This window comes from Anopheles nili, chromosome 2 (assembly GCF_943737925.1).
Source record: "Anopheles nili chromosome 2, idAnoNiliSN_F5_01, whole genome shotgun sequence".
NCBI lineage: Eukaryota > Metazoa > Arthropoda > Insecta > Diptera > Culicidae > Anopheles > Anopheles nili.
This window is the reverse complement of record NC_071291.1, coordinates 66,103,646-66,232,756: the sequence shown is the minus strand read 5'-3', so window position 1 is coordinate 66,232,756 and position 129,111 is coordinate 66,103,646. Positions and strand designations below refer to the sequence as shown.

The 129,111-nt window shown below is 46.0% G+C and overlaps 8 protein-coding genes and 1 non-coding gene across 9 annotated transcripts; 4 read left to right on the top strand and 5 right to left on the bottom strand.

Moving 5' to 3' along the window:
- Nucleotides 1–9,253: 9,253 nt before the first annotated feature.
- On the top strand, nt 9,254–34,485 carry LOC128720601 (uncharacterized). Its single transcript, XM_053814278.1, has 7 exons — nt 9,254–9,376; nt 13,162–13,221; nt 15,764–15,921; nt 21,132–21,441; nt 22,671–23,024; nt 26,163–26,372; nt 34,231–34,485. Exons 1-7 carry the CDS (start codon nt 9,263–9,265, stop codon nt 34,483–34,485), a joined length of 1,461 nt encoding a protein of 486 aa, XP_053670253.1. The 5' UTR covers nt 9,254–9,262.
- Nucleotides 34,486–35,332: 847 nt separating this feature from the next.
- On the bottom strand, nt 35,333–39,700 carry LOC128731534 (coiled-coil and C2 domain-containing protein 1-like). The gene is made up of 5 exons (XM_053824659.1): nt 39,623–39,700; nt 37,405–39,537; nt 37,118–37,269; nt 36,440–36,581; nt 35,333–36,334 (listed from the first exon to the last, which is right to left on the bottom strand). Exons 1-5 carry the CDS (start codon nt 39,680–39,682, stop codon nt 36,215–36,217), a joined length of 2,607 nt encoding a protein of 868 aa, XP_053680634.1. The 5' UTR covers nt 39,683–39,700; the 3' UTR covers nt 35,333–36,214.
- Nucleotides 39,701–40,159: 459 nt separating this feature from the next.
- Nucleotides 40,160–40,715, top strand: LOC128728558 (M-phase phosphoprotein 6). The gene is made up of 2 exons (XM_053822189.1): nt 40,160–40,294; nt 40,364–40,715. Exons 1-2 carry the CDS (start codon nt 40,185–40,187, stop codon nt 40,713–40,715), a joined length of 462 nt encoding a protein of 153 aa, XP_053678164.1. The 5' UTR covers nt 40,160–40,184.
- A 282-nt stretch (nt 40,716–40,997) lies between these two features.
- Nucleotides 40,998–41,929, bottom strand: LOC128728547 (ubiquinone biosynthesis O-methyltransferase, mitochondrial-like). The gene is made up of 2 exons (XM_053822178.1): nt 41,880–41,929; nt 40,998–41,814 (listed from the first exon to the last, which is right to left on the bottom strand). The coding sequence occupies exons 1-2, from the start codon at nt 41,927–41,929 to the stop codon at nt 40,998–41,000; spliced, it is 867 nt and encodes a 288-aa protein (XP_053678153.1).
- Nucleotides 41,930–42,708: 779 nt separating this feature from the next.
- Nucleotides 42,709–43,671, bottom strand: LOC128731773 (ubiquinone biosynthesis O-methyltransferase, mitochondrial-like). The gene is made up of 2 exons (XM_053824914.1): nt 43,619–43,671; nt 42,709–43,555 (listed from the first exon to the last, which is right to left on the bottom strand). The coding sequence occupies exons 1-2, from the start codon at nt 43,669–43,671 to the stop codon at nt 42,748–42,750; spliced, it is 861 nt and encodes a 286-aa protein (XP_053680889.1). The 3' UTR covers nt 42,709–42,747.
- A 433-nt stretch (nt 43,672–44,104) lies between these two features.
- On the top strand, nt 44,105–47,052 carry LOC128730796 (nucleolar complex protein 2 homolog). The gene has a single exon (XM_053823876.1). It carries the CDS (start codon nt 44,181–44,183, stop codon nt 47,046–47,048), a length of 2,868 nt encoding a protein of 955 aa, XP_053679851.1. The 5' UTR covers nt 44,105–44,180; the 3' UTR covers nt 47,049–47,052.
- Nucleotides 47,053–47,589: 537 nt separating this feature from the next.
- LOC128721165 (ubiquinone biosynthesis O-methyltransferase-like) lies at nt 47,590–48,547 on the top strand. The gene is made up of 2 exons (XM_053814889.1): nt 47,590–47,834; nt 47,905–48,547. Exons 1-2 carry the CDS (start codon nt 47,590–47,592, stop codon nt 48,545–48,547), a joined length of 888 nt encoding a protein of 295 aa, XP_053670864.1.
- A 178-nt stretch (nt 48,548–48,725) lies between these two features.
- Nucleotides 48,726–67,807, bottom strand: LOC128731293 (uncharacterized). The gene is made up of 4 exons (XM_053824402.1): nt 67,563–67,807; nt 51,030–51,165; nt 49,926–50,439; nt 48,726–49,842 (listed from the first exon to the last, which is right to left on the bottom strand). The coding sequence occupies exons 1-4, from the start codon at nt 67,633–67,635 to the stop codon at nt 49,657–49,659; spliced, it is 909 nt and encodes a 302-aa protein (XP_053680377.1). The 5' UTR covers nt 67,636–67,807; the 3' UTR covers nt 48,726–49,656.
- A 9,518-nt stretch (nt 67,808–77,325) lies between these two features.
- On the bottom strand, nt 77,326–77,408 carry Trnal-cag (transfer RNA leucine (anticodon CAG)). Its single transcript has one exon. It is a non-coding gene; the product is annotated as a tRNA-Leu (tRNA).
- Between the last annotated feature and the right edge of the window lie 51,703 nt (nt 77,409–129,111).

Sequence of the window (129,111 nt, the reverse complement as noted above, 5' to 3'; positions counted from 1 at the left end):
CCGACAAAATTTCGACGCGGCTCATCGGTGTCGGCTGGAGGATTACTGCGTTGGGATGAGGCAAATTCGGCAACGAATGAAGATAAATGACGTGAAGCAGTGGTGAAGTCGTTGTGATCGGTGACAACAAGTGACTACTTTCAAGAGAAAATAATGGCTATATTTTCCACAATGATCGATTAATTGATTTGTTAATAAGATAGGAGTGGATAATTTTGAGCTTTATTTCATAAACTTAATAGTTTTTTGCAGCTGCTTTTATAACCTGTAATAGCATGTAGTTGATATCATGTGAAAAACAATCCACAAAATACAAACCAGTTTTTACAACAGCTTTATTTTAATTTTCTTTTCATCTAATCAAAGTAATAAAAAGCAGTAAAACGACAGAAAACGCCAGTTGAATTCGCTCTGTGGATATTAATGCTTGAAAAAACACTCATTGACCAAAAGTCAATCCGTTCAATAAGCTCCAGTTTGTATTTCGGACGAAAATTCGCCGGAAAACCCAGCCAAGCCGTTTTCAACCTAAAAGCCAGAGAATTGCAGTATTGCCAACATGAAAAAAAACACACACACACACAAAACGCGGCCCCAACGAGACCAGAAAGGAAAACTAAAACACTCTCGCGAACATGCACAGCACGCGAAATAAATTTGACTGACCCGCTCTTTGGCCGGAAATTGAAGTGGAATCAAAACACCAAACGACTCGCGCTGCCGGTGTGTACATATATCTGGTCAACCACGCCAAGTTAGAAATAATGAAACGCTTTTCCGACCCCCTGCGAACAGTGAGAAAGAGAGAGTTCATCGAGCATGCCGGAAGCTTGCCTGAGGCTCCGTTCAAACACCGGAAACAGGCGGACCACCGCGTGCCAACATGCAAACCATGCACCACAAGCAGTTTTTCGTCGAATCGCTTCCCGTGCGTCTGAAGCGGGGCTCTGTTCTACCCGCACGTCGGTTGGGGTGGGACTTTGAAGTTGCAAAAGCTGCAGTACGTCCATTTAATTAGACCGTACGTCACAGGCAACATAATTGCGAAAACATCACCAACACGGCGACGATCCGTTGACGATGGAGCCGCCCAGTACTTCAAAAGGATGGAGGCGAAAAAACCGAATGTTTGAACCGGAAAGTGAGCGGATTTGCGTTTGGGTGGTTGTTTGACAAGCGTCTGGCCATGAGATGGCAGGATAAAAACCACTACAAGAGGAATTGTTAAAATTATGTTGAGAAAAAATGAACAAGCTTAAACGAACTCAAAATCTGCTGAATAGAATAGATGCTTCAAATCATCATGTTTAGAATGAATTTTATTATTCAAACAAAGATGGCTGTAATTAACTGTTGTTTTAGATAAGGGAATAAAAGCTTTTTTAAATAATATAATAAACTAATGCAAATTTAACGATTTAGTTTCCATTATTGCCATCAAAAAATGCCTACAAAAAATTGGGCATTTCATCACTGGTAATCAGAAAATAACCCAAGTGCACTCGAACCAATCTATCATAGAATAAAATTCATTTAACACGAGCAGGAAATCGATTCCAGACTGCTTTTGTTCATGCATTCGATTTTGTATATTTGGAATGATGTTTTTGCTTTTCACATTTTGATTCGCACAAGATGAGATTGATTGTTTTGGGTCCATAAAACTGATTGATTGTTTTGGGCTTAAAATAAACTTCTCAACATATTCCACCTACGTAGTATGTGCCAACTAGCTCTACGATGTGAAATCCATGTAAGAAGGGGCAAAAAAAAACAAATAAACAAACTGAACGAACCGATTTACGTACTATTTCATCGTTGAATGATATTTTGAGTGTCAATGAAAGTTCACCAATTCGTAAATAAAAAATGGTTTCAGTACTCCCATGAGTGCAAAATTTTGAGATATGTAACCGTATAAATATTAAATACATGGAATAGTTTTATATTATTTCATCTATTGCTATGATTTACCTATGCGTAATATTGATAAGAAAAATAATTATTTAAATACAATTTATTTTCAAGAGAAGATCGGATGTTCTAAGTCTGTTCTCATAAAGTGTCTCCTGAATTCTACACTTTCTTGCTTGTTTTTATTATGTTAGTAAATTATCCGTGGTTGCTGAAAACGGCCCTTATTTAGCTATCAATACGAGGTCACGATATACCAACGATTGTCGCTCCTCGGTACGATCACTACAAAAACTAAATATTTCACATTCTGATGTGTGCTGGGAAGCAATGATTACTCACATTTCGATCGCATACGATGTGAGCACTTCTACTCTATCAGTCTGGTGCCTGTCAGAAGAATTCCGTTTCTCGCAGACGAGAGTGAAATGGAAACCGCTATCGATATTTCAACCCACGTGCCTGATAACCGTTTCGTAGCTACCGTTGAAAATAATGAGTGTGAGCACGTCCGTTTCCCTCCGGATCGCGTATCAGCAACAAAGATGTCAAACGGGAACGAACGAGCAACGAACGCGTCCGTCGACTCAAATGACAAAAAAGAAACATTTTCTCTAGCGCTACGTGTACGAGTTTTTTTTTATTTCCCATAGCCTAGGAAAAATGCGAATTTTCAACGTATCTTGTATCGATCATCAAAAGGTTGGTGATAAAAAATAACGACAAGGTGAGGAGCGTTTTTCCTCGTCAATGCTTCAAACCCATACTAATTGGATTTTTTTTATAAAGAATGCTAAGATTTTGTCAAAAAAATCTTGTCATTGATCGGTGAAATAACTTTAAAGCACAAGTAAAGCATAAAAAAAGAAAGTTTTCCTCAAGAACTGCTTTAGTTTCACATTACGAGAGAAGCATCATCCTCACATAATTTTACGCATAGAAAAGCTTGAAAAATATGATAAATGAAAGGAATATTTTTAGCCTGTTTGACGTCAGTAAAATGAACCTCTCTGAATAAATGAATGAAACACATTGCCCTACATGACACAATTTACGATTACCACCCTCAAAAGGTCTGCCCTTCTGTGTGTAAATTATACCTTAACATCCTCATAAGAGATCTTAAAATGGGACTACATGATCAAGCACGTGCAAGAAATTAATAAACCCACACACTTATCCATCCTTGTTTGGCCCGAATGGATGACTGCGTTGAACCTTTAAAGCACCCATAATATGCCCTGAAAAAAGGACGAAACAATTTACTTCCTCACCGAAAAGAAAAAATGACGATCCACCAACCAGGAAACAGAAAACGCATGCCGCAGCACAATTCTTTCCGTTTCGTTAGCTCGTCTTCATCATCAGCACTCTCCAGTGGAACGTTTCGCATTGCGATGGGCTTAAACCAAAAAAGGTGCCTACAACGAAAAACACACACTCAGTCACAAGATGATAATAAATGTAACGAAACATAAACTTGACGCTCCAGAATACTGAGCTAATCGGCAACCCAACCTGGGATGCGGAAAACGTTTCGCTCATCATCAAATGGGGCGGCTAATATAACTTTTATGATTAATCACCATGCCCGTAGGCCAGGCTGGCTCGGGTCTTCTAATTAATCATCTTAATCAAACAGCGCGTACGAGGCAGGGGCTTCTTTGCTTCATTCCAGGGCCACCTCTCGGTAAAAACGCTCAAGATCTTTAAATTTGTCCCGCACTATCACCGAACGGTCGCACGATGATGCCACGACACCTGTAACCCTTTTACTTCAGAACCATCGCCGGGACTGGTGCAAAATGCTAGAGCCATCCTGATCCGTCAACGAGTCTATCGATACTTTGTCTTCGTCCGCCCGGCGAGAAGGTGAAAGCGCTGAGAATAAACCCATCATTGACATCGTCATCACCAACCGATGCTGCCCCAGCAGAAATGGCGCGGTATGATTAAGTATTAAAATGGGATTTATATTCTTGTGTTGAATAATTAATTTGGCGCTAGTTAAATATTAACCCCACGCCGTGTGGAAACGCTCCCGTTCCGGTGTATTGATCGTGCCGGCCTCGGGGCGCTCGAAGGTCAAACAATGGTTTCTATTGGCAGTGGGGCAAAGTTTGACTTTCCACAACTTGCGTTAGCGCAGTTTGAACAGAAATTTGAAAGGTGTTAATTTCCCTAAAACACTCTGCAAACAGCGATGGAGCCTCACGACTCACGCAAAACCCTTCAGAGAAGCTGCCTTTCAAATGCCCATGCCAGCAGAAGGACGCGAGCCATCTCGATTTCGATTGTACAGCCGCTCGGTGGCTTCGTAGCCGATATTATTCCCGCGTGGCACGAATAAATCAACAGGCCCAGCATCGAACATTCCAGCACAACCGTCGCTAAGGGAGACCACTGCGTATGAAACACAGCGCTACCGGCGATCCAAGCAAAATCCAGACCATTCGGGTTTAGTCCCTTCGCAACGCCTCAGAACAACAAAGGTAAACGCCGTGCATTCCTGCGCGACCATGCATCACGGGCAAGAGATTGTCGGGTTATTGTTCCAGCGCTGCAACGGGGATGCTTTTCTGCAATAACTTCACGCGACCATCCGTGCGAACCGGTGCCAGACATGTGCCGGCAAAGATGCAGGATGTCTTATGGAGTCGAGCACGGTGAAAGCCAGCCAGCTGCGCTGAATGGTGGAGCTTTGTGATCCTTTGAAAACGTGGCTCGGGCCATTTGAATGGGCCAAGAATGAATCGACAATAAATTGATTTCTGCAAGACGAACGACGGCCAGGCTAGCTGAGAGCGTCCCTTTGATATTAGCCATTACTCACGGTAGTGTTTAGAAGCGAAAGCTCTAAAATATTCACACCAAACGAAAGGTACTTCCACTAGTAATGGAACTACAATTGAATGAAACTTTAATTTAAAGACAAACAAATTACACCAACATTGTGTTTGTACTTTCAGCTTAATATCAGTACAATCCAAATCCAAAACCATTAAAGCATACTTAAAAAGGTTTATCTCATATTATTCCTCCTTATGTAATACAAGATTACATTTTCGACGATAACGAGCGCTATATCTTGTGCATCCGATGGCACAGTGAGCTAGCAAAATCATCGCATTTATGCCCAGTTTTGTGCTTTTACGATCTGTTCAGATTTCTGAAGATTTTTTTTACTTTTCAACAAAATATTAAACAGCTCATTGACATGGAATCATCGAGCTCACAGCTCATTGGCACGAAATACGATAATACATTTTTAAACAACATTCAATAAAGCTTTCATTTTGCTTAACAGATAAAATGCTGCTAAACGAGCACACATTTCCTATAAATGACTTCACTTCAATCCATTATGGCCATCTCAATCCCATAGTTTCCAAACGCAGCCAAGCTTTCCAAACGCTGGCGCTAAATTCCAGGAATGCCACTCAGCACAGCCGACGTGCGGACTCGGGACGGAAGGCTAGCTGTGACTTCCGTGGCACATTCCACCGCACGGACTCGCTCCACTGCCACCCTACAGCGCCACCATCCGCCAAATGGTGCGAATGGAATCCAACGGCGAGAAATTGTTATTTTCAGCGTCATGATTTTATATTATTCATACGGAAAGTGATGATTTATGTGCCGAAGATACTAAAAGTTATTTCAGCATAATTTATACGCTCGGAAACACACTCCGGGACCGGCCAGCTGCATCCTGCGATGCGTCGTGCATTCCTAACCAAGCCTCCTCCCTGAGGGAGTTGGCAGTGGGCCAGCAATACCAGGCGCTACCCCAACCGCCCCTACGGGAACTATGTCAATTGGAAAACGGAATTCAATTGACGGCATTTATACGTTTCCTATTGTTCTGCTCAAGTGGTGCCATTTACTGGCGAGGGTGGTGCAGTAGCGAACGATGATCGGGCTGCCGCGTGCATGTGCATCGGTGCCATCGGTGTGATTTGTCCTGCCGGAAAACGCAGTCGGTGCTGCTGTAGGGGTAAGGAAAATCGTCATTTGACTTGCGTTTTCTTTAAATTCCCACCCCTCCCGAGCTAAGCCATGGTTGGGTTGGGTTTGAGGCAAGCCACTTGGACAATGCGAACCGCTCGACGAGTTTTATTTGCATTGTAAAACGTCACGCCACCGAAGAGCTTTTGCAACCAAGCCGCAAGTTATGACATGGATGAATAAAAGGACTCGCTTCAAATCCGGTTGTGCTTTACGAGATAAGAGCACACGAACTCGTGCCAAGATTTGTTAGTGAGAGGCATATATTAGACCAAAAGGTGTGGTAATAAATTGATATCAAAGCTGAGGCAGTTTGCTAAAGAACGATAGATGATGTTAAAAAGGTTTACTTTTGACTAAAATTAATGTTATTATCAGTAACGTTAATACACAAACCGTTGCTTGCTGAAGTCTACCGCACGGTGGTATGATTTTCGCAGCCCTACCACTAAATGTTTCATTTTGTATCGCACTATTGATATAATTTCATCGCCTCGTAGCGCATGTTGAATTTCGAACGCGTTGAAACGGACACACTCGCGCGCCGCTAATTTATGCCGTGTCAGATGTGAGCTGACCTCATTCCGGCTTTATTAATTCAATAACAAATTATCTAGCAATAAACACATTATTATAACGTGACCGGCGGGAAACGGTCCCTCTATTTGCCCGCAGAGAACCATATTTTTCACCCAACCTCAGCGGCGAATTATTCCCGGCTGGTACACACCCCATTGGAGCACCAGCACATTCTGGTGTTTGCCTCTAATGCCACACCGGCAAACGGCTTAATCCTTGTGGTGAGCTCATTCTATAACGCCGCTGAGAGCTGGCGCAGTTAAAGACCATGTCAGTAAATCGTAAGCTCTTTGGTGTCCAAAGCAGCGTTTTGTTTATCGAACCACGGGAAATCATATAACATTCGGCGAGAACTCGTAAGTCACCCAAATATGTTGTGAACTATTTTTGTGGCTTATATAACATAAGTTAGATAATGACGTTTTTGGCTGTGTCTACAAATCCCAATAACTATATTTAACCTGTTGTGCGAAAACTAAATTTATAAAAATATTGTATCCCATGAAGATTGAGTTGCAGTTAAATGACTGAATTATTTATACTAATTTATTGTATTCACATTCAGGTTAAACAATACACGAAATTCTTACTGCTGCTTAGGATAATTAGCTGAAGGTCAACGACTGCAATTCCCAATAGCAATGCGTGCATATACTCCTACCGTAACTCGAGAGCCGCTCTCTTCCTTTAAAGAGAGAACGACAACTGCTGCACTCTTCTACTGGATGCAGATATGACGGTTAAAGCTTTTTGTTTAGTGACCAAACACATCCGAGATTCTTCCTTTTTATTTTTACTCGTTAGTTTTAAACTGATCTAGCATTGGGTTAGTATCACGACTAGTGTGAACATACATATATATATTTATATTTATTATTTATAGATACGTCAAATATCAAAACCTGATCTCTTTGAGCGTTAAAATACCAAATCACAATACGTTAGAAAAAATAAATAAAAGTATAGCTTCGTTCTACCTTCTTTTTTGCATTCTTATATGTCTCAACAAACCCAGAGCAGTCTCAGAAGAGAAAGACTCTCCTGAAACCAACAAAACTCAAAACAGATAGTAACAAAAAAGGCGATAAGAAGCGAAATAAAAACAAAACCACTGCTGATAATTTTGCGATTTCGGTTTTGTCGATCGCTTTTGAGACGCGTGAAACGTCACTCGTTCTGCTGCCGTTTAGTTCAGCTGTTTCTGTTTCGAACGACCACCGGCACATCTGTAAGCGTTCTAGTGTGGTTAGTGTTATGTTTGCATCCTTCAAACCGGTAGCGAATCGTCGTCGCTCCGGAATGTCCTTGATCATTTCGTTTGTGTTGTAGGAATAAAAAAGTGTGCTAGTGAAATGTTGTGATATATTACATGTTTAGGATGTAACGAGTATAAGTATAAACGTGCATATAAGTAAGATAACTTTCAAAGATTTTTTGTATATGATACATTTTCCAAGTTCTACAATATCTAGTCACAAAATAACATTGTTTTTGGATAGTTAAAATAAAATAATCAACCGATTTGTTCAGCGATTAAAAGCTATGTTGACAATAAAAAGCTATGTTAAAAGAAGCTATAATAAGTGATTTTAAATAATCAATGATAACATAGCTATCGCAAGTGTTTAATATTTAGGTTCTTTGTTTATTATGACGTCTATTCCTAATCATCATAGCATTACCACCATACTATTTTATTGCATACGATCGGTGTTGTGTTTACAATTTCACAAACAAATCTGCGCGCCTTAGATGAAGCACTAAAGTGCTTATCGTGGCATAATGAAAATATACAGCATTACCAGTGGTGCATTTGTTTCATGCTCTGTTTCGTTCTGGCCCGAGTTGGTCTAGTGCCTACAAGTGATAAGCAGAACCAACAAGCAACATCACAAGCGAATGAAAGCCAATCCGGATTTCAAACGGTCAGCAACATCACAGGTAAGTTTCTCAACAATTTTCGCCAAAAATGAGATTGCAGTTGCACTTATCGCATGTTGCTGCCGACTGCTTACTTTACACTTGCAATGCGTGGTGTGGGATTTGACTTGTTTGTGATTTTGCACTTGAAATGAAAGCAAAATATCATTACCCAACGCGTAGCATAGCGCGTTGCTTCTCATGAGCCGATGATACCGCTCATCGTTTCACCGAAAAGTAAATTGATTCGAATACCGCATCGCATAAGAACAAGGTGCAGAAACAAAGGCTAGCAGATGCTCTTTGCAGTTGATTAAATTTCGATTTCTGGGGGTGGAAAAGTTCTCAACTCAAACACTATCATCCCGAGCATTTGAACGAAGCATGGGTGGCTTTTTCCCATCAGGCAGTAGCTACTCGAAAAAGCACACCCTTGCACGAGTTTGCGTATGGATTTTCATATTTTCAACTTTCTCCGGACCATCGGTCTCACGAGCTCGGTTAGCTATCGCTGGGGCACATCCCATCGGAATCACAAGCTTCTGTGTAAAGTGCTACATTGACTCGCTCCTTTTGCTGCTCAGATAAACCAAAATCTACATTCAGTTGCATTCTTCTTCAGGTTTTTTTTTGTTAGATATTTTTCAACCCGCACTCATCAGGTTAACCGCTCGAGCAAAAGTTTGCCAAAACGCCCAGCCCAGCTACCCCGTAAACGGTGCAATTCAGCAACCACGAACCGAAAGGCATCCAAAGTGCACGCGGGTCATAATCGAATTCAGCTCATCACCATCACCGAAGTCACCACGCGATTGCGGGGACTTTCCAGAGCTCATCAAAAATGAATAAACCGTCGGTGGCGGTGGCCACCATTCCGTGCTCGTCTTCGTTTTCCGTACACGCGCCGGACGCGTCCAACAGCAGCGATTTGGAGTGCATCGAGGAAAATGTGATCGTAAGTGCATTTTTCCGTTCATAGCAGCATTTTTAGCGCCATCATTTCCATCAGATCAAAGTGAAGAAATGCTCAACCGTGTGTCAGCGTTTCTCGATGCGTGGGGTGAATCATGTTCCACCCTGAAAGGCTTACACCATGTAAGGATGTAAAAGCTCCTCCATGTTTACGTGTAGCGAACAATGCCACCCGTCTGGTGCAACGCTGGGAGTAGAATCCTTCGCCTGAATAAACGCTTCAGGCAACGTCTACCACGTTGGGAGCACCTTAGAAATCAATTTTAAAACTACTCCAGGCAGCTGTGTTACCAGCGATAAAATGTAGAAAGGTAGCGATACAGAAGAACGCCCCCAGCATCAGGGAAAGAGCACGCAAAGCTAAGGATAATCCTTTCGAAAACGGCCCGCGTGGCGTCTTGATTTCGACTGGTACCATCCACAAAGCGAAAGGATTCTCGTATCACACATGAAACACATATAATCCTCTCAAGACCGCTTCACCTGTGACACAGCTCGCTTCCTCCGAATGCGTATAATGAACCTGTCGAAATGCACACGCAAACCAACCGCTCCATGAAACGGGCCGTGTGTTTGCTGGCAAGGAAGCAGGAAACAGATACAACTACAGAAAGTTTTTCAGCACGAAAAGGAATCAAGTTTCTTTCGCAACATTCGCAGGAACTTTTTATGGTAGGATCACGCTGTTTTCCATGCACAAAAGTTCATCCTTGTTATTTGTGCATTCCAAAGGGACTTTTTTCTGATTCATTTTGCTCCCCCACGCTCAATGAGCTAGATTTTTTTGTTGTTGGGAGCTTTTTTGTTTGTTTGCTGTTCAAGCTCGTCACCTGAGACACCGCTGTCAGCATTTGGGGAGTTTTTGGGAGCGCTTTCTTTCTCTCCATCAAATCAGCATAATGCACTGCCGTAGTCGCTTGGCGTCGGTTGTCGAAAACGCCGTCACGTCTAGCGACCCTTTCATCGACTTCCTCGTTAGCGATCGTGGCTTCCAGCAGCACCGGCAGGAGCACGATCGATTATGAAATGACGACCGGAGCGCATAAGCGATGCGATGTGCACGATGATGAACTTTGGCGCTTTTGTTTTCTCGTTAGTGCTACTTGTTTGCTGCTGGGTGGTGGTTTAGGCGGCTCATAACGGTGAAGCCATCGCGGTGCATCGTTCAGATCGGTTGGGGAGAAGGTTTCGCGCGGAGTAGCCTTTCGAAGTACTAGAGCACGCCAGCTGCAAATATTGGATTAGTTTTTTTCCCACCTAAGAAAGGGAGAAACTAAAAGTTGCTCTCGGGGAGTGGAAACTTTTACCGATCTGGTGATTTATGCAGCATCCCTTTGATATAGCTACGTTTCTTTGGCTCATACCATGATGAATTTCAGGTATGCTCATTCTTCCTCATAAAAATAGATAATATTTTCATATATAAACTTCACATGCTTCAAATTACGAAATAAAATCGGATAAAAGCATCAACGTTATGTAAGCTAGATAATATTTCAAATAAAAAGAGCAACTATCGATACCAGTGCAAATGAAATCAACTACACTGAACGGCTTTTACCAGCCATCGAAGCAAGCTATACGAGCAAGCGTAACACGAAAAGGGACGAAAACAGACGAAACACCACGATGGAAAACCCCACCCTGGTGATTGCTCATTTGTCGATGGGATGAAACATTGCAACTTCACAGCCTGCCACCGATAAGGCCCATCACTCGGCGCTAGATAAGCATCCAATTACATTATGCATCTATTTCGCCCAATTCCCACCACCATTGATCATCATCACCACGCGACCCTCGCGAACGAATCTGGGACCGGATTTTCCACCGGCTTTCCAATCACACCGCGCTTGGCAGCCCGACGTTCGGGTTGACATTCGATCCTTTTATAAATAAAATGGAGCACCGAAACGAAATGAAATGGGAAGGTACGAAAGGAAACGAAAAAATTGCAAACACGAAACCTACAAATCCGCCACGCCACGCGGGAACCCAGCGCCATCGCCACCGGCACTAGATTCCAGCTTCCAGCCATCCATCGATCATTCCATTTAGCGTTTGCATTTTGCAGTGCGGTACCGCGGCCCGGCTGCTGGCATTGATTTATGGGGCTATCCGTGAAATGTCGTGGCTGTCCTGCTCGCGCCCTTCTGGCGCACTTGTTGTTTCGTTCTGTTTGTGTCCGATGCAACCTCGTTGCTGCTTGGCACTGGAGGGAATCTCCTGGGAGGGCTTGGTCCTGGAAGCCGACGCGGGTAGGCTTTATTTTGCGCTCGCAAGCCGTTAACATGACGGACACCGAAAGCTGACCGCTGGCGACATTTGTCGCCGGTTTGACGCTCGCTGAGGCTCCACCCGTAACACACGGATGCGTAAGTAATGCCGTCCCGGAGTGCTGCAGGGGGTTGATGCAACTCGGTCTCGGGCTGGCACCCCGAGCTTGCCACCATATTTCGCACCAAGTGTCAGCGGAGGCGATATCGATTTCAATTAATTAAAATTGATAGTCCAAACGGTGATCCGAAGCGCTCTCGCCATTCATTCTGACCTTTTGGACGCGTTGAATTTTTATTAAATTTTCTTTCCGAACTCGCGATGAATTCATCTCGCAAGAATACACAGTGATTCGTGGTGATTTGTGTCCTGGTGGGCCTTACGTGGATGCGTTGGTCGGTGTTGGAAAAATTTTTCTAGCATCATACGGTCACGGTAAAGAGTTTTAACTCATGTCCTTTGGTGAAAACTTTTTTAACGAAATGAAATTCATTCTAAGACACAAAATTATCTGCTTTTATCGAAGCGTTCTGGGAGGATTTTTCGATTTCCCATCCCTTGGAAATCGCACTCCTCAAAGTTTTCTTTTCTGAAATTCAAATAAAGCAATGTAAGACAAATTGAAACCGCTTCTACTTCAGCTCTTCCGTAACTTGTTTGCTTAGAAATTTACGTTAGAGTGGCTTTTTCACACACACAAAACACACAGCCACACTCACACATTCTCTTAGTCTCCGGGAACGGGTAGAATCCTGTAGGCTGCAGAGGATGGAGAAAATTTAAATATAAATTGATTCTTGCTCTTAGCCAAACGTGTATGCAAAGCGAGCCTTGGACGATCGCCAAGTTCTTTCGTTACATTTTTTTTTTTTGTCTGTATTCTTCAAACCCAAGGGAGCTAAAAGCCACATGCGAATGCCGTCCGGCAACGCCTCGCAATGGATGTAATGCCCGGTGTAATGCAGTCCACGAACACGGACCCGGCCGGGGAAAACCAGGAAAACCACTTTTCCGACCGTGCGGCGGGGAACAGGTGTGACAGGGACGACCGGCGTACGTCGGGAGACAATGCGTGCCGATGTTATTCAAATGCGTTGGCACAAGTGTTTCTGAACACGGCTTGCGATGGAAAGTGTTGTAGGAGTGAAAATTGGAACATCGGATCACCGACATGCCACTGCAAAGGGAGCGGGAAAATGCGACCGAAGTCAAATCGAGCGGAATTTGTTGAATGCATTTTAATGTGCAATTGAGAACGGAGCAACTAGCAGAATTAAATAATTAAGTGTGTTATCCAGGGACATCAAATTGTCAGATAAACAATAGAATCGTATTTTGCAACGAACAAAAATCAGTACAAGCTACTCTTTGATTTATTCAAAAGATGTTCAATTTGCTTGAAAAACATATTACTTCTTATGATTGATGATTGATGCTTTAAAGTTCAATTAGTACCTTTGATTTATTACAACTTTAATTCCTCTTTCACAGATCGATGAAATTACCGAAGCCGAGCCTACGTCTGTGACGTTACGTTTCTGTAAACGAAAGGTAGGTATAATCATCATTAAGAAAAGAAAAACTCTTATTCAGTGGAAAGCCTAGAAACTTTCGTACAACCTATTAACTGGGCTTGCTCAAACCATGTTTTCGTTTTAAAAATTTAAAAGTGTCACTCCATTGTTAAAACACACCAAAAAAAAAATAGTACTACATCAACACGAAATGCTACGCAGCAAAACGGGCGCCACTGAATCGTGTTCCATAATCTTCCGCTTTACCGCCGCTTAATTTGCGCCCCATCCATCAAAAGTAGCTTCCGACGAAAGCCACTGGCGGGCGCGTCAAAACCAAGCCAACCACGCAAAGTTGCCTTAGAGGTTACATTTTGGGGCAACTTTGGAGTAAAAATAAAAAATAAAAAAAAGATGAACACACTCTTCCCGGATGAGCGAACGTGAACATTTTAGAGCGGCATTTCGTAACCACGCAAGGAAACGCTTCATTCTACCGGAACACATCCTCGCCGTCTCGGTCGTCATTCCGAGCACGCCACGCAGCTGTCTCGCTCTCTGGTTTCACACGAAACACGAAAGCTCGACTTGACTTGACTTTTAGAACTTGTTGTCGTGGAAAGTGCGCGCAGCATTACGAAGCGCTGTTTTAAATCCACCCACCGCCAGGCTAACTTTTCGTGACGTTTTACACTTCCACCGCACTTGTACCATTCGCTCACTCGCAGCGTGCGTTAGTTTGTTCCTGCCAGCTTCGGATCCGTCAAGCTCCCGGAGACGCTAACAACTTTCTGAGGAAGCTAGCGCGCATTGTGGTTAAGGCTAGCTCGAGAGCTGCCGTACGAGGTTTAGCTGTAAATTATGCAGCAATTTGGTATCGTTGTGGTGGGAAATTGAAGTTAATAACAAGAAATTAATAATGAATGCCTATGGAACATGCTTTTCACTTGAACCGAGCTTTCGGCTTTCGAAACAAAACTACCAGTTTGACGAAAAAGTATCTAATAGGGGATCTTTCTGTAAACTACTTTATTCGCACCTGAAACTAATCCAGCTTCCACTTACCTAATTTGATAACAGTAATGTGGTGATGAAAAGCAAGCAATGTGTCTTAAACTAAATGCGGCAGGGTTTGTATCGCTATTCAGCAGGTGGAGAGATTTATAGCGGCCCAACGTAGTAGCTCATATTCCCAGCAATTTTCTTAACATGTCTTACTCTTACTCAGTCAGGTTTTCTCCACAGAACTATTCAGCAACTAATGGGAGAAATAAAAAAAACAGCAATACATTTTAAAAAGCATGGTACATAAGAAATCATTTCTACTCAACCCTCACGAGTAAACTTCTCCTACGTAACTCAATCCTGCAGCTAGTTTCTCTGCCAAGGTTACTCAATTGTCATAAACTTTGAAGTGAAGCCGGTCTCTCAATGGACACCCTGTACGCTCGGGTTTTCCTCCATTCTGAGGCGTAAAACTTTAAAAATCCACAATCCAGTCCAACAAATCAAACAAGAGTAAACAGAACCCCTTTCCCGGGAAGCACTGCGATGGTACGAGTTTCATGTATCCGCAAGTTGCGTGCTTGTGCAGCAGGTATAATATCGTCTCTGCAATATCGCTGCACCCGGAAGGAAGTGCACCGTTCGGTTGGAAGGTATAACTTCGTTGATAAATCTTACTTGACGTCAAAACAACATCGTCGCCTTCGTTGTTCGTTTTCTTTTCCTTCGCGGGTGGTTCGGAGCATAGACCAGGAATCCACGCCATCACAAGCGTTCTCCATCGCATTTGCCCCACCATCAGCTTTCCTCCATTAATAATATTATGCTTTTTATGGTGCTTGAAAAATAATTCGTTACTTTATTAAGAGCACCTCTTGCCTACCAACGGTAGACGGATTCGAGAGAAAGGATGTGCAAAATAATGCGCGTCAGAGAACGGTACTTCCGACGAGCGACTTCATTGCAATGGATGATGAATTACCTATCTAAGTACAGAAACATGAAGCTTTCTCGAACAGGAAGTGCATGTCTCGAAAAAAGAAGCATTAATAAAAAAAAGAAAGCTAATAGCATTGCTAAATACATGAGCTTTTGTACAAAGCTGATATGCGCCATGCTTTTCATCTTTGCTATTGAAAATACATCTAAAGTGAAGTAAAATGTCATCAAAGGTTACCTGTAAATATGATCTAAGCTATTTATAAGATGGGAAACTGGATTTAACCAAACAAACTTAAGAAACTTGGAAAAACTTTTCTTTGTTATAATATCAAACGAAAATCGGATTGTTCAATTCACTTTCGGCGAAGTACCAAGCCGGTTTAAGCAAAAGCTCCTCTTCTCGAGTACCCATTTATTTTACTTCCTGCTAGCATGCACCCTGCTGGCATGAAGTAACAATAATAACCGAACAAAGCAGGTTGAAATAAGCTAATTTATTTTTCACAATTCTGTAACGTAACGATGTTGCACGCTTACATCTACGAAAAGCGAGGGAGAAGGTTTCCAACGCTGAATCTCGTTGAACGTTGGTATTTTTTTTATCTTTTTGTGTTTTCCTATCGTTCCTGCAGTTCTTCCGACCGTACGTGATTATCCTAACCGTAGCTGGTCTGCGGCCAAGCTCGTCCGACCTGGAATTCCTGAGCCGCTGGTTCGGACATCTGCAAACCATCCTGGTGCTCGTTCTCCTGATAATCGGTTACATGTTGCAATTTTTGTGCGGATTCAGGTGAGTGGAAAAATGAATCATCATGTATTATATGATATCATCATGTATTTTTTCTACAAATAAGTGACTAATCCTATATATCTTGGGAATCCAATAACCCAGAGATATGATTTGTATATGAGTTCAACATAATTATAATGAGCTTCCTTGAATTCTTCTCCATGTGCATAGCTCTATATTCTTTATACTAAGGAATTCATCGTTCGTGCATCATTCCATACAGCCATTATGATGCATAACAAAGTCATTTTTATTAAAGCTGAAGAATATTTGTTACAATTCAAAATCATCTTTTTCCAATACATTTCATCTCTTATATAACTATCGAATATCGCTCTTAACCAACCGATGCTCCTAGCAGCCAAGTTTCCCGCAAAGGCATCGATCCATATCATCAAAGCAGCCCACGGTTTCAATAACGGTTACTATGTTTTGCGGCATCGATGCATACCATGAAGCACATCGTTAACAACCCATTGATACGTGGACCATGGTCAAATGAAGGCTGCACTATCGCACAGCTCTAGCAGATGCAAAAGAAAAACTCGACGCCACTCGAAACGGAACCCGGTAGCGATTTAAAGTTGTACTCACGGTATCCTCTTGCATGTTGGGATACTATGGTAACATAACTGCAATTAGCTGGAGGATCTCGACTCAAATTACACGTACGTTTGTGGGTGAGAAAAATCCAGGAATTGATAAGAGCATGAGTGTTAAAATAGGTTTACATCCCAGGGAAAGATAATCATAAGCGAATGTGAAGCGGAGCAGTTCCAGTGACTTATTTTTGTGCTAAACCATCAGTGAATGATGAACCAAGCCACGTGATGCTCATGCTGTTGCATCCGGGATAAGCATTCGTGTTCGTCATGCTCGAAAAGGACACATGTGGCTCAAAATAGGATGTATTCTTTTTTTCCATTCCATTATTCACTGTTCAGACCTTTCGTTGTACTTCTTTGAGGAAATTTCGGAAAAATGAAAACTAAGCATATGAGTAATTCAAACAAGACCAGACCTCACACCGCAAAATAAACATTAATTGGGAAAGCAGAACCGAGCACGCGGATTCAAGCCACCCGTTCCAGGATTACCATTTAAATCCTTATCTCTACCGTACCGCGTTCCAGAAAAAAAAACTCCCGCACCCTCGTTTATTAAAACCCCGGAATGATAAATATTTATGACCGCGCGTGGAAAATGGATAAAACCAACTGATCCTGCTTTTACCAAACTCTGTCGGTGGGTTTTTGAGCTTCTCCACCCCCCAAATCTCTCATTATAAAACCACACACCTGTAATGTACGGGCAAAAATGTAAATTAGAAAAGCATGCTCCAGTTGCCAGGCATAACTTTGAATGTGAGGAAAAATGGAGCTTTCCGCAGCGTGACGCGCCAGCATTTCAACGCTAATTTGAATAGGTTGTTATTGGTTGCGTAGATAATTAGTTCAACGTTAAACAACAAACGCACCATTCTATCGCAGAGTAATTTATAGTGGTTGGATGGTGGCATCTCAGACATTCACCGGATGCAACCATTAAATTGTTCCACGCGCGCGAGTTTTATTTTACATTCCAGTCAACTATGGTGCTCTGTTTTTTTTTTTGCACATCAATTGCTTTGATTTTGTAAAATGGATCAAAAATTAATCTGCCATTTCACACCACGCTGCACCAAGCAGCATCCACATCCGGGAAAAACCATCCCCATCTGTCTGAGCTGATTACGGAACCAGTGCCATAAATAACCACCCCCAAAACGCACCGGAAAGAGGTTCCCATCCCTAAGCCCGCTTGATTTGCCGCAGCAGCACCCAAAGCAGCACCCAAATTTCAAACCCCCGTCCATACCAAGATGATACCGAACCATAATGGCTCATTCCGTAAGCCTCACCCTCGGAACCCGCACGATTTTACATTTTTCGGCCAATCTTCAACCCCATCCGAACGCCAAGCTGCACGTCTGGTGGGGTTGTGAAATTACGAAAGCATAAAACACTCCCTACGGGCACTTCTCGCATGCCACACGACACGGGAAAGTGCAATTTTTCAATGCAACAACCCGAGCGCGGTGTGGCTGGGCAGAAAACACATAAACCAAACGTTATCCTTCGGTGTGGGCGTGGGGGTGGGTACGCGAGTCGAAACAAAAAAGGGCAAATTGTGGGTGGGGGTGGAGAAACAAAAACGCCCATGCTCGCCCCGGATAGATAATGAACCATTTCAACTCAATTTCCTCTAATGACTATGATTACGGTGCGGCGGCGTCGGTGGCTTCGCATGAAATTCCATCATCGGACGAATCTTTGCAAAAACCCGTTGCACATTACATTTCATTTTTTTTTTTGTGTTCTTGCTTGCTAACACCGAGCTTGCAGTACGTTGTGTAAAGGCGACAAAGAGAGAGAGAGAGAGAGAGAGAGAGAGAGAGAGAGAGAGAGAGAGACAAAAAAGTGTAGTCGGGAGCGATGCGCAAAGGACAGAACCGTCTGCTTGGAACGAACCAACGGACGTCTCCTGGCGCCAATTTCCCACGTCATTGTGCCGGAGGATTGGAACCACCCGTTCCCGAAGGAGCACCACGGGGGTCCTGCATGTAACATAGTGTCCTTTTACCCGGGCGTCGTAAAACAAAAACGAACGAAGCCCTTGCCGCCATGCCACACCAAGCACGCCTCTCCTACACGGTTGGTTCAATTACAAAATCTCCGTTTCGAAACATTTCCAAAAACTGCAACCGAAAACGAAAAGAACATTTCGACGAAGTTCTTGGTTCGGTTGTGGTGTGTTTTTTTTTGTATGCTACTTCACTCACTCCCCCCCCCCCCACCTTCTCACTCTCTCGTTCCGACCAGGCCCGAGAGCTATCGAAATTGGCCGGAACTGGCGTTGGGAAACCTTTAATCATGCAGTCTATTTTCGGCGATAATGAACATCGGCGACGACTGGCGTTTTTGGTTGAGTAAGCAATTCTACAACACAGTGGCAAAAGTTTTTTGGCGCTGACTTCCCCCCCCCCCCCCACGTCCTTCATTCCATTCCCCAGTCACCATCATCCCCTTTGAAGACATCGTGAAAAAGCGGACAAGTCGTTTGCGGGAACAGATTTTCCTTCGCACGCATTTTCACCCGAACCCCCGGCGAATTCGAGAATGTCACCGTGCGGCAATCAAGCTATGATTGGCCAGCTAGGGAGACGTGAAATCATAATGCTAACAGAGGGCGAATAAATTCGCCATTTTACTGTTGCATTTCTGCAAACCGTGAACGATCGATCCAACTGGTCTGTTGGTGTGCTCATAATGCTTTTAATTGCAACTTTTACATTTTTATTTCCCCAACGGCGATTTACATCTTCACTGCGCATCTTGATTGCCACCGGCAAGTTATTCGCGCTCCAAAATGGGCGACAGCTGCTGTGCTTTCGGACGAGTACTCCGGTGTCACTCTCAAAGGATTATGCCACTTCAACCCGCTTCCAGGAATTGTCGTAAGGCGGGTACTTGAAATTCAAATAATATTGAGCGTAAAGAACGGCTTTCCCAGAGGGTAAAACGACACAATTACCCAAAGGTGACCTGAGGAATTAATAAATAGCATCAAGGGGTGAGGACACATCGGTTTAACCTCACCGGAGCAAAATGGTGAAAAAAAATAGGATGCTACACCCGTGGCGAGCGCAGTTGATCCAACTTCGATCGGCAAAATGGAATCAAAGGTGGCGTCCTTCCACCAGAGGGCGCTGGGTTCCCTGGACGAACGGGTGCAAATTGGCGCCTGGTTGCTTAATTTGCTGCAAACATGAAACATCAAAAAGTCGTACCGTAAAAGTCACGAACAGCTTTTTTCGCTCAATCCCCACCCAGCTCGTTCGGTTCGCTTTTATGGGATGGTTATCCCTTTCCACCCGGTGGGTGCTTTTTTTCTTATGTTTTCCTTCTCGCTTCCATTTTTGGCGACAATGGGAACAACGCGATGAACGAGACTCTCCCCCCGGCCCGAAAGCGAATAATGTCTACGTCATCTGATCGAAGAGAAGCGGTGCGCTTTGGTGAGAGACGACCAAAGATTTCCCTTCACTTTTTCAACTCACCGGCAGCATCTTTGATGGGGAAAAAATTGTATCGCTATCGGGGGTCCTTCGCTCCCTTTCGTGTGACTGTGTGGGTGTGTGGCTTCATTTTCACCAGCCCGTAACGGCCGGACCTTCGTGGAAGGGAAACGGTTAGATTCGGTTAGCTGCCTTCGTTTGAATAAATGACCAAATTTGTCGTCTCCCGCAACCGGTTCTGCGTCCCATCGCCCATGGTCAAGCGGCCCAATCCGTTTCGCTCTAGGGTTCTTACTCGAAAACTTTAAAAGGTGCACCGAGTGAGATCGGAATTAAAACGATTATTTTGTTCTGTCCTTTGCGCGTACTTGGCGACGAATAGTATGCAAATTTAGGACGAGATGTTTCGCTTACCATTCAATTGACGGTGATGGTGATTGGAGTATCGTTAGTTGAAGCAGTGCTCAAAATACGCACATTAAACGAGATTTGTAATTTAGTAGTAAAGCTTTTTTGTAGGATTTTATCATTTGCTTTCCAACGAATCACTGAACGTATGCTCTCCCTTCATCCCAATCCTTTAGTCTGATACACTAATTACGTGTCATTGTTTATTTCCGAGCAATTAGTATCATTCCATGATGGATCAATTACGACCGCTGCATTACTCACTAGCAACATTGTTACAAACGTCCAAGCGTGTTGATGATGGACATAATGGATTTTTCATCATGTTTTTTTATTTGATCTTATTTCTCAATGATGCAGACAGTATGGGCTAAAGGAAAAAAATACATTATTGATTTGTACCTTTAAAACCGAACAAGAGGTAAACTTTTACAGAATTTTTCATAACCAACAGATAAAACCTAACCAAAAAATAGACGTTTTTTTTACATATCCGGCTTTGGCATTCGTACATCTGAAAAGCATTTTTTGAAGGTTTTAAGAATACTTTTACTAGGACAATAATAATCTTTAAACAACACAATATACACACCATGCATGAGCAATGTTTAATTTAGTTTTTATATCGAAATTCAAAAAGCTAAAAATTACACTCACTCGATGATTGTTTAATCAGCTTCCATACACAGGTGGAATTTAAATCAGCTTTCATGTGTTTTGTTTTTCACCTTCCATTCGCTTTCAGACGTGACCACGGCTTTGTAGAGACGAGTCAATCTTCTCCAATCGCCACCACAACGCCCACGTGGACGACAACCATCACCCACGTGCCAGAAGTCACCAATCTGAGCTCCCACAATTGGACGATCCGTGATCGTGGATGGGTAAATTCGACCCCAAACATAAGCGACACGACTCACGTCGGGCTGCTGGCCTCAGGAGAAGCCATCTTCATCTATCTCGTCCCGGCCCTGCTCCATCTGAACGGCTACCTGCTGGCGGTGTACATTTATCGCTTCGCCGATAACGAACATTTGCAGAGTCTCGTCGAAAGGGTACGTGCAAATAGGGACTCTCATTTGTTGCATCATTCGCACCAATCTGTAACGTGGGTCAGGTCGGCGCGGGAACGCTGGCCTGCGATAGATACGTTATCAAACAAGGATAATTTGAATTGCTGTCCCCCTGGCGAAGGTGTTCCATTCTTTGGGGGTGGGAGCTTGATGCCAAAACTATAAAAGTTAGATTCTCCTTAATAGGAAAATCTATCCCATTGGGAGAGGGTCGTGTGAACGGTTTTGGAAACATTTGAAGTCTTTATTGCATGAATTTCGGCTTAAGTGATATCGGAAAGCTAATACCTAAGTCATAAATTGCTAGATAATTTGTTTTATGAGTAGTTTTTGTAAGTGAATTACTTGTGACAATTAATTATTAAACCTCATTTGTAGAGTTTCTATATTGAAACATCTATCTTATTTTGAAATTGAGATGAATCTGATTTTTCATAGTAAAGAGGAAGAGGTTTTTTTATTACAAAAATATATTTCATCTTTACATTTCAAACGTTCAGTTGCTACAAAAAAAAATTCAAAGTTTTCAAAAAATGTCATCCTGTTACCAGCATATAATAAATTTGTTTTCATAAAAGATGCGACGCATTGCAGCTAAAAGTAATTCAAAATATACGCTGTCATTGCCTTTTCAACCTTATAAATTCATAACGAAGCATGACACATTGGCGTACGCTTTTTCATCAGTGGCGAGCTAAAATTAATATCCGTTTCCTCCGATAATGCTGTATTGGATGGCTTTAATCAACGTAACATGGATGGCATTATTCCGTTCATCACAGCGACAGCAGGGTGGAGGCTCTTTTTGCAATTTTACATTAATTTGGGCTTTGGGCGCTTTACATCATTCATCTTTCGGCGGTTCGATTTATCTTCGTTTCGTTTATTTTTAACTGCCCTCTGCGCGTTCTATTTTTTGTTGTCTTCCGACCGAGTGCTGTGATAAAACTTAACAATTCCACCCAACTCTATCAGCTTATCCGAGCGATCGATCGCGCCTCCTCTTACCTACGTTATACATCGGTCCGACAGGCGAGAGCGATCGAAATAAATGAAAAATATAAATTCCATTATCGTCTGCTGCATCCCACGGATCGCCCGACCGGCAGGACATCGCATGGATCCCCTGCACGAATTGATTAACTTGAATACGGGATTTCGGCAAACGCATTAAAGATTCAACGTTAACCCTCGATCTCGTCCACCCGCAGGTGTTCATCCTCAGCAACAACCCACGCCGCCTCGTACTGAACCTCTGGCTGTACTTTGGACTGGGGCTTGTCTGGCTGGGCGCCTCCATCGCCTACGTGATGCTAGTCGGAACAGACGGGACCAACGTTTTCGAGCGTTTTTCGTCCTTCCGCTGGACTGCGGAACTGTGCCAGTGGACCTATGCGGCTAATCTGTTGAAGCTGCTACTGTCTCTTACGCTGTCTTTTCACGATCTCGTGCAGATGGTGGTGATCGTCAGCTACGGACTCATGTGTTACCTTCTGCGATGTTATCTGCAGGCGCTGAAAGAGAAGCTGTTGCTGCATACGATCGAGCCACTCAACTGGATGAGAGTAAGTTTAAACTTTCACTTAACTTTGTTTTATTAGAACGAGTGCTCCTCATGAAACATGGTGCTGTGTTCGAATGCAACTTGATTTATAACGACAAACATATATCTGTAAAATAACATGTTTTCGTATCAGAGGCAGGAACAGTTTTTCTCAAATCAGCTCCCAACAGGTACGTTCTATTCGGACGCATTTTACGCCACCATTACGTGAAAAATTCCATGAATAACGGGGCACATAAATTCGTTCGTTCTTGCTCAATTCCAAGAATGTGAGCCTAGGGAACGGATGAAGCGAACATGCAGTAGTCATCCAACCCTCCAGGCGGCCAGATACAGCATCCGCAACATGCATACGGTGCGCCCGGGAACGAAGCTTTCTTTATATCAACTACTTTCTTACCGTACGGTGGCGGCAGGATTTATCGTCTCATGTTCTACATCATTTAGGTTCAGCAATCCGCGCACTGAACGTATGTTCGGCAACGGCGAACGCTCTCGATGATGCCCGTTTGCACAAACCCCCTAACGAGTATCGATGTATTCCAATTACACACTGACAAGCCAAAACAATGGCTGTGCCGTGGCAAAGCAGGGTTATTTATTTTTCCGAACCCACCATCAAATCCCTCGAGCCGGATTGCTAAGGCTCCGTCTGGATGCCTATTCGTCGGGATTGAAGAGAGGTTTTCCCGAATGGCGATTTAGAATGTGAATCAGATGTAACTAGCAACGGTACAGATTATAATTTGGCTGTACCCGTTGAAAGCAAAACTATTCCAAATAGTCTGTCTTATCTAATTTTTGGATGGTTTGGATGGTTTTGGATGGCAAAACGTTCATGTATAATATGCCAAACGAATTATGAACAGTATTTTTGCTTCGCTGCATTTTTCATCCCCTTCAAACCAATCCAAAGTTTTTTTTCCTTTATCAAATCTATTCAGCAGCACCGAACGGATTCGTTGGAACGTAAACTGTCGCCAGTCGTTAATTGACACACTGAAAGGCGTTCGAATAATGGATGAATAATTTATTAGCTCGTCTTAAAATTTTCCCACCCGTCCACGGATTGAGCATCGAGCATATCTAGGTCAATAGCCACGATCTGGCGCTACCCCGAATGCAGCGATAAAGCTGGCCAAGAAACATGTAAAAGCTTTCTGCGGAGCGTGCCTCAAGACGATCGGTGCGCTAATGGAGCTCAACGGAGTAAGGCATAAATTATGGGTCAATGAGTTTGCATTCTTTCGTTCTTTTATCCGATCGATCGATCGCTTGGGGAATATGTTTCCCGGCGAGACCCTTCACGCTTCCGGAAGGAAGTTTAAAAGCTAGCAAAGTTTCAAACATCATAGCTTTCGATGAGATGAACGTGTTTTTGCCCTCGAACTGTTATCTCATCAATCCAAGAATCAATTATCATTTTTTCCCGATGAAAATTATGCACCCCATTTCTCATTGTGACACATGCCCCTTGACCAGCGCTCACGAGTTTCCCGGAATCGAAAGAAATGAACGAAACTGGCCCGCAACATGCATGATTTGTGTAATTGCAGCAGGAAACAATCAGCGCCCGGAATCGGCGATGGCTTCGCGATAATCGGCATAAATATTCTTCGCCGCGTTCAGGAATTCAATTAAATGCTTTGCTCGGGAAAAGTATGCCTGCCCACTGTGATAGCGTCCGTGTTTTCGCTTGCACGCGTTCGCGCCTGTTGGCTCGCTTGGGGAATTTATCGAAATTTCGCCAGTGAATTTTCTCATTACAACGAGCGAGCGGTAAACGGTTCGACACGTCGCCACAACGCCAGTAATTAACGTGGGCTTTTGCTACTTTCGAGCATTCCTCTCGACATCGCCAGTCTCACCGAACACGGCAGCGAGGGAATGCGTTTCCAGTCGGAGCAATTTCCCGTTGGCCTCAGCTGGCAAAGCTTTTCCCGCTGCACCGTGAGGTGACGATGGCGCACGGAGGAAAATGATACATTAAATTTCGCCCCATACCCCGTGGGGCGAACGAAACGACCGACGGTGCCGGCGCTAATTCGGCCCTTTCAATTAGAGATATTTTCCGCATAATCACTATCATAATCTATTCAATAAATAAATCAACGGATCTCTGGTGCGTTGCGAAATGTGGGCCCATTCCCCTAGCACGCCATGGAAAATGGCGTTCGGCGGGTTTTGCGTGGGAAAACTGCGCGAAACAGCACACGGGCGGACGGCGTGGCAGAAATGTTCATATCATCGATGGGTGGAGCATGGAAGCGACCACGGATGGATAAATTGGCTCTTCCGATCGGAGAATAAACGCGCGAAAAGACTATTCCAAGCCTACGCACCAACGTACGATGCGTGCGCTGGACGAAATCATAAATAATCCACTAATTGTGGAGGCTGTTATCGTTGCGGCAAACCGAGAACAATACACGCCAACACTGGGATGGTAGGAAAAATTGCCTCACCGACAGCCGCACTTGCTTAGGTCAAGAAAACACGAGTAAGGCTTGTTGTTTAGCGCTTGGGCGTGTTATTTATCGCTGGAAAACAATCGGCTTATGGACGGTGCAATATGAGAGGGCTGTTTTGAAATTAGCTTCATAAGCATTTGTCTTCCTTTTGAAACCGAACATTGAATATTTTGTAACGGAAAAATCATGCTTTAAAATTACATGTATTCTTCACATACTATAGGAAAAACAAAATTCTATAGGAAAGTAACTAAAAACTTCTTTCCTAATTAATCAAACAGCTTGTTATAAACGTGTACATAAGTTCAAAAAACATTCCCGAAATGTTGTGCAATAGGTTGAAATATCGACACCGGAATAATTGAACTTATCACAAAGAAACCGTCCGTTAAAATGAACCTCACATTGGGCACCGTAAAAGGAAATTACCTTACATTACGGGACACGCAACGAGGTCGCCTGCTGTGATTGCATCCCTACAACGAATAAATGCCGTTCGTTAGGTGAATTGATATCCTTCCACACGCCTTATTTGTTACAATCAATATCCCCCATTATGTTCTTCGTTTCCCTCGGAAGCTTGTTCCACTTTTTTATCTCTCTCTCTCTCTCTCTTTCTCTCTCTCTCTCTCTCGCCGTACACCTCTGACCCGTCTGCTGGACAACAGGAGATCTGCGAGTTCCGGAAGCTGCTGCACCATCTGAACACGAAAATCTCTCTTCCGGTCGCCAGCCTGACGGTGCTCAACCTCAGCTACGCCGTCTCGAGCGTGGCGCATCTGTTCCGCGATATGACGGCCTGTCCGATTAACATATTCACCACCAGCCTGGCCAACACCCTGCTCTGGCTGGTCATCGCGCTGCTGCCGTTCTTTCAGGTAAGCCAACGCGCGGGAACCGCCTATGTGCCCTGGGAACCGCCCCCAAAAGGACCCTAAGTCGGTCTGTAATCCTGTCGGATCATCTAATCACATGGGTGCTCGTTGCAAGCCTACGTCCGCCCGACTCCGCGGTCCGTGACTTCCGGGAGGGAGGATTTACATTGATCCAAGTCGCCATCCGGGTCGGCTGACTTGGGCTTGCGTGAGGTGATGCTCAACGTCGACCTCGGACCGTGGAGAGGGCTGTATTTTGCGTGCAATTAGCAAACCGGATCCCGGTACAAAAGGGTTTAAACCACCGTCTGTGAGCGAAGCCGGTTAGAAATTAAACCGTGCAGGGCAGATTGATTAAAGGAGTGGTGCGGTTTTACGGGTCGCCGGGGTTGTTTGACGCACCGACCGGAACTGGCCGGTCGATTGTTGCCCAGTGTGCTTGCGAGGATAAGCTCGTTAGCCGGCTTGCTTCGCGTTGTTACGTTCGGCTGATTGGACAAGCACTTTGCATGCTGCATTTGTTTGTTTATTATTTAGCCTGGCCACCGCAGGCATGAAAGCTGTCTGGGAAAACTACCCAACAGCCTCAGTGGTACGTGTAAAAATAATTTAATTACCAAGGATATGTTTGTAGCATATCCACGTACACAGCACGTAGGAGATTATCCGTGCGAAGCATAGTTGGAGTACTAAGGTTCTCTAGCTAAACTTTTATAAATCATTTCCTGTAATGAATTGAATTAGGATTCACGCCAGTACTCGTTACGCATTCCGAAGATTCTTTACGAACCAGTTTAATCGGTATACAATGGCTAATTAATCTGTTAAATTGTATTTTATATGAAAAAGCTCGTTGTGAAGCTTTTGCGTCTATTTATTATTTATGATCTAGTTGCCATCGTCTATCGATCCTTTTCATATATGAGCTAATTTATTTTAAGCTCAACCGCATTCAAACCCCCGTACAAATCCTCGCAAATCCTGCGAACATGTAATCCTTTCGTATTCTAAGCTGTTTTCAATTTGCTGCATCGGGGCACTCTTTATATTCTCAATCCCCTATCCATCTAATTAATTTCAAATGCACACACAACTGGTGCGTTAGCAGCCATGAATGCAGCATGATTAGCCGAATTGAAGCCTCCGCATTAGCAACAATGCAAATCGGCCATCGACCGCTGATCGTGGTCAAAAATTTAATTTGCATACCTTTATCCTACCCGTGGAATGATCATCCACGTTCGTTTCCGGATCCTACCGCACACTTGCTCATGCATGGGGACTCTTCTTTACGACCGTTTAACATACGTTTAACTCTAAATGGCGTCCAAACCTAGACTCGGTCGCAGAACGCACGATTGGCGATTTTGTAACGAATTACTACCGAAAACATTTTCCACCTCTAGCGAAAGAGGAGAGTCTCCAGCAAGCCTTTCCGCTCGGGCTGGTGCTGACTAATTAATAGATAATTAACTGGGAGCTATCCATGGCACAGTGGGAACTCCCATTCAAATACCGGGATAAAAGTCTAGCGCCATTATTTAGTGGAAAATTCAAATGGAACGCACAAATTGGTATTATTGGAAACGATACATTATCAATTTGGAATAATTTTCTTACATTTGTTTTATTATAGTGACGGCCTGACTGTTACACTGCGTTCATAATACAAAATACAATACATAATATAAAATCCTGGATTGTCCTGTCCTGGATTGGAAAATTTGAGGGTATTTAGGATATAGGGAGGTAGGGAATCAGATGACCAAGTCTTGGCCGAAGCAAACCGATGAATTGCTCTTAGATAGCTCACGAATAGGGATTTCCGACAGCTTTAGAACAGCCTCAATTGCGCCCAATAAAGCTGAAGGCACGATCCACATTGAGGCCTTAAAACTAAGGTCTGGTTGAGACTTTAGGAAAGATTGGGTAAATGTACCTCCCTAACTTATCGGTATCCAATCGGGTCTGCCATCGTGTCATGCATATATTCGAGAAGTAGGATTGTTAAAAATGGTAAGAAGATCTGCATTTTCATTGCCGGGAAATTCGTTCCTTTCAGCTAAATAATTGATGTTATTACTTGGTACTGGAAAAATCCTTTCCAAATACTCATGAATTCGTACGCAGATCATGTAAAAATTTCAAAAAGGGTCACCTGAATTTATATATAAAAACCACTTGACGCACGCTGCTCGCTGAGAAGATTTTAGCGACGGATTTTGAACGCCAAAATCGCCAAATTTGAATTCGCTAGTAACGAGAGACCATGCGTTGAAGAGGTTACATGCACCAGCCGGATAACCACACCCAATTTAATGGATTTCCCCTCCAAATGTTATCAGTACATATCGCCGATCTTTCCGGCGCATGATAATCAGCATCCCATCTCATTTGCTCTCGTTTGCTATCGATCGTATCGTTCTAAGCACACTGTAGGGTCTTATTGAGCGTCTCATCTTACCGGTCATAATTCGGTCGCAGTTTTTTGTCGTTCATAATAAATTGTGTGGCAACGTACATAAAAAGCTTTTTCGATACAAAATATAGCAGCAAACTGTGTGCGATAAATTTCTGTTACTCAAACCATTGCTCCCCATATCATTGAGCATCTTTTTATCACAAAACTATATGAAAATAGTGGGATAATCAAACACGGTGGCCAACAAGCACGCAGTATTCCATAGTGCAAGCAAGTCCACCTCCTAGGCTCGCCTGGTACAAAATATAAGTAGTTTGTCCTTGTTGCGCTCACGTGCTGCTCATGTTATCCGAATTAATAATCTTTAAGCCCACGGCGCACGTTTTTTATCAGCATTGCCAACTGAGGCGTCGTTGCGCGTGGTTCATGCGAACGATTATTTCAGATTTCGTAGCGCACGTGCTAATCGGGAGGATTTCGACGACGAATTTGAACGCCAAAATCGCCAAATTTGAATTCGTAAGTAACGAGAGACCATGCGTCGAAGAGGTTACATGCACCAGCCGGATAACCACACCCAATTTAATGGATTTCCCCTCCAAATGTTATCAGTATATATCGCCGATCTTTCCGGCGCATGCTAATCAGCATCCCATCTCATTTGCTCTCGATTGCTATCGATCGCATCGTTCTACGCACACTGTAGGATCTTATTGAGCGTCTTATCTTACCGGCCATAATTCGGTAGCAGTATTTTGCCGTTCATAATAAATTGTGTGGCTGCGTACATTAAATCCTTTTTCGATACAAAACAAAGCAGCAAAAGGTGAGGAATAAATTTCTGTTATTTAAACCATTGCTTCCCATATCATTGAGCTTCTTTTTATCACAAAACTATATGAAAATAGCGGGATGATTAAACACGGTGGCCAACAAGCACGCAGTATTCCATAGTGCAGCAATGTCCACCTCCTAGGCTCGCCTGGTACAAAATATAAGTAGCTTGTCCTTGTTGCGCTCACGTGTTGCTCAAGTTATCCGAAATAGTAATCTTTAAGCCCTTGGCGCACGCTTTTTATCATCATTGCCTACTGAGGCGTCGTTGCGCGTGGTTCATGCGAACGATTATTTCAGATTTCGTAGCACACGCTGCTAATCGGGAGGATTTCGACGACGGATGTTGAACGCCAAAAGCGACTAATCCGATATTGTGAATCACAAGAGATCATGCGTCGAGGAGGTTGCGCACCTGCGCCATGTGCTTAAAGATTACTATTCCGGATAACGGGAGCAGCACGTGAGCGCAACAAGGACAAGCTACTATATTATGTACCAGACATGTGTAGGGCGTGTCCATTTCTTGCACTATGGAGTGATGCGTGCTTTTTGGACACAGTGTTTGATAATCCCGCTATTTTCATATAGTTTTGTGATAAAAAGATGCTCAAAGATATGGGGAGCAATGGTTTAAATAACAGAAATTTATCGCACACAGTATGCTGCTATGTTTTGTATCGAAAAAGCTTTTTATGTACGTTGCCACATAACTTATTATGAACGGCAAAAAACTGCGACCGAATTATGACCGGTAAGATAAGACGCTCAATAAGATCCTACAGTGTGCGTAGAACGATGCGATCGATAGCAAACGAGAGCAAATGAGATGGGATGCTGATTAGCATGCGCTAGAAAGATCGGCGATATGTACTGATAACATTTGGAGGGGAAATCCATTAAATTGGGTGTGGTTATCCGGCTGGTGCATGTAACCTCCTCAACGCATGATCTCTCGTTACTAGCGAATTCAAATTTGGCGATTTTGGCGTTCAAAATCCGTCGTCGAAATCCTCCCGATTAGCACGTGCGCTACGAAATCTGAAATAATCGTTCGCATGAACCACGCGCAACGACGCCTCAGTTGGCAATGCTGATAAAAAACGTGCGCCGTGGGCTTAAAGATTATTAATTCGGATAACATGAGCAGCACGTGAGCGCAACAAGGACAAACTACTTATATTTTGTACCAGGCGAGCCTAGGAGGTGGACTTGCTTGCACTATGGAATACTGCGTGCTTGTTGGCCACCGTGTTTGATTATCCCACTATTTTCATATAGTTTTGTGATAAAAAGATGCTCAATGATATGGGGAGCAATGGTTTGAGTAACAGAAATTTATTGCACACAGTTTGCTGCTATGTTTTGTATGAAACAAGCATTTTATGTACGTTGCCACACAATTTATTATGAACGGCAAAAAACTGCGACCGAATTATGACCGGTAAGATGAGACGCTCAATAAGACCCTACAGTGTGCTTAGAACGATACGATCGATAGCAAACGAGAGCAAATGAGATGGGATGCTGATTATCATGCGCCGGAAAGATCGGCGATATGTACTGATAACATTTGGAGGGGAAATCCATTAAATTGGGTGTGGTTATCCGGCTGGTGCATGTATCCTCCTCGATGCATGATCTCTCGTTACTAGCGAATTCAAATTTGGCGATTTTGGCGTTCAACATCCGTCGTCGAAATCCTCCCGATTAGCACGTGCGCTACGAAATCTGAAATAATCGTTCGCATGAACCACGTGCAACGACGCCTCAGTTGGCAATGCTGATAAAAAACGTGCGCCGTGGGCTTAAAGATTATTAATTCGGATAACATGAGCAGCACGTGAGCGCAACAAGGACAAACTACTTATATTTTGTACCAGGCGAGCCTAGGAGGTGGACATTGCTGCACTATGGAATACTGCGTGCTTGTTGGCCACCGTGTTTGATCATCCCGCTATTTTCATATAGTTTTGTGATAAAAAGATGCTCAATGATATGGGGAGCAATGGTTTGAGTAACAGAAATTTATCGCACACGGTATGCTGCTATGTTTTGTATCGAAAAAGCTTTTTATGTACGTTGCCACATAACTTATTATGAACGACAAAAATCTGCGACCGAATTATGACCGGTAAGATAAGACGCTCAATAAGACCCTACAGTGTGCTTAGAACGATGAGATCGATAGCAAACGAGAGCAAATGAGATGGGATGCTGATTAGCATGCGCTAGAAAGATCGGCGATATGTACTGATAACATTTGGAGGGGAAATCCTTTAATTGGGTAACTCATGAGTGCCAAGTATTTTTGGATCGGAATCCAGCTGGTACACGCAACCTCCTCAACGCATGATCTCTCGTTACTAGCGAATTCAAATTTGGCGATTTTGGCGTTCAAAATCCGTCGCTGAAATTCTCTCATTTAGCGAGCAGGGTGCGTCACGTGGTTTTTTTTAAATATAAATTCGGGTGACCCTTTTCGAAATTTTTACATGATCTGCGTGCGAATTCGTGAGTATTTGGAAAGGATTTTTCCAGTACCAAGTAATAACATCAATTATTTAGCTGAAAGGAACGAATTTCCCGGCAATGGATCTTTTGGCCAAAAATTAAGGCGCCATTTTTAACAGTCTGCCCTTCAAATAGCGCGGTTTAGAAAAAAAATCATTTTCATGTGAGGTGGCGCAAGGTAGCAGCAGATTTTGTTATAAAATCAAAGATAAATTATTGTACTACATCTTGAGCTATGCCATTGCTGAGTTTCTGATATTTAGTCAAAGAGAAAAAAGATTAAAGTCAGCTTCAAAAAATTGAAAATTTTTCAATTTTTTCACTCATTTTCGACATTAACAGGCTGTTACTCCGTGAATGTTGGAATTAAGCCCATAATATTTTGGTGTTAACTAAGTTTAACCCTCTAGTTTCAGAATATAACAACAGTTTTTAAAATCAAATCTCAAATGTGTTTTTGGACTTTTATCCCGCCAATTGCCCAACGTGCATGGGCATGATTTACCACCGAGGACCTAGGCGGACTTATTGGATCCATCCCGATGCGGCACTGGCGTCGGCATAAAGCGCCATCCCACCCTCAAAAGTATCGTAGCAGGGTCTATAACAATTGCATGTTGGAAAGCTCTCGTTGGCGACATTATAGCTGAAAATTAATCAACCTACGCCGCCACGGTGCTGCAAATTTGGCAATCATTGTTTTGGTGCGCCTCGTTAAGGACATCGCTATCGGTTGCAGCTTTACAAGGATCGCACCAGAACGAGCGTAGGTGGAGCGTAGGGGGCATTACCATAATCGTTGTGGAACGCGGGCTAGGGCATGGGCAGTAATTAGCGGGATGGCAGGTTCACGTTGATCACCATACGGGCAAATGCAATTTGAATAAATAGCAATTAATTTTGTAAGAATTATCTTTTGCTAATAGATAGGTGAAATTGACGCGAATGCAGAACACCTTGTTTTGCATTTGAAGTGTACGTATTGAAACGTGGTTTTACTTCTGCTATTTGGATTGCTATCGAAACGTTTGAGCTTTTAGCAGAGAATTTGGATACAAAATATATTTCAAATCCAACAGAAAATCATATACGAAACTGAAAACTGAGCTCGAAATAAAATATGATAACTAAAATGCGGCAATCATTTGCAAACTATTACCTTTGGCAGGCATAAAACAAGCTTTGCTCATCATTGATTAATAATTATCAACAACTGTGTGATAGCTGATTGGCTTCATTTGTGTTATATAGTCCTCAAACAAACTATCTAAAATGATCCAATTTCCCTCAGCGGCCACTAACTCGATCGCACTAATCAAACCATCATCATGCAGCACACGAATCGTGGGATAAATGCATCACTCGAAGCTATTTAATTCCGTGTCATATTTTCTCCTTTTGAAACACGCACTGGCAGGCGGGTATGTTTCACAATCATATCTCGTTCAACCCATTTCGAACGGTTGCAGTTTCCTTCCAGCCGGGTGCTCGCCTTCCTCCGGCGGGTGAATTTTCAATCGGCATTTATCCACACGCACAAGGACGCCGTTTGGTAGGCTTTTGGTACGCCGGAAACCGCAGCCCAAAATGGAGAAGCTGCAGCCCAAATTCGCACAACCGGTGCACCCGGCAATCGAAATCCTGCCGCAACCGTGTATTGGCAGCTATGATGTTTTTGCTTGTTTGCGCGAATTTTGGATCGAGCCTGCAATTGGCGTCCGTCGGTGCGCATTGACGTCGTTCGATGATTTTGATGCGTTTCAACGGACCGATACAACGAACCGTCTGCACATGCTGGTGCTGTTCTGCTGGCCTATTCAGATGAAACAGTACCATCGGAGCATGAGAGTATGATTTGGGAAATGCAAGAAAATTATAAAGAGCTTTTAATTCGCCTAACTTGTTGCGTGAATGATTAGCTCGCGTTTCTGTGCCTTATTTGCTCACTTACTTGATAAACCCTAAGCAGGAGTACCTATTGGGCAGCCCAATCACAGCAAATTCTATCGCGTCCGAAGTCCTGACACGTTGAACAGGCCAGGCGGAAGTTTGCCCCCACACTCAATCGTCACCTTGCTCCACCATTCGCAGGCCGCCAGCCTAACCGTTACTTGCCGGCAGACGCAATCCTGCGGCCATCTGATCAGCATCCGCCCGTTCGTGCACCGGAACACGTCATCCGAGGACCTCAACACCGTGCTGCTGTACGCGTCCTCGCTCAAGATGTCGGCCAAACTGTTCCGCATGCCCGTCAGCGTGCACTATCTGTGCTTTCTCGTGCTCATCTGCTTCATCGGCGTGCTCACGTTCGGTATGTGCCTCAACGTATCGCTCGGTCGGTTGTGACGTGACCGGAAGGAGGAATCTGGGAGACACACTTGCGGACGGAAGGAAGCGAAATTCGGGCAGGCCCCATGACGAAGGACTTTTTTCTCCCGTGAACGACCACATCGGGCACGTAAAGCTGCGGGCGATCTGGAATGGGATTCCCGAAACCGAAAAACACGTGAAATGCGAACGGGGAGCATTTTTTTTGTTGGTTTTTGAGCATTTGCACCTTGGCGTTGTTTGCCACGCTGATGGGTCGCCTGAAGGAAGAAGTGTAGCCATGGTAAGCATGCCCTTGTGGTCAGGGAAACGTTTCAGGTGTCCCATCAACCCGCTTGTCACGCGAACGGCGTAATGCGATACGCATCACCGATACTCGCGTTCGCGCTTTATTCACTGTTCGTTCTCGAATTGCAACCAATCATCGAATTCACCATGGAGGAAAAAAGGAGAACCGTAGAAGTCAAGGTAAATGGTCTTTACAAAATCAAAAATATTTGTGATATTTCCATGCAATTGTACGTACCACTATCAGTGACCCTTTTTTGCCAAATAATAAAATATTTGTCTCTTAAAAATTTGTACACAAAAGCTTTTGCATATTAAATTTTTAAACCCAAATGTAACATATGTGTTCTTCTGTATATTCGAATTTCATTTGGGTATTACATTATGCTACGTGATAAATTTCATGTCCTAGAAAGCCTTAACATAAGTAGGCGTTGAACGTTCAACCTTTGTTAAACCATTTAAGAAGATTAAGTTTAGCTTTTTCTGTCTGCTGCTGGTCAGTTATGATTAGGGATTTCGAAATATATTCATAGATCATCTAAAAACTGAATGTTGTTTTTTTTTAATAATTTTATTCATTGATTTTAACTCTTCTTTTACAAAGTTGTTGATTATCTTATAAACATTATTTTGAGTGAATGTTGCTGTCAACTATAACTGGAGCATTTTCTTTTAAAACGTTTCCTTCTTTATTTTTTCATAACTAAAAACGACACAACACTCAACAGAACAGTCAACGGAAGTCAACAGATAATGGGAAAGATACAGAAAATTATACCATAATAGTTTGCAGCATTGTCATAACCGTAAAGGAATTCCAAATTCAATAAAGTGAAGCGTAACAGTATATACGAACGAATTTCACTCTTCCGAACGCTCATTGAGACTCACTCTATGCAGATTTTTACACACATTCCTCTTCTTTGAAGTGTTTTTAACTTAGCATTTAACTAATTATAAGCGTGTTCGTTTCATTGGCTTCAGTACTGGATGTGGAACGTCAAGATGGGTAAAATAAATTTATTAGGACATGTATCCACTATGCCGAGCTCATTTCACACCGACCACGTTGCTGTCGGGCACTGCTGCAGTTAAACACAAGCGTCTCTTGTTCGTGCGTTTTCCCGATGCATCCTGTTCAGTTTGTTCGCTAAACAGATCCGAAAGCTTTCCCTTGGGAGCACCGCAACGGGGCAGGATTTCGTTTAATATCACATTCTAACGCCGACCAATGATCGGTCTGTCCGTCCTATCCCGCACACCAAGCAAATTGCACTACGCAGCACGTCGTTTAATTTATTCAGCTGCAACTCGTGCCATCCGCAATCCAAAGCGTTTCCTTGTTGTTCACCGATCCACCTCCGGCTGACGTGCAAAACTAACGCTCCATACGCAGGAATCTCAATTTTCATCGCCCGTCACCAATCGGAAGCCGCGCGTCGTGCCGGATGTCTGCCTACGATTCGAACACCACCCAGCGTTCGTTAATCTGCTCGATTTGTTTCGCGAGGATGGGATTACGGACGCGTATTTTGACCTCGAGCTTACCACCGACCGTGCGCCTGCCGTCCATCAACTGCAAAAATAAAAGAAAAATTCCAACACGGACAAACGGGGTGAATGAGCGTGATGCACACGAACGACCTCGCCAACCGTCACCATTTCAGCCGCCATTACTTACCGGAAATGAGTCGTGGATTTCGATCTGCGTCTCCAGCGGCTGCAGCTTGATCGTCGCAGTACCGATCAGCACGTCCGAGCGCAGGAAACCACTGAAACAGGAGAAAAGCCCATTTGATGCACGGTGAGCACAGCAGCGGCAGCTAGCAGACGAATCGCACCATACAAGCGAAATAAACGCGTACATGAATGCACCCCAAAACGCACGTGCATTTCACGTGGCATGCAGCACATGCAAACACGTGGTCACGCGCGTGCGGAATACGCAAGTATTCATTGTTGTACATCGACCGGGATGCAAGTCGCGACAAAATGCACGTAACGGGGCCAATGAAGTTGGGAAGGGGAGAAAAAAATATCAAGTAAAATAAAAGCTTCCCGCACGACAATGGCAGTTCATGCTATACTGGGATCAGCAAAAAAATATACATGTATAAAAGCTCTACTCCATGTGCGTGGCAAACATGGACAACAGAAAGCAAAAGAATGTAAATGTAAGGGACATGGAAAACTGGATAATATTCAATGGCTAGTACTATACTACTAAACAGGAGAGTGAGAACAAAAGGGATGCTAAACAGCAGCTTTGGGGATGGAATGATTTGCGTAAACAGGATTTTCACCACCAAGGCTTCAAAGGGATGCAGCAAAATCTCGTAACATGCCGCCTTCCACTTACCCCTTCGAATAGACTTCGCACTTCAGCGCGTGGCGTTTAAAGATTCGCTGGCAGTTGCGCTGGTTTCGTTGGATTTCTATCGTCTGCTGATAGTTGTACTCGGGGCTGTGGTTATCCTTAACGATGTTCGTTCGGCCCTTTAGCGGATCTTCCTGGAAAGATAAGATTTCCGAAAGAATGTTAGAAAATAAATGAATATTGAAAAGAAAATGTTAAAAGTTACGCTTGGAATGTTTCGAACTTAAAATTGCTTAAACAAAGAAACCTCACATCATCCAGCTACTCACTTGAGGATAGGGAAACTCGAACTTAACGTAAGTATCGACGTCTTTTGGGTTGGGTACGTTGTAATTAATCCCACGCAGCACGCAAATCTCCACTTCATTGTCCGAAAGGTCCGTGTGGCATTTCACCACGTTGAATTGAAGCTTTTCGTAGTGGAACTTCGGCAACGGCATACCCTGCCGATGACCCAACCGCACGAGATCGAGGTCTTTCTGCACGTTAAGGGCCAAATTTTCGAACTTATTCATACCCGCAACATCCCCCATGGCGCGGTGATGATCGCGCGTGTTTCGACAAATTATCAACTGCTTCGACAGTTGTTCTTCTAGCCTGATACGCGATTCACCATCCGGGTCCTCAATACCACCTGCTTGGTCGTTCCCCGGTTGGTCACAGTCCTCTGAGTTCACCATGATAAATGACGCGTCGAGTGCGTTCCGCTTCGAAAGCGGAATAGGAATCGTGGTCAAATCAACTCTTCCTCCCGCACGGGCTATCTCAATTAGCTTTTCCAAGCCCTTAAAAGCCCGTAGACATTCCTTTGCTTCCTCCAGATCACCTGCTTTCTTCGCTTCAATGGCCGCTTGCTTGTACTCGCGATGACGTTCAACCAGAACATTCAATTGTTTATCGAACAGCGTGGTGGACGGTTTGGGAGACACCTTGCTCGTGCCAGGAACTGGCTCTGCAGCCGGAGCGAGCGGCGATAAGGCTTGAGGCCTCGGAGGCACCGGAGGCAGAGGTTTCTGGGTCGCTGCCGGCGTAGTAGGTTTCGAGGAGCCATTGACCGGGATCGGGCCATAACCGGGAGGCGTTGGAAGCTCATCGATTGGGATCGGTTTACCGGCCTTATGCAGCTTAATCGCGTCCTGATATTGCTTAACGATTCGTCCAATTCGACGTGCTTTAGAGCTGTTGCCTTCGTCTTTGGCTGCCTGCTCAACGGATTTAAACTTTTCCAGTCGTTGCTCAAGTGCTTCCAAAACAGTTGAAGCTTCTATTAATTGCTCCTCTTCCTCATCCTCTTCCTCGTCACCATCCTGTCGCACCGAGGAAGGAACGGGAAGCGACGGCGAAGGCACTTCCGACTCCTTTTGCACTTTTTCCTCCACTTTCGGCTTGGAAACGGAAGGCACTGCTGGTTGACTGGTTTGAAGTGAATTCGAATCGTTCGTCGGCGGAGCCGGCGGCATTCGGCTTAAATCAACTTCTTCACCGTTTTCCATGGCACGGATAACTACATCGAATTGTTTCAGTATCTTGACATACCCCATCGCCTGTTCGTTGTTGCCCGCCTTCTTGGCATTCAGTGCCGCTTGCTTGTATTGCGCTTTACGTTCATTCAGAAGTCGCAGTTTTGGATTTTCTGGTGAAAGAGCTTCTGGCGGTATCTCTGCGGACGCGGTAGGCGATTTCGGTTTTCGCATTGGTGGAACCGGTGGAGCAGATCGTGAAGGTCCAGCTTCCTCGGCGCTCGACGTACTTGCCGCAGCCGGTAGTGGCGGAGCAGGACGAACGGGAGCCGCACTAGGGCTGACAAGATTCTCTGGACTATCCTTCGGTGGAACAGCTAGCTTCACGCTTACTTCCGGAGGGATGTCACTTTGATCAACCGGTTTGCCAGCTTCGGCTAATCGTAACTGGTCTTTGAGCGTTTTAAGACCTCTATTGAATCTTCTCGCTTTGCTAGAATCTCCGGACTTCTTTGCGCTTTCTTCGGCCTGGGTGTACATGGAGATACGTGATTTTAACAGCCCCACCAAGTCACTACTCGAGCTACTTTTTCTCGGAGGTACAGCGGGAGGATTAGCAGTATCATCATCGTCGTCATCCTCGATTTCCACTGCGCCACCCGTAATCGCTGATAATTCATCCATCAGATCCGAATCATTTTCTCCATCATCGGACCCATCGTCATCGCTGCCGATGTCTCGCAAGCTAGCCGCCACCATTGCATCCAGCTCCTGTGGCGCTACAATTCCTTTGGGCTTGGGTTTCGGCTTTGCCTTCCGAGCTCCTCCAATTCCAGCCGTAATCGCCGCTAGCTCTGCTTCTAAGGCATCGTCCCCATCGCTTTCGTCATCGACATCATCCCCGATAGCCGTCATGTCGTCGGATAATCCAAATATCCCAAACTGCACATACAGCACGCGAGACACAATGGAAAACATTCAATGATGACTAATACGCCAGCTGCCGTTGGAAAAGGCTGAAGCTTACCTCGGAAGGATCTCTTTTCCGTTCACGCTTTGGTGGCGCTGGTTTACTGAAACTAAACATTTTAAAACACTATCCCTACCCGTATGTTGAGCCACTCTCCAATTTCAAATGTTCTTCAAGCTTGGATACCTATAAATGATCAGTTCAACGGAATTTGTTGCGTTTCTTCCAAGTTTTTCTTTTCGGAGTCAGTTTGTTTTGCTATTCTCCTGTGACACCTGCTCTTCAATGACAGTCGTTAGAAAGTCGGAACAGCCCTATCTAACCAGTTTTTGTAATTTCAACATCTGTGCTAGCAACTAATCAATATGGAAGTGCAATAAATTGTAACAAATAGTCTTTCAATATAAATATAATTTCAAATTATAGGATATCTGCACTGTAATTTGTATATTTCTATATTTAAATTGTTTTGTTGTTGTCCGAACCGGTTCCGAATCCTGTAATGGCCGTCAAATTTGACAGTACTTGAGAGCATGCAGGATTTGTTTACATTATTGTTTCCATAACATATAGTTTTGCTTTGCTTTCGCAACGCGCTTTTTTGCAAGTTTTACTCATAATGTCTATCAAAATGAATAAAGTTCAACTTTCCAAAGGAATTCTGCAGATGAAATTTATGTCCCGAACGAAAGAAAAATTAGAAAAAGAAGCAGACAATGAAAGAGGACGGTAAGTCATTCGTATCATCATGTGAAAAGATGTATCGTTGAACGTTTCTTTCTCTATATCCTTTCTCAGAGCGCTCTATGCCAGTGAAATCACCGATAAAATGTTAAACGAAACTATCAAGTATGTGATCGAACCCAGTTATGTGCCATGTGAAGATCTGATCGAAGGCAGAGTAAGCTATGGAGGAATAAACCCGGAAATAGAGCGAATTATTGAAATCGAATCTGGAGAAAATTCTTTGAAACGAGAGCAAGAGGAGGCTGCAAAACAGGCAAAGATGCAGACGGACGTACCAGACGCAGATATGGCTAGGTTCTATTCTAGTGTGGTACACACCATTAACAAGAAATATGATAATCATCGAAAAAGACTACAACACCCGTTACCGTTGAATATAAAACGTGGCCCGAACCGTAAATAAATTTACACCATAACTATTGTATTAGTCACGTGTACTTTCTCATTTGACGAAGGAAACCGAAGGACGATAAACTTTATTGAAAATAAACAGTCTATGTGCTTTCTTTGCAAGCAATGTAGAGTTTAATGCTGTAAGCAAAAAAAAGAGTAACGTATTACATGAACAGATTCCAAAGGATAACCTCGAGCACAAGATCGTATAGCAGTTCTCTTCTGAGAACATCAGGTATAAAATGTTGCAATCTGAGGATCGGATAAGAAACCCTCGTATTCAAATAATACATTACGCTGTAGAATAACTGTAGTTTTTAAGGGCATGAAGAGCGTAATGCATATCAGTATTCTCCGTCCAGGACCACTGGTTTGACCAAAATTGGTAAAACATGCCTCGGACCAAAACAGTGTTACAGTTATACCTGCACAGGATGCGCTCGACTTCCTGAGGTGTTATGAACTTATGCCATTCATGTGAACCTTCTGGGATGAGCTTTAAAATTTGCTCGCCTGCAAAAATTATCCCTACCCAAGCCGGAACAGTTCTACTGATCGTGCTAATGAAAATGGATCCTCCTGGCTTGAGGGCATCCAAACACTGCTTAATGAACAGCTCCTTATCATTTATGTGATCTAATACTTCTGACGCTATTACTGCGTCGTAGCGTTCGCCATGTTTAGAAGCGTGTTGTTCGATGGTTTCCACTTTATACTGAATATGATTCTGCTCCATTGTTGTACTTTTTTTAGCATGCTCTATAGCTACTTTAATCAATTCCTCGCAAGGATCGATACCGACCACGTTGGCTCTCAATCGAGCAAGTGCCTCCGTCAGAAATCCTCCACCACAACCCACTTCTAGAATGTTCACTTTTTCCAAAACGTTTGGTCGAAAGATACGTCTTTTTTCAACAGCTCCCGCTGCAATAAGTCCATCTCGTATCAATGGAACGCGAATTGCATTCATGGCAAGTAGCCCGCGAGCTGGTCCGTGCGGGTGCCACCATTCTGCAGAATGTCTAGTGAATTGTTCCATTTCTTTCTCGTCAACGTTGCTGAAGGATGCTTGTTTAAATTTTGCAGCTGACGAGAAATCACGATAAGTTCTAAGGAATGAAAAAAAAATCGTGGTAACACGTTGCTTTGCAGTAAATTTTAAATTAATCACTACCGGATCGTTAGGTATAATCGTTGTGGCACAAATAGTTTATATATAAGCATGGCTACAAAAACGATTCAGCTTTTTTACTTATAAATACGACCGAAGCGAAGAAAAGCGTTTAAAGAAAATTTGAATCGGAATTGTTCTAAGGGATTGACTTCGTATTTGTTCTTGTTCTTTAAATTTAAGAAAAACCGGTTTTGAAGAAAACAGGTATTCTTGTCATACAGCTTTATAACGCTGTTTTTTGTACTATACCGCAAAATTACAACCAGCTTTGAATAACTGAAACTATTGAGTAATTTTAAATTTAAATATCTCTTAATCACGTGTGTCTATTATTTTTTTGCCACGTAAGGATAATTCATCCTTCCAGAGCTTTTCACGAGATTGTATTTTTGAAAGTATAGGATTGAAATATTGTCTAATGGTATTCTATCGTCCAAGATCCTATAGTGCAGGACGAAGACAACTAAAATACAAATAAAACAAAATGCTTAATTCATTTTCGATCGTGTTTAACTATATTGTAATAATTGTTGAAGTTTTCATATACTATAAAAGCTCTTCCCTATTTACTATTAACGAACCGGTTAACCGTTAAGCTGCGATCAAAACAAGCTTTTTTTCATATATGTTTTGGAAGAGTTTAGATTAATTTGGCGGGCTTAAATGATGATAATAAAATATAAACGTCTGAAAAAATCTCAACTCATAGTTCTTTACGTTTGGTTGACGTTAAAAGCTATTGAGCTTTGCTTATGTGGAAGGATGAAAAACGTAACTAATATGATACAGTAAATTAGCGTCTTGTTTTATTTTGATTCACATGCCGTTGCGGAATAATATATAAATATTTTTTTATATTAAGCACTATTTATAGTTCTTTGCTTTTAACTGCGTGGAGCGCATAATTTATATCTGTGTTCTGAGCCCAGCACCACTGATTGGACCAAAATTGATAAAACATTCCATGAATGAGAATAGTGTTGCAACTGTAGCTGGTCAAAATTCTCTGTAAATCGAGCGGAGATATGAATTTATCCCAATCATGAGTGCCTTCTGGAACAAGTTTGAAAATTTGCTCTGCCGCTACGATAGCCCCTAGCCAGGATGGCGTTGTCTTATTGATCGTTGTAATGAACAGTGATCCACCAGGTTTGAGTGCATTCAAGCATTGCTCAATAAATGCCACCTTATCGTTCACGTGTTCTAGCACCTCCGAGGCCACGACGGCATCGTAGTGCTCAGCATTTTTAGCCGCATGCTGTTCAATGGTTTCCGTATGATATTGTATGTGTTCCGGTTTCAGCGATGTGCTTTCTTTGGCATGTTCCCCTGCTACCTTGATCAACTTTTCGCTTGGATCAATACCGACTACATTGGCACGCAATCGAGCTAGAGCCTCCGTGAGAATCCCTCCACCACACCCAACTTCTAGGATGTTCAGGTTTTCAAGAACATTGGGCTTGTTGATACGATTTTTTTCTACTGTTCCCGTTGCAATCAACCCATCTCGAATCAATGGCACGCGCAAAGTGTTCATCGCATGCAATCCTCGAATAGGTCCGTGCGGATCCCACCATTCCGTTGACTGTTTGGAAAGATTCTCTACTTCTCGCAGATCAACATTGCTGTATTGTGTTCGTATAGTTTCTGACGGCGAAGAAAAACTGCGGGATGTTCTAGAATGGGTGGAAAAAATATTGCGTCATTCGGTTTTGTCACAAATCGTGCTGTTGCCTTACCTTCTTATTAAAACTGATGCATGAAATAGTCGTACAGATCGCGAGCCAATCATTGTTTAAGTAAACTATGCCGATAACTACTTAAAAAAACGAAACTAATGCTAATTGCCGGCTGTTGTTTGTTTCCAAACAAACAAAAATAGTTTGATAAATCTAAGAACCGGATTTGACGTACGACACTGATCTAGACCATATGTACATAAACCATGTTGTGCAAATCGAAAATAGAAAAATAAAAGCAAGTTCTGAGCAAGCGACTAACCAGTTGTATACAAATATTACTTAATATTCAATGCTAATAAAATAAATACAAAATTTATGTGCCTTTTCTAATACGAAAAATTATTATTTCAAACTTTTGTCAACACTGAGCAACACTGAGCTACTCTGTTGACAACCACTGTCAAAATAAAGCATAACGAGGCAATGTGTACTTTAATAAACACGTGCGCGTCAAATTTGCCCGGTATAATCTATTTTCTGTAGTAAAAAGTGAATAACTTGCAATTCTATTAGATTTTCCACCTTTAATAGCGTTTAAAAGTACCTCTAACTATTCATCATGAAGGTGAAACAGTCGAAGAAAAAGGAAGACTTTCAGAACATGTCCCTGGATAACTTTCTGGACAACATGGATGTGGACGTGGGAGATGATGAACCAGAAGAAAAGCGTAAGACTAAAATGAAATCGAATGGTGTTGCAAAAGCGAAACACATGCCGCACGCAAATGGTAATACTTTAAATACAAAAACCAGCAAGAAACAAACGGCTAAACTAGCGATGGCAGCGAAATCTGCATCACCAGAAACAGGACCGGTCAAAAAGAAGATAAATGGAGCCAAACCGCCGCTCAATGGAAAGGAACAAAAATCTACGGTGGTAGAAATGGTTCCAAAGGGCGAGATCAATGGAAAAGCAAAGAAACAGAAGCGCCAAGCGACTGAGGTGATGGATGTGAAAAATAGTCAAAGTTCTGTTGACTCTCTAGCGCGCCCGGCGTCTAAAGGAGATGCGACGAAAAAGAGTAAAGAAAATGCGGCAAAAAAGTCCAAAGACAAGCCAATTGGAAAGGAAAAAAAGCTTGAACAACAGGATGATTCTCCGGAACCAAAACGGTTGGCAAAAGACAAGAAAAAGAAAGGAAAATTATCGCCAAAAAAAGACTCCGACGATGAAGCAAACTCAGATTGTGAGTCCACCATGAAAGAGGTAGAACAAGAGCATCAACAGGCCCTGGCTAGACTCGAGACTACTGATCCAGAATTGTTCGCATTCTTGAAAAAGAATGATGAAAAACTATTAAAGTTCGGAGAGTTAAGCGATTCTGAGTTCGACGATACCGACGACGAACTTGACGCAAACGAAGAAGAAGAGGGTAGCATCCACGAGCTACCAAGCAAACTAGAAGTGGCCAGCGATGAGAGTGATTTTGATCCAGATGAGGATGATGACGAAGAACAGGATGGTAGTGATGGCGATGATGCTGAGGAGAATGATGATGACGAGAAAGAAGACGTTGAAGACGACGACAGCACACCCGGCAAGAAGGTGACGTTCAAAATGCTGCGATCTTGGACGAACGATTTAACCAACATGCCCGTGAAACACGTTAAGGGCATACGGAGCATTTGCAAAGCCTTTAATTCGGCACTCTATTCGGTTACAGGAGATAAAAGTGTAATTCCTGCATATCGCGTTCAAGGTTCAGCTATCTTCAACGGTATCGTGCAAACGTGCGTCCTGCATCTCGGGTCGGCCGTTCGAAGTTTCCTCGCGATGAATGATAAAAGGCAGTTCAAGGATCTGAAGAATGACAGACGTTTCAAGAAGATAAGGTCCTGTATCCGGACGTACTTGATCGATCTGACCAATTTGCTTGAGAACGTGTCCTCGCCTCACATCATGTCGGTGCTGCTGAAGCATCTGCACCAGTTTTCGTCCATCTTGGTGTGCTACCAAACCATCACGAAACCGATGCTGAAACGTCTGATCGTTATTTGGAGCAGATCGGAGGAGGAAACGATTCGCGTCCTGGCGTTCATGTGCATTCTGAAGATAACGCACGCCCAACAGTCACATTTCCTGAGTAACGTCCTAAAGGCGATGTATTTGGCGTACGTTAAAAACAGCAAGTTTGTATCCCCGAACACCTTGCCCAACATCAACTTCATGCGGCGCTCGCTTGCGGAGCTGTTCTTGCTTAACTTCAATCTCTCCTACCAGCACATGTTTCTGTACATCCGCCAGCTAGCGATCCATCTGCGAAATGCCGTAATTCTGCAGAAGAAGGACAGCTACCAGTACATCTACAACTGGCAGTACATCAATTCACTGAAACTATGGGGCGATATCCTTGGAGCAGCTCATGCACATGGTGGCGCGCTCGAGCCGTTGATCTATCCGTTCGTTTCGATCACGATCGGTGTCATGAAGCTGATTCCCTCAGCGCAGTACTTCCCGCTGCGCTTCCACTGTTGTCGCATCCTTATACAATTGAATGCCAAGACTAACATCTTTATTCCGGTGCTACCGTTCCTGGTGGAGGTATTGCGATCGAACAGCTTCAACGAAGATCACAAAAAGCTGTCAATGCGACCCGTCAATCTTACGTGCTTGTTGCGGTTTTCACCGGCCAACATCCAGGAGAATGCATTTAAAGACGCCGTGATCGATCAGATTTATGAGCTGGTGCTGGAGTTCGCAGCAAACGAGTCCGCATCGGTTGCCTTCCCGGAGATTGTGTTACCAATCATTTTGCAGCTCCGCCATTACGCGAAGTCAACGAAACAGTACAAATACTCGCGCAAGATGAAGCAACTGAGCGACAAGCTGATGGAGAATTACGAATTTATGGAAAAGCGCCGCATTAAAATGAATATTCCGCTCAAGGAGGTGGATCGTATCCGCGCCTGGGAAGAGACGATTCGCGTAGAGGGTACGCCTCTAGCGAAGTTCTACGCCACGGTGGCGAAGGAAACGGAATCGGTCAAACGGCGACACGCTACGGATTCGGAGAAGATCAGCGATTACCATCTGCCGACGTTGAAGAAGCTACAGAAGAAGCCCGGGAAGAAACAGGACGGTCCAGTGACGCTGTTCCCATCCGACGACGAGGGTGAGGATGACGATAACATCGGGTTCGATGACATGGAGCAGGACGATAGCGATGTAGAAGACGACGATGAATCGGGCATGGAAGAAGATAGTGGCGATGAAGAAATGGATTCTGAGGATGAAGAAGATGACGAGGATGAGGAGGAAGATGAGGAAGAGGAAGTACAGGTGTCGAAGAAGCGAAGTGCGAAGTCAGATAAACAAAAGAAAAAAGCCCAACCAGATAGCGATGAAGAATGTCCTCTAGAAGATGGAAAAGATTCAGAACAGGTAGACATTGTAAAGGATTTGAAGTTGGACGATTGGGACGATTAGAGGATCGTGTTTAGTATTGTACACTATATTGAATAAATTGGCTCTCGGAGGAATATGTCCGTCGAATATTTCAAACTTGGTTGGTTTTATGTATACTTCCGAACAATACATTTGAAAGAAACGAAAAGAAAAGGAGAGTATTTATTTGCGAAACATTCTTTAAACCAAACTGATTTTATTTCTCACAAAACACGTAAAAAAGTATTGAAGTAAATAAATGGCAATGGCTATTGTACCAGTTTTGGTCACAGAATATGTGTGCATGAGCGAGCGATGTTTTGGTTTGCTCTATATTTTAATGCCATTTCGTGCGCTCATGGCGTGCCAGCGCTTGCGGTTTCGTTTCCCGGCGCTAAAGCTCCAAACGCGTGACTACACCAACAGGATGGTGTTAATTACTATTTTCCATGGAGTTGCTCGACCCAAGGATTTTGAACTGCCCTTTAAAAGCTCTGCAGTGCGCTTTGAACGGTGTCAGTTGTGTGATTGCCATCGATAGAAGAGTTTCAGTGCTACTGTGATCGATTAACCACGTGCAACCATGGAGAACAACAAGTCGGTGACGCAGTCGAGCCATTTCGTCATTTTCATGCTGGTGTTATCCTTCTTCCAATCGATGTTTGCAAGAGCCTTTCAGAAGGTGTCGATTGCCTTCCTGAGCCTGATGGAGGGTCTATCGATGAAAAGCACGGCCGAGGAAGAAATTGCGACCTTCGATCAGCTCTCCGCGCATTGGTGGGAACCGAAAGGTCCTATGGTTTTGCTTCATAATCTGAACAAGCTGAGGTGAGAACGACGTGTGGCTGATGCATTAAAGAGCTTAAGTACACCACAGATCTTGCGTGTCTTTTTTTAGAGTTCCGATGGTTGTGGAAGGGCTCATCAAAGCTGGCAAGCTAGATCGCAAGCAGCGTTACACGACGGACGCCCTCAAAGGCTTCACGATTTTGGACGTCGGTTGTGGTGGAGGAATCTACACGGAAGCTCTCGCCAAACTGCACGCGACCGTGGTTGGTATTGATCCGGCGCGGCACTTGATCGAGGTGGCACGAGCACACTCCGAGCAGCAATCAGACATCAAGGACCGTTGCCAGTACCACATGAAATCGCTCGAGGAGTACTGGGAAAGCGCCAAGGGCAAGTACGATGTGGTGGTGCTTTCCGAGACGATCGAGCATGTTGAGGACAAGAGCACGCTACTGAAGCACATTTCGGCGGTGTTGAAACCGGGCGGCTCCATATTCATTACCACGTGGAACAAGAGCTTCGTGAGCTGGGCGATATCGGTGGTGGTGCTGGAAAACATTACGAAGCGGCTTCCGAAAGGTTCGCACGATTTCGAGAAGTTCATTTCGATGGACGAAGCGGAGGCTATGCTCGAGGGCTACAGCTGCCGCACGATCGAACGCCGACCGTACTACCTGAAGTTCTGGGAGGACGAATGGGTTTGGGTTCCGTTCCCGCAGATGGGCTACGCGTTGCATGCGATCAAGGAATGAAATGGACAGCACGACGACTGGAACAGCTCCGGAAGAGATGACTGATGTGAAAGAAATTTCCAAGAACTAAATACGGTAAACGAGAAGGCTTTCTTTAAAATACAAAAAAAAACTCTTTCAACTAAAACCCAACCAACTTTTCTTTCATTAAGGATGATAGTTTTTGAGTAAGTGATATATGTGGAAAATATAATAATGAGCAACAACTCGCCACAGTACGCTTGATGAGTGATTTATATTTGAGAGCCTATGAGTAGATCAGTATTACATAGTATATTAACGTCTTATTCATCAAATCCCGGGTTTGTCCCGTTGTATCAACGGCCTAACCTAATAGAATACGCTCTAAGCTCTACGAATTAGTTACTTTACACGTTTGCTTGCTTTGGATATGAATTCCTGCCTCTCGCCGAACGCCTGCTAGTGCCGGCAGTAGCAGTGATAGAATCATTTACTGACCTACAAACTATGACTGGCATTTTTGTGGGGATGGGTGGCGCAATTGTGTCAGCAAGCTCTCCGATCTCGCTCTAGATCTCTACGTGCTAATCTGTAAGAACAATATCTACATCTCTGGCAATCGCACGCGAAACCCAAAATCACAACATCTCAAATATCGAGAGCATGCGCTTCCATCCCCGGGTCACTAGATCGAACGGCAGGGCCGTACGTAGTCTACAGTACGTCGTCACGGTCGCAAAACACCCCGAGTGTGCCTAATAAATAAATTAACCTTAATTGCACTACTTGGTGTGGTGACGAGACTTAGACAACCGACGGCTAGCTGCCGGCGATCGCGCCTGATGAGCATGATGGCGCTCAATTCAACGCGATTGGCATGTGCCGGTTTGAGGGGGGTTTGGATTCAATTTGCCAATTGCGCTGTAACGGGGTGTACCGTGGCGTGACTGTACGCCTTTCCCGTCAGTTTTCCCTTTTTACTAGACCGCAGCGATTTGTACCATCGCTAAATCGCGGAAAAAATTTAAATCGCAAACCAGTGCGCAAAATTTAGCTACGATTAGGCATTATCTCAGCGACCTAGCGTTGCGTGGAAGCAGACCTTTGCTAGTGTGGAAATTTATTGATTTTCATCCTTGCGCCTTCAATTATCGTAACCGTAGCAAGCTGGCGGGTCGAAGCGTCCACCACACCGATGACCAGCTGCCGATCGTGCTGACGATCGTGGGAATCACCAGCAACACCGTGCTGTGGAGCTGACTCCACTGACTGCTGGAAGCGGACGTGTACATCGAGGGACACTTGTTCGACTTGTAGTAGTTCTCGCAGTACATCTGGAAAAGCAGAACCGAACGAAACCAGTGTCAGTAAGCAGAGCTCGTAAGGGAGATCCTTTGCGCTGCGATCGTCAACTCACCCTGATCAGCGTGGACGACATTTTGTCGAGAAAACCGCGCGTAAACTTAGCCGTCTCGCGTCCACACGTGTTTCTGGCGGCCGCTTCCGAACAATCGAGATACTCCATGAAGGAACAGCACACTGTCCGCACGTCGTCCTCGTCCGTACGACTAGCCGTTCGGTGGTTCCTGTGTCGTCTTTCGTGATGCTGTCCACTCGCCGATCCGTCTTCGTGTCCTGCTGAATGTTGATGCTCGTGGTGTTGCTGATGGTGATGCGGTGCTTGAGTAGACTGTTGTGAGATCGCCGTCACAGTTTGGTGATACTTCCGGCCACAAACTTCATAATCCGGGCGGACCAACTGCAGACAGGGTGCGTGCGAAAGGTACTCGCTTTGGTACTCGCCCTCCCGGCAGAGGTCGCGCACGAATTGATGCGTGCCGTTGTACAGCTCGTTAAAGCGATTGCGTTGATCGAGGGTCATACAGCGCCGTGTGTAGCTTCTTATGCAATGCAAACCATTGCTTAGATCACTGAAAGTATGGGGTTTGGAAAGGATAGCGATTTAGTATATTGGCAAACAATGGGGTTCTAAAACTACAAGCCGAGGAAAAAGGCACGTGAAAAGGAGATTTCATTTGAGTTCAAACAACTACAATCTATTTTTGTAAACTCCTCTTTTGAGAATTGTTCAAAATAGGAAAAAAAATCCAACATGTTGTAACGTGATTGAAGTCCTGTAAATTTCCCAACATAGTCCTTTTCCAGCAGATGGTATGATACCATTAGCATTCGCTTTAAAATGGCGAAAAAAGTATTCCTCAACTAACTAACCTCATCGGACATTCCAGCAAGTGTAGTGTTGACTTTTTCATCTCTCAACCTTCCCCAGTCGGAAGTCGAAACGTTCCCGGCTCTGCCACTCGGTGTTAATTGCTGTTCGTTACTTCCAGCATAAGTCGCGTACCCAACGGGAGAAGATTTATGTGCGGAACAATGCCGCTTACCGGACCCGGCTTACGGGGAAAACGAAACGCACGGACAACGGTGAAACGAGCGCATGAAAATGGGGTGAAAGAAAAAGCGCGGCAAACTACAATTTATAAGCAGAACGCAAACTTACGGGCATATTTTATCCAGGTCCTCCTTTTTCGTTGCTATGGACAGATCCGTCGACGATTGTATCACCTGGAACGGGCGGGCGCACTTGGCTAGCTCCTCTTGACCGCAGTTGTCGGCTCGTACTCGGTACACATTCACTGCACCAGGACATCCGATGTCAGGACATGCGGCAGCGGCAGACAGAGAGAGAGAGAGAGTGTGTGAGAGAGATGGCGAGAACGAGAGGACGAAATAAATGGTGGAAGAAAATTAGAAATTGAAAGAAGTGGAACGAACCAATTAAAAGGCACGTCAAAAAATAGCGCTCGAAGTGTAAATTCATCGAAAGAATGTTTCCGACGACTCATCCCACAAATTGCCGCCGGCCACCAGCTCCGGCGGTGGTGGTTCGGAAAGTTTTTCAAATTAAAAATTCATTTAAAAGAGGTTTCCATCAAAGTACCGCCGGATCGGAAATCGGGATCGAGCGATGCGCTGGGAAAGGAAAACATGGCAGGAAAACTATGCTGCCCGTGCGCTTGACCACGATTCGGCATGGAATTTTGGCGATAATATATATATTTTTCCCTCCGCCATTTCCATCACGCTTTCTCGTTGATTTCCTCCCGCAGGCGGTTGCGATAATGTGAGGTCTCACCAAAACGCACAAATGTTCCGGTGCAGGGAAGCAAAAGTGAATGCTTGGGCGGACATTTTCCACAAACTTTCCGCCACGACGCTTCGATGGGTTCACCATTCACCGCGATACCGTTGGCGGAAAGCCGTTGTGATGGAAAAACGAGTAACTTCTCGGTTCTTATGTCGTCTTCGGGACGAAGAACTTGCGCGTTATCTGAACTTATTGACGTCTTTTGAGTAAAACGGGGGGTGTAGGATTTTTTTTTCTGCCTCACCCATCATTTCACCCATCTACGCTTTGAGTTTCTTTGCCCAGCGGCAAAATATGGCATCAAACTCTGTCATTAACGCTCGGAACAAATCCCGTATCCAATGGAGCGCTGGTTCCGATTGCTCAAAGACTTGCAATTTCTCGTGGGTTTGTTCCTTTGCATTCGTAGAAGAAATATCGAAACTATTGCAAACCCATCGTTAGTGAAGGGGGATGGGTTCCAAAAAAGCAGCATAATCAATGGAAAATCGTACCGAACAAGACATAGTATATCAGAGGTGTGAAAAAAAAAATCACCGATAGCTGCAAAGTTTCGTCGTTTTTGGCTTATGCTCCAAAAATCGTGCCAGTATTTTGTGATTTCGTGAGATTTTTTCTAAAATAAAATAGTGAATACAAACACGGGCCAAGGAACCTTATGAATGATTATTTTATTCCAAAACGTTGGTAATAAATTATAATACGCTTTAATTATATAATTAAAAAACAGATCAAATGAATAATTGTACGCTCACAGCCCTGGTTGGTTTAGTAAAAATAAACTAAAAAAAAACAGCGTTTATAAATCATTTTTTCCATACAAGTGTTTTTTATCTCGAAAAAAGGACCTGTTTCGTGAAGCTTCATCAACCCTGAATACCCCAGCATTCTCCTTTAATTTTCCGATCATTATCTAACGAGTATCTCCCTCGCTGGTATTTATTCAAACCGGTCACAATCATCGCTTCGCAATCAAAACGCCATTTTCGCCACCTCAAATCCCCATCTTGTTCCATAATAAACCACGCTGTGCGGTTTGCCGGGACACCTCAAGGAGCCGAACTGATTACGATTATCCTTCTGGTTGGGTTTTCGTTTGCCACCTTCTACCATTCCAGCAGCACTTGCAGCGTTTGCCGGCATAATGGCGCAACAAATGCAAATGATTCCCGACACCTCTTGGGCTGGACACCAGGAGCTGGCAGGAGAGCGAAGACAGGATCCCGGGAATCATTTGGCAGATAATGTGTTGCATTATAATTCCGCGGCGAGGTGCAAGGAATAAAAATCCACACCGGACTCGCTCTTATTTTTTCCTTTTTATTTTTTTTTTGGCATAATTTCCACCGCCTTTTGGCGCAAAGGGGTCGTAAGCGATATTTGCGTTTCGGTTTCAACCTGAACCACCGTTTGGACGATTGCTCGAGCGCCGAGGCGCCGAAATGGAGTAAATTATTTTTGTCCCTCCTGGCACTGGCTCCCAAAAAACGTGCGCCTCATCGCTTCCTTCCCGCGAGTGTCCGGTTGCAGTTACTTTACCGTAGGATCAAGATCCCGACAGGTACATCCCCGTACGTCCGGCTTAAGCATGCTGCTATCATTTATTTAAATTTTCGCAACAATGCCCCGGAATGCATGGAGCCGGCCTTTTTCCACTGGACCTCTCCGGAGCTTTGCTGTTTTTTTTTGGCGCTCCTTCTCTCCGGCTGCGGGGATTGTGTTTTTCGCTAACCGGGAGCCGTGGGGGTACCGAAAAAAAAAATAGGAACACATTTACCCCGGTTGCCGAAAGCCGATGGTAAACGGGTTTGCAGCGACGAGGCTGCAACCATTATTAATGAATATTCAGCACGAACACGGCGGATGCACCCCACGGGAAGTTGTCGGCGAAATATCGGCCAGTCCAGGTTCACTCCGGGACACACACACACACGTGGCTCCATAAAGGAGCACATTCGTCAGTGCGCCAGGCGCACCTGAATGCGACGAATGGCACCGAATGGGGACGGTCGAAATGTGTGCCCTCGAATAGGGCGAATCCTTGCCGTGGCCGGGCAGGTGATCTGCTGCAATTATGAGCGGCCAGTTCGTGAGCTCGCGCACCCATCCCGCAGGCAGTGCAGTGGAGTAAAATTAAAATCATGCGGAAATTTAATATGCAGCATGGATAAAAGATACACACCGAGGATGCGAAATGCGACCCCATGCCCCATTGGCGGTCGCGGACGGTGAGGAAAAAAGGGCGGATGTCGGTGGTTCCGGGGAAAACTGCAGAACCACCCGGGAGGATTGTTTCGCGGACATCAACACCTCCGGTGGCCAACCGAATGGAACAGTACCTTCAGGCGGGTGCCGTTCGTGTCCATGGTGGATTTCGTTAGAGCCGGATTAATGTATCAATGGTTGTGGTGAGCTTTTAATTACTGCGTTCAGGCGATAAAGCAGCCGGCGTGTGCGTGGGTTCGTTGAACGGCGCTAACGCTTCCCAGGAACGCCTTTCATGTCTGAAATGACACGCTGACCTTTGCTGAGAGCGAGCGTGGACCGTTGGGATAAGTCGGCGTCAGATGATGCACATTTTCATTATGTTGAGGAGTGCTTGTGGTGGAAATTTGGACTTCGAGCACAAAACAAAAGCTTGTGTTTTTGGGTTTTCCAATCATGTACGATAGTGTAAGTTTTTATCACAGTATAACTTGGCATACATTAATAGGGCGGATAATCAAGAGAAATTCTATTTTTGGAGTAAAACTCAATAGTCCTTTTAAATAAGAAAATTAATTACACAACTCTGACGAGAATAAAGAAAAGAATGAGCAATAAAATACAAATAAAATGAAACATCAGTTTATTATCAAATTTATTCAATTAAAATGCACAAATCGTCAAACGAAACGAATATTTTCATTTATTCTATTAACTCCAATGATGATAAAAAAGGATATTCTATCAATAAATATCATCTCAACGTGCTCGTTTGTATATTCTTTCCTTCTCTAACTCCATTATTTCACACGATCGTTCTTCAGTAAATAATGAACTTTCACGGCAGCCTACGAGGAGCAAGAAACATTCCACATCATCTCATTTGCAATGAAGGATACTTTTTATGGTTTATTTTTTCTCTTGTCCACACAATATTACCAGTATATTTGCGATGCTTCGTGACCGGCCCAAAAACACACACTCGATACAAGTTCGCTCATCAAAAACCAATCCATCACCATCTGACATCAAACACGCCGGGATGGGAGCCGCGCTACAGCTTCGTGTTTACATATGCTGTTCAGCTCGAGCAACCTAACGCAGAACCGCTCCCAACCGGGAAACTAATCACACCCATCACCGCTCCAAGCGCGAGCTCCTAATTTAAATGATACCGCGGCGCAAACCGCGGAGTAACAAAAAAAAAAATAATAACACCTAAAAACCGCGCGCATAAATTCCACCTCCACCGAGGCGAGGTCATTAGTGTCCAGATCATCACCGGTAGCAACATAATCTCGCCCGGTCGAGTGGGTGGCGTGATAAATGCAAACAAAATGCAATTCCACTCCATCGCACTCCGGGATGGCTCGGGGTCCAGTCTCCAGGACGTGGATTGAATATCACTTTAGTTCATTTGATTCCCGCATAAAATATTGCACCACCCACTGTCGACGTGAATCGCCGCATATGGAAGTCAAGGTATGATCACTTTTTGCTGTCCTTTTCCACCTCGAAAGGGCTTAGAGGCTGGGAGGTCACCGTTGGAGTAGTTTTGCATATTCCAAGCACACCACCGACCCATCACCAGCTCCGTCACGCGAACGCACGAACGATGAGCGATGGTTTGGTGGAATTGAAATCGCAAATCACGTCGCCATCGTCAAGGGACAATTACAACTTCAACCATTGAAGCGTGCTCGGTGCCCGTGCCGAGCGTGGGTTGCTTTAATATGTCGCTCACACCGCTCACAACGTTCGCCTTTCCGAAGCAACTGACCGCAAAGTTCATCGCTTTGCATCGCTGCACAAACCCACACACCGAAGCTTCCCGCCGATTCTGCAACAGCTCTTGGCTTTGTCGAACACGGTTAAATATTTGCACCGGCCACAAACGCGCCACAAGCTGAGGATGGAAGAAGCCATCAGGTCAGCGAGTCGCTCCATTTCCATAGCAGCGGAAATGCTACGCGGTCGGAAAATGCACCGTGCATCCGAATCCTTAGCAACACCAAGTACCGGGTGCCGGGTGCGAATTGTGGGGAAGCTCTTTTACAATGGGGAAGAATTTAAATCAATTGTACCCACTTGCGCTAGCCCGCACGGACATCATTCACTGGTTTGAGACAGGGGTGCTGTGGTAGCAGAGAAGAAAAAATGGCTCCCAAGGCACCGAATAATCGGGAACCATCCCAGAGAGTAGCACCCCATCGCGGCTTCAGATGGCTCCAGTTGCCACTAGGTAGTGGGTTTCCATTCGCACAGACTCAGGATGGAGCCGTAAGGACAAACACCCAGCCACACAAACACACCTCGGTTGCGGTGGGGAATGTTCCGAGCTTGTGGTTGCAATCGAACAGCAATGCAAACAAACGGTCGTACGCTAAATAAATTTAAATGCAACGATCCCTGGTGTCGGTTATTTTTTCTTACTTTACTGACCGTAGATTTGCGTTTAAGTATCATGAACATTCGGGAAGCAGCACAACTGGTTGATCCCGGGTAATAGCAAGCAGCCGGGGTGATTATTGCGTTAGCAGAAACTCCGGACTGAGTAAGCCTTTTAAGGAAGCGAAATGATGGGATTGGAACAAGAAACTGGGCCAAGGTTCTAACGGACAAATACAACGGATGTACTAATTTAAATTCTAAGCTTCCATTTCAGGGCAAACGTATACTAAAACGTTTGCGTTGTTTTAAGCTGTAACCCGACACACTGCATACAGTTGTGATTTTGTGGCTTTTGAGGTTTGCCAAAATAAAAAAGGAAGCGAAGAAAAAGGACATTTGAATGACTGTTAAACCCCTGTAATGCTAGCGGAAGTAGACATTATTTGGTGAAGGCTTGTAAACTGTGCATCTTTTAATCATTTTGGCTGCACAATGGCCGAAAGAAGTGCACACCCTTTAGCCACAATCTAATTAGGCCACATTTCCCTGAGCGACTACAATATTTATGATACGACGTACGTGGAGAGGAAAACGTTTCACACCTACTACAGCCAATAAACCCGTCCACCGAGGCACACCGTAAACGAAATAACCCAAACAACGTTAAACGGAGCCATTTCCCTTTTTTGTGCCGCTCTTCTCCTTTTTATTTTGCTTCTTTTTGTGCTTCGTTACAGCCACAAGGAACAGTCAGCTCGACTTAATCCTTTCGAGACAGGGAACCTCACGCTATCCACCTGGATGAAACGACCAACAGACATTGCCTACATTTAGGCGTAGGATGGGTGCATTTTCACGGGCCAGGATTGAGTGCCGGAAGAAAACGGAGCGGCATCGCTTTAATACCGGGTCTACTACCTTTTCCACTTCCGCTTTTAATTCTAACGATATCAGAACGTTGCGATAGGTAGTGTCTATGTGTGTGTGTGTAGAGATGCTTTTCTCCATTGCCGGTTTGTTTCCTCGCTCACATTTTTTTCCCGTTTATGCTTGCATAAAACATGTCCCCTCGTTGGTAGGTCCCGTTGAACCAGGCAGGAGGAAAGCCTCAAACTAGAAAACTTTTGCTCGCTGATCCTTTCCGTTCACGCTACCTGAACCTGCTACCGAGCCGCGCGGCTTCCGGATGGGGATGGATATGGTCTCACGTTTCAGCCCGCCCGGGAGAAGACCGGCCGGATCCGGTTGGTGCTGAAAATTGGCCCGAACCGCAAGTGCGTTCGCATGCTCTCTTTTTTGCTTCATTTTGTTTTATGCAAAAATACAGAAAAAAGAACCACACCGAAGCCTCCCGGACAACGTCCGAACCCGGGTGCATGCTAATCGTTTTCGCCTTGGCGTAAACCATTTCCGTTTTTGGTGATTACTTTTTTTAATTTTACTTCTCGTTTTTTTTTGTCGTTTCTTTTGGGGTGAATTTCGAAGACAAACGGTGTTGAACCGACCCTGGCAAGCCTATTAGCTTGGGACATGAAAGTTCCGATGGGTGGTGGGAATGTGTTTTTTTATTGTGTGTACCGTACTCTCTTTAGTGCCAAGTCACGTCGATTAGCTATTCATCACAATTTCCATCCGGTACGGGTGGGATAGAAGGCTTAAAGGTGCAGTACATAAATAAAATTGTTATTAATTTTTTTTCTCCACATAAATTGTGCTCTAAGTAAATATGTTTTGTTTTCAATTTCGCGAACGAGCCAGTGTGTAAATTTCCAACGATATTGATGAAAAGGATTCAATTTAAATATAACAGCTTTATGTGTATGCCTCACCAAGAATGGCAAACCAAAAGCACAAAATCCGAGATGCACAACCGGGTGTCCGTAATCTCGTACCACTCGCGCGCTGTTTCGGTTTCGGGGCAAAATCTCAACTCTTGTCCCACCCGGCAACCGGAAGGATCCGGTGACCGTGGGCCGGAAACACATGTGGCCTCCTGCGAACCGGATGTAGATGTCGACGAAACGAACCCCTCACAATCCCACCGGCTAAACGGCTTTCGTAGTCCTTATTTTTTTTTTTTGGTTGCTTCATGCGGCCCGGCCATCGCGGATTATCCTTTCCGTCGAGGCTCTCCACCATGCCAAAAGCACGACACGATGGCAAAATTCCGCAAGGTGGTGACGGGCCTCGGTGGTGTTAGTTGGCGAATTTGCTTGGCCCTCGCGTACCTTTCCCGCTGCTGCAGGTGCAGGATGTAAACTTAATGCATAAATTATTAATTTACCACATCATGCGAACGGGAGCCGAGCGGATTCTGGGCATGGCTCCCGGAACGTTCTAGGACAGCTGGAAAGCCGTAGGAAGCTGTCGAGAAGTGGTGGTGGTGTCGGAGCAAATTGCAACGAATCGTTTCTTCGGTCGCTGTCACGAAACCGTAGTTGGGCGGATTTTGTTTTAAACGAGCTAGGTTTTGTTTTGCTTCTCTTGCTTGCTCGAGCTTGCCGCTCATAACCGCTTGTAGTCGGCCTGGCATTGGCGTGGCTTCATTCGGCTCGTGAAGACTACGGATGATGTCACAGCACTCGTTTTGGGTTGGCTTGCGATGCAGATAGTAATCTATCTGGCTGGAAGCAGGCAACGATCCCGAAGAGCCCGTGCAGTCATGGAAGATAATTCTTCATTTTGTTTGTTTCATTATTTGTTCGCAAGATTATGCTGGCTAATTTTTTAATCCATTCTTGGCGATTTGTGTGAGAATTATTACTCCTACATTCACCGAGCATCACTATATAAAAAGTGGAATTACCAAAGAGGAAAAAAAAGTCTAACGGATGCTCTAATAATCCTATTAAGAGCACTACGGATGCCCTAGAATTAGTAAATCCCCTTATCCTGCGGTGAAGGCGTTGGTTGCCGCATTTTTAATGGCTTTTTATCTAAACATCAAAGTACTTATGCTTATATTTATGATTCTACATCTCGATAACATTAACCAAGTGAATGCTGGAATAGTGTTTAGAACACTGCGAGACGGTGCTTGAAACAAATTAGTACGATGGAGGCGCCTGGTAGTTCACAGATTATTGTTTGGTGCGTCTTTAATCTTTCGACACCAAGCATCCCGACGCAAGCGGAAACCTGTATTCAAGCGATAATAAGCGTGTTTGCATTGCACAGCCAATGTTGGACGGAGAAGAACACGACCACATTCCAGCCACACGCGAGCATCCGAAGCATGCGATTAATTTGTAGTAATTTCAATCTAATTGTCATTAGCCAACCCCGGTGCTGGCGCAGCTTGCTACGAGCTCATGACGATCGGTGGCGTGTAGCGTAATTGTAATCCATGGAAACGCTTATTTTCTCGCTCTCATCGACCGTTCTCTGGCAAGGTTCGGTGAAACCGTCGAGGACGCGATACGAGCGATACCCAATTGTTGACACCTGTTCCACCTGGCGCTCTCGAGACGCTTCGTTTACAGGTGAGAATGATAGCGTAAACGTTTACTGGGAGGGAATTACTCGTGCGGTACCATGCATTAATTACCGTGCGTTGAAAATGATACCGTAATCTGCAACCGATTTGTTGCACTAGGGAAGGGATTAGCATTAGCATTAGCAAGGGGAGGATTTTAGACTAATTACGGATGCTGTTTGAGTGCAAGCTATCGTTACATGATGAGCTGGTACATGCTCAAGCAAGTGCATCGTCTGTTGCATCTCGAACCGTAGGCCAATAAATTATTACCGAAACATTGAGCCATTTCTCGGTGCAAAAAAACGGTACCGAGTGTTTCAAGAGCTCGGCTACATGGGCCGGTTATTTGCAGAAAAGGCATGCCTACCTCGCTACGCATCCGATGATTCAGACATCCAACATATGATGGACGGTGTATTTTATTCCGTCGTTCGCTTGTTCGTTCGTTATTCAACAAGGAACCGACACACAGGGGCTTGTTCGAGCTCTTAACAGGAATGGAAAATGAGAGTTCGTTTGCGTCTGTTCGGTTGCATCGGTCGTACCATAGCATTACTTTCGCTTCAGAGTGCATTTACTAGCTGAAAAATATCGTCTCTTTCCACCACGACCAGTTCGAGAACGATGCTTTATTTTTTCATTAAATCACTCGGTCCTGAATGAATTGATTTATTAGTTGAAAGGATGGCTTTGGGAAGAATATTTTTTACCTTTTTATTACAAAAATATATTTTACAAACCAGTGCACTCTGTGAGAGATATATGTGTCATGCATGAAGTCCAGTTCGAGCTCTTTGAATGAATACTTTCTATGCCTCTCATTGATGGAACTTCCCATTGTACCAACCTGAGGGGAACGTGCAGATTTGTACAATGTTGCCAAACCGCACAGCTGCAGCGCACGGCGTGCAATTAGGCCACAGGTAATGGTAATTTGCTATTTGCAGGGAACTAAAAATACCACGTTTTGTGGTACACGTGAGTTTCTGGCACATTCTCATCGCTCATCGCGGCCCATCACAACGATTGAATTAGTGTAAAAATAGTACGAGCGAAAATTTGACAGTGCCAGTTGGTGCTAGAAACGAATTTCTATGCTGCTTGCTCGATTGCTTTAAATTCAAATCTAACTTTTTACTTTCACGTTTTGTAAATAAAAACCCTTCGAATAACAATGGCGAACCTGCGAGCGCATAGCAAACAGATCAATTAGCACAGATTCGCCAAGACGTCAAACGTCGCAACGGCACACGTGCACGTTGTGGGCAGAAAAAAAATGGCCGGGCCGCCCGCGGAAAACAAATCAGAATGACGTAAAACAGACCTTCCGCATCGGGAGTAAATAATTGATACCAAAGCGCGAACTTTGTCCTCGTGTGCGACGCAGACAGACATGTTTATGGGAGAGGTTTGAGATTTTTTTTGCTTTTTCATTTTCATTCGTTTGAATGATCTTTTCTTAGACATTGTACAACATCGCCAACCTTCAACGTCATCAACAAGAGAGTGGAACAAATTCGCGCGCAACGGCTAGGAGCCGTCCTGTCAAAAGTATGTCATCGCAAATCATCACCGCCTTCGGTGCGGTTCCATAGCGAGACGGAGTCATGCCGAAAGGCCACCCAAACCAGTTCATAACGTAATTGAATTCTGTTTAAAAATAGCGTCCTTCCTGTGTGCTCTATTCCCTCCGGTGGTGTGGTGTTTTCCGCTCGAACTGAACGTACTCTAATTATATCAAAAGTGTTCCGAACGGCGACTAGCAAGACGGCAGAGTTTCCTGATAGCAACCCCAGGGGAGGCCAAAAACAGGTAGCAGAACCGTGGGAAATCAGAAGCGCAAGAATGTGCACAATAAAACACGAAGAAACAGCAATTTATTGGGGTTAGATAAGTCACAAATGTCCCTACCGATTCATTAAGCGATTACATCGGCCGCATTAGCACTAATGCCCGAGGGATTATTCTTTCCCCGTGCGTCAAGATCGATAGCAGCGTGGGCGTTTAAACGCGGGTGGACATAACCGGTTTAGCCAGTTGGGACGGACATTGTGATAAAGCTAAAGCACATGATAAGGGTCATGTCGATTGCCGTGATTTCTTATCTAAATCACAATGGAGCAACACCACGTGTTGAATGAGAGAAGCAAGATTGAGCTTTTCTTTTCTGCTTATAGCGATCGTAACATCGTGAAAACTTATGTTTGAGAGTTTGACTCCCCAGTCATCACGCGACGGCAACGATGTTGCGTTGCACCCGAGCGCCTACTCGTCGCGATTCCTTCTCGCGATGCATCTGAGCGTCGTGATCGGATACCGGAAAAAATGAGACCACCACGCATCGCGATCATTCGATCGTCAGCTCAGTTAGCTCTATAAACAGCCTGACGAAACAGTGCGCGTGGAGCGAGAAAAAGGGCGTGAGGTGCCAGTTTAATTAAAGCCACTCGCGGCCACGTTCACGCTCGAGTTGGCAGCCGATGCACGCGCGGCATTCCCCGCGTTGAAAGCGCGATGGAATCTCAATAATAGCCAGCGAAAAAGAAAAGAAAAACAGCGAGCAGTGATGTGATAGTGTTGGTAGCGCGCATTTCCACAACCCCACGCTAGTTTTATGCTTAACAACATCGTACGATACCGCTCGACCAATCGCCTTTGGGGGCTCGTCGGTGGCCCCATCACACACCAGCACACACACACACACCTGCACCGGCATCGATGGGCCACGTGCAAGGCGAAACCGGCCGTACGCGTAAACCCGCGGTCGCCTCTTCCCGCACCGATCGACCCGCGTCTAGCTTGACGTCTGGGGAGAACCGGATTAAACCGCCTTGTTGGGGGAAGGAAAAGCGCAAGAACTCGTTGACGTAACGAGCCAGGCGAACGGGAACTTCTCACCCTCGCGAGAGGGGCGCAAACGCACGTGAAGATGGCGCACACGGGTTGTGTATGGGGATTTTTTTTTTTTGGTGAATTTTGTTTTGAGTACCATCGTTCGTAACAGCGGAAAGTGCGGCCTAAAGTGGGGCCGGTTGCAGCCATTGACGTAAATGGCTGGAGGGGCTTTCGATTGGAGCCTCGGAAAAGCCCCTTACGCACGTCATACCACCAGCGGTTGAGCTGAAGACGAGCCCTTCGGGGCGACGGGGCGTGCGAATGAGCTTCGGAATGCGGTACTGCGGGAGATAATTTGACGGTTCCCAGCCCCCGGGTCAATGTCACACCATTGACCTGGTTCAACAAATTCATCCCATGAAAGAGCAAGCCCTCTCGGTGGGGGTTTTCTTCACGACCTATCGAAACCACGACCAGTCTTGCGAGTGGGAATGGTCACGATAAATTAATTGAATTAAAATCAATTAGACTGATTGACGCCGTGGCAGTAGTTTTTCTCTCTTTCTCTCTCTCTCTCTGTTTCTTTCCAGCGTCCTCGTGGATGAGACTGGTGGCGTGGTCTGCAACCATGTGCGAATTCTTTCACGAAGGGAGGAAAAAGGCCACTTACGAGTGCCTTTTGGTAGGGCTTTGCACGGCTAATTGGCTAAATTTACGCACTCAAACCATCGCCATCGTACCGTGTGCCGTTGACACCAGTAAACCAGGAAGTGATCAGTCAAAGGTTCTTTGACGTCAACCGCAACGATCTTTTCCGAGGTGGTAAGGACGCAGGAAGTTTTTGTTACAAGCAGTTTCAATCCGCACATTCGCAGCCAATCGGCAGAATCGATGAACAAAAACGATTTCAAGCAAAAAATCGATCAAACAAAGCGAAACAAAAAAGTGCCCCAAAACTTGCTATCCCAGCAGCTGAGCAAATCACGCCACTAGGACCAGGGATCGATGGGAATCTATTTCGCAAACGCTGAAGGTTATTTTCAGCCGCTGCCCAACATGAAACGAGGGTGCACCGGTGGAACAATTAGCCGACGAGGTGCGGAAAACTCGCCAACTGTGAAGCAGGAAACGATGCGCAGTGTTTACGGTGATGAATCCGCAACGCGAGTTTGTTTACGAACCACCCAGCCGCCCAGCCGGTTCCTTGACGTGTGCGGTTGTTCTGCGGCAGTAAAAAGTGTTTTTGTTTATTAGTGGTTGGCCGCGTTTTTTTGCGCGCGCATTTGCTGCGTTGACGGATTTTTGAAGTGCCGCAAACGTGCGCCAGCATAAAAACCCGGCCACCAAGACGATGTGCCGTGGTCGACGCTGAACGCAACCGGTCGAAACTGGCTGCTTATTTTTAGACATTGCGTTTTGGTGGCGTTTGCTGCAGGTGACGAGTCGGATTACCATAAAAACGCACCCACCCTGTCGGTAATTGCAGCTAAACCTGTCTCCTGATCGATAGTCGATCGCATGTCGATAGTGCTAAATAAAGGGTACGACGCCACGTGATCAAGGTGAACGTAAATCGGCATCATGCGAGCTCCATCGCTCAGAGACGTGTGTGCCACGTGGAAGCTGTAGCACAATTTCTCGCCATTGCGTACTGCGCATTACGATGGAGGTCGTCCGAAGTGGCGCTTTTCTTTGACGGATTGTTGTGCGTCAAAGAATCGCCAATGTTCCGGGTTTCTTTGAGTTTCTCTGCCCATCCAACGCATCGGTTCGTTGACTTGTTGGGTCACGCGTAAGATCTATCCGTCATCTCTGGGGCGACGAGTTTGAGGGATTGTCTGACCATGAGCATGCGCATTTTCACTGTCACTAACCCAACAGTGGCGTTCCTTATCTTATCTACACTCCCTGTCACTTCGATATGGCATCGTACGATTCAAAAGTGTGCTCTGGGATTTAGCATTCCGGGTGGCGAAATGAGACATTAATGCTCCGCGGAATGCCTGGAAAAATGGTTGCTGTAGCCTCACGCTGCCAGAGTTAAGTCATTAAATTAACGAAAACGTTGAGCCCTCGGGACAGTATGGAGCATCGAACGATCGAGATGTTTCCATTCACTGCCTTGACCGACCTTGGCCCACGGGTTCGGTGCTCACCTGCAAGCTGTAGCCTCGCTTGAGTGCGCATGCGATAGGCGAGACCGTAACGCGATCGCGTCCGGCATGGAGTTTCCGTACGCCTTACGGTGGAGAACGGTGTTCGTCTGTCGACGTGTCGAGCCGTAAAGGTGCGGTAGGATGGTCCATCGCTGGAATGAATGAAAAGCACAAAACCGGATCAGCCGCGCGCAATCGCGAAGGCTTTTTTTTTGCAACGCGAGCCAACGGACCTCGAGAAATCGCATGGTGGGACAGGCAGCGGTCATATGCATATTAAACTATTTTTTTTTTCGAATGTTAGTTGACCCATTAAAAACATAACGTCAGCTATAATATGATCTACTTTAAGTAGCTGATGTCAAAATGGTAAAGTGACAGAGGCAGATCGTGACCGTGACGTGGTTTACCGATCCAAATTTTCATTCATATTTCAATTTATTGTAGATGCAGAACTCTCGGGGTTGAAAGCACCAATTACTTCACAAATTTATAGAAGAAAAAAATCAAATTTCGCAACCCACTGGTACCCAATGTGCGTTGGAGGTGATCGTGGGTACAAATTTGCAGACAGAAAAAGAAAGAAACCCAAGCGAGGCACCGACGCTACTGTTTCGCACCGAAGCTAGGTAACTGAAACCCTGTCTGGGTCCGCAACTGCATCAACATTCACCGATCGAATGCGCAAAACCGTTGCCGCACCAAGCGAAAGTTGCGCTAAACCGACAAGGGCAGGCGCAGCGTAACCTAAAAAGCATGGCCATTCGCCTCGTAAGGGGTGCCGAGGAAGATCAAACATACCGATATGTATTCGCCCTTCCCCCCAGTGCGTTCCAGAAACCGTTGCGATAGACGGGGCTCCCCTGGGCGTGCGCCTCTTCGTCCCAGGGAGGGGTGTCTATCTCAGGTAACTCTACACGCTTGGTATTACCACGTCACACATTTGTGGCAATCCTCCACGCGGTCTATTGACTCAGGTGGGTTCCTCCGAAGTGACGCCATCGTATCGTACGATTTCTGGCGAGGCGCGATTGGATGACTTCGCTTGCCAAGGCATTCCATTGCTTGGACCGGTTTCCGCTTCTGATTTTCTTTTCACAAGCCGTGAACCTCGCGTCACCGATTTGACAACCCCGAAAGGTAGACCTTTCCCTGCCAAACTGCAGTTGGTCGTGGGTGCGCGTGCCGTTTTAGCCTTCCTTTCAGGGGTTTGGTGGGCGAACGGCCAAATAGTTGGTGCTGCCATGGGGAATACAAAGCACGCCATTCGTTTTTTGGCAAGGTACGAACCTGACGAGGTGCTGTGAATAATTTAAAAGTGACTTAGGCAGTTGGTCCGTTTCCTCTCGCTTCTATTGCCGCTCGATCACCGCTTTCCAGCTTTGTGTTGGTTTGCACTAAGCCTGCAAATGTGTTATTCATTCATAGTTCGCAATGGTAATGAACAAACGTTTTACGATCTAAGGGTTGCAAACCCCCACATGTGAGTTCTAACAAATAGTTTCAAATATGCTCTGAGTAGCTATTTGTTAGATAAAGATTATCTTAAGTACTTGTAGTGCTGTGCTACGAATACTTGCACGATTGGCAATGATAGTAGGAAAAGAATTCACATGCATCCATTTACATAACCAAGTTGCTTAATTGGCCCTCAATTGAATCACGCCACCATCGTTCGAGTGATCAGATGACTGGATAGGTAGGTTCATGCTGAATAGCGCGTATTTCTTATCAGTGTTCAATAGCCTCTTTCCCCACTTTTGAACCAGAACAGATACGTCGGAATTTGATGCCCGCCATTTAAGTATGATTGATGACAACTATACGTACTGAATATTTCGTAGTGTGTAAGCCCACAGAAATGTGCGAAAGAACAGTGTACTATCTTTTGATTTGGTTTTATAGAAATATAAAAATATGTTTTGCTTGATTTAAAACGTTTTGTGGTGTTTTTTTTCCGGGAAACTAAAGGTAGTGTGTTTGCTGGCAAACCAAAACGGTATCAAAATAAAGCTTTATTATGCTTTATCCAGTGCATTTAGGTCTTTCTGATTGTGCAAGGTTCGAGATGCATATTATCTTGCTGTATCAAAAGATGGATTTTCAGATAGATGGGAATAGAATAGATGGGAAAAAAACTTCTCTCTCAGCTAATAAAACTCGTAACGTGATTGAAATTTGCTACACAAAACCAAGTAACAATTGTTGTCTATTCCAACATATGCTGACAGCATTTTTTGCAAATTTAACAATCGTCTGTTTTCGAAACCAGTTTGTGCAATATGTTAAACTTAAAACAGGTTGGCAACCTGGCTCTCCATGTATTGGTTTAAGGCATCCGAAATATTCGATACCAAAAGCCAATAATCTTAAAGAGGGGGAAAAGCTTTACTTCACACTGGCGGAATCCGTGTTGATTTCCACGAATTACGGTCCATTTAGCACTTAAGGAGGTAGCATCAGTTGGACACATTTTGGGGTATCATCGGACACAAAAGGCTCTCCAGACAAGCTCACAAAGCAAACGATGGGATCGCACATTCACGAATCATCACATGTTGCATTTTTTTATCACTTTAGGTCGCACCCGCAGAGGGTCCATGAACTGATTTAAACCGGATTTCGGTGAGATGTAACACATTTATCGCTTGTATGGTGATCATCCGTTAGCAAACAATATGATCAATGATATGATAATGATAAAAACTGCGCAGTGTCTTTGCTGCGGTCAAATGAAACAAGCCCGACTTCAAACTGATGCCTTACAAAAGCATATTTAATGTAAAGAATTAGTAAGTTAAAGCATTATTTAAAACTTACCAGTAATAAACACTGTTATCAGGATGCTGAGCCGGTTATAAAATTTGCTAACATCCGTTAGTACAGGAAGCATTGTAGTACTTGATTTATATTAGCCTGTTTGCAGCTAGAACCTAATATTTAGTACAGTCCTTGCCGGTGTGTCCTTACGGTCTCGTAACACGGATAGTCTTATAACAATTTATTTAACACCTTTTTACCACTTTAATGCACTTTCAATGTTACAGAACTTCATTCGGATACTTGGGTTGTTGAATACGATGAAATGAACCTCATCGACAACTGCCAATCGATTTACGCTACTATTTATTGCCTTTTGGTAACTATATGGTCGAGGGTAGCGCGGGTGCGTTTTACTTTCTTTTTATGGCTTCTGATTGTTGAAGGTCTTCACTTTTCACACTGTTGCTCGTTCAGAGTTAATAAAACAGTCGACTGTTGGGAAACATTAATCGGATCTACCGAAATCGAAACGAAACTAGACCACGCTTAAAATGTTATAAACCCAAGCGATTTAATTGTAAAAACTTTAGCGGAAAACTCCACAGATTTATGCTTTTTTATATAGCCGTTATATTTGAATTTTCGTATACGGTATTAACGCGGGTCCGTGCATGTGAGAGCTCGTCGCCCAGTGTAGCTTTTGCATCGGTTCGCGATACCCGACTAAACTATATGCTGCCGAAGACCCACATGTTAGGTCTACTTTTACTACATCGTATCTTTGATGATGTCAGATCTCACAAATACCAGCGCGAAACAGCGCACTCTATCCGTACAACACACCAGCTGGTGTGTTTTTCATCAAAGCTTTCAACATGCTTTTACGAAGGGTGTATAAAGATAATGGCTTCATTTCTAATTAATATGAAAAAGCATTGAAAATTATGTTGAATAAAAATTTATTGTATAACTCAAATTTATCAGTACCATCAATAAATTTCAATTTTAAAAAATTATACATAACAACAGAAGTAATTATGTTGAAATTTAAAAGTACCAATAAAACAATAAAGCTCATAAAGAAATTTTTTTGAATAATTGATTAAAACTATCTAAACATAGTCTAATACATTTACTGTGTTTCAAGTTTTGCTTTGTTATTAAAATGTTATTTGATCTTTGTTGTTAAGCTCTTCGCCATTTTTTAATTTCTTTCTTTTCTTGTCATGTTTTTGTTTTGATTTAACATCGGCCATTGATAAGGTCCATTTTGTTCTGTTCTACGTAGTATTCAACAGAGCTCTGCCCAATGCCATGTCATGCAACACGATGCCTCGACGTTTGCGATGCGACAGATTCTGCATCAACAAGGTGAACGCTGTGTGACAAAAAAGGATGTTTCATAGAGAAATTCAAAATGTTTTAAATTTGATAAAGGATTATTTGATTTGATTGAAGAATCTCTGATATATTTTATACATTTTTTTCCCAAATGATGCTTTGAATATGCGATCTTCTGTGTAATTTACACAATGTTACATTGAGTTCAATGACGTAGTACTAAATAGCAAACAAAATAAAAAATTCAAGGATATCAAATTTACATCCACGAAGGTTGCAATTCACATTATAAAAACACACGCGTACAAACTGGACAACTGGCAGCAAGTCAACGGTATGAGGCACGCACTCGTTCTCCATCATCATTATAACTGTCATCATTTCATCGTGCGCTCCAACGCCCCACAGCAAGCACCCTTCCATTGAAGGGATAACTGACAATTAAACGAAACCATAATCACCACTTTTAGGATTTCCCAACCAATCCTGCCCAGAATAGCGCTGCATTGCAAGGTGCCACCACTTTTGAAGCCCGTCTCAGCAAGCAAGACCAGTAAAACTGGGGAGCATTTTTGGTGCATCTCGTAGGACGTACGGCTCTTGAATGCAGCGTTGGGGATGCATTTTCAGATAGAATAGGAAGCATTGCCGTAGCTATGCCGTAGCTATGCCGTTCCCTCTGGCATTCCATACCAACGCCCCTATGCACCGGGCAACCGTTGCTAGGGATGCTTCCGAAATGTCATTCTTAAAAGCGTAGACACTCGCCATGAGTATATAAATATGTAAGGATTATGCTTTTGAATGACACTTTGACGTCGGCTTTGCCAGTGGAAGGCCTCGGGATGTTTGCTATAAATTTGCCGACGTGCACTTGCACCTAAAGGGTGTGGTGCGTTGAATGACATAAATGCAGCACTTTGGCTGCCCGAGCCATGCTAGACATCTCAATGTCACCTCTCGGCCAGCATCTGCGACCAGCGCCTAGCTGAGAACCGAAATCCAATGTCAGCCAATAAGTCAGCTGATAGCACACTTTCCAAGCCTTGAAACCGTTGCCTCTCGACAAATCCCTGTTTGGAACCGCACGCACTGATGCAGCAGGACGTTGAGTCTCTTGGTTTGCAAATGTCCTAAGCACGGAAAAGTTCTTTCACGGTAGGTGGGTGAAGTTTATCCGTGTATCGTGTGAAAATAGAAAAGGATGAGAGAAGGTCACTTTAAGCAGAATTTATAGACGGTATACACGGTAAATTAATTTACACGTTCTAGACAGCGGAAGAAATCCCTCGATCGGAATCGATACTTGATGAATGGAGTTATGTGAGGATATGCGAGCGAAAATATATAAAAACCAAATTTTACGAGATAAATAAATGTAAACTACTTATTTTGGATGGAGTTGGGAGACAATATTTATATGTAGTTTTATTTTACTTTAGTCTTCGTTTACTTTAATGATGCGATGGTTTTCAACAAATATTTAGCCGAAAGAGCTGTATTTAGCTTATTTATGGATATCATTTCACTGATTTAATCAATCAACATATTCTGAGATTTTATCACAAACGTCCGATTCCTCATTATCCGTGAAAAACTGGAACAGAACAGACTACTGTATTTGTATTTCTGTTGCATTCCATTTTCCACAGCATCTCTCGCTCTTGCTTGCTTGAGGAGTTCATTTGGGTGCTGCCGGATGTAACGAATTGCACTTCATTATTTTGAATTATTCCTTGGAAAACCCCTAAAGGAACTTGGTTACGAAAGCGTCGTGAATCAATCATTAAAGGACCGGCTCTCGAATGAACCGAATGGACAAAGGGGATCGAAGGGAATACAGTCGAGTTTCCATTTGTTGTAAATTTCAGTACAATTCTTTTCAGTTCTTACCTATTATGATGATTTCTCTTCTACAGTCTAACTAAGAAAAACGGCCATTCGTTTGGATAGGAATCGATGGAAGGGAAAGTATTACTTTTCTGATTGCTAAGCACTGGAAGATTGGAAGAGTTTGACTTGTTTGTTGCGCCTGGGAGGTATGCAATCTATTAACAGCTGGTAAGCGTTTTAGCGCGCATAAGACAAAACAGAAACAACTGAAGTTCGTTTTCAATTATGCATTAAGTAACTGCGGGCCATCAATTTTATTCCAGTCTTAAATTTATTCTACTGATTACTCAAGCCTGGTTTTAAAATTTATTCACACACTTTAGGATGTTGTTAACTGATTACAGAACTATGTACAGATGCCTTCAAAAAGGAGCTTTTATAATTGTTTCGATACCTTCAAACATATCTAGTTTACACACAGTTAGTGAATGTTCTTTTATCTAGTGACCGAAATAACTATTGTTTGCATTATTTGAATAAATTATTCAATAATTTATTCAATAACTATTCATAATTTATTTAATTTTCCTTTTCTATTCATTTTATTGCAAACTATCTCAAACAATGTTTACCATAAATTTGTACTCATCCAGGAAAAATACATAAGCTTTCAATCACTCAATAAGTTACTAATACTTAATTTTATCATTGAATGTCCCAGTCCAACCTCCTCGAGTGCCGTGGCTAGGCATCATGATGGCAAACATCTCGAAGCAATTCCCTCGGCGGTAATTACTGTATGGAAAATTAAGCAACAAATCCATCGTTTCACCGGACTCTCGCCACTCGGCCGGAATTCCAGGAGTCAGGATCATCCGTTATTTTTCCTTCCCTCACCATCACGGAGCTGCATTCGATTTAATCGAGAATCCAAAAGCTGCACCGATTTCCAGCCCAAGCTTAAAGGAAACCGTGGAAAGCTCAAACCGTCTCGAAGGAACATAAAATTTCTTTTAATTAAAAACTTTTCTCCCCTTCTTCGTGTTGCCAAGCGCCAGCGACGAAGTTCACGCGTTCAACTGGGAGTACACTGAGCAGCAGGACGCGATACAGCTGTCCCGCGAATCGTGTAGCAGCTCGCGGGAAGATTTATAAAGGCCATTTTTTCCCGTTCGACCTTTCTTTGCTCGTTACAAAATATCCTCCAGCAGGAGGATGCATTTGTCGATTTTTGAAGCCGACACACCTTGGATCGGCTCGCCGAAGGATAGAGAGGTGTGTTGAACCAGCGCAGTTTCCCTCGAATCGAGTTCAAACGAATGGACAGTACTAAATTTGGCTTCGGCAGCGATAGAACTACGCAAAAAGCGTAAAATTACGCGAATGGGTGGGCGAAAAGTTTTCAGTCAGTTTCATTTTTCACTTGAACCGCTTGTCCGATTAGGTTTCGGTACAACAAAAGCATGGCGGAAGAATTCGGCTCAATGAAACGTTTTTCTAGCAACACGGTGTTTAACATTTCCCTCGGCTCATTTGAGTGCATGGGAAATGAAAAACTTGTGCTGCAAACACTTGCAACTTAAACTTTGTTGTAACAATAAATGAAACGGTATCATAGTTTTATTTAACTCATTGACTTCTTTTTTTACAACCCAGGGAAAATTACGCTTCAGATTTATTGCATAATTGATAAACTAATTTGTTTTAAGACATAATCACGTATATCAATCAGAGGGTATAAGGATCTTCTAAAGCTCTTACAGTGACCCTAACTTACGGCCTTCCAAAACCACCAACTAACGGTTGAATTATCCCGAACCTGGTCGCGAAATTTATGTTCCGGACGCTAAACTTCTCCAATTTAGTTAGTTCTCACTGAACGTAAAGTGAAATTCGAAAAAAAAGAGATTCTGAAAACGAAAGCACACTGTTCGTGATCTTGGTATGGAGGCGCCTGGTGCGAAGTGGTGATGCTCCAGACGGTCCAAATTGATTATCATAAATTGTGGCACCGAACTCGACCGATACGCCAGCGGAGTGCTGTTTCGATGACTTTATCACCTCATCGACCATTGTTTATGGTTGTAATTTTTGTTCGCAGAATTGGCAGAACATTTAAAAAGCAACAAAAAAGAGCAATGCTTTAGATATCGCGGAAAAGTTTTCAAACTGATTTTACCGATAACCGATAACGTGTTTTCATCGAAAGTCTGAAAAACTTGAAGGAAAAAACGCATCACTAACTTCCATTTAAGCTGCCAATATTTAACGATAATTTTAGATACCCGTTTCCAGATGTGTCTTATCACCAGTGTCTGTGCGAGGAAATTGTGGAGTACAAATGCTCATGCGATCCAATTTATTGCGATCTTTCTCTTTCGTTCATCGTTACCTTTGGCGCCCGAAAAATACTTCACGAATCTGTTAAATCACTGTAAACGAAGGTTAGCGAATTGAGAGAACTCCAACGTAAGGGTGGAGGCCATTTTTTGTGGCGCACTTTTTCAATGGAGGCGCCCAGTTGCGGACGAAACGCCATTCGTTCTCGGTTCAGGTTCGCTTGTTCAGGTGCCCGTGTTCAGGATGGACATGTAGCAAAAGCTTGTACGATGCCGATAGGTGCCGGTCATTAAGCATTCATCTTGAGCAGAAAATCACATGCTCTAGAACGAAATCGATTTTATAGACCTAAATTGTCACGTTTGTCGTTTCGGAGTCGTCAAATAAAAAGTGCATTCCCAATCCTACTTTTGCTAGAAAAGAATCTGAACGCCGAAAAAGCATGCTCAAGCTTCGAACCATATTATGCTCAACGAAGGCAAAGCGGAGCGCTGACCGTGCTGATGTGCATCGCGTTTCCCTGCTTAATGCCTACGCTCATTAGACCGTCGTCGATCCGTTGCCGAGGGGTTTTTGCTTGCATTTCAGCCCCGGTTAACTGGATGTCCTTTTAGGTTTGGCCGCGTGCGCTACGAAGCAGCCAACTGGTGAGGCTTTAATTTGGATATCTAAATTTTTCCACCCGGTTGACGGTTCTCGGAGCGGCTGGATGTGCAGCATCCTTTGGGATGTAAGCGATCCCGGACTGTTTGCTGTGTGCCGTCGTAGCGAAGGTTGCGTTTCGATGAAGGAAAAAATGGATCCTAGGTTCACTCCGGCGTGACGAAAACCGATAGTAAAGCAGGATGCTTCCTTTTAATGGTGTTAGCAGTATCTGTTGGGCTGGTCGTTTTTGTAGCCACTTATGAAGCATTTCTGTAGGTGAATAACAAGCAGTACAGAGCTAGAAATACCAATAGGAGGTGGATTCGTTCGATTTATGCTCCGTACATCTTATCGCTTTTCATGGCTTTAATTTCCATCTAAGACATCGGTTAGATTTTTTATTCCAAAAATCAGGCATACGAAATTCAAGAACACAGCTTGTATATTTATTAATCTGTACAATGAAGTTATAAAACTTTCCTAACAATTTTTAGCGTTTATAATGTGTACCATCAAGTTTTCCATTGTCGCCTAAATGTAGGCAATACGCGTAGCTCCTTAAACACCTACAATAAAGATATATAGATTTTCTTTTTCCGAAACAAGTTTTCTTCGTAACAAGTTATCGTAACAGACCTGTTGATAGACTTTCGAGCATTTAGATGCGTTTGCTCCTAGAAAGCATTCGGGTTTCTTTCGTTCATTCTCACATCAATCGAAAATGGATCATCGGAAAATGATACATCAAAGCAGTGTTTCGTTCGACGGCTGAGAGCGTTGAATGGTGCTGCACTTCTTTCATTGGCTCTCTGGAGCCTAGCATCATGGTAGCACTTAACCAAAATCCTTAAACACACTTCACCGATTTGATCCAGCAGCCTTCCTTCGTATCCATTACCAATCGATCTTTCGACGCAGGAAACGCAGTGCCCCCGTTCGCCTAAGGTGCACCGCAAGGGGTGTTTGTTGGTAAATTTTAAATACGCTCACGTCCGATGCGGCACAGGGTTGTCGAGGAGCTATGTTTGGCTAGTGAAGCCTCTCTTTCCGGAACCGTAGCCGAAGCTTAAGCAAACAAAATGCGTATGTAGAACGCGTGCACAAACTAGCCGGATAGACGGCCAATGGTACAGATGTGGCTTTTGTTTATGCTAAAGTTCAGCAAAACGGGCATCCTGGGCGGGTCGGCACTCGGCAGCCAAACTTAACCACGCACCAGGTCGTTACTGGTCTGGAAAGTGGCGCTGCAGTAAGTCGGACAGAGCATTTCCTTGCAGTGCGCGTGTCCCACGGCCAGCCGGCTGTGGTTAAGTCTGGGCCTAGCCACAGCAACACGCATGCACACGCCACACATACACGCCAACTGCGGCTGCCGGAGCTGCCCGGTGAAGCCCAACGCCCTAGGACAAGGTCAGCGGACAGCGGTGGTTTCGGCCCTTCAAACGAAGGAGCGGCCGGTGCCGGAGTGAAATATGGATTAGGTTTTCCCGCCAGCACAAGGGAAGCCAGAATGCAGCCAACACACGTGCGCTTGCACCGCCAGTACGACTGCGTTGCGTGAATGGGTGGATGCGGCGAGGCCCTTCAATTGGACCATGAAATGCAACCACCCGAAGCGTAACCGTACCAAGGTAAACATCCGCACCTGCCAACTCTCGGGCAGTCCGACCCGACTGGGCCTCCGGTTCGATTGTTCTGCAGCGACCGGTAGCAGCTGCATCGGCTTCATCAAGTGGCTGGCTGGCTTCATTTACGTACTCGACTACCACTGTATGGGTGTGTGTGATGTTCCCTGCAGGATTGCACCGCCAAAACTTTCACTCCGGCCGGACAGATTAAAACGGAACTGTACCGCAATCCAGCACCCGAAATACGCTAAACGGTGCTGACGAAGTTGGTTCTGAAGGACGCTCGCGAGTGGTGGGAACGCGCAAAACACAAAACCGACGGGGGAATCCTTAAATGCGCCAAAAAACCCGGTCACAGCACAAAGAATGCCTGTCTCCAGTGTGAGCGGTTCCTTTTCCTCGCGTCAAGTGTACACTTTACATTGGCGTATAGTACGTGCCCCTTTCGAAACTAAGGGCGAGTGTTTGGAATTTTAACTCACACACTGTAAGTAATTGTTTTGTTTCGGGCTAGATGTTCACCAAATAACGGGCTAGAATTCGCGCAATTGACTCTGTTGAATGGTAGATCAAAAATCATTATCCAAAGTTGTTCTCGCTCGGATCCGTGCAATGTCGTCGTGCTTAATGCTGTAAGAGAAATCACTTCACCGAACGGCGAAGGACATCTGCAGTACGGCGAATGAAAAGAAAACGTGTAGCTAAGCACTTCGAGACCCTTGATAGGCTCGGAATTTTCCACCTTGCCAAATTGGTGACCTGTACTTCGAGTGATTCATGCTGATTGTAGATACTTGCAGAAAATGTGTGAGAAATGCAGTCCTAATATCGATGATGCAGTTTTTGAATGCTGTATTTCAACGACTTTTAATATTTTATAGCTATTCAAAGCTTAATAAAACCTGAAGATTTTATGGTAAAAGAATACTTTAATACGCATAAGAAATGTTTTGTTTTATAAGTTTCAGTCATTGAATATAGGATAAAGTTGAAAGTTGATAATACATTTTGATTAGATAACATGTAAAACAACCTTAAATAAAGCATTAAAAGTGTGATAAAATGATGAAACTTTTTATGTATTCGATACTTCAACATAATTAATTACTGGCTTCTATTTCTATAGTTAAGTTTGAATTTGTGTAAAGCTTAGGATAATAAATATTCAATCAACTTTTCTTTCGAAAAGGTCTTCCCACCTCTTTGTAGACCCCATCACCCGACTGCATGCATCCGCTAACGGTGTCGAGTAAGCGTCGTTCATGAGTGCATTTTCAGCAAAATTCCCAGCATCCGCAGTAACGGCCAGCGAAAGGAGAACGCACCTCTCATGGCGCGTAGCCAACAATGCGTACGACGGACGGAACTCGCGACCCGTTCGACGGGCGGCTATAAATTAAACGGCTTTCCTTTGTCCCGGAGCCGGTCCGCGCTCAGGTGATGGGGCCGCATCCCAGCATCGACTGACACGCGGTCACTTCCATCGAGAGACGATGCTTCGAAAGATGCTTCGCTTGCACATGCGCGGTCAGTTCGGCTCGCCAGCCAACCTGTTGCACTGTTGTTTTCCTCGTGGCTCGTTGGGTGTAATTGTGCCATTTGGTGCCGATTCGGCTCGAACACTAGCACCCGTTTTTTGGAGCAACAAACAATCACACTCGGATTGCTCGCGCAACGATTCGCAATTCTGTCGCGAAGGGGTGATACTTTTCTACAGTAGGCTTCGGATAAATCTGTCGACTGGCCAATGAAGCATCTAAATGCACTGAAATTAGCAGCTTGTTCTACGTGTAACTGATTTATGGAAGGGATTTTAAAACGAGTAGAATTAAAACAATAGATAACGAATGCGCCTTATCTTCTACCTTATTTCGTGTCGATTAATCCGCAACTCTCTGGAAGGTCAGAGAGCCAATGAGATTACTTCTAATCACTTTAATTTGATTGATCCATTTTATGCTGATAACATAATCACTAAAGCCGATAATGTATGTTGCTTTCATGAACAAGAACAACCAAAAAGAACAGTTGATTGTCAGAAGTGGGATTCGAACCCACGCCTTCAGAGAAGACTACGACCTGAACGTAGCGCCTTAGACCGCTCGGCCATCCTGACTTCGTGTTGGGTGGGTTATAGATAACAGAGCGAGTCAAAATAAATCCTATTTATGTTGCACTTGCTCTATCATCTAAAATTATCGCGCATGCGTCACTTGCGCGGTGCGAAACAAGCAACGCCCAAAATAGATGCCAGTGTGAATTAAACGTCGTTGACCTTCTATCGGTTTCTGAACGGGAAAAACGTTTGATTTGATGCACGACAAAGCGCTATGGATGTTTGGGAGAAGTGAGTGCAGTTTGCTTTCGAACTAAAAAGTGTTAAATGCACTTTCATCATAGCACGAAGGGAACCATGCAATCTCACCAAGAACGGTGTAGATCCTACTGCATAATATCGTCCATTAGTCTTCTCCGGCAAGTGCCCACTTTGCCTTATCTTATCGTACCACCTGGCAGCTCCCGGCATGAATAATGTCTACTGTCTTGAGCTACAGGAATAGAAAAAAACCAACAGCATCCAAACATCCTCAACACCCGAGTGCCCAATGCGGAAGCCCATCGCGTGAAGCGCACCAGCAGATTCATGGCGATGCGCGAGCGGAACTTTCCCATCTGTCCTGTGTGGCCGGTAATGCAGCAACAAAAAAAAAACCAGCACAAAATCGCACCACGATCGATCGCGAGGTGGGCACATTCTACGCATACTCCACCCGCGGAAAGCCCGCTATTTATGGTGCACGGTCACATCCCACTCGCCAGGGTGCAGTAAAGAACGGGCCCCGGGTTCGTTCTCCCCATTTCCTCCTAATCAACCAGCCGCAGCCGCTCGCGAAACTGGCACCCCAGAAAGTGCCCTGCGCGAAAGTGGCGCATAAACATCCGCCCGATCGCAACCGGTTTTTCCTTCGCCGGTGATCGTCAAGTGGTGTGCGGTGTTTCGTCGGAGAGGACGCATTTTCCCATCGCCTGTGACGCAGGAATGCGCGGGATGCGCGGAAAAGGGCCGCCACCTACCCTGGGTGGGGGTGGGCCACTCGTAGCGGTTTTCCAGCGGGTTTTCTAGTGACCGGGAAGCCTCGCAACGGAACCTGTTCGTCCACCTACACGTCCCGAGGGATGGACCGGCCAGATTTGAGGCCCACACGAATGAAGGAACCGTGTGGAACCGGGCCCAGCGGGAAGTGGGCTGATAAGTAAATAATTTCATCCATTTTCCTGGCGCGGTTTTCACGCGGCGGCACCCCTTTCACTTCGCTGCGGTGGTGCATTCTTTTCACCTCGTTGACCTGCCACCCGGTTCGCGATTATGCGCCTCCTTTCTGCCCTTCTGCAGGCTATCTTAGATGGCATCTCCTTCGCAGGGCTTTGCACGGTAAAATTCGGGCCTTTCGTGGGACAACGAACGCAGGAACAAAACGCGCAAGGGCAGTAAAAATAAACACGATTAGATGGCGTAAAAGGAAGCGCATCCACCGCGAGCACGGGCACACGTTTCGGTGGCGCGTGAAAGGACGCGAAAGCGATGGTCATCATTAGCATTAAAACGGCACTTTTCGGAACCGCCACGGAGCCGTTCGAATCCGTCAACGGCAATGGTGAACCAAAACTGCATCCTCCGTCGGCGTGCGGGCGTGGAACCGGTTCTCGCGCTTTTCCACCAAGTTGCCGGTGTTCGGGCGAAGTTGTAAGGGGGCGTTTTGCTTCTGCTTCTTCTTCGTCTTCTTCTCTAGGTGATGGCCCTCGGGGCCACCGGTCGACCACGCCAACGGGTTGTGTCAGGCCAGTGGGGTCAATGTCGGTGGGACCCCGTCGCGGGTCGAAACGTCAATCGTACAGCTGTTCGCGCGGGTCGTTAATCATGCGGGGCGTGATCCCGAGATGGACGGTGACAGCGGGAGTTGCTAAATTTTCGGTACCTTTCGCCTGTTTGCGATGCTGCGCTTTGCCGCCCTTCGCGCAGGTGACTTTTGGGCAGGGCAGGGTCGTGCGAGGCCGAGTCATTTCGATGCGCTGAAGCAACAGGTTCGGGGAATGCCATCGTTTGGAATGTACTGTGTGTTACATCAAGCAGGAGCTTAGAAGATGAGGTTATAACAAAACCGTTTGTTGCACCATTTCAACAGCCTTAGAGGAGATAGTATACAAGCTTCCTTTCTGTTTAAAAAAACATACATGGAAATTATTTGCATAAGGAAATATTTGAGATGTCACCATTTAGAGTCATATATTCCTGTATAACAATGAAATAAAATGAAAGCTTACAATTAGTAAAGAAGGTGTTAAATAAGCAACTGTTAAATTAATTCTCTCAGATAATATATGATACTAAAGTTAAATATGTTGCTGATAACGTCAAATCAAGTTAAAGTAGTATCCGAAATCAAAAGCAAGTATTAAATTATGAAAGGATCGTTTATTACAACGTATTCTAAAATTACTCATGAATAATCTTTGAAATTTCTTCTTTAATCGAAGATCGAGGATAACATCAATTATTATCCATAGGAAGTCATTTTGCATTCCTTGGTAACGATCAATATACAAATACGAGGATGAGATATTGGAGCAAAGGATCATTCGAAATTGATTCGTGTACTAAAGCCGCTTCAAGCACTTTGTACAACGAGCAACCAAAGGGAAACTGAATGCTAACCGATTCGATCATGCATCCAAAAGGAACGATCAATTGCGTCCTTGAGATGCGCTTTTAAAACGCTTACACGGAACAGCTCGTTTGAACACGCTCTATCTCTCTTCGTTTACTTCACCTCAAGAAGGGTTCTCGTGAGGATGGTTGGGCGTTCTATGCAAGCGCCCTTGCGAAATCTCACGCGAGCAGGACAAAGCGAGACATAAAGAGGGCACGTACTCGACGAACAGTTACACAAGATGCACCCTTGCTACTATCTGCACGGCAGCGATCGTGCGCCCTCGCTCATTCATGCAGACGATCATGCGCGAAACCATTTGCTTTTCCTGGTGTCACCGCCAACGTTCGCGGATGGGGCGTACGATTAGATGGGCTAAAGGTTCGCAACCGAGGCGTCTCCTACTCGGCCTTTCGGAGAGGTACGATCGATGCATTGATACGATGCAGCAGCTGGGAGTGGCGCACTTCTAAAGGTGCATCTTCGACCAGGACAGAGGTGTCAAATGATGCACTATTTTGGAAGAATTTCCTTCGCCAAATTTCATTTCCGTTACTTCTTTATACTCATGAATATCTTCAAACTGTTGGACTTCTGTTTTAGATGAAGAAGAGAAGTGACTTTGATCGATTTTTTCCACCAGAACGATGCTACATCTCTGCCACCAGTGAGAGGACGGAAAAATCAACTCCATCTTTCATCCCCTAAGCGATCGGTTCGCGATCGTCCGAGCTTTCGAGGGAGAGAGAGAAGATGCTGTGCTCTCGCGCTATGATCACTCTGGCTCTCACGCTCTGTCTCGCCTTCTCTCTTTGTCTGTGCTTTCCTCAAGCAAGTTGACTCCGACTTAAGCTCTCCCTTCGACAGAGAACACGAACGGCGCCTTGTACCGTTTCGTTTCGGCGGTCCGCTGTTGGATGCTGGATGAAACGAGCCCACACTGCCAACAAGCGTCTCTTTTCAGCCCCAAGACGTTGGACCACAGCACACGACGCCAAGACGCCCCGGCTCAGCTGGGCTCGGCTTTTTCTCAGCACTTTTCCACCCCAACACCATTGGGCTCGCGTTTCCAACCCTCATCAGCCCTCACGGCGTCGATCGACCGATCGACCGACTGACTGACTTCTGAGCCGACTAAACCCAAGCCCTTGCCGCTCGAAGGTTCGCCGCTCGCTCGATCGTGCAGCTCACCAGCTGCTGCGCCGCACCATCGCCATCACCGACCATCGGCCAGGGTGGGTTTGTTCGTTCGTCCGCCTTGCGCGCGCGGTTCGCGTGTTTTGTTTCGCGCTTTTCATTTTCAGTATTGAGCTGTCCCGCGCGACGGCAGGACGTGTTTCGCGTGAAGCTTGCAATTTGCAGCCGATTCGGTTCCGATTCCACGCGTTTCCCGCAACGTTCTCCGTCTCTCGTTTCGCTCGGCTCGAACGGTGACATCCCATTTTTTTTTCGGTTTCGTCCTCCCACCAAAATCCACCCCCGTTTCCTTAACGGGAAGCATCCTTTCTCAGCATCTTTCCCCATCCAAAAAAGAACGACGCGCACCCTTAACGAATCCACAGTCCAGTGTTCTCGATCGCAAAAGAAGGGTTCGTCGCTTGGACTCTCGTTGAAGTCACTCGCCACCGTACCGGTGGCTGGGGCCCGCGCGTGCTCTCGAAGGTCACCGTGGCGACGGTCTTCCCAGAACGCCGGGAGTGTCCTTCGAAAGTGGCGACTGTTAGAAACCGTGCAGCCCAAAGGCTTCTTCTGCGCTAGCCATTCGCCAGCGCCGCGCGGAAATTGGATGAAGGATGCAAATTTCCAAACCCGCGTAAATGCCCGCAATTGCGGCAATTAAAGTGTGAGTGCAGAGCGAACGCGAGGCGAACGCGCAAAGGCCTCCAACGCTAGAACCAAGAGGGCTGCGGCCGTTCGACTTCTGGTGGTCCGGGCATCGGGCCCCGTTCACGATTACTGTTATTATCGCGCGAATTAGGATCAATTTATGGTCCATTCCGGCACGAACGACGGCCAACCCGAGGCGTGTGTTGGGCGTGCGTGAACGTGCGCGTGTGCGTGAATGGAAGTGAACGGAAAAAGGGTTCGCTCCCGCGTGTGCAAGGATACGGTGAGGTGATCGATCGGGAGCACCATTTTAGTGAGCAAGCAGTAGTGGTGATCTTGCGCTCGTGACGTTCTTAGAACCAATTTGAAACCATTCCGAAAAGACAAACAGTGCGTGGGGAGAAAAGTTCCACACAAACCATGCCTCGGTAAAACTGTTCCGACTTGCACAACGTTAAGGCACGAGTAAGAAGCTCGAGAAAGAAAAAAAACATCAAACCCCGAGCCCGAGGACTGAGCTGAACCGCGCGTGTTTCTGCGACGCGATGTAAATAAAACACTCACTATCGATTAAGGCCAGTATTAGTGTAGTAAGGAATTCGCTAGATCGTAGTGTCGTGCGTGCGTGCGCCCCCTTTTCCCGCCCTCAAACCACCCGCTCACTCGCCTCGGAACGCACCTGAAGCCCAGCCAACCTGAACCGGAGCCGCCGCCCTGCAAAGCGCCCTCCAGAAAGCCTCCGCCAGTTCCAGTTCCGGTGTACGCTTGGTTCGCGCAGGCGTTTGTTGAGGGAACCAGCTGAGAAGAGGGGAGAGAGAGAGAGAGAGAGAGAGAGAGAGAGTAAAATAAAAAAAAAATACACCACACGAAGGTGGCCCTGTGGCACGCCCGGGGAACCTGTTTGAAAGGTACGGCACAAAATCGCACCGCACTGAACCAGTTGGCCGCGCAAAATAACGCGCCGCGTGAACACGGGCCGAGTGGGAGCGAATTAAAGAAACAAAAAAAAAAGGCCCTCACAACACCGAACCAGAAACTGCCGGCTGCAGCTGCAACCGTGGGGCCGTTTGAGAATAATAACACCGAGCTGCCTGTGGACCCGGCCCCGTACGGAAGGAACCAAGCCGTGAGGGGTGTCCTCAGTCGGCCAGCTCGCTAACCGGCTGGTCCCCGGGTAGAACGGGCTCCCGTTTCGGTTGTACCGGTTTTTCCGCACGCAGGCGATCGATCGGTGGTGCGCCACGTTCTAGCCAAGTTGCCGCCAGTTTGGCCACGTACGCGACGTACGCGGCCAATTAAAAGGGCATTAATGACAGCAGCGGCTTGCGAGTGGAACGGTTCCGAACGACCCAAAACACACTTTTGGGGTCCGGTGGCAGTGCCCTCTAGCGGATGACTCCCGCAACCAGTCCTCGGACCAGGACGACGGAAGGAAGTGATTGTGCGTGTGCGTGTGCGTGTGGGGGTGTGCCGATTCGTGACGACACAAGACCCAACTGACCCGACTGCAGTTCCGGTACCTGTGCATCTCGCAAGCCAGTTCGAAAAAGGGCCTCCCTGACGGTGAAGTAGTAGACGGAGAAGTGCTCACAGTTGGAAATAGTGCTCCCAGTGCCGTAGGTGTATGTGAAATAAAGAGAGAGAGAGAGAGAGCAAGAGAGAGAGAGAGAGAGGGGGAGTACGTGTGTGTGTGTGTGTGGGTTTGTGTGCTGGTGTGTATGTGCGTCGTAGAAGTGCTTCCTCAGAAGTCCCCAACGGATACCCATCTCAGAAGCTTCTCAGAAGCGAGTGTCGATGTCGAGACCTGTCGTTTGACGGGTCGTGCTCCACCGACACAAAACAACCCCTTCGCCTAGACATCGGAGGACCTTCCCGCGATCTCCCTTCGCGCCCCCCACACCCCACCCCCCGTTCCTTCTCTACCGCACTAGCCCGGCACGATCGTGGAACACTCTCCCGGATGTCTCGATGCGGCGCGGCCGCCATGACCGATCGCCACCGGTGACTCCGCCATCATCACCTTCACCGTCATCATCGAGCCGGACCGTGGATATCGTGGCCACCGTCCCCGCACAAGGATTATCATTTTGATACGGCGTACTGGAATTTTAATGGTTTACATGGTAAGTGCCTTCCCGAACGTCGCTCTATTGTGTCGTCGTCGTCGTTGTCGTCGTTGTCGTCGTCTATCGGCGCGGGCGACACGGATCTGCGGTCAAGGTTTTCACACACAGGGGCGCCATCCCATACCACCACCCCGGTGATGGTGAAAGGACACCGGAGCTAGGTGGCGGCCCGGTTCAGCATAAAATCAGTGCCAACCGTGCGGGGGTCGCCGGAACCTGCCACCTGTTCTGAAAGGAAGGGCCACGCGGACCTTGCGATTACGGAGCGATTACGCGAGCGCCGGTGTTCCTGGGCGCCCCCTTCTGCGATCGAACGGGCGCTACTTGCCCGTGCCGATCGTATGTGACAATAAAATACGACCGTCATTATTAGGTAGCGTTTATCGAGGGAATAAAAACCGGCGGCGCAAGCCAATCCGTAATTGACAATTGCCGCTCTCATTAGCCGGGGCTTGGGCTTTTGTCGTGCCGTTTTGAGGCTAGACGCCGCGTGTGTTGAGCCGTCGATTCGGCAGTCAGAACGCCGAGGGGCCTTGAATGGTGTTTGGTTGTCCGCCTGAGGATACGCTACCTTTTGGATGGTGAGTCTTGAGCCGCACAGTTGATCTTGAAATATGCATATCAATAATTGCGCCGAAGCGAACGTGTCACTTCCATTATGATGGTTTGATAAAGGAACGTACCGCACATGGCAGGTGCCTAGGTTCTAGCACCGAACCATGGTCGGCTGATCGGTCGATCCCGATGAAGGTTGAGATTTCGCAGAGCCGGACAGGTCCTTGCGGTGGTTGGTGCCTTTCGCTTGCAGGTTTAGACGCAACCAAAGGGTGTCTAGAGACGGTCGTTTCCCCGGGGGTGAATAGAGCCTTTCGCGCACTTGTCTGGGAGGGTGGTTGAATCGGAACAATCATTAATTTGCTATGGCCAGACAGGAACGGCGTTTATGGAGTGAACTGCAATAATATCGGTTCTTTAGTGGAGGCGAGTTGAATTCAGTGCGTTTATTTTTAGTATTTGTTGCTTATCGCACTTCATGACGAATGGTTGCAGTCGTTTTAGTGTAAATCACCATTTTAAGGAAATTTTGCACAGCGTCAAGGATAGATGTGATATGTGTTTGGGGTTTATTCTCGGCAAAAATAAGCTTGATCCTTATGCATGGTTTATTGCTTTAAAATAACTTATTGTCCTTTAACTATTTGAGACTTAAATAATAGCTTCATCTCGTTCTTTAACTACGTACGTCTGCCAACCAACACTAAACTGTGAAGTATGGTTTTTCCAGGATAACAGAGGAGGAAAAGGTTCCTTTTTTAAGGCCACATCGCACCGTAGTTGGAATGTGAATTTAACTAACAGCCCTATCAAATTGGTTAAACAAGGGATAGTTTTTATCTGAGTAAACGCAACGCCAGCACCGAGCATTAGCCAGCGATACGTGAGATCTAATCTCGCTATCTTTCCAAATAAAATTAGCTGTACGTACGAGTGGCACAAGAAGAACAAGCGTAATATAAAACGCCATTTGCGTCGCTTAGGGAACGGCCATTCTGTTTAAGAAGCCAAAAAAAAAGAGGAACGTAAAACGCAAGTCCCTCGCAAACGGAACCGAGCGACTTTACGAGCCCTCGCCGCCATAAAGCGTCCCAAGACGGCATATTAGCGAGGCGGTTTCGCTAGGCCTTTGTCGCAAACATCAGCTAATTGTTAGCAGGCAGACCGAGCCCGCGACCGTGGGGTTGAACCAGGCGGCATCTTAATCCACTGTTTACGCGCCCCATGCAACCAAACCCCAAGCGGAGCGCTTTACGGAAGGCGTTTGGCTCACACATGTGCCGGAGGAGAGCGAAAATAAGACGAAAAAAAAGCGAAAGGTGTGCCCGGGCGGTCGGAATCGGGGGCGCACAAAATCCGCCCAACCCAAACCCATTCAAACGGAACCGATCCGGGCCGAAAACGGGAACAGAAATCGCGCATGGCTGGGTGAGCTGGAAAAAGGCCACATCCCGAACCGATCCCAACCCGGGGCGTGATGTTGAGCGCACGTTGCCGCCGAGGATCGTCGTTGGCGTAACGCGAGCGACACGTTTTCGCATTAATTACATTAGAAGATGAATGTCGTGATTAGATTTTCGTATTCTTTTTTCTCTCGTACTCGCGCCCTCGTGGCGAGTCACAAACGACGAGAATTTGGTAAAGTCTCGGTTGCGGCGCCAACCGTCCGAAATCAAGGAGTGAAGACAAAATGGCGGTGCTTTCTCGTGCGATCGTGAGGTGACCCTTTTCGTGTGACTCAGCCATGGTGAGGGTGAGTTTTTTTGTGTGTGTGTGTGTCCTCTTGTGCAGTCGAGAGATGCTGGGAAAATCCTGATCAAATTTTAAAGCAAAAAAAAACGAGCATTCAATCGAACTTGAATAGCGGCTTTGCTGAAGGAGCCGATTTAGCCGGATTTAGTCAGGCACAACAACGCGCCGGTGGGATTGTAATCCCGTGTGCATTCATCGCTTCGTATGCAAACCAACTCGCGGGTGCACGGTTTTGGGGGTATTTTTTTATTCAAACTATGCTTTTTCTTTTCGATTTCGCTTCCACCGTTCTTCCGGCCATCCCACGTGGCCGTCGTTTATGAACGATTTCGGGGTCGAACACGAGACAGGGAGGAATTTTAAAAGGCTTTAGAAGGGGAAATTGATCGCACTGTGGCCTCATTAAGGGAAAGCGGATGGGTTTCGTTTTCCTTCGCTCGATTAGCCGCCTTAGAACACGTGTTCTAAGCCAACTGGGGCATCCTTCAGCACGTCCTCGACAATCCCAATCATCGAGCGGAATAAAACACACACTCTCACACACATGCTCCAAACCATCACCATCCTTTCGACCAAGGGCATAACATTGAGACGACTATTACGCGGCTCCATCAAGCTTGGAAGTGCGTGGTGTTTCTTTTTTTTTTTTGTGCTTCTGCTTGTTCTCCTTCGTCCATCGCACACCCCCGAAAAATCATTACCACGCCGAACCGCCCGCTGGCCGATGGATAGTTTCTCCTCCCACTGGGCTCGAACAGCGTTCAGGAGGCCGTTCTTCTTCCTTGGTGAGGTCTCACCTCGCTCTCGCCGCCCGAGCACCCCATCAAAGCGGGTCGGAAACTGTGTGCCCTCCTAAGTGACCATTAAAAATGACCTTTGCCTGGTGCGGTAGCGCTTTGGCTGTCGGTGTAGCTTGTCTAGAAGCAGGGTTGCACGTTGGGATGCATCGAGCCGGACGATAATGGGTGGATTGGAGTGGTGAGCGAGAAAAACACAAACCTTACCGTTGAGTCTCGCGCTGAGAGCGCTTGAAAGGGATGCCAAGGAAATGACAACTTTGGGCTCTAAACGGAGGGATGAGAAAATTCTTGTTGCAAGTGTTATTTTTTTGGGATATTTTTCGATGAAATAATCCCTCACGAGATATCAGTCAATGAAACTATCTTACAGACTTGTTTAATTTTTTTTTCAAGACATAAAAAACCTTATCAGTCTTTTGGTTTCATTTTAGAAAACCTAATGCAACGTGTGGCATTTGTGAAACGTAAAACGACCTAAAGCTTTCAGCGGAAATGTGCATTTTTGCATTTTTCATCAATTGAAATGTGCGCAAAATATTTGCAAACCTCAAAACTTCTTCCTTAGTGCTGAGCCTGCAACTTTTTTTTTCTCCCAAGCATCATCACATTTAAATTCAATCTGCCTGCGCCGAGAGAAACGTCACTTAAGAAAATGAATACGAAAGGTCAGCTGCCTGGCCAGCGTTCGGACGAAATATACAGCTGTTATCTGCAAGGAGGCTACCCGAGCAGATAGACATCGGCCTCCCGATTGCTATTAATCTTGCATTGCTAACGACTTTGTTGCACACGGAAGCCGAAAGGAAACAAATGAAGCCTCCCAACAAAAGCAGATGCGCCCTCGAGGCCCCTTTTCGTGTGTGTGTTTGTCTCCCTCCATAGGCCATAGGTTTTTTTTTCTTCTCTCGCTATCGCATTTGCAAACACAATTTCCATTCGGTCGCCCACTCAGGCACTGCACTTTTCCGTTCGCTCACCGTCATCCATCAGATTTGCGTTATTCGCAAAATATGTATATCGTCGTGCACCGGGCCCGGGCAACGGTGGGTCCATGAATATTCATACCGCTGACTTTATCGTCCGTGTGCTTCTTCTCCAGCCCAAACTGGGCAGCTCGACTCCGATCCTAGCCACCGGTAACTGGTTGATTTTGTCACACGAGCATGGCTGCGGCATTTGCTAGCTTTGCCACACGTCTCGTAGCGAAATTCGCGAGCTCGCAAAAATTGAGCATAGCCATCGATTTTATTGGTGGCCGTGCTTTTGTCGTTCGGGGTAGGCCAGTTTTCTTCCACCGTTGCCGGTTTTCTTTCGCCGCACACATTATCAACCGATCATGTCGTTGTTGTCGTAGCCCGTTGCAGACCTACCGGTATACCGTACCAACCTGCGCTGATAGGATTTATGAGGTATTAGGATGGGACTAATTGTGGTGAAATATTTGCCGGGAACATAGAGCGAAATTTATGCGCCTGTCGATGCGAATAATTCGCCTGTTAACAGGCAGCGATTTATGATTATCTGTTTTTTGTTAGTATTTAAGTCGTTAGTCTTTATCTGCGCCTGCCGGAATTATACCGTGGAAAGTGAATTTAATGATGGATTAAATGCACGGCTTGTAAGGAAAGAAAAATGTAAGCGACGAATGGAAATTAGAGGGATGTTCTGAAAGTCGAAAACTCTCCGTGAGATGGTTTAATTTTGAATGGCCAAATTTTGGCGCCGAAAAAGAAGCGCCCGCGAAGAGAAGAATCCTGTAAATTTTATGATGATCGCAGATCTCATCGAAAGAAAAGAAAAAACATCTTAAAAAAGTCATAAAACTCGCTGCCAAATTAATGAATGTTGAAATTGGATAGCTTTAACCGGTATTTAATGTCCTAGAGCCTGTTGGGGGGAGATGCCAATATACATATAAATAAAAAAAAAACATGAACACACCCTCCTGCATAATGCAACCGGTTGAGGATCTTCATCAACATCAATAAAATATTCCCTTCTAGCCGTTTATCACCCGCAATGTTGCCAGGCAGTCGATGCAATTCGGAGGCATGCGGCAATAAACAGCGAACAAAAAAATCTCCCTTGACTCTCGCGAACCAAAGCGAAGAAGCCAAAAATCATTAATCGATATCGGCGCAAAAAATCGCTTGTTTCGCTCCCGAAGGGGGTTGTCCCACACCAAACGTCCGAGGCTAGGCGTTGATGGCACTTATCGGTGGACGGAATAGGGCGATTTTGGGTGAGGTATAAAAATCGAAAAACAAAAACTCACGTCGCAACTTTTCGCCTTGACGGCTGCGTGTAAAAATTAGTATGACACTTTTTTTCCCTCCAGTTGGTCTCTCCGCGTGATGTGAGATGGATGTTTTTTGCTCTACAAAAAAGCCATTTTCTTCCATCGTACGCCCCCTCCCCCCCCATGACAGGGTGTCATCTTCGCGGCGACAAGGTGACCGAGCAACGCCTCAAACCTCATTACCAGCTCGCACCCATCCGCTCACGCAAGGGTAAGGCTCGATCGATGTGCGATCGAACGTAAGATCGAGCCAGTCTCAAAAGCTGGCAGGGATGTCGGGAAAGGGCGCAACGAACACAAAAAAAAAGAAGGCTGCACCCCCCGGTGGGGTGGGTGGGTGGTTGCGAATAGCTTCACCATCATAAGGGTAACTTTTTCCCAGGGCGTAGACGCAGAGCAAGAGCATCAGAGGAAGACATTGAGAGAGTAAGCAGCAAAGAAAAAAAAAACAAAAAAAAAACACGAGGCAGAAGAAGAACAGCGCCGCGGCAACGAAACGGAAAGCTTAACTCGTTTTTAATAAGCTAGAGATTTATGTAACCTAATGTAATTTTGGGACCGCGCGCGTCGTGCTGCACCCTTCCCAAGACCCCAAGGGCCCTATTGATTGATTAACGACACGCGGGAAAAAGGGCGACCCTGGTGGTGCGGGAAAAGTGCGGCCCCAAAACGACGAACGAAAGATCGCGGGGCGTGGGATCGAAGACGGGTTCGCGCGAACCGATCTCGGTGGCTAGATCGTCCCGGGGCTGAGCGCTGACGAGGGTTCACGGTACGGCAAGCATCGACGCGAGATCGGTGGGTTTTGGGACCGCGACCTATGCTCGGGGCGGTTGCTTGGGTTTGCCTCCTTTTACGGGGGTGGCTTGGGATGATGGGGAGCGTGCTGGCGCCCATCGCTCGGGCGGACTCATCACGAAGATGATCTTCCTTCACCGTGGACTGGGGCTGACACGATTTTGGGGTCCCGTTTTCCGATCGAAACCGTCCGTTTGGCCCGAAAACTGAACCGCCATCGAAAAAGGGTGGGAACCTCGTGGTCGTGCTCGTGGTTGTGTGGCTTTTTTTTTTTCTGTACTTTTCACGCTCGCTGCGCTGTCTCTGTCGTCCGGGGGGTGGCGAGGATTTCTTACCGCGAAATGTGACTCACGCCCTCGCCCCGTGGCGTGCGGGTCTCGAAAGCGGAGCAGAAGATTCGTATCTTAACGAACCAACAAACACCGGGACCACCGCCTTCTCTCGTGGGTTCGATGAGTTAGGTGGGCTGGGCCAGCATCAACACTGGAGCCGATGCACACACCGAGGCCCGGTGCCACTGTGAATGGAGTGACATTTGATAGCCGGCCGGTGAGCGATCGCTTCGAAATTCCAAAAACGTGGTTCTTCTCCGCTTGCGAATCACTCTGTCTTTCTGTTCTTTTTTGCCACCCCGTGTGACGTTGAAAGCGGCCAAAGTTCGGGGCACATAAACGGCTCAATTAACCTTCCCAAATATTGCGCCGCTAAACGGGCTGAAATCGGATACCGATTGGGTCGTTCATTTTCCAATCAACGTGCGGAAGGTTTTCACCGAGCGAGATAGAGCTTTCAGCCAGGATGCATGCTGATTTGATCGAGCTCGGCATCGATCTATCATTACGGCTCATTCGAGTGTCAATGCTGTGGAGAGGGCGACGTTATGAAACGTCGATAATTAAATTTTCCATAAAACCACCTTAATTGCTCCTTGCGGTGATTACCAGAAAGCCTTCCGCGGTGGGAACGAAACAATCTGCGCGACCTTCGGATTAATTTTCCAAACAACCGCCAGCGGTAAGAACACATTAGGAAGGAGATTTAAACCGAAACCCACCTCGAGCAAGACGTCAAACGGACGGTATTAATGAGCCCACTAAAGTGATCGTAAAAGCTGCGTATTGCGTAAAACCGTCGATCAAACGCGGGCAGAATAAACCACCGCGTAGGTGACGATGCGTTAAGATGATTTACCTCCGGTGCGGTGGGATAAACCACGAGCTTATCGTTTACGCCGATGAAACAATAATTGACTTGTCTGACAGAGTGTTGGATGGCGAGACAATGGAAATCACCCTCAAATCGCTGCGGCCAGGAAAAAGGTAATAATCTCCAAGGGTTTTACATTGGCTTAAGATAATGAATAATTGATCGGCCGTCGTCGTGGCGGAAGCAGCAATTAAGCGTGCTCAGCCAGCATGTAACATAATTCTTAACAGCCACAGCGGTGTGTAAATGCTCCGTTTGATTGACAAATTATGCGGATACATTTGGAGGGAAATGTGTGGAAAACCCCAGCAAGCATAGGTGATTTAACAAAAACAAATGTTTCACCTTCAACGCCACCGAGCTCGTTGAGGTTGAACCGTTTCCCAAATGCCAGTACGTTTCGTTTCGAGCATCGAGCTCACCATGAAAGTAAAAGTCCTCCGATCATCCCGATCCGCGAGGTTTTGCGCTCTGTCGGGGTGAGATCGCTAGAACACACCCTGCATTTTTAGCCGGGAGCCGCAAGACAGCGCCCCGACTTTACGCGCACGTACGGCTCCTACGCGTGGCTGGGCTGAATAATTCATTAGAGTAAGTCATTAAATTTAAATCCTCCGCTAAGAACGGCGTTCCGTTGCAAGGCGAGGTAACATCGAACGTACAGCGACGAAGCAAAGTAAAAAATAAAAATAAACACACAAAAAAACCCGGCGCACAAAGAACTGTGGCACGTAAAAAGCCATTACGACACTTTAAGCGGCACAACGCCAGCCGAGGCGCGGCGCAATCGCAGAAGGAAGGATAAGCAGTTGGTAGGGATGGTGGACAGATATATGAGACGATTTAATTTACTTCGCCTCTTAAACGCGCAAGAGCGGCTTGTGGGCCTTCTTTTTTGTCGTTCTTTTGGCGTGTCTTGCCATTGATGGTGGGCAAGGTTTTCGGATGGCAGAACGTCGAAAGACCAGCTTCAGCTGCACTTGTCCGAGGATACCCGTACGATTTGGTCATACGTGTGTTTTTTTTTTCGGGTTTCACTCGACACCATTTGATGGTCCCGCTCGGGTGGTGGGTTGGTAATAATTTTATAATTTAACGACAGGCGGAAAACGCCGAGACCCTAACGCACGATAAGTAGTGTGACACTGAGGCCACACGCACGAGTGTAAATGATCGCGTGAGCGGAAAGAAACGCCAGGCAAGTCAAGGAAAACACACACTCAGAGGGTTGTGAAGAAATGTGCAGGAGAAGAGACATAAAAAACACGGAAAACGCAACCCACCGAATGGCATCTCGAAACGACTTCGCTAACACTTTTATGACAGCCGGTGACAGGTATTATGACAGGTTCATCATAAAGATATCAATAATAATTATACGCAGCCGTTAAAACCGTCACCCAGCGTAGCGAATGGGAAGTGGGACTCATTTGCAAGCCTTCCCAGTGATGTCAACCCTATCGGCATCGAAAATCGATCGCACCACCAGAGGGCGCTGCTGGCGTGAGTTTTTTACGCGAGGATCACTGGAGTTAGAGTTAGAGAAAATGGCCGCAACTGTCTGGTTTCCGCCCAAACCGGGCACACTTTGGCGAACCGGCCACGCACGCATTCCATTAACTTCTCAGAAAGCTCATACCGCCATGATCACGTGGTTTTGCGCGAGTACTTCTGGTGCGCGTGGCCGCGTGTGCGCCTACCGTCGGTGCTAAAACTTTCATCTCTGATAACACCACGCGCCCTAAAGTGGGCTGCAGGGGCAATCACGGTGCGCCATTAGGGAGCGTGCGCTTGCGGCCCACCTGCTGTGCGCCATATTAACGAAAACGATTAAGTTATAGCCAATTTAGAGCAATATCGCTGGGGCTGTCGTGAGCTGCCGCTAGCCAAAGCGATCCCAAAAACGGACACACGGGAGACAGCTGCATGATAAGTGATCGGGACCGGTGCTACCGGCAATTTGCCGTCCTTCAACGGGACGGTTCCTAGTCGGTCGTCCGAATGCAGTACGTCTACAAAACCTGGCCCAGCCCAGAACAGCGCCTAACTTCGCGAGTGTACGCGGTCTGCCTCCGATCGATTGTAATCACGACGCGCGAGCCCGCCGAGAGTGTGGGGAATTAAAAACACACTGGCTGATTAATGTAATTTGATTTTATTTAATTAATAATAGTTTCATCGAGCTATCGGGCGGCCATCGCTCGCAGCTCGGGTGTGCCCTTTTTCGCGGCATTAGGCGCAACCTTTGGCGGATCCGTTATCTGTGGGTTCAGGCGCGTCTCATACGGACCACCTTCTTTCCCGGTCTCGAAGGAAGGCTTGCGCAAGGCTCGGAGGGATATTGCTGCGACCATCGCGATTGGAGAACGAAAGAGTGGTGAAGTAAAAGAAAAAAAAAACGAAGTAACCGCAACTTGCCGCCACCGCTCGGTAGCGTACGGACCTGACGTGTGGACCCAGTCGGTGGCTCGTGGTCAGTTTGGTTTCATTTTCCCTTCCTGCTTGAAACGTGCGCTAGCGCGTGTTCGTTCTCGTTCGGACCGGGGCGGCTTTGCGGCGTTATTAAATCCCATAAGTGATTGATTTGGCTTTTATGGTTTCGCCGCCACACAAACACACATGAGCGGTAGAGCTTTGGTCCGGTGAGCCTTCGTGCGATGGCGCTGATGATCGCGATGCTGGCAAAAGCACACGTTTCTTGCCGGCCCGAATCGGTTTGATCGCTCTTGGGTCGTGCAGTGCATGTGCAGCGAACGAGGAAGGAATGCTGTGGTTATCTGTTTGAAATTTTGCGGTTTCAAATGACGATCTGCTTCGTGGGCGAGTTTTCCACGGCTGGCAATAAGGGCAGGAAGAGCTGGATCGAATAATTGCTAAATTGCTTTCGTACTGCTTGTTGACACGTTCCCTTAAAAGGGCTTTTTTTCTACATTCCTCCAGTTTTTCCGAATCAAAAGCTCACAACTGGTTTTATTAGATGACTTTTTTGTAGCCTGGAAAAGGTTAGAGTTTATTGACGATCGTTCTTTTTTATTTTAGGAATATCATGCTTGATTTAATTAAAAACACTTTTAATTAAATTGCACGAAGACTTTTTTTCTTATTAGTAACCGTGATTTCCACTTCAAACGGTTGCAAAAAAGATCTATAACCACCCCCTCGGTGGAAAGCATAATTTCAGTCAAAATACAAACACCACAGCTTTCGGCTAATATTTGAGCAACGAAACAGGCAACACCAACCGTGACTGATTAAAAAAAAAAAATCGCCACACAACCCAAACCGTTCTCGAAAACCTGCCCGGTGAATGTGAGCACCATTTTTCTCACCTTTCCCAGCACACGAAGCACGCCCGGGCTGCCCTTTGACGTACAGCATAATGCGACCGCGTAGCAACCACGCTCGGAAACCGGGCTGCTCGCCCTGAAAGGGATCGCAACGCCAACCGCCACAAAACACCCAACGAAAGTGAGAGGAAAACTGGAGCACCAGACCGTACATTTTGCAGCTCGCAGTTAGCCCGCCCGAGCCGTGTTCCGTGCGCGGCCGCGTGTGCAGATATTATTCCCCATTTTGTGTGGCCGCTTGCATCGCGCCGTGCTTCATTTTGAATGTGACTTTTTGTCCAATCCCATCAAGCACGTGCTGGGTGAGTCATTAGCGAACGGGCCGTCGCCGTTTCCGCGGGCGCGAGTCGGTAGCGTCGAGCAAATTCTCCAAGCACGAACCCAACCCCGGCACAGCCTTAAGACGCTAAGCTACCCGGTTCAGGCCAGAGCTTCAGCACCAGTTCCCAACCTCGAGGCGCTTCCTGCTGAGGCGTGATCCTTCCCGAATGCATCGCGCGGTGCTTGGGTGCCACGGAACGGACTGCCGGGTTGCGATTGTTCATAAAATGCAACTCATGAATTATTATGCTCCCTTCGTTCGCGCGGTAGGACCAACCGCCTGGACGGGTGGGAATTAAATCTTAACATCATGATTTTTCGCCGTGCCGTCGGTCCCATTATGTGGCGCGACGTGATACACATATTTCGCAAATGACCACAAAACAGCGACAAACTGCGAAAATAATGCAACAGCAACAACAGGAGTAGCAACAGAACAAAATAAAAAACAAGAGAAGCGAAACACGAAAAATAACACGGATAAAGTGACGCGAAAGTGATACGCTTTCGAGCGGTCCAGTTTGTGTGGCTTAATCCGTGCAGCTTCCTGAGTTTTTGGTTATGCAAAATAGCGCCGACCGTGCCAATTTCGGTGGGGAAAACCAGCGTTGGTGATATTTTGCTGCGTCAGTTTTGCTAAATTTTAGTATCGTCCAAAATGGTGACTCGTCTTTTGAACTGAAGCTGCTATTATAGCTTCAATTTTGTTAAATCAAAGCATTACCCGAGCTCCCCCGAACCCACTCAGACGCCTGCACGCCGCCAAGAAGAGAAAGGACGTCACTTATCGCCCGACCATTGGAGCCCTTTCGCTTCTGCTTCTTGCGTGGTGTCTTCTTCACGCCCAGGTCTCCAGACGCGACCACCGGGGTCTAAATATAAACTTAAACCCTCCCGTTCCCGACCGAAAAGGTGGTCATTATTAATCACAATTTAAAGGGGGTGCTTTTGGTGCGATTTCGCCAGCCCCAAAATCGTGGACACCGGAAAAACCAGGCCGGGCCCATCCCTTTCGCGAACCAGCAGCTTAACGGTGTCGGGGGTTTTGGGTTCGTGCTCGAGAGCTTTTCAGCCACGTTCCCACCACACGGCCGACGGTGACGGTTATGGAAAGTGATACCGCGGTACGGGATTGTGCTGTAAACACGCTCAAGAGGTCCTGACTTTGGGGGGAGATAAACATGGCGGCGATGCGGTTGATTTTGGGGGTTTTTTTTTCCCGCAACCATTTGTGTCACGGTGCAGAACAATTTTTGACAGCGTGAAATCATGTCCATTATTTATGGATATCAATATTATGTGAAGATTGTTTTTCTTTTGCGTTTTACAAAAGGAATGGAATCAATCTTTTATCATTGAGAAACCCTGATTTATTCGTCCTTAATTATCCATATCCTTATACATATGACACACGACCTAACATTCTTGTTAATGGAATGGCTTTACACAGCACATTTGGCTTCCAAAGTAAACCTTGATCCACCAGAATGTCCTTTACACGTGGAGAAACAAACGTCTCACTAAAACTCGCCTTCCATCTCCCAAATAGGAAGCAATCCGTCCGACTTGGCCGCTCCCTTCCGCTTCGCGCGCGCGCACACAGATTAGGTTACAATTAGTTTGCATAATCCTTTGGCCATTCCGGTACCGGCCAGCCCAGCCAGCTAGCCCATTGGATTAAGGGCGCCATCCGTGACCCTATTCTGAGCGCGAGGCGCCCCATTCATCAGTCCAGCTGTCAGTGACGCCTCCGCCCGGATCGGACAGCGCAAGCCCTTCGTGGCGCGGAAAAAAAAAGCACAATTACAATCGAGCATAAATAAAAGATTTATACCTCCGGTTGGGGAAGGGTTCTGCTAGAGGATGGAATGGGCGATTCCTCGTGGGGATTGGAAAACATTCGGCGTGGATGGAAATGTTTTAAAGCTCGAGAACGAGGAGAACGATCGAATAGAAAAGAACAAATGGAAACGACACAAAAACATGGCTTCACTATTTCACACCTCGCAGAGAATGCGAATGTGCTGAAATGAATGATTCAACGCCGTTCTGACCTGAAGCTTGGCTTAAAAATGGCGTCCCCCAGTTCGCACCCTTCCCCAGCTCAACCCTCATTACACCCTCAAAAAGACACCCCTGCGCCAGAGTGGCGATCGCGAGAGAGCGGCTTTGTGGGCATTTTCCATCGATCAAATATTGTCGACTACCGCGCGAGCCATGGAGTGAGCCGCTCCTGCACGCGCGCGCGCCCGCGATCGAGTCGGACGGAAAGGTTAATCCGCGTATTGCACGCGATCTTATCGGCGTCTGGGGGCGCTGTCGCCGTGGCCGCACGCTGCGTACTGTCAGCTCGAACACTTTCGATGACGGTTCTGATCTAGTTCTGTCCGCCGGACTGGCGACCGGTTTCGAAGGCCGGCCCTTATTTCTCTTGCTCTCTCTCTCTCTCTCTATCTCTCTTTTTCTTTCGGTGTATTGCACCTTGGCCCGTTGCAGGCTGCACGGTGCGGGTATGCAGATTGGATAGAATTTAGATATGAAAAGCTCGTAATAACAGATCCATAAAATTTAATAGGTTGTAGTTCTTTTTTTTCGCTAACGCTCTTGTGACAGCTGAACATACGAGCAATCACTTCCGGATGCACGTTTTTTTTTTCATCGTACATTATGTCGAGCAGGTTGATCGTGTAAATTTATTCATAGAAAATGGATTGATATAAAAATTGGCTTAAAAACTTGATTGCTGCTTTTTTTATAATGAAAAATTTTTAGGGGATTAGAGTTGATTTGAGTTGACGTGAGCTAGTAAATTTTTGTAGATTTTACTGCATGTTATCCTTGAATATTTTTCTAGCTAAACAAGAATAACATCGTAAATCGAACGAAAACGAAACATTATTCCAAAACAAAAACACTTCACTTCACACAAAACGCAGTGCGCAATCTGTGGGCAACCTTCAACAGCGCCCATCATCTTCATCAACCGCTCACGGTCGCACAAAACTGCTAGAACGTCAAAACCTAAGGGCCATCGTCGCATCACCCGCTGGCTGTGCCCTCGAAGCGGGCGCCCATCGATGGCAATGAGAGAAGCGCTTCCTTGGCGCCCGTGACAGCTCTGATTTGCGTGTCAAACGTATTCATTTAGCTTCGAACCCGGACCCGCCCGGAGCTGGCTGGCTGGCCCTGCCGAGACTTTCGAGATCACCAGAGTGCCCGGGTGCGAGCGAGAACGAGCAACTGAAAGGGTGTGTTTTGGGGCTGAATTCGATGGAGGGTGCAGCCACCGAAAGGAAGCGTGCATTGGCGGTTGAACGCGCCCTCAGAACTCGCGGCTTGTGGCCGTCCGTTCTCTTCGAACACCTTCGTTGGAGGGCTCCTCGATCGGTTCTCCTCGATCGACCTCCTAAGCCCAAGCCATCCTTTTGATTGATCGTCGTTTTTCTCCCATTAGCGATGAATATCAATTGGCCGGGGGAATCGGGAAATGGTTAGGAGCATGATTTATGGTCCTGTCCGTGCGAACCCAGAAGGGGTAGGTTAGGGTTCTCCTCTATTTTTTTTTTGCTTCACCATCCACCTCAATTCGACCCGACCGGGGCGGCGAGGCGTTGCACGTTGCGAGCGCGCAACATAAATAATGTTGGGCGTGTTGTCAAGATTAGTTTCGAACGAGCCCCAAAACATACCTTACATCCGTTAAGCCGCGAAACCGTTTGAGGTGGCCGCCGGATCGAGATGAAGAAAAAACCGTGCCCGTTTTTTATGGGTGTTCGGTTGGGGTTCAACGAGGGCCTTATAGAACTTTATTGCCTGATCTAAATCACGTTGGAGTTGGATCTGTATAGCGAGCCTGCAGTGCAATTACAGCAGGAGTTATTCAAGCTTAAATCATTTGAAAGCATTTTTAAAAGAGATTAAGCTAGCGGCTAAAATTAGTTTAAATTTTACGCAAAAATCCAAAAACAAAAGCCTATGTTTTTTACTAACATTTCTTCAAAGCACCAGTGCCATTTTTACCTTTTTAGTCGACAAAAATAGAGACACAAATCTGTTCGCATCAACCGGCAGAGTTGTATGCTAATCAATTTTCTCATACATTGACACTATCGCTCGGGTGATACGAAACACGTTCAACGCCTATCAAATGCTAAGCCGTGAATATATCGCACTCCGTGCCATTTCTCCACACCTTCTCGTGTGCGAAAGCGCAAACCCGCTCGCTCGTAAATCTTACCCTCCCAAAAACCCACAGGTGTACGGGCGCATTTTCGTCCCACGGCGCCGTGATTTCACCGCGAAAGGATTGCTCCCAAGCCGCATACAAAGTTGCGCGCGATTAAATACGGCGGCCTGTCGCTAGAACGCTGTTTAATGGTAATTTGTGCCGGGATTAAATAATAAATTCTCCAAACGTGCATTAGCAAACGGGTGTAGCACGAAATAACGCCACGTTTCGCCTGAGCTACCTACACGCCACCGGTAGCGCTCGGATCGCGTTCGATTCCGATCAGTCCGCGATCAGGCGATCAGGCGATTGGCAATTGATTGTTATGGCCAGGGTTTGCCGGTGTGCGCGTGCTTTTGTGAGCTGGTAAAAGCGGACTAGGCTAGGCTCGAACGTTGGGGAGTGTTTTTCGCTAGGCGATCGGACCAAAAGAGAGTGTTCAGAACCAACCCAAGAGCCTACCTCTGGCGGGGTTCTTAGAGCGCTTTACCAGTCCCCCGTGGACTCGCTCACTCGCTCGCTAGGCGGCCTGACCGTGAACTTCCCTAGCCGGTGGCTGCTTAAACTGGAGCAGCCCAGCCTGGGGCCGTGCACACACTATGCAAATGGGGAGGGCCGAGAAAGGCCTTCAGACACGGTGCACCGTGGTGGTGCACTTATCACCCCCAATGGCCGCGCGACCCCTTTACGGTTGTGGGTCGTTGTTTTTTTTTTTGTTTTCTCTCGTGTCTCACTCCCTCACATGGCGGCTCTGGAGGACCTTTCAGAGGTCCGGTTGGGTCTGGTGCTCGTAGGAGCACGAAGGAAACAAAAAAAAAACGTGCGCACTTGGAAGTCAATTACTCTCAGCTGTCAATACCGATGGCCGAGGCCGGGCACGGAAGCCCGAACCAAGAGCGACCCTTTCACTGGGCGTGCGAACCGCACCGTCTAAGCCGTGCAGACGTAGCGGTGGGTCGGGGCGCGGTCATACTACCACTCCGGTCCCAGTCCGGTCCTTGAGGCTGAAAGAGGCCCGATCTACAGGTGAGCGATTCCGGATCGAACCGGCCCGGTGGTTAGTGTGATTAGAACAGCAAAAAAGGGAGAAACCACCACCCCCTTCACACACACACACACACACACACACACACACGCGGAAAGGTTGGCTCACACGCCCTACTCGAGCCGCGTACGAGTCCCGGCTCGAGTGGCCACGCGGAAGGCGAGACCTTTGCACCGTTTTCGGCTTTATCGAGCCGATCGATCTTTGGTGCGGGCTAATAGCGAGGAGTAGCCGAAGTACTTACCCAATCTCCATTAGCACCTTGGCGGGGCACGCGGGGTCGTGTAATTTACGCCCGAGATAAGGTACCGCCTTTGGGCGGCAAAAGGGAACCCGGGTGGCTTGAGTGGGCGCCGCGGGCGGGTAATAATCTTAAATGATCATATTTTGAATCTAAATCGACAAACACACACGCCAGACTGGGGTGTAGAACCGTCGCTAGATCGACGATAGACACGCGGTAGCTGCTGTTTTGTGCTTTTGATGCATTTGAAGGCTTCGAGATCATGGTTTGTTGTGCAAGTCTCTCGGTTATTCTTTAGAGAAAGGTGTTGTAAAATATTAAGCTCCGGAAAACCCACGTCAATCAACACCATCTGGAGGAAATGCACAAAAAATATGTAAAAAAATCAAACAGAAAGGTGTTGGCTACTGGCTAATGGCTACTTTTTATACAAAAATGTTCTTAAAATAATACAGCGGTATTTTAAAAACATTTTTCGACAAATTTACATGCTCAACATGATATAATGCAAGTTGATTCATAGCCGAAAGGGTCGTTTGAAAGCTCCGAAAGTCAGACGATGTTTCAAATTTCATTACTTATCTATCAGCAAAAAAAAACATCCCCTTGTCAGCGCAGCTAGCGATTTAGGAAATCTCCCAAACTCGGGCTCCCCAACAAACTCCCATGGCTCACGAGACACAGGCTCCTAACGAAACCGATTGCGCTGCTCCACGTCCGGTTCGCTGACCAAACGACGCCCGAGTTCAGGTGTGATTTGCCAACGCTTTAAGCTTCATTATGGTGCGTTTAAAAAAAAATCAATCGAACGTTTGATCATCGATCATCATCACTATAGCGCGCGCGCGCACAACCCCAAGCCGTGGCCATTGGCCCGTCGTCACAAAGCTAATGGTCCGCGTAAAAGCGCACCTTTGCGATCCATTCGACCGAATCCAACCGAACCACGGATGGACAGGAAAACGGTGGCTAATGGCGTACCCGAGGGCCCTGATTTCCCGTTTCCCTGCGACGGGAAGACTTTTTCTTTCGTTCAACACCCCACGAGGCGTACGGATGCGGCACCGGGCGCCCGCGAGACACGAAACCTCAGGGCTTCCGAAAAAAGCAGGCGAGTTAATTAGTTTCGGCACGCAAATTTACTGTTCCATTGACGCGCTAAAGACGCGCGATTTTATGTGAGGCCCCCACTAAGCGCCAGGAGTTGTGTTTCTTTTTCGTTTCTTTTTCATCCATCTACACACACACACAAACCGTTACATCGCGTTTGACTGGGTTCCCCACGTCGCACACTTGCTACTGTGGGAATTTTCCACCACTCAAGCCGTTCGGGGGCAGCCAAACAAACTGGCCGGGAAAGAAAACAAAATTCAAGCGGTAGGTGGCTATGTGCAACAAAAAATAAAACTACACACACACACACACACACACACACACACACACGCACACATGCAATCACAAACGCAGGGGCGAACATTTCGGGGCGTCATGCTAATGATCGTTTTGTATCCGCCATCCTGCCGCTGTGCCGCTGGGAGTGTACGTTCCTCGCTTGACGTGGCGTTGAAGTCTTTTCCCACAGCCAGCCGCAAGCGACGAACGCTCGCGGTTACGCTCGATCGAGCAACGCCCCGCGCACCGGCTCGAAATACGATCGATTCGGTAAAGCCCGTAAATAAGATGTAATCGTATTTTGGGCTGTTGCAAATCAATTCCCTCGCTTCATCGGCGGAAGGAAAAGCCCATCGTTCACCGCGCGATCTTTATGAGCTTGTTCAGCTGATTTACGCGTGGAGTGGCCTCGCTTTCGAGCGCTTGAGTTTGGAGCCCCTCAAAAGAAGGTAATTGAATGCTTCGGGTGGGTTTTTTGAGCAGTTTCTCGGTTTAGGGGCCGTTAATTTAATCTTCTGCATTTTCAATCGGCTTGAGCAGACTTTTTTTGTACGCCACTTTGTCCCGAAATGCAGGTTAAATTTCCTCAAACCCCATAGCATTGCATAGTGCTTAGCCGGTTTTTGCAAAATTAATACAACGCTTGTTCGGTTGCTTTATCACCCACCGCCGGGTCGGTTGTTAACATCCCTCTCCGATTCCGGCCATGTGAAATCGATCTAATCGACCGACTACGGCCTGACTCGCAGGCACACGGTTGTATTTAAATTGTAAATTGATTTGTACTCGCGCTGCTTGCATCTTCCGCCAGCTCGGACGGTCTGCATCGGCCTTCCAGCCGGGTCCTTTCGCTTGGCACCACCGGCAAGGAACGACCTGCGAGCCTGCACGCGGATGCCCTCACCCCGAACCGAGCCGGGCGACCGGTTTTAATTAGCGGCCACATTATTCGAAGTCGCGTTCAATTTATTTCATGCTGCTCGATTCACCGCCACCGCCGGGCGCGAGCGTGCGAGCCCACCGATAGACGGGAACTAGTTTTGCAAATTTTTCGTTCAACTACCATTTCGACATGCCGCCGGGTGCGATAAGAACGGCATCAACCGCGCGGCTCTAACGTGTCGGCGGATGAGAAGGTGAATGCCTAGCCGCGATCTGGCGCCGTTCGACGGTCGATTGGGAAAGATCGCCGCCGATCTGCCTGCGCGCTTGTATACGCTGTCTTGTTTTTTTTTTGTGTGTGTAGCTCCCACCTTTCCCGCCGAAAACATAAATAAAATCAAGCGAAAAGCAGAAGCGCGAGATACGCGAGAAGGAGGAATAAAAAAAGCAACAGCCACGGAGGCCGCTGGAGGCCGTTAATTTATCACACAAACTCGACTGCCTTTCGTCTACCGCTCAGGCTTGCGCTGAAGACGCGCACAGTCGGCGTAAAGTTCCCTTCTCCGGCCGCGTGCGATGGATGCGCCCTGACCTTTCTTTCACTTTTTTTTATACCTTCATCCCTCTTGCGCCCACGGGGGTGGGAAGAACACGGGACTTGAGATAAAACGCGTGCTCGCGCGCGCGCGATCGGTTGGCGTTCGGAACAGCTGTTTGGTTGGTTGCGATCACGCAGTCACCCTTCGATTTTGGTGCGGTCCTTTCAAAAACAAAACAAAACTGGTGAGCCGCCATGGGGAGAAAAGCTCCGAGAGAAGAAGAAGAAAAACGCACACACACACACACACCTCGGTAAGAGCTTTTAACTGCGCTTTCAGGAAGTAACGAAGCTGAAATGGGTACCTCTTATCACACCGACATCACAACAGTGCAGTATTTTTTCGTTTCGATGAGCAAAGCGAACCATTGAAGTAAAGCCAGAGTGGTAAACAATCAATAACCTATCACGTTCGTTATGAACCGATTTGAGGCTCTTATCGGTGGTACTCGCAAAAAAAATTCCCCCTTCATTCCGAATTGTGGTTAATTTCTTCTCATTTGTGCGCGGGCTCATTCGCAGGTGCCCCCGCTGCCTTTCGAAACCGCACGATAAGGATGCAAATCTCGATGGGAAGCGATAAATTAGCGCTATATTGCGATCCACCGAAAGCAATATCAACCCTCATGGCCACGTTTGCGAGCTCGTCAGCGGACTCTCGATGAGGAGGAGTATAATTTTCGATCCCCAAACGGGTACCGTTTGCGCGCGGTTCCATTCCTGCGCATAATTATCAACCGAACCAAAGCGCAGGCTCACGATCGGGCATCGTTAATTAGTGGGGGAGTCCCTCGTAATGGGGGCGTTAATCGGGGGATCGCGCCAAACGACGGACGATATTTCATACCCCCAATTTAAACGGCGCTGGCCACTCACTGGGTGGTATTCGGTCGCATTTATTTTTTTTTTTCGCATTCGCGGTGGTCGTCGCCAGCGGTCATCGTAATAAGCCCCTGCTATGTACCAAACCGAAGATGGGACGGTGTGCCAGTGAAAGTTAGCCTTCTTTCACCGCTTCAGAACGCACTACGAACCCGGAGCCGGAGCCATTAGCAGCCTGCCTGCACTGAAACCCCACGGGAAGCCACGAAATCGAGCCCCAAAATGGTCGACAATAGGTTCGGGTGAAAGGTACAGCTACAGTTGATGGGAGCGGATAGGATTGGTTCGGTACAGGGGGTGGGTACCCTTGAAGAAGGGTGCCATAATGCGTCTCCACTCGGGGACTAAAGACACTTACGGAAGTGGCAGCCGGCAGCGTATGCAAACATATTTTGGATTTTTGTTTCGCTTCGTGTCATTTTTTCGGCGTTTTATTTAGCAACTCGAGTGGGTGGCATCGAGCGCGTAGAGAGGATTTTGTAAATCTTTTCCACTAATTCCACGATGAACGTGTGCAAAGGAAGGCGTTTGGTTTTTACTCCGTTGTTGCTCATGCACTTCGAGAGGATAAGAAGTTTCAAATGTGTATTTTGTGCAGCAGATTTAAATCTCCTATTTAAATTGAAACTACTTTAGAGAAATTTATAATACAGACTTTATGTGATCGTCATTTATAACGGGAAAAGTTTTGTATTTGATTGGTATATATCCACTGTTATAACTTACTGAATTATAATATTTTAAAAGACAATAAAGAGAAAGATGAAGTTGTAAGTAAATTGCTACTGCAATCCTTCACAGCATGAAATTCGACAAAGACGCTTAAACGATATTATCTTTCGCAAAAGATTAATGGCATTATTGCGAACAAATGGTACAACCACCGTGGTTTAGTATGTCCTTTGTGTTATCGAGCCTTATTTAGCACTGTTGGATTTGATCGTAAAAAAAACCATCGTTCATCCATTCTTCTCACCTCAATCAAAACAAACGCCAGCTGATCGCAAAACACAAATTTCGCACCACAATCTCGCCCATGATCGATCGATCGCCGCACGTGGCAAAATAATTATTATAATTCCATCTCACCCAGTGTCACTTTCTTCGCGCGAACATTCGACCACAATGCGTGTCGAAGGTTGCGTCCGTTCGCATTCGCGCAGTTCGCAAGGACGGTGCACTCCCGCGTAAAACACACGGCACCACGTGATCGGCGTGTCAACGCGCACGGTAATTGGTAAGCCAGCGCGAACAACTTCATCGCTTCCAGCGGCGCGGCGCGTTCATCAATCTTAGCCCTCACTCTCCGGTTCGTTCGCTTTTGTTAACGATCGGTGCGTCGCGTCTGGTGCGCGCGGAACAATAATTCCTAAACCCGCGGGCGCTATCCAATTATTCGTCTAGGACGCTGATAATCGGTCGCCCCACCGAAGGACGGTGTGGTCGAAAATCTCGCTCACCAGCCACCTCGGGGCGTCCGGGGCTAATTGGGAAGCGAATGCGCGACATCGCGCACCAAATCAAACGCAACCAGGTGCCTGGTTCACTAGCCAAAGCCAGCCACGGTTTGGTCGGGATTTGATTGAGCATCGGATTTCGAACGCAATAAACATGCCCACGAAGCCTCCAAGCTGCAAAAGGGACAACTGGCATGCTAATAATCTGCGCCAGTTGTGCGATAATCGATTATCGAAAACGAAACACTGACAACTGCATTGATTGCGTCGTTTGCTAAGCGCTGCGCGAATGGAGAAGGCTTCCCGGTTTTCTGCCCGTGCTCAGGTGACTCAGTTTCCGTTCCCTTAGTCGGTCGAAATCGACGGTGGTGTGGTGAATTTGCGTATCTGTTCGATTTGATGTGCCCGAAGCCCGCGATGCGATGCTTTGGAATGGTGAATGGCCAGCGGCTAGGTTTCAATTATGGAGCTTATGCTCTTGCCTGGGAGGCGATCGCAATGACACGCGAAAGTGTGTCTCGACGGTGATACGATCGCGGTTCACCTGACGAAGCTACGTCCACCTGCCGAGGCCGTTGTCGGTTCGGGGGCGTTGAAAATCTCCCGCCGCGTGATTGCCAACCCGATCGGTTTGGGTCTCGATCGCGATGCGTTGATGAGAGATTAAGCGTAGCGTATTCGGAACCAACCGGACCGTGGTGCACGGGGTTGATAGGTTATTAATGAAGCCAAACGATATCGGATCGGTGGGCTCTACCCAAATCAGGAAATCGTGCTGTGTTATAGCGTTGGCATTTTTGTGTTTTTCATTACCCATGCCGCATCGAGCACGAAAATCGGGTTAAATGCAACTGGTGTTTAATTCTTTTTATTTTTATGAAATTTTATTGATCATAACTTACGTCCATCTAGAGCGGAGTTGATTGTGTAGACTGTCTAGAGTGGCTTAAAAACCCCCTTTTCAAAAGCATGTTTTTTGTCTAATTAATAGAAAAAGCTTTTAAAAACATCCACAATCATGAAACAAATTATTTGCTACCTTTCGAAAGGCGTTATTTTCCGCCTTAACTGCGAACTGCAAATGTTTGGTGGAATAATTCATTCATATTTTTTATGATCGCTTCACGTTAAGCGAACATTATGCTGGAGGTGATTTCCTACCAAGCGGCAGACATTTGCTCCCCATTTTGACCCGTACGTCCCCAAACGCAGAAGGTTACCTAACCTCACCGGCTCGCCTGACAGTGATTTAGCGAAGGTCCAGCCACAAAGCGTGCACCGAGTGCTGTTAAGGTAGCAACCACGTGAGAGAGAATAAGGAGGGATAAATGAAGTAAAAAAGCCACAGAACGCAGTGTCGACCGCAAACCAAACAGCTGAGACCACATACGAGTACGTTTGCTTGCATCGAAAATGCATTCTACCAGCGAACCGGACCTCGTGGGCCATAATTTATGGGCCACCACTCTCACCCGGTCAGCCGGCAGCCAGCAACGGTTGCGGCAACAATTAGCAGTGCTTTCGGTCGCCCCCGCGCTAAGGGTGGCTGGAGAAAATCGCTCCCTCTGCCCGTGGAAACTGATCAACGATCAGCTCGCACCTCCTCGGGGCAGTGACCCCAGCGAGCGAGGGCTCCATTAATCACGCGGTTGTACTACATATCGCACCGGCGACAGCGATACAACGCTAATTACGTTACAATTAGCTCTCCGGCTTGTAGTTCCTTTCGAAGCCCTGGGGGGAAAATTCGGAACCTCCCCGTGCGAAGGCTACTGCTTTGGGGTTTGGTTTGTTCTCGGCCTCGACCGTTTGGGGTGGAAAAAAAAGGCACCGGGAGGGTTTTCCCATAAGCGATTGCTGCCCTTTATACCCCTGAAGCGATCGATCATCGGTCTCCGTGGCGGTATGATCGATCGTAACGGGATGCGGTGAAGGTGCTGGGACAAAAATTACAAAATAAGAGATGAAATGTGCAGCTTGAGCTGGAAGGAAAATGTGCAGCTTACGGGAGTAATTCAATTCCATTATTTAGATTTCATGTGGGAAAATGTCCCTTTCCGATTTAAACCATCGCGCGGGATGACAGCACTCGACTTAATTAGTCACATGCTTATGTACCGATGTGCGAGCTGCAACATAAATCAGCGCGCGATCGGACAATGATCGGTTTGACGCATGGGAAAAACCGATCGTCCGGCGGAAGATCGATCGATCCGGTCCCGTATCAAGCCCGTACGTTCGTGCGGATGGATTGATCGATCGATTCGGTGGGAGGATTGAGAAAAACTCACCCTCTTGTAAGAACCACAATCCACATCGCCCAGCCTTGCGGCCAATCGGCCGCGTGTTTCCTCGCTTGCAGGTGGAAAATCGCACGGGCAGGAAACATTTATGAAACCAAGCCACGGCGTTCACGACGTCGATTGAGCGATGGCGGCAATAAATAAAGCCAGAAATTATAAATACACGCTCCTCGAAACGATCCCCGTGGCGGTTGAGGCGTTTTTCATCGGTTGAATCGAGCCACACCGTGGATACGGGCTCCGTTCGCACGTCGATCGCCGTTGATCGGGTGTACATCTGTTGCAGCCTGTTTTTTTTTCTTCTCCCTACTGTCTTTCTCTATCCTTTAGCCCCTTTAACGCGACCCACCCCATCGGGCGGTTGTGTTGGGAAATTATCCGCTTTTTAGCGGAGCTTTTTTGTCAAGCTTTTTTATGTGCTTCCCGGCGCTTCTCGTGCAAAACGCCTGCCCGTATCAATCGGGCCGGCTCCTATCATCATCAATCTTTCAAGGCACACTCACACACAGGCCACCTATCCGTGGCATATTTATGTCTCCGCTTTTCCGGCAGCGCCCGCTGATGCAATGAGGGTGAGTTTTTCTTTGCTTCGTGCACAACCCTTACCGAGCTCGCTTTTATTTCTGCCCCCAACAAGCTGTCTCGTTTTATTGTCCTTCGCTGCTAAGGGTAAAAAAGCTTTCCCGCGCCGACGGATCGTTTTTCCCGCACCCGTGCGAATAATCAGCATCGATCAAGGAGGACGCTTGCTAGGTGGATTTCTTACGCTTCCAGCTCGCTCTGTGGGGAGAAAAAAACGCTAATCACCGCACCGGTGGGTGGTGGAAAACTCGTCCCAATGGAGCCCGCGTGTCACTCGCGTTTTGCGGCAGAAATTAATCCAACCATCCACCGAGTGCCGAGGTTTGATTTATGTTTCCTACGATTGAAAATTAATCAGAATTTACGAGCCTCGCACAACCACAGGCTCCTCTCGGCAGGGGTTTCCGTGGAGTTTTCCCAGCACTGCACGGAAGCGCCCCTTCATTTGCCAAGCGTGTTTCCTTCCGTGCACTCGTTTAAAGTGCGATTGATATCGCGGTTCCGCTGCATTTACGTGCTGATTTATTCATTCAGTCCCAGTCGGATTGAATTGGCTTTTTTGTATTATTTGCCATTTGGCGCGGATCACCGCTGGCAGGGCGTGGGAAGGACACAGGAGCTTGGAAAACCGATAAATCGACGTTTCGGGAAGCGTTGACTGACGGAAGCCTAATGAATTTATGTTGCTCGATGATAATACGATTAAGTTTACGCGAATCAGCTCACGTTTCGTGCTCGTTTCATGTTCTGGCTCTGTCGCCTGCCCGGCACTGACATCCTTGCAGCGCGATTATTGTGCCATTTTCCCCGGCAAATGCGCTCGAGGCGTTTCAAAACGTTTCGTTCCTTTCATCGCACCTTAATTACCTCACACACAGAACGCCGAGTGTGGGTTTAATTTCGCGCTCGCCCTATCGCGTCCCATACAACGGTACACAAACCATCCACGAGAAGGAGCCTTTTAATGCTCTCTTTAATGTAAACGGTCGTTCTCGGCGATGGTATCGTATCCGAGGCTTTTTTTTTTGGTGTGTGGCAGCCTCCAACCATTCCCATCGTGCCCGAGAAGGCCACATGAGAGAGAAGAAAAAAAAACACTTTCGACCCTTTAAACCATCGGGATTAGCCGTTTCGCTTTGGTCGCGCGTTCCGGCCCCGTGGAAAGCGCTGCAGATGTTATCATATCGCATTAATTCGCGGACCACCATAAAACCCGCGCGCCGAAGTGGCAAAAATATGATGTACCGTGCAATGGGGAAGATACTTTTTTTTACCACTCCAATCGGTACCATTCGCGTCGTTTTGTGGTGCAGCTGTGGGTTGTGTGTTTTTTCGGACGCTCCCAGATTGTCCACCGGGTGATTGCGAGGTTTGCTATTAAAATCACATTAAAATTTGAGCAAAAACGCTCTGCCTGCGCGTGGAAGGACATTCGTGGCTGAGCCGAGGGCTCGGCGATCGAAAGGAAAGGGCTGGGCCGTTAGAAGGTGGTTGGCTGTTTTATGGTGACCATAATCGTGTGCGCCATTAACACGGTGTGCGGTTGGTGTTAAGAATGCTATCAGTGTTTGTTTTTTTGTTAATTTAGCCAGCCTAGACCATGGGAAATGGCAGTGCTTTAAAAATGTTTCATATTAATGTACATCTTCTAATGTCACAAGCTACTCAAACGCCTCGGAAATAAACTAATGAAATATAAACAATGTTTTAATTGATCTTGTCAATCTTTTGAATAGAAATAATAATTTTTTATTCATGGTCTTGCTAATTGTTGAATTTAGCTACGAGTGTAAGCAATTTTAAATACCTTTACTGGTTTTTGCTTAAATATTATCATGAAGGTATTGCATGTCATGTAAAATATATAAATGATGTGTATAAACATCAACCCAAACACACAAAACTATAAAATAATATAAACTTGCCGTAAATTATAAAGCTACTTCAGACAAACCTATAACCCATCGATAAGTATTTCCCATGCCACGTGCATCGTGAAGCTGCGTAAACTATTTTATTTGCGATCGTAAATGTTTTCGTTATCGATGTAAAAAATATACATATATGCCGGTACAACACACAACAACCTCAGGGCAGACAGGATCAACTCCCATCACCCATCACGAACAGCGCTTCTGCTGCGGGATACGCCAACCCCCGTGCAGGCTTTCGCTTCCTTTACGAGACTCCCTCGTCTTTTTTTATGGGCTCACATTTACCGAACATCGAAACCCGACGATGGTTGTGTGATTTACCGTCGAGATGTCGATCGACACACCGACCCCAATGCGCGAAAACCCAACGCCAAAAAGGCCAATAAAACAAAGCCATCCGACACATCCATTCAGCGAAAACCTCAACAGGGCTCGGTTATGCTCAGGCTGCGAGCCTTCACGGTGGCCAAAAGAAGCGCTACGGGCTGAAAAGCTCACGTAAAGCCTTCAATCCCACCGAGGGATTACCGTTGTCGATGTTGATGCTCGGTTTTTTTTCTTGCTGGCATGGTTGCGCTTTGCTTCTTCCTTTCACCGCGAGAGCAGTCTCTTATGTTTCTTCCTCCGATCGGTATTTATTTTATTATTGTCACTCCCTCGCGGTTATCCCGTTAGTGCTCGTTCAGGGAAAATTGCACCACCAAAGGTCGCTCTTGTCGATCACTGCCAAAGCGCGATCCTCGGCGATGCATTTTTGCATTCGAAATCACGCCCCAAAACCATCCTGCTCGTTAGACACACAAACCGCGCGCGCGCGCGCGCTTCCAACGGTAGCTGGGAGGACAAATTTGAATTAACCAATATTCAAATCGCAACTCCCAGCGCTCGATTTATTCGGCACGGTCCGTCCCAGTAGGCAGGAATCCACCGAGCTGCAGGGGCCAGTTCACCGTTAGGTGCGCTGTTTTAATTCCCCTCGAACCGGTAAGCAACCCATTCCTGGGACCGTTCCTGGCCAGGCTTTTAGAGTCAATTTGTTGCCGACTTATTTCCATACGCGGTGCCCTCGGGGAGGGAGAGCTTGATAAATGTGGTGCTAACATGAACACCTTCTATCCCGATATGGGCACTTTCCGGGGCCAGGTTCCGTTGGTGGTCTGGTCGCGTCCAGCAGGGTAAGGAAAAACAAACCCCAAGACGGACAAATGGAGTCACCCAAAAACAACAGAAAAAAAAATGGCATCTCAACAACCCATGTGGAGCGTTCGTTACCGTCGAGTGGCGGGAAAACGAAGCAAAAAGGGTCTTGTGGATGGGTTTCACCGCGGGTGCCAAGTGTTATTGATATGCTGATGATTGTATTAATAACGATTAGCGATGGGTGGCGATGGAAAGTCCGTTCATCGTCTGGTGAAGTGAAAAGCTCCAAAATCGCGCCCAAGCCCAAGCTTCGTAGAGAAACGTGCGCAAAAAAAAACGCACCAGTTTGGAGGCTCAATTCGTTAACTGGGCCTCTTTGTGGGCTTCATGGGCTAGCGAAAAGACTTATTTATCTTAAATTTGAATACAGACAATGCAGTTATGCCCGGTCACACCTTTCAGATGGTTCTCGCTCCTGGGGGTTTCCTTGGGGGAGCGTAATTTGTTTTCCTTTTCTCCATCTGGTTGTCGTGATTAATATTCTAACCACCTCGGGGGCTCCGCATGATCCTAGACCACCTGCTAACAGCTTGCCGTAAATAGATCCATCTCCCGGGGAGGCTTTCCACGTCGGTGCGCTTGAAAATTATCGCTTAAGTAAGTCTTTTTCATTGGGAAAATAATGTGCTGAGAAAAACGAAATAAAACATCGAATTATAGTGCGATAGATAGTGTTGGGCTATCTAAAAGGATAGTTCGGGAAATTGTGGTTATCAAATACGGGCAGGATTTTCATAAGGTAAAGCCAACGTCACGCGTTCTGCAATACGATTTCCACAAAGATTTTCTTTTGTTGCAGCAATAAATAAGGGCTTTTTGAAAAGGTGTATGATTTCAACAACAAAAGGAAGTTTAGTTAGTAGGTTCAGAAGTAACAGATATAGTAAAGAAGAGTTTTAAAATATACTTAAGCCAATTTGAATAATGAAATGAAGAGAAAGACATATGCAAAAAGTGAAATATCTTAATAATAGAAAAAAGAGAATGATAAAATAAAGAAGGATTTAACTAGATGAATTTATTTTAAAGTAAAAATCAAAGATTTGAAACGAATGCAGATCCTTAAAATCAAAAGTTTTATGGTTTTTTAAATAAATTATTCTTGATAAAGAAAATGATATTTCTTTAAAACAGTATTTTATTATAATTTAATTTTAAATTTCTCAAAGCAGCATGCAAATTTAGAAATTTAATGATTTTTCTCAATTAAAATGTTTACTAGAACGATAGAAGAAATACCTGCACCTGTAATTTACGACCCAAACGACAAATTGGCCTTTTTTCTTCTGCTTCCTGCAAACGCAAAGGGCTTCGATTTCGATGACGGATTTTGAACGCCAAAAGCGACAAATTTGAAATCGCGAGTAACGAGAGACCATGCGTGGAGGAGGTTGCGTGTACCAGCAGGATTCCGATCCGAAAATACTTGGTACTCATGAGTTACCCAATTAAAGGATTTCTCCTCCAAATGTTATCAGTACATATCGCCGATCTTTCTAGCGCATAATAATCAGCATCCCATCTCATTTGCTCTCGTTTGCTATCGATCGCATCGTTCTAAGCACACTGTAGGATCTTATTGAGCGTCTCATCTTACCGGTCATAATTCGGTCGCAGTTTTTTGTCGTTCATAATAAATTGTGTGGCAACGTACATAAAAAGCTTTTTCGATACAAAATATAGCAGCAAACTGTGTGCGATAAATTTCTGTTTCTTAAACCACTGCTTCCCATATCATTGAGCATCTTTTTATCACAAAATTATATGAAAATAGCGGGATGATCAAACACGGTGTCCAACTAGCACGCAGTATTCCATAGTGCATCAATGTCCACCTCCTAGGCTCGCCTGGTACAAAATATAAGTAGTTTGTCCTTGTTGCGCTCACGTGTTGCTCTTATTATCCGAAATAATAATCTTTAAGCCCATGCCGCACGTTTTTTATCAGCATTGCCAACTGAGGCGTCGTTGCGCGTGGTTCATGCGAACGATTATTTCAGATTTCGTAGCACACGCTACTAATCGGGAGGATTTCGACGACGGATTTTGAACGCCAAAATCGACTAATCCGATATTGTGAATCACAAGAGATCATGCGTCGAGGAGGTTGCGCACCTGCGCCATGTGCTTAAAGATTACTATTCCGGATAACGGGAGCAGCACGTGAGCGCAACAAGGACAAGCTACTATATTATGTACCAGACATGTGTAGGGCGTGACCATTTCTTGCACTATGGAGTGATGCGTGCTTGTAGGCCACCGTGTTTGATCATCCCGCTATTTTCATATAGTTTTGTGTTAAAAAGATGCTCAATGATATGGGGAGCAATGGTTTAAATATCAGAAATTTATAGCGCACAGTTTGCTGCTATGTTTTGTATCGAAAAAGCTTTTTATGTACGTTGCCACACAATTTATTATGAACGACAAAAAACTGCGACCGAATTATGACCGGTAAGATGAGACGCTCAATAAGATCCTACAGTGTGCGTAGAACGATGCGATCGATAGCAAACGAGAGCAAATGATATGGGATGCTGATTAGCATGCGCCGGAAAGATCGGCAATATGTACTGATAACATTTGGAGGGGAAATCCATTAAATTGGGTGTGGTTATCCGGCTGGTGCATGTAACCTCTTCGACGCATGATCTCTTGTTACTAGCGAATTCAAATTTGGCGATTTTGGCGTTCAAAATGCGACGCCGAAATCATCCCGATTAGCAGCAGCAGCAAAATGTTTTAACAATTTTTTAATTCCTAGTAAATTGTTTGTCCGATCAATATCACTTACGGACAAGTGATTTAATTTTGAAACAATATTTATCGTCCAACCGAACCAGATGTAGCAGGGGTTTTGTAATTTAAACAAACTTTTCTCGTGTCATGTTTATGCAACGCATTCTTTTATGCTGCGGATAATATAAATCCATGCGTTTAAAATTTATTTTCCCGCAATTGGCGTACCAAAGCCGCAAAAGCCCACGTTACCGCTTTTCGCTCATAAATCGATCATAAATCGCATCAAATCCTCGCCGTTGGCTTTGAAGTGGAAATAAAATTTTATGCGTCTAATAACATTCAAATGAGCAGCAGCGCGATTGCAAAAGGGAAATGCATTTTTCTGCCCCGCATTTGCAAACCAAGCGAGTGCGTGCATCGGGGTTTTCTCCGCCTCGATTGCATCGGTAATCCTTTGGGGGATGGGGGAGCAAACACACACGCATACACACCCCGAGTACCGTTGATCCTTTTCTTCAATCAATTGGTCAATACCGGCCGTCCCAACCCTAACCAGCATGCGGACGAATGCAAAAGAAATAAAAAGAAACCCTCCCGACCGTCGGCCATAAAACATATTACCGGTATAATTTATGTCCCCACGGATGAAATATATGTCCTCCTCGTGCGAGTGCGTCCCCCACCACCCATGGTCCCATCCCCTCCAAATCCGCTATCCCCCCTGTGGTTTCGAAGCGAGCTTTTTTTTCCCACCCTTTCGCCATTCTTGGGCAGAACCGGCAGCAAAGGGAAACGACTCACACACGCTGGGGGAATCTTCTCGTCTGGCTTTCCACGAGCGAACCAACCTATCCGTAAGCAGCTGACGATCGTCGAAACGATAAATATATGTGCTTCCCCAGCCTGCGTTGGTCATCGAAACGTATGCAAAAAATGCAATAGCACCCGTTCGTCGCTTGGTGCGGCGTTGAAGTCTAACGTCTCGGCCGAGTAGCAAAGGCTGAATTGCGAGCGAATCGTGTCGTTGGAATGGCACGAACGAAGAACTGATTTGTGAAAATAAAATCGAACACGTAGAACAACGCGGGTTTCCACAGTTTCACGGTGCAAAACGATATCCGGACGTGAAGTCTGGCGCATAAAATACGACAGGATGAGTTCGATTCGTAACCAGCGGCCCGAGACACATGATACCGGATCGATCGATCGGATCTGGTTGGAAAAACAGGCGAAATTACGTGGCCATGGGAGAGGCCAAACCTCACCAAAGCTGGACAGGACACCAAATTGGTGTTTCACCAGTCTGTCCAATTGCGCGAAATGCCGTTGAATATCATTACACCATTTGCACGCACTCGCGCGCCCGTTCCTGCGCTGGATTTGGGGCTGCGGGACTAATATGTTTGCGATTTGCAAATTGCCCGACCATCGGTGGTGTTGTTCGCTCCTGAGGCTGTTCGTCTTTCGACATTACGCTTTTCAGCCGACGCGAGAGGAGTCGGGCTGGGTTTGCGGGTTTTGGATAGGCGCATAAAAAGTGGTCCTGGTTCGTGTATGGTAATAGGGGTGCCACGAGGGTATTGAAGGTGGTTGACGAGTTTTGTTGGCGGCGTGTGATGGAGGGAAGGCTTCACCAAAGCTGGGAGAGAAAGATAGAAAAAATAAAAAAACCCCCGTAAAGTGTAAGCCTATCGTCCATCTTTATGGCATCTGCACGGAGCGCAATCGTAATGCGCAGGTTATGTTTGAGCAATTAACTAATGTCTTTCGGAATGATCGACGTGTTCGTTAGCGGTACTGCTAGGTGATAGTGGCAAGCATTCGCAAACAATGTAGATAAAAAAGTACTTCGGAATGCAGAAGGGAAGGGCGCTAATTTCATCTATCAGTCAGTTAGCTGGATGGACTTAATGATTGACGATGCTTGACGTGAGTTTATATGCACTTAGAAACCCATACGTAAAGGATACGCAATATTGATAACTTAGAATTGTGCTAGTTCTGTCTTGTGATTAGATAGAAGGTTTTAATCTTGTAGCTGATTCTTGAAATAATGCTGTTTCATCACTCAATTATTGTTACAAATAAATGGGTAAACTCAAAATTGTTATCTGCTAATTATTTTGACACTTTTACGTCAGAAAATCCTGTACAAATCACTCAAAGCCCTTCGAAACTCTTGCCAAACATTGCATCAGCGTATCACATTTCGCCATTGGGCTTCTCATAGCATCGAATTCAGGCAAGCATAAAACCTAGCTGCAAAAAAAAAGCATCGCGAACAAAATCCTGTAATTATGCTGCCTTGGCGCTGCTGTTGCTCCTGCGCAGCTTAAACACCATAATCAATCACTGGCTACGGTGTCGCGATTTCTATCGCATGTAATAATGCTGTTTCACCGCTGTTTCTCAGCGAAAAACAACCCCCAAAATGCCACCTCCTGTGCCTGCAAATCGGCTCAAAGCTCGGAGATGTTCACGCCTCTCGACACCTCGACGAGTGACCTTTCGCTTCCCGCGTAGCCTTTACCGGAAGGACCACCGGATGTAATCACCATGTGACACCGTTCGGACGTAAGGGTGCTGTCTGCGACTGAAAGAAGTTCGGCCAGCCTAACTCCCGTGTTACTAAATTTGTTTTTAATCGTTACCAACCTCGCGGACATTATCGTTACGTCGTTAGCTTGGCGGTGATAGCGAGGCGTGTGTTTTTTTTGTTACTTCCTGTATTACGGAGAAAAACTCTCGCAACGTGTGGATCGATTTTTCATTTTACAATTTTGAGCCGCTTTCAGGTTACTTCGCGACAAACCATTTGTGTTTTTTTGCTATTTAAATACACCTTCAAAACAGTCAATCTTTCTCCCATTTCAATCGCATCTGGTGGGTGAGTAAAAAACAGCTTCTCACGCATTGTGCGTGCACGCTGCGTTCGTTACGGCATTTGGTCAAAAGTAGCGTTTGAATTGACAAAAAAAACAGAAGGAAAGGAACTTTGTTACGGTATTCGATTTGGGTGACATGGAAATTAGTAAAATTAAAGCAACCTTAATTAGTAAAAAAAACGATTTGATGTTAGAATGTGTGCAGATTATCGATAGATTACTACTTTAAACAGCCTTATGTGGTGTTTATCATCTGCACTATAGGTTGACTAATTGAATTAGGTTTCTTAACGCGACCTAAACCTTTTTGCAAATAATCACGAGTCAAAAGCCTGGCAAACGTAAAAGAAATTGGTTTGTTTCCTTCATTCATGTCTAATCGTGAACCCAAATTCATCATCCTTTTGAACGAGCTCTCACCCGCTCGGCAAAAGTAAACCAAATGCAAAACTCCCGAAGCCAAGTCCGTCCTCCATTTGGTATACCTTTCCAATTCCAACCAAGCTAAACTCTCTTTCACTCCAAAAACCTCTCATCGACGGCCAGCTGATTTGGTGGGGTTCTCCTTTCCCTTGCAGCGGATCGCTTTAATTAGGTAATTAAGGCAGCAAACATATTGTTAAGCGGTTGATTAATGTGCTTTTAATGCACGGAAACATGATAAATGCGCGGCCGCACCGACAGGAAAGGGATACTCCCGCGGTTGCTGATAGTGTTGTTGGGTTCTTTTATCACCTCCTGAAGACAGCAGCAGCAGCAGCAGCAGAAAGTTTTCGGAGATAGAGCGGGAAAAAGATTTTGTTATCCGTGAGCTTGTGTGTGCGGTTTTTTTTCTCCACCCTTTTCTCTTTGATATTTTGTGCGGCCACCAGTGCAGTGCTTAATCCGTGTCAAGAAGGACAAAGAGCAACCGAAACAAGCAGTCCGTATGCAAAATTCCGAACCTTCGCTAAAGCTTTGAATATAGCGGGGCGGCCACTCGAGTTAAAGCTCGTGCGTGAATGCACTTGAATTAATTGGCAAGAGCACAACAATAATCAAACCGGCTCATGGGGCGACGTTGCTTAAACGATGCAATAAAAAAATGTACTAAAAGGCCCACCCGAGCTGGTAGGCTTCTAGTAAATGAGTCGTTCCGAGCGTTGAATTGGAGGCATGTAGAGTTTTGATTTAATTTTTTCTTCCCACTTTCCCGCCACGCTAATCCACCGTACATACCGGCTGCTTGTAACGGATCCGATGTCAGCTGCATAAAGTGCATCTGGGTGGGTTGCAATTAATCAACCCCGTGAGTGTGCGAGCCACTTTGAGAGCAAACAAAAAAAACTATAACACAAAAATGCATGGAAATAAAATGTTCCCATCAGCAGCCGGCTCCGTGCGCTTGTCGGATCAAAGAGTCAGGGATAAGGTGGTCACGCATTTATTCGTTAATTATGCCGACCGCGAGGAAACACAAGTCCTTCCACCGGGCAGGATCAATCTGGGTGCTCCACAAAAAAAACCCCATTTGTCGGCAGATACCGAGCCGGTGATAAGAGACCGTGACCTATACGGAAGAATTTTCGGAAAATTCCATCCACCCGGTGCCGACAGGCTAAAGGTTAACCCCGCAGCGAAGAAACGGTACCGCGCAGGGCTCAAACGACCACCGAAACCCTTCCGTGCGCGCGAAGGGCAATGGGAACAGAGCCGGACAGATAAATAAAAACAAAACACATAAACGGAACGCGGACGCGGAACGGCCAACGTGAAACCAACCGACCTAATGGACATAAGCGGGACATAATGAGAAACGTCAATTTTAATGACAAATCGTTACGAAATCAAACACGACACGATCGTGAGGTGAACATAAAATTCTCGAACACCATCCCACACTGACGTGGGGTCGCGTTTGGAAGCCGGCATTGTCTTGGCCAACATTCGACCACCGGTCGCCCCGAGAACAATGTCACTCCATTCATTCGCCGTGCGCACGAGCCCGGAGGTTCTAGATTAGCTGCATTGGAGCAGCCAGTTCCGGAGAACGGACTCGGCAGCGAGAATGGTTCTGGCTCGGCTGTAAGTGGACGTGTCCTTGCTCCATTTCTCGATTGCGCGCGCGCGGAGCGATTTGTTTCCTTCGTTTCAACTCGGGCGGATCGATTAGAGCGCACGCGGTGAAGGTTCGTCGCTTGTGCTTGCGGCGCGCAAGTCTTTCGTATCTTCGCCTTTGCTACGCCTCCAGCAAGCAGTTTGCTCGCGCCCCTGGTTTCGGACATCAATCATTCAAGTCAAGTGTGTGTGTGTATTTGCTGCGAGTGCTTATGGGCTCTGTCACCGCGATGGCTGCAAACGGGCGACGAATGGAAAATAAATAAATTTCAAATAAAAACGACCATGCGTCTTTTCTTCCTGGTTTTTGTACCGCTCGAAAGCAAAAACAAAATCATGCCAAAGATTGGCACCAGTTTGGCAGGGAAGGTTGGATTGGCTCATGCATCAAATTAAGCTTCTGGACGTGTGAAAACGTCCCGCAAACGAGCTGAACGGACACTTCGGGGGAAATCATCGCAATCTGCAATCTGCGCGTGGATCGATGGGGTCAAATCGTTGTTGGGCAAATTGCTAGATACGCTTTGGTGGCCAAATTTTATCTTTTTTTGTACGAAGCAAATTTGTGGATTCGGTTTTTTTCCTTCCCCAACCGAGCTCGGTGCTTAAAATCTTCGAAAATCATAATAGAGACATTAGACAGGCAGCGCACGATTTATCATTTTTTACGCCAAAAACCGCCCCGACCCTGGAAAGTGGGAGTGAAGCGCAGCGTTCTGTTCGAATCCGTGGGATTGTTTCACGCTCAAGTTCAAGTTTTTGAGCAAGCATCCAGATGGCCAATCGGGGCTCCGGCATTCAGCTCCGCTTCCCGAATTCCGTAACCCATTTTGTGATGTGAAACCCACAAACAACGCCGCCTGTTGTGTCCGGCTTTGCTGGGCCGAAATAATTGGCAGGTTTGGTGGATCAACGGCCAAACCAACGCCGGCTGAAGCTGATCATTACCAGATCAAAGCTCGCCTGTGCCAAAATGGATGGTTAGTTCAAGGCCATGTGAAACCCCCACAACCACTCGCGGGAGCGATCTTGCCACCTGAATTACTACCATTAAGATTTTTGAGCTACAAAACGTAGCGCAAAAAAAAGCACAAAAACTCAAACGACGGTTTTATGACTCCACGTCAAACTTTTGGCAGATAATATTTTGTCCCACTTCATTGTCCAAAATCAAATAAATTGTTTAATTAAAACCAGCAGGCTCCCCCGTTCGAACTGGGTCACTATTTAAATTACCCGATTAACGGAATTAAAAACCAATTGCCTCAGCCAGCTCGGATGGCTCGGTTCATGCCTAACTAGGATTTCTAAGGTGATTTCTTTTCCACACTGCCCCGTGAGCGACCGGCTACGCTTCCTTCTATGGGAAATTAATTGAATCTTTTATTTTGAATATTTATGCCAATAAATTTGCATTCTGACGACCATGAAACAGACACGCGGGTTGCACAATTTATACTCGTCGGGAAATTAATCGCTGCGGATCTTTCGCAGGGGTTTGGCTTTTCGCTTCGGCCAATTATGTTCGTTGATAGATCGCGGGATGGGGCCGCTCGATAGAAGGAAACGATCGGATGGAGACAACCGGCAGCAGCAACGAATAAAACAAAACAAAAATGAAACCACTCGCTCCCTGAAGGAGCGGACGAATAAATTAAATCGTGGTCGCGAGCGAACGGTATCGGTTAGGCAGCTTCGAGTGAGCGTCCGAAACCTTCAAACCCTGTGCACAAACAACCCGGCAAGTGATCGATTAAAGATCAATTCCCAATGCGAACGAGAGCAGCGTTTTCCACCGCGCACGGTGCAAGGTTTTCCGGTGTGGAACGATCACAATAAATTAGAAGAAAAATTCACACTTTGGTGTTAGCGACCGGATGATTAAATCGTTCCATTTTTTTACTCTCTCTCTCTCTCCTTTTTCTTTCCAGAATGGACTTGGCAATGACCCTCTGTCTGCGAAAGAGGTAGGTACCGAATGCATAATTCCTCCCCCAAAGCGCTCGCGAACGGAAACGGTCCGACTTTTGTCGCTGTGTTCGATCGATCACAATCGCACAATCGGCGACAAACGGTTACATCGGTTTTTTGGCGCAATTTTCGGTAGCCACAATTCAGCAGCTCTTTCGAACGATGCCCTCGCTCGCTCATAATTCGTCAACGTTTTGTCCCGACCGAACAAACAGCTCAATTATGCTGCGATCCCAACCGATCGCGTCCCACCGATAAGGGCGCTTGCTGCCGAATTGTGTGCCGTCTCACGGGCACCGGTTTTTTTTGGGGGGTGCACATTTAATGACCCAAGGGTTGCTCGCGATCGATGGGCGTTCGATCGCGCCACGATCGAGGTCATGGTTGCGCGGGTTGCCCGGCGGCATCGAGTGCGTGTCCGGTTGTGGAGGGGAGAAGGTTCGCCACGATAAGTGGCTCGCGTTTGTCTGCGGGCCTCGGAAGTGGTGCGACCCTTAACGCGGGTGCCCGCAGGCTCGTTGGCGTGCCGTACTCGAGCGCTAATCATGGCCATCGCCTTCGCAAAGGCACGAGCAGGAAGCCAACACGAGCGGTGGCTTTTGATGCCTTCCGAATGCGTTGGCACATAAAACCCATTGGGCAATGGGCTGTAAAATGTTACTGCCTGCGATCGGAGTTTCAAGGAACAGTGGTTGCGTTTTAAATACAATTTAACGTGATTTTTCAAAGCAGTACAAAATGGAGTATTATTTTTCAACTTCAACAGAACAAATACAGCGAGCCTGCCTTCGTGCCCAGCTGGAAAGCCCACGCGAATATCTCCTTCGCAAAAGTAAAGGACGATCCTCGCGAGGCGATGATCAAATTATGAAAATCGCTCGCCATCCCCACGTCACCGAACCATTCACCGGTCACACCCCGCGGGCGATACTTAAGCGGGTTAGCCTTTGAAAGCGCTCCCGGGCTGGCTATTTCCAATCGGTCTGAAGGTCGTCTACGTTGGCCTCGGGCCATTTGCGGTGTCAGCTTCCAGCTGATCGGGATCGGACGGGGCCAGATTTGGAGCAGAAAGGCGGCGCCGACGATGGTCCGGTGCCTGGGATGGGAACGTTTTTGCGGCTTCTCTTATCTGCCGAAACATACTAACGAGCCTATTATCTCGCGCCCGGCCTCCGATGTTCGAAGCGAGGGTCGAATTTCAAGCGCTTGGTCGTGCTGTCGCCTAGAGCGAATCTTCCGCGACTGGAAAATGTGTGTTTTTTTGCGAGTGAATCATGCTGAATGCAATAAACATAGGCTGATAATAACCCTTATCGGTTGGTATGGACGTGAAAAGACGCCATAAATAGCTTAAATATCATAGTTTGCAAGTCGACACTACTATGGATTGCCCAAGGATCTGAAAACGGTGTTTTTTTGGAGGGATACATTTCTTTTCTTTAATCGTTATCGAAAAAGTTTTGAAGTGACATCTAAATAAAAAAAAATTATTAAACATACTTCCATGATTTTGGCCATTTCTATAAATAACTCTTCAGCAATATAAATATCAAATAACAATATAGCATAACTTAATTTGTTTTGTTAGATGATAAAATGAATAGAAATATGAGGAAACAACTAGCCATTAAACACCCCTATTTACTAATGCAACAGCACGGCGCTAACGAGCCAGATCACGTCCTGATCCTTATGACCCGCGGAACACAACGGTCACGAAAAACAACGGTCTTACAACTTGTTCGCCATCATCCGTTCCCCATTGTTAAAGCGAACAATCGTAAAATGGGTATTTAAATTTCTTGACTCACCAGGGATCAACCATTTGGACGAGCAAAAAAAATGTCATGTACTTAACGAGGTTGTTTGTAGAAAAAAACCAATCAGCATGTTTTCCTTAAATAGAATTTGTTGTGATCTATTTTATATCAGAGCTTTTTTAATCATGTTAAGCTCGCTTTATTTAAATTTCCGATCCTCATTTCATTAATACTCTCAAGTAAATTCGATCATATGGTTTATTGTTTCTGTTTGCATCTTTCTTCGGTAGAAAATTTAATAGAGCTAAGCTCATGCTGTTGATTCAAACCATGTTTTATGTTATCTTCATCCCATTATTCACATTTCCGATGTCGGAAGCTTTCATTCTCCAACAAAAGCTCTACTTCGTCAGCTCTCCACGGCTAGAAACAGATCACTCCGACGGCTTTGTTTTGTTGCCACGGTTGTTTACAAACATCCGAATGACTGTTTCGACGGCTTTGAAACCGCCTGCTGGACCTTCCCATTCTCAACATTGTGCCACAATGCACCAATGACAGCCTGGAACTGGATTTATCTCCCACTTCCAAGCCCTCGCAAAACCGCCGTTCCATTCCGCGAGTCCATGTTTTATTGATTACGAATATAATTATAAATAATTGTCCGACCGAAACGGAAGCAGCGCGATGTTTCTCGCACTCGATCGACGGAATGCCACCCTCCGTATGCTTACCGTATCGCGCCCGGAAAGGCACCCCCTTTGCTAGGGGGTTGAAACGCTACCATTCGAATGGGGCGCCCTCTAACGGTGTTCTTTGCGATCGTTCGTACCTCGGCGAGCTCATTATTTGATCCTGTTTCTAAGCAACCAATCGGGTAGGGGCTTTTTCTTTCCATTTACCAGAAATCCATTGCGCCAGCGTGGACGAACGGTGAAAAACACTCACCACGGCGTAACGTCGTGTCAGATTGCACCGCTGCGAGCGCTCAAAACTACAATCTCCCTCTGTGGGGTGGTTGCAGTTGGGTCTAATGAATGTTCGATCGCTTATGTAAATATACAATTTCACGGCGTCAACCTGCCACTGCCAGTGCCATTGTGCATCGCCAACCTAGCACGTTCGTGTGCCCTCAGCGCTGGAAGATGCTGGCCATCAACACCTCCTCATCTTCGGACGACGCGGGGGTCCCGTGGGTCCTGGGAAACACGCTGCTGATGGTGCACGGTGACAAAGCAATCTGTTCCCCTGTGTCGACCTCTGCACCAGCACGGGTCTCGCACCTCGACCTGCTGGAACGGAACGAATGTGCAGCGCAAATGGACGCCGATCAGTGGTGAACAATTGCATCGATCGATTGGACCCTTTTGGACCTCTTTGGACCCTGCTGGTTGCATGCAGCGCCCTGCTGAACTTTGGTGCCGTTGCTCACACCACTCGCTATCGGTGTGACGCTCGGCGGGATAGTTGAACGAATGTAAATTTCATCCTCGCCTCTGGACGCCCGTCTGCTTGGGATCGGAAGGACTCGCCATTCGCCATTTGCGCCCTCGACGTGTCGTCCGATGGAGCGAGTCGGCAGAAACAATAGGAGGTTAACCGCTACTCCGTTCAGCGCTTGTCGCGTTACCCGTCGTGAGCGAACCCTTCCGGAGGGGTTGACCTCCTGGGGTGTGGTGTGGGTTTAATAATGTGACAACCAGCAAGGGGATCAAATGGGGGTTAATTCGAATGCATCCAGGTGACACGCTGGCACAATGTAAGGCGATATTTTCTACCCCGTAATCAGCAAAACAACTGTTCGTGTTGGACGAGAAGGTGTCAATTGGGGGTTGGTTTTACACCGGGGATCACTTACGCTTTATTGCGATTTAAATCGTACTGTGTTCAATATTTCTGCGAAATAATATCCAAATATGACGGATGCAAAATCATGTCCAATTATTTATCGTGGGGTAGTTTTAAATTAAGAGAGTTTGTAGCAATTACGATAGGGTTTTCGACAATAGTTTGAAAAAAGGATACTCCTTTTGAATTTGAAATTTTGTGTTTATAACATTGAGTTTAGTTATTAGCCTGATTTCATTTACTAAATCATCGATGTCAGCATAGAATAGGACAATTCCTGCTCACAAAAGCAGCCAGTTTCCTTGATCACAGACAACTCAGCAATTTTAGGCCACGCACGCAAGGATTGCTCCCACTCCACAGCACCCCCACCCACACCTATTGCACAATCCCACCCCCCTCCCCCCCCCACCGGTGTGGATTGAAATTCAATCTGATCGTCCGCGTGTTTGTCGCCCCAGTCAAGGTGAAATGGCAACTCTGGCATGCTCCATTCAATGAGAATTCAAACGAAATCGCCTCCAAATCGGCTTTCCTCCGTGTGGGTAAAAGTTAATCCGAGCACAATTGAGCGTACGGGCGGTAGAAGACGAGGAAAACGCCACACAAAACCGCCCCCTGTTCGATGTTCGTGTCCTTTCAATTAAATCGCCCGTCCCCGTAAAGGGGGTGAGTGTCCGAAATATAAAAAAAAAATTCACCCCACCGACCTGCCGATTGTGTCGCTTAATTGTTGTCACCGCCATTACGATTGGGTTTGCGAATTGCAGCGAGTGTTAGAGCGAAGGGGTTGTCGATCAACCCCTGCGTTCCTTCGAATGGGGCACTCGTGACCCAGTGCGCTTGCGGTGCCGCTTCATTAGCGCAAAATGGTGTATTTTTTCTCTCGTTCCGTTCTCAAGCAAACCCTCAGCCGTGCGCCCTCGTGCATGTGCGTATGTGACCTCTGGGTTGGCGAAGGGAGCGAACTTTCCCGGCCCACGGTCGGTTTCGCTGGCTAACGAGAGGCTGGCGCTGGTTGAAGCCGGTCAAGTGTAGGGCAGCAGCTGGGTCGAGCCGCCCCTTACTCGAAACCTAGCTGACGCACATTTTGCTACAATCTATCAATCGGCACCGGCGGTGGTCTCTCGGGCGGCTGCCTTTTTGCCCTAGCCTAGAGTGTGTGCGCCGCTGACGGACAGAAATCGCACATTTTGCCCGCCCTAGCATTGGCCCTCGTCTCAAAAGGGCACCGACTCACCGCCGCCGGCGGCACCGGCTAGCGATCCACGCTCGATCGCGACGACAGTTTAAAACAAAAAGGCAAAAATGAAACGGCACCGAGCGGCTTTGGGTGCACAAAACGCAAGCAAAGTGGCCGAGCACTTGGGCGAGCGGCTTTTTTTTTGTGTCTCACCCCTTTCTTCTTCTTAGCGGCCACAACCGGCCTGAAGCGCATTCGGTTCCAATTGCATTCTCGAGTAAATTAAACTGTCGATCAAAAGGCCGCCTGCTCCGGGAGCCCGCGGTTGGATGCTGGTGTCGCTTGCCAATCTTAAATTGACAAAATAACCTGACGCTTGATCGCACCGCGCGATCGTTTCGTGGCGTTGTTTGGAAGCAGCCGGTGGCCGCGAAGGGCCGCGAATGCACAAAAATGCAGCTCACGCTCGCTGGTGCACCTGATGCATCAAAGCGGGGTGTAAAAGTGGAGCATTCCTTGTGGACTGGCGAGCAAATAGTTAGGCACTTGCATGCGGTTCGAGCATTTAAGGGATGATTAACTATCGCAACCAGCAGGCAGGTGGATGCCCGTGAAACAAATCGCTTATTTATTTCACCCGGTGCATAGCGAGCTGGTTGTAAAATGTTTATTTTCCACCTCGCACTGGGCGCTTCGGGAAAAATGCCATTACCCGGTTTAATTGATGTTTGAATCCAACGCGAGTGGACACGGTTAATTGCGGTGTTTCTAGCGCCATATTTCATCCCTTACATGAATGTGATAATTTTACACCCCCATCGCGAGAGACAGGGATTACATATTTACGCGTTTGATGGAGTTTTTGTGTCCTCGAATCCCGTCCAACCCTTCACAGTTCTCTCATTTGCCCGCGAAAGGATAGCCCCGAGAACGGTTCGAGCTTTTTAACATCGTTTCTTTATGGTACTGCATTCGAGATAAACGGCGCACTCATGTCGATACACGATCTCTAGCCGAGCCGCTTATCAGGCGCGTGTTTTTTTTTTTGTTTGTTTCGCATTGACCCGCATCATAAATCGAGCGACCCATTAGCCGGGGCGAACCAACCGCCACAACCGGAGAAGGTTCTGTCCCGCGTTCCCATTTGCATTTCGAAATGCAAATGCGCGCTGCACTTGTTTCCGTGCGAGCGTGCATCGTAAAAGCGTGCACTCGTGGGGTGGCCGTTTTCCACTCGCAACCGAGAGATGGTGCCGCTCGAGTGAAGTGTCAACACTCGAGTGTGTGATGTGCTTTAGCATGCCTGTCAGGGTGGGTTTGCTTTAGCAAGCCGAAACCTTTTCGCTGGCCCGTTCTTTCTCGCGACGGTGCGAAATAGAAGGACAATGGAAGTGAACAAGCGAATGGAAGCTGTTTCGTTTGTATTATTCGTAATACCATCGCAGGAGAAAATAAGGATAAATGTAAAAAATATGATGATAAAAAAATATGCCTTCGACAAACGCGTAGCTCTTTCCCAGAACGATTCCAGGTGCTGTTTTTCCAATACTAGTAGCCAGAACTCTAAAATCAAACCCTGGCTCAAGAATTGAGCGAAGAAAATGCACATTCCTCTTAATGCCAACGAATTGCACGCGCCCTCGGCTCGCAGGTCCGAAGGATGCCACGGTGCACGAACGGATTGATTTATTGCGCTTGTGGGTGAATATATAAATTCATCGCTATTCAATTAAATTGGAATAAATTTACGGTTAATGTTTTGATATTCATGATGATGGATGGCATTGCGGAAAGTGCGAATCGCGTGGTGCAATTGCACCAGCCGCTTGAACGAACCACTGTTTTCTCGTGGTCATGCTGCTGGATACTGCTGGAGGCCGTTTCTTGTTCGCCAGATGGATGAAGAAAAGGAAGCGAGTAAAATGGCTTATAAATGAGTTTTTATCATCGAATAAATATTGATACAAATGCGAACGAATAAAATATAAAATTTAAAATGCCCGTAAAAGCACTATAAATTAAAAAAAAGCTCTCCTTAAATGGGTCTAAAAAAGGTCATTGTTGCATAAATTTCCCCATGATTTTCTATCATTTGCCTCATAAATCAAGCATTTCCAAACCCGTAAGGAGTCACTTCTCAAGACGCTAGGTGGATAGACGTCCAGCTTCGCTACCATTCCCGGCTGGTTTCCCTTTTTCTCTCCTGCGATCTAAACCCAGACAAAGCATGGCCACTCAGCCGGGCGGCTTGAATTTGCATGTTTGTGTGGGAAAATATTTCCTGCGGTGCCATTTCGAACCGTTCGGAATGTAATCGAGGTTAATCCGCACATCATTTGCTTCCATTCCGCCGTGACGTGAGTCGTGTGGGAAATGTAAGTTCCCTAAATCAAGGCTCCTAAGGCACATGTACGCAGACGAGTGCAATTGAAATATATTAATTTCATTTTAATTTCAAAAACGCATAAGCCGTTCCTTTCCTTTTCCCGGCAGTTGTTCGACATCGCGACACGGTCGCCCTACGTGACAGGCCTCTCACTAAATCGATCAAATTGATGGCGCCCAGTGATCTCGGCATGTCGGGTCCAACTCATCGAGCGAGCTGCACATAAACTGCTGCTCGTGAAAAAAAATATGCTTCACTTCTCGATCGATTGGTTTTTAACTATTTTATTGCATTTCCCTCTGAACACGGCGGAACGAGCTACCGCGATTGTTTCAAGCCGGCCGCTTTTCGGTAGCACTTAGATTGTCCCCGATCGTACGTGCAAGATAAAATGTAAATCGAGCCCGCGATTGGGCTCCGATGGGTTTTAAGGTGCGCACCGGTTGCGTTCTCTCGCCCC

What these genes read in the sequence shown, in the direction of transcription:
- LOC128731293 (XM_053824402.1), bottom strand. Translation starts at nt 67,635, where the DNA reads ATGCTTCCTGTACTAACGGATGTTAGCAAATTTTATAACCGGCTCAGC. An exon ending in GATAACAGTGTTTATTACTG is followed by an intron (nt 51,166 to 67,562) that starts GTAAGTTTTAAA and finishes GTCCTGGTGCAG; the next exon opens with TGAATGTGTACCGAGTACGA. An exon ending in TGTCGTCCACGCTGATCAGG is followed by an intron (nt 49,843 to 49,925) that starts GTGAGTTGACGA and finishes CTGCTTTTCCAG; the next exon opens with ATGTACTGCGAGAACTACTA.
- LOC128731773 (XM_053824914.1), bottom strand. Translation starts at nt 43,671, where the DNA reads ATGATTGGCTCGCGATCTGTACGACTATTTCATGCATCAGTTTTAATA. An exon ending in GCATCAGTTTTAATAAGAAG is followed by an intron (nt 43,556 to 43,618) that starts GTAAGGCAACAG and finishes CACCCATTCTAG; the next exon opens with AACATCCCGCAGTTTTTCTT.
- LOC128728547 (XM_053822178.1), bottom strand. Translation starts at nt 41,929, where the DNA reads ATGCTTATATATAAACTATTTGTGCCACAACGATTATACCTAACGATC. An exon ending in CGATTATACCTAACGATCCG is followed by an intron (nt 41,815 to 41,879) that starts GTAGTGATTAAT and finishes TTCATTCCTTAG; the next exon opens with AACTTATCGTGATTTCTCGT.
- LOC128731534 (XM_053824659.1), bottom strand. Translation starts at nt 39,682, where the DNA reads ATGTTTAGTTTCAGTAAACCAGCGCCACCAAAGCGTGAACGGAAAAGA. An exon ending in TCGAGTTTCCCTATCCTCAA is followed by an intron (nt 37,270 to 37,404) that starts GTGAGTAGCTGG and finishes TTATCTTTCCAG; the next exon opens with GAAGATCCGCTAAAGGGCCG. An exon ending in AAATCCACGACTCATTTCCG is followed by an intron (nt 36,335 to 36,439) that starts GTAAGTAATGGC and finishes TTATTTTTGCAG; the next exon opens with TTGATGGACGGCAGGCGCAC.
- LOC128728558 (XM_053822189.1), top strand. Translation starts at nt 40,185, where the DNA reads ATGTCTATCAAAATGAATAAAGTTCAACTTTCCAAAGGAATTCTGCAG. An exon ending in GCAGACAATGAAAGAGGACG is followed by an intron (nt 40,295 to 40,363) that starts GTAAGTCATTCG and finishes ATCCTTTCTCAG; the next exon opens with AGCGCTCTATGCCAGTGAAA.
- LOC128720601 (XM_053814278.1), top strand. Translation starts at nt 9,263, where the DNA reads ATGAATAAACCGTCGGTGGCGGTGGCCACCATTCCGTGCTCGTCTTCG. An exon ending in CAATTTTTGTGCGGATTCAG is followed by an intron (nt 15,922 to 21,131) that starts GTGAGTGGAAAA and finishes ATTCGCTTTCAG; the next exon opens with ACGTGACCACGGCTTTGTAG. An exon ending in AGCCACTCAACTGGATGAGA is followed by an intron (nt 23,025 to 26,162) that starts GTAAGTTTAAAC and finishes GCTGGACAACAG; the next exon opens with GAGATCTGCGAGTTCCGGAA.
- LOC128730796 (XM_053823876.1), top strand. Translation starts at nt 44,181, where the DNA reads ATGAAGGTGAAACAGTCGAAGAAAAAGGAAGACTTTCAGAACATGTCC.
- LOC128721165 (XM_053814889.1), top strand. Translation starts at nt 47,590, where the DNA reads ATGGAGAACAACAAGTCGGTGACGCAGTCGAGCCATTTCGTCATTTTC. An exon ending in CATAATCTGAACAAGCTGAG is followed by an intron (nt 47,835 to 47,904) that starts GTGAGAACGACG and finishes GTCTTTTTTTAG; the next exon opens with AGTTCCGATGGTTGTGGAAG.